The sequence below is a fragment of the Syngnathus scovelli genome, chromosome 6 (genome assembly GCF_024217435.2).
Source record: "Syngnathus scovelli strain Florida chromosome 6, RoL_Ssco_1.2, whole genome shotgun sequence".
In the NCBI taxonomy this organism is placed as follows: domain Eukaryota; kingdom Metazoa; phylum Chordata; class Actinopteri; order Syngnathiformes; family Syngnathidae; genus Syngnathus; species Syngnathus scovelli.
In genome coordinates this window covers 2,346,892-2,472,407 of record NC_090852.1, presented here as the reverse complement: position 1 = coordinate 2,472,407, position 125,516 = coordinate 2,346,892, and the positions used below count along the sequence as shown (strand labels likewise).

Below are 125,516 nucleotides of genomic sequence, written 5' to 3'. Positions count from 1 at the left end.
GAACCTACATCCAGAGGCAGTCTTTATAGTAGCAGGAGACTTCAATGACTCTGTTGGATTTTGCCCACAATTTGGGAAGTGCGCTATTTTATTTCTTCAGATTTAGGAAAAGGCTAAGACACCGAAACAAAATTTAGACTTACACGGGTTGGTTGAGTTCAATCACAATTCTTGTTAAGAAAGCTCTGTTTTCAGAAAAGTACAATACAGCACTGGGCCTGTCGTGCAACCATGCTCAAGAGCAGAAAGTCTCCATTCAGAAAAGGCCACGTTCAAGGTTCTTTGGTCAGCTTATATTCAGTTGCACATGCCGGTGTGGGCCGTGTTTGATGGGTGATGAGTCTTTGGGGTGGGGCAAGTTTGCAGGAGAGTTTGATTCCATGAGAGTGGGTGCTGGTTTTGTGAGAGCTGGTTCCGTGGCGTTGGGTGCTGATTATGGGCGATTCGATGTGTGTGGGGGCTGTTGTTTTCCTTTTTGTCTTTCGGCCTTGGCGATCATCTTTGGCTGGGTTCTTGGCGGTCTCCTTCTGGCACCTGCTGGTTTTATCTCCAAGTGACCTTCCTGTAAACATTCTCCTCCATTCTTGCGCATACACTGTCGCGCCTCGTCCATTCATCATCCTTCCACTTTTGTCATTTTGTACGGACTTATGTGAAGTTTTGTGAGTGACATCATCAATTCGTTAATGTTCCCTAACTATGCAAAGTTCTTACTCACCACTTACCATGCATTTGTTTGTTTGTCACATTCTTAATTTAATTATGCTTCCGACCGTAGTTTTCATTACGAGTCAAAACATTTTCTTTCTGTCCAGAACATTCAATAGTAATCCAAGGCTGGCGTCTAGCATTAGGCAAAATACGGCGTCACATCAAGCATTAATCAAAACATAAGATATAATCAAGTACAAAACATTCTTAGACACCTTGGGCCGTGTCCGTGAATTAGAATAACATCAGGCATGCATTAAACAGTTCCTTAAGGGTCGTTATGCTATTCAGGCAATATATCAACACACATTTGTTATTTCAAAGTGCACAGAAATCCATATCAGATCATGAAGTTATAAAAACCTATGTCATCACCATATATAAAAATATCTAGTTATGTCTTCTTTATTGGTTTGGTGTGCAGGTATAATTATATGCTTAAAATATTTATTTTATTGATTTAATATGTGAATATACTTGTCTGCTTATGTACTTTATTCAATGAGGTTTGAGCATATCTGTTTTTGTAGCTAGGCAGAACTTTTTGTATTTCGACCCCATTCCTTCAACTCCAATCTAAAGACTGTGCTCCCCAAGTTCTATCAACGTCACATGTCCCACTAGGGGAAAGAAGATGTTAGACCATGTTTACTCTAACATTATTTTTACTTTTTGTAATTCCGCTTCGCAAAAGCTGCCTTCTATAGGCATACCGTCCAAGTCCGATATTTTATAGACGGGAGGAATGCGATGGAGACGTTGTGTTATTCTGAAAATTTCATCCGTGTAACTTTGTAAATAACCCTTCTCAAAAACCCCTCTTAGTTTGGAAAGCCGCACAGTTTCACCTGGTTCAAAACGGAACTTGTCCCCACGGTGGAAAGGATTGTTTGCATACAGGTTGGTGAAAACAATATCTTTATTATCCTCGTTTACTGCATTTGGTGTCATTTTTATACTACTATGAAAACTGTCATTATAGCTGACAATAAAATCCTGAATTACATCGACGTAACGTTGTGTGTTCTTAGCTGTGAAAAACCTCCACATGCGTGTCTTTAACGTTTTGTTGAATCGTTCAACGTTTTGTTGAATCGTTCAACGGTTTGCGCTTTTGTATCGGAAGACGTTGCAAAATGTGTAATATTGAGCTGTCTCATTAATTTCTGGAAATGTTTGTTAAAAAATGCCTTCCCTTTGTCTGTTTGGACGCGTAATGGGGAGCCAGTAGTTATTAAGATGTCTGCAAATGCTTTGGTGACCTGTGTACCTGTTTTAGCTTTCAAAACTCATACATATAGACGTTTCGAGAAAATATCGATCACGGTTAGTAAATATTTATATCCATCATTGTAGCGTGCTAATGATTGCATATCACATAAATCTGCTTGAAATTGTCTCATAGGACCTCGACATTTCTAGGAAACGTTATTCTGGCTGGTTTGTGTAGAGTGTAAGCATCTTGATCGGATAAAAAAGCTTTCACTTTTTTAATGTTAAGTGTTTTTACAGCTAACAGCCGCTGTTCTGTGTAGGCGTGCCTCTCCCCCGAAACTAGCTGGATTTTTAGCATTATAATAGAGCTTTTCAAGACACCTCTCCCCACCCATTGTCAGGTACGTTCTGATGGATATCAGAGTGTGACGCTGTTAATAAAACAAACAGGTATGACATCTTGTGATTTTTAATTGAATAAACACAGAGAAACAATCACTTTTCTGGTCACAATAGTTTATTACAGAAAAAAAAGAAAAATCAACTAGTTCTTAAAAACATTACTAATAAGTAGAAACAGGTATAAAACACACAGCAGTAAAAATAAAAACATGGTAAAAAAAGAAATTCAACATGGTAAAAAAAAATGTTTTTCTACAACTCCTAAGGTTTAACATAACACATGAATGAAGATAACACAGATGGTGTTACTTTGGACCCTATTAGAGTTTTAAACTTCTTTAGCTTTCCGGTTATATCATTCGGCAGCTGGTGTTTGATACAATCTAGAAACACTGTTAGAATAGCCACCAATTGGGCCCACATTTTTTTCACAATATTTCCCATTGTGTCTTTCCAAACGTTCTAAATAATAGTTCGACTTCGCTATTACTCAACACAATGTCACGAGCTTCTTGTTTTATCATACGGAGCCGCGCAAACATCTTGCACTCATGAGCGAGGTCGTGGAGAATGGCAGAAACAGTGTTGCAAATGTTTATAAGAGATGCTGAGGTTTTAAAATAGAAAAGCATTGTTGATAACGTATGGAGAAATTCAGCATTGCACAACTCAGCCGTCACTGCTTCATAATTCGCGTAGAAATAAAAGCTTCGATCCTCAATAAACAAACATGTATGATGCATCTGGCTAAGGTCATCAAGGGCACATCCGTCAAATGTCATTTTAGCATGTTTAATTAAGGCATCATACAAAAGATGAGCGACCATCAGTTTCACCCGTACATAATCTTCAATCACCAGCCATTTAAGAGGTTCTACCGTCATAATGTATTCATCTTGCTGTGTTTTGACTCTCATAGGCGTTGATGTCAGCAGTGGTACCATGCCAAACTCAAGTTCCATCAGTGGGATGTCTCCAGCTGTGGGCGAGGGGTAATTGGTAACGATTGTGTCGTCTGCCCCCGCAGCCAGCTCCATGTACCCCTCAAAATCACCGGACACCTCTGTCTCTGCATTGAGCATGAGTGCGATGTCATCGGCAGACAAGCAGGGCAAATCTATGCCATTTTTACGATAGCGAGCGCATGCGTCGTCAAACAGCTCGATGGCTCGCGACGAGGACCACGGTTCACGCTGCTGCTGCTCCATCGTGCTTGCTAGGCCGCTTTGCCCGCTGTATCCCGGGGTGACCTGTAGGGTCTCAGGGCTCTCAAACCCATCAAAGGTTGATAACAAAGCTCCATAGAGACGATCGGGCTACAGATTGTCGAGGCAGATCGGTGACATGCGATCGCTCGGGTCGGGAGTAGGCACTGGAAGAATCTCAAACCTTTCCAGCCCTGTCGCTGGTCCCGGTTGCTCAGCCGGCGTGCTTGCCGCTATGAAGGCCGTGTCAGCATCGTCTGTCTCAGCACCAGAGTTGTCAGGGCTGGACCAGAATGTGATCCCAGGCCCATGTTCCATAGGTACAAAACTTGGTAAAAGTCGTCTGGCGAGGATTTTTTGAGCCATCTTCTTTCTCTGATGTGTAGACCAAACTCTTGGTGGTAGGTGTGAAAGAGGAGTCTGCAAGTCCGCTCCTATACATTTTAGATAGTTATGCTAATGACTACAACCCCACCTTTCTGTGACTGTAGGTGAAAAAGAGGGGTTAGGGGGGCACTGTGAGGGGCCAAGGGTGGGGAGTTTAAAGTTTTTTTTTTTTTTAGTAAGGGTTACCGTATTTGCCGGTGTATTGGTCGACCTTTTTCGATCCAAATTGACCGAAAAAAATCGACCTCGACTTATACACCGAGTCATAAAATTTAACTTCGTATTCATCGCTTCAAATGTGATGGTAACCAAGGCTGTTTCTCATGCATCTCATTGTGCGTGGGTGTGCGTCCGTCAGGCTCATCAAACAGCGAGAAACTGAATCATTATAAAGCGTTCGTCGCATTAACACGCATCCTCAGCAACAATTTCAAATATTCTCACCTCAATAACGAACATCGAAAGCCAGGCAGCGACGATGACTGCTAGGGGGAAGTACTGGGTATTGAGCGAATGTGCGAGTCATCGCGCGTCAAGCAACGACAATAACTACCGGTACGTAAACATTCAATCGCCATGTCTAAATGAATGTCGTTGGCACTTAGAAAATATTCGCCAAACTTGGCCAGACTTCCAGGGGAAGAGGCCGAATTTTCACTTGTTCTGGCCGACCGGAGGAACCAGCCGAGGCGGACACTTTACGGCGGTTGAGTCGTTGGCACTTAGAAAATATTCGCCAAACTTGGCCGGACTTTCAGGGGAAGAGGCCGAATTTCACTTGTGGTGGCCGACATGGGGAACCAGCCGAGGCGAACACTTTAGAACCGGGCGGCGTGCGCGAGTGCGCGGCCCGCTGGAAGTCGAATGAGGCTCCGCGATTTCATCCGCGGTGTTTATAAAGTGCCGATCCGCTCGGCCGGAGCTATTTTCGGCCACCCGGCGCGTGTGCACGGCCTCCCGGCTGTGCCGGGCGGCGTGCGCGAGCTCGCCGGCTGCTGGAAGTCGAATGAGGCTCCGCGATCTCCTCCGCGGTGCTTATAAACAGCCGATCCGCTTCGCGGGAGGTATTCCCGGCAACTTGGCGCGTGCGCATGGCCTCCCGGATGTGCCGGGCGGCGTGCGCGAGCTCGCCGGCTGCTGGAAGTCGAATGAGGCTCCGCGATCTCCTCCGCGGTGCTTATAAAGAGCCGGTCCGCTCGGGGGGAGCTATTTCCGGCCACTTGGCGCGTGTGCACGGCCTCCCGGTGGTGCCGGGCGGCGTGCGCGAGTGCGCTGGCCGCTGGAAGTCGAATGAGGCTCCGCGATCTCCTCCGCGGTGCTTATAAAGTGCCGATCCGCTCGGCTTGGAGCTATTTCCGGCCTCCCGGTGGTGCCGGGCGGCGTGCGCGAGCTCGCCGGCCGCTGGAAGTCGAATGAGGCTCCGCGATCTCCTCCGGGGTGCTTATAAACAGCCGCATGCGCACGGCCTCCCGGAATTTGAACACATTTCGTCAATAAATTTCGCATATTGAATTTTGAAGTTTAATATAATGCAACAATTGAGCTCGACTTATACAAAGGATGTATCATAAAATCGTAAATTTCCGTTGAATTTTAGGGGGTCGACTTATACACCGAGTCGACTTATACACCGGCAAATACGGTAATCTAAAGTCAGTTTACGTTTCACTCCGACGACGTTTGTCCAGACACGGCTCGTCTCACGGAATGCTTGCATTCGTTCATACGCAGGAGTTGATTTAAAACACCCCAGTCATTTGAGTTCAACGAACCATACGCGCCGGTCTGCTCATAGTTGTTGTTTGATCCAGAGTCCTCTTGATTTCTCATAAAGACAACTCACCAATCTCGTAAAAAAAATTAAATCCCCGCAGAGTCTCCGGTGTTAGATGCCAGCTCCGCTCAAGTTTTTCTGTAGGACGCTATTGCATACGCTTTAGATACATTTGTTCCTTCCTAGGTGCGTCTAACAAGCCATCAGGGCCTTTACGGCAAAGATGGATACTGACCGGCGTTTCTGCTATCATGATTTGAGCTTCAGGTTTGCAATTTAACGCCACAGCTTTAGCTTAGCTCTTTTCTGTGAACTAGCAGCACGATACTCTGGCGTAGTATACCAACAACAGATTCAGCCCCTCTCTCAAACCACATTTATGTGTATCACGTGTTTTTAATCAGGATATGTTTTAAACTTAGACAACCTTCATAAAAACAGAGGCTTTCATCTGTCTCCCTCCAAAATTAAACGACCCCTAACTTTGCCCGTATACCGAGTCAGATAACTTTGGCACCTTGCTGACCTCCAGTCTCTTTCAGAGGATTTCTCCTTTAGATGTCTTTTCTCAACAAAACTCCCCTTGATCCCCTGAACTATTGTATGTTAAATTACAATTTGATTTTCAAAGAGATTTTTTTCTCTTTCAGATAACTTTGGCACCAATAATGCTGGCTCTACTGGCTCCCCAAATTAGATGCGACAACACCTTGATTTTTTCTCTTTCAGATAACTTTGGCACCAATAACGTTGACTCTACTATTGTTTGTCAAATTACATGCGACAACACCTTGATTTTTTTTTCTTTCAGATGCGTTTTTCTCAACAAAACACCTCCCTTGACCCCCTCTCCTTCTTTTTCTCAACAAAATGCCCCCCTTCACCCCACACGTACTGGCTGATAGCAAAGCTAGTTCAGATGCTGCACCTGTTTTGATTCACAAAAATACATGCCCATACATATCCACATCTAAAAATGGAGCCATCAAACCAAAATGGCGACAGTCAAAAATGGCGCCAGTCGTGACGCCCCCAACCCCTCCCCAATCCAAAAGGGGGTGATTTATGATACCATAACAAATCATAAAAAGGTAATACAATTTTATGACCCCTACCTCATTTATATATGAATAGACATCAAGGCGAGGTGCATTTTATTCTTACTCACAAAAACAGTTTTAGCTTTCCTGGTCAGTATTGCCTGGACTCATTTTATTTTCTAAGTAGACAGATGGCAGGACCAGTATAACTGTTTAGCTGTTCATTCACCAAAATTATTTTTGGGAAGAAATAATAAAAAAAGAGGTTTAGATGCAGGAAAATACTTTAATAGCAAATAATGATAACAAGAGGAGTGATTGAATGGGAAATAACTATATAAAATTGTAGTATTACAATGCCAGCTGAGATAAATCCTCTCATGAAGATTACAATGGCAGCCAATAGTAAACCAATACGTACTTGAAATACAAAAACCCAACAATACCATGATGGCCACTACAAGATGGCATGCAACTGAAACGGTTCTGCTTACTTACTATAAAGCAGAACATTCTATTCCAAAGTGGCTAGGCACAGGAAAAACAGTTTCCAATTGACCTCCCTTATATGTCCTTTACTCAAAAATTTGGCAACATCCTGTTAGGATTGCAATTTCAGGTTTTCATAAAAAGGAAGCATAAAAATACTGAAGTGTTTTAGGTGGATAGTTGAGTGATCAAGTTGATCTATGTTACAAGAGTGTTCTTTTTTTTGTCTGTCTTTAGTCAAAATTATTTGAGTATGTCCATTAGAATCTTCCAATTGACCTGGCATCTTAGACAAAGGTCGAAGAAGGAAAAAAAAATGTCTTCCGTCAACACATCCTCACTGCGCACTCGATGGAGAAAAGGAGAACGAATAGCACTCTTTGAGCCTGCTTTTATAGCAGAATTCGTGAGTTCCTTGGAAATTAGTGATGACATTTCCAAGAATTGCCCACTCTTTCTTTGGTAGTCACGCGGACAGAGTTATAGTTCCTTACGTGATACTGGTGAAATTCCACTACGAGGCTATGGATAATTCATCACCATGTGTCTGTTGACCTCTGTCCTAGTTACCTTAAAGTGAGTCGCAATCAGAGGCTTTAACTTTTTTTTTTCAAGTTGTTGAGTTGAGTTTATTCACGCAATATCCAAGACATACAACATGATACAACAAACAGTATTACACAGTCGGATGCGTGAAAGGTGACCCTAAGCAAGCTATTTAAAGCTTTTAGTAGGGGGCCTGGTTTCCCATAAGTATCAGATATTGGCCAGATATCCTTATATTATGGACAAACATACAGATATATAATAGACAATAACAATAAACACACAATAAGGTACAACACACAATAAACATATGACAAGTAATAGATAGTCTCAGTATTCTGGTTACACTGGATTTGATGTAAAGTACATTAGCAATTAATAAATTAACAACAGGACACAGGTGTTCATGCGATTAATGATCAGCACATTAAACATACATTGATAGGAGTTGATTTTTTAGATTTGCCTTGAAAATGGATATGGATTGCAACATTTTTAGTGTTTCGTCAAGCTCATTCCAAATCTGTGGCCCTCTGCACACAATGCTAAAGCTTGTAGATTTTAGTTTAAGTTTTTTCCCAATGATTAGATTGCTATTCCTGGTGGTGTGGGTGTGGCTGGGAGTACAGGTTGGGATGAGTTGACAGAGTTTATGGTTTCGTTTATGGATAGTCTGATACATGACGCAAGCATTCCGGAAATAGTTGTGTTCAACAAGCCTCAGAAGATTGTGTCGGTGGAAGATTGTTTTAGTGGGGGCGTTAAACTCTGACCATGTTATGGCACGTATTACCTTTTTCGGAAGTATCTCAAGCTTTTTAAAATGGGTTGGAAATGTGTTACACCATATAATATTGCAATATTTTAAATGAGGTTCAAATAAGGATTTGTACAGAATAAGAAGTGCAGTAAGTGGGAGATAATGCCTCAATTTGAAGAACAAAGCAGCATATTTAGACAGTTTGATTGTGAGATCATCAATATGTCTTTTAAAGTTGAAGAACTTGTTAATATGGATACCCAGGAATTTAGTAGAGCTGACTCTTTCAATGTTTTGTCCGTTGATTTTTATGTAAATTTGGTCAATGTCCTTTTTTATGGGAGCGGAATATGATGTGGCTTGTTTTATTGACATTTAGGGAGAGTTTGTTGCATTTAAACCATGTGTTTATTTTTGCTAACTCACTATTTACAATTTGTTCAAGTGTATTTGGATTTTTGTGGGAAAGAAACACGTTTGTATCATAAGCAAATAACACTTTATGTAGCATGGATGGAGTATTAACAATGTCATTTATGTACAAGATTAAGAGGAGCGGCCCCAAGATGGACCCTTGGGGAACTCCATAATTGATGGGTTTGTGTGAAGATTTATGGTTGTTAATAGAAACATATTGATATCTTCCAAGTAGGTAGCTGCGGAACCAGTCTAATGCCAGGCCTCTAATACCATAGTGGTGTAATTTATTTACAAGAATGTCAATCTTAATGGTATCAAAAGCTTTAGACAAGTCCAGAAAAATCCCAATACCATATTTGCCTTTATCAATTGCCTCGTAGATTTTATCAGTCAAGTCAAGTAGTGCCATATATGTAGTGTTTCCTTTCTGAATCCATACTGGGATGGGGCAATGATGTTTAGTTTGTTTAGAAAGCTGTTAAGTTTGTTGTAAACTACTCTTTCCAAAACCTTGGAAAGAGTAGGCATGATTGATATTGGTCTATAGTTGCTAATATCGTTTTTATCTCCCGATTTATAGACCGGTATGTTACGCGCTATTTTTGCCATTTGTGGCACTACTCCAGAGAGTAGAGACAGATTGATGCAATGTGTAAGAGGTGCAGTTATTACATTGGAGATGCTTTTCAGGATTTTACTTGAGATACCATCTGTTCCAGCTGAGTTTGAATTCTTCATATTCATGATTATTTTATGCACTTCATCGCAGTTTGTTGCATTCAGGAAGAAAGAGCCCAGGTACCTGATAGGTAGTCTTTAAACGAGGCATCCTGAGGCTGACTGATTTTACTGGATATGTTGCTACCAATGGAGACAAAGTAGTTATTGAATTCGTCGGCAAGACTGTTGTTTCTGGTGGTGTTGCCTGTATTATTATCATGGTCAGGGAATACAGGAGTTTTTGGGCTTCTGTTTAAGACCTTGTTCAGTACTCTCCAAAATTTCTTGGAATCACCCTGTGATTCGTTTATCAAATCGGCAAAATGATTACTCTTCCGCTTTCTGATAATATGTGTAAGTTTATTTCTATAATTAATATATGTGTTTTTATTATTATGGTTAGGTCAATTTATGTATCTTTTATATAATTTGTTTTTATGCTTAATAGACTTTAATATGACCTTAGTGATCCATGGATTTTGAGTAGTAGTATTGCATGATTAGTTTCTCAGGAATGGTCCTTTGAATAGAGTCGGATATTTCTTTGGTTAGAGTTTCAAATGCAGCATCAACATCACTACAATTATATATTCCATACCATGTCTTGGTCTGCAGGTCCTCACCTCGACGTCGTATGGTTTCTTCATTGAGTAATTTTAATTTTATTATATGACGAGTAGGTGGGGGCCTAGCAGGGAGGTCAATGAATAATACAATACGGAAATGATCAGAAATCTCAGAGAGTACAGTTCCAGAAGTAAGCGTGATGTTTTGAAGATTTGTGATGAAATGATCAATAATTGACTTAGTTGAGTGACTCTGGTATAAGTATTTATTATGGGAAAGAATGATGAAGAGTGTAATGTGTTTATAAAGTCATTTTTGGCTGTATCATCCTTGAAAAGATCAACATTGAAGTCGCCAAGGAGGACACAGCTTTTGTTATTATCATTTAAAGAAAATAATGCTTCCTCCAATTTAGTCCTAAAGATTTCAAGATCAGCGTCTGGGGGACGATATATTATACCAATAATGAGGTTTTTCCTGCTTTTTCCGTTTATTTCAACAAAAAGGGAGTCACTGTGGTTGTCTGCTATGACAATGTCATCACATATCCTCACGTTGTAAGCGGAGGAAATATATAGGCACACGCCACCGCAAGATCGGCCACATCTGTTCTTAGTCAACAACTTATAGCCATTAAGATTTAAGATGTCAGTGTATGACTTGTCATGCAGCCAAGTTTCACTGCAGCCAATTGCATCAAAGCTGCAGCCTGTGTTTGTAAGTAGAGTAACTAAATCATCATGATGTTTATTCAAGCTCCTGATGTTTAAGTGCAAAAAAGAGCAGTTATTTTTATTTGTTAATTGTTTTAATTGCTCAGGAATATACTGATTGCAACTTATAGTTCTATGATAGTCAATGCAATTTATCACCACGTCTCCTTCACAGTCCATTTCATTAAATGCCATGCACAGGGTAACGAATGAGATTTACTGAGATCTTAGACTGTTTAATACAGAAATCACCCATAATTCAGACTGGTTACCTAGAGTTTATACTGCATAACCATTTTACAATAACCATACACGTCACCGCCTTTTTACGCACCAGTGACGAGTCCTGACACATTATTCATAACGTGAATTTATGGTCATGGGTTTACAAAACCTTTCAAAATCATATGTGAAGCAGTTACTGAGTATATGATCATCAGTAATGCATGATTGCCGATTGTAAGCAAGCAGAATATATTTGGAGATTAAATTTCTGAGACTATCTGTAACTAAATTGTTCATGTTGAACTCAGGTCTGGTGAACTGTAGTGGTTAGATTTGGTATTACAACTTGACAAATTGTCTGGGACTCTACCCGACACTTGTTTTCCTTTGGATTTTGTCACATCACCACGCATGGCGCATCTGTTACACCTTTCGTGCCACATCACCATCACACTCAGGGATGTGTACTCTCCCTACTGCTCTTACACCAACGATTTCTGCTCAGGCGACTCTTCGGTGAAGCTCTTGAAGTATGCGGACGACACCACTCTCATCGGACTGATCCGGGATGGTGTCGAGACAGCGTACAGACAGGAGGTGGCTGGTTCACTGGTGCAGCCAAAACCACCTGGAGCTGAACCCGCTCAAGACCGTGGAGATGACAGTGGACTTCAGGAGGGACCCTTCGCCACTTCTACCCCTCACCATACTCAGATTCCCACCACAGACACCTTCAAGTTCCCGTGATCCACAATCTCCCGGGACCTGAAATAGGCCGCCCACATAGACTCTGTCCGGAAGAAGGCCCAGCAGAGGTTGTACTTTCTGAGACAGCTCAGGAAGTTCAATCTGCCACAGGAGCTGCTGATGACCTTTTACACTGCCATCATCCAGTCTATCCTCTGCACCTCCATCACCTTCAGGTTTGGATCGGCCACCAAACAAGACAAGCACAGACTGCAACGGACAATCAGTTCTACGGAAAAGAATCGGGACCAACCTCCCATCTGTCCAAGACTTGTACCTGACCAGGACCAGGAAATGTGCAAGTAACATCTCTGCAGACCCTTCTCAACCAGGTCAGTCTGTTCAAACTACTCCTCTCCGGACGGCGTTACAGAGTGCTGTACGCCAAAACCAGCAGACAGACACAGCTTCTTCTCCCAGGCTGTTGCTCTAATGAACTCACACCACTCATAGAGTCTCAGAGACATCACTGTGCAATAACATCCTGCCCTTGCCACTTAAATGTTGTTAGTTACCTGAATGTTGTCAGTCACTTAAATGTTGTACAGAGGCTGAGATCAACCAGAGTCAAATTCCGTTTGGCAAGCACAAACTTGGTCAATAAAGCTGATTCTGATTGAAAACAGTAAATATGTAGCAATTAATAGTAATATGATTGAAATATCCAAAACTAATATTGACATAAAATAAAAAAAGTTGACATATTTTTCTTATATGTAGAATAAACGATATGTAGGATATCACCAAATGATCTGTAGGATAAAATATCAAAATGATTCCTTGACCCCCAAATACATATTTTTAACAAAAAAATCATTTAGGTGAGAACAGAAACATAGAAATGGGCTCTTTTTGGTGAATTGACGGCACTTTTTGAAACCTCCTATTTCTAATACAAATTGTGATCTCACGGTATCAGAATATATTTATTTGTTTGACCCTAAGTTACTCTCATACCGAAGAGGATCTTTGCAAATGACTTGAAGTCACCAGCCTATTATGGTGGCTTAACCTTTCTTCTGATTAGAAGGGAGTTGACACATATATACAGTGATCACTCGCTACTTCGCGTTTCGTGTATCGCGGCTTCACTACATCGCAGATTTTTTTTCCAAATTAAAAAAACATTTGAAAGTCAAAACAAAACTTCTAAATTGAGGAAACGTGTCCAACCTTTAGGACAATGTAGTATTGCTCCAAATGTTCGTTTACCTTCCTTTAGAAGTTCGTTTTCGCGTGTTAACACGATTGCAAATTAGTATCTTTCCGCTAACTCGTTAGCCTGACCAGTACTTCTTGTTGGTGACCGTACTTTGCGGATTTCACTTATCGCGGGTGGTTTTTGGAACCAATTATCCGCGATAAACGAGGGATTACTGTAGTAGGGTAATGACTTTTCTATGACACTCCAGTGGATCCAGCTGTGTATATGATATTAGCAAGGAAAATAAACATTGTTGAGAGGGAAAAATGAACACAATCCAAAACTCAAATCTAAGATAAATTTGTTTCCCCAAAAACATTAATGGGATTATTTTGGGTTTCATTTGAAGAGCAGGAGGTCTCTGTTACTGCGTGGCCAAATAGGGAAAGCCTGCTTGCGAAGTAGTTGCCATGCTTGTTGGTAGGCGTCAGATGCCTCCTTGTACTCCAAGTAAGTGTGTAGATCTGTTCTCCTGCAGACATACAATCATATCATTCTCATTCACCTCTCTGTATTTGGATTAGTTTATTTTATGAAAGAAAACAATTGAACTATATTTAATAGGGTACTGACCTCTGTTAAAGCTGTGTAATTTAAAACATCCAGCTATTTGAGTGAGCAATCATTAAATGTCAGGCGAGACTACTGCTATCAGTCCTTAAAGTGGTGATAATCGGCGTTGCATAGAGGAGGGGTTTTCAACAGGTTTTGTCCAAGGGACCACCATTATAACCAAGAAGCAACTCGGGAATCACTGGTTTGGGGGAATATTATTTTATTTTGCACCAAAGGAGAATAGTCAAAGTCAAAGTCAAAGTCAAAGTCAGCTTTATTGTCAATTACTATATTTATTGTCAATAGACCTATACAGACTATATATTTGCATCTGTATGTCTATTTTGGGACTCTCAGCTACATTTGACATAATTTGTTAACGTAGGAGTGCCCATAACCATGGGTTAGTTATGGTTTATTATTTTATTTTGCACCAAAGGAGGATAGACCTATACAGACTATATATTTGCATCTGTATGTCTATTTTGGGACTCTCAGCTACATTTGACATAATTTGTTAACGTAGGAGTGCCCATAACCATGGGTTAGTTATGGTTTATTATTTTATTTTATTTCGCACCAAAGGAGGATAGACCTATACAGACTATATATTTGCATCTGTATGTCTATTTTGGGACTCTCAGCTACATTTGACATAATTTGGCTAGATAAATGATTTAAAAAAATGGCTGGAAAATAAATCAATTTATCAACATGATAAATACATTTTAATTTCAAATCTGTCATAACTATTTTCCATTTTGCGGACAACCTGTAATACCACCAGGGACCACTAGAGAGCCGCGGATCACCGGTTGACCCTGACAGAGGATTGTCCTTTGTTTGCCATAGAACGTACGAGTGACTTAGTGGATCTTAGAACTTTTCAGATATTTTTGCAGTTTCTTTACCCTATCCTGCGCACAGCTTGGAAACCACGTTGATGCCTGGATATGAAGTAAATACCGATACAAAGACAACATTATTTGACCTATAATCCAACTGTCATTTGTCAAGTGACATGGTGGCGAGATGGTACAAATGGTGCATTTGTGTGTATTGGATTTCTCCCAGGCAAATTGGCTTTGTTAAAATTCCAAATTTAGCCAAAAGATGGCGCCAAAGCTTGACATGAGACCTGATAGGACTTATTAGAGATTTAAAGTAATAAGAGTGTTTAGAGCAGGGGTGTCGAACTCATTTCTTTCGCGGGCCGCATTGTAGTCATAGCTTCTTTCGGAGGGCCATTATGACTGTCAACCCAAATAAATGTATGAGCACCTCACATTATATACAGTAAAAGCTACAAAACAAACTGACAAATAACTCGTTTTCAAATCAGACGAGTAAAAACTGGTCAAATATAAAAAAAAAAAAGATATTATTAAAAGTGAAGACAATTTGCAATTCTAGTAATGACACACGAATTTGATGCACAATTTGTCTTCGCGGGCCACATAGAATGATGTGGCGGGCCGTATCTGGCCCCCGGGCCTTGACTTTGACACCTGTGGTTTAGAGTAACACGAGGCCTGTCCTGAATTACGAATAGTAACACACAACTTTAGATCCTTTGTTATATTACTTTGCTTTGCTACAATATACTCGGTAACAGCTTAAGATGGCGGCGCGTGCACACGCAGCAGCCACTCTCTGTCCCGTTCGTTTTTTTGTGAGTGTTTACTGAGTGTTTGTCCGGCAGTTTTGTGTGTATTCGTCTCGTGTGATACGTCGTGCTACTAGTGCGGCGGGCATGTTCTGCTCAACATCGGCGGAAGTGGCCCAGTAGTAGAGTGTCCGCCCTGAGACTGGAAGGTTGTGGGTTCAAACCCCGGCCGGGTCATACCAAAGACTATAAAAATGGGACCCATTGCCTCCCTGCTTGGCACTCAGCATTAAGGGTTGGAATTGGGGGGTTAGATCACCAAATGATTCCCGAGCGCGGCACCGCTGCTGCTCACTGCTCCCCTCTCCCCCAGGGGATGGATCAAAATCACATGGGGATGGGTTAAATGCAGAGGACAAATTTCACCACACCCAGATGTGTGTGTGACGATGATCATTGGGACTTTAACTTTTGACTTTTTTAACTTTAAGTGGGTTTTATGGCGTTCTGGACTTTGGTGCAGAGAGATTAAGGGCGCTCGGACTGCTTCGTCATGGAGCGACGCCGGACTGGCCTGCTCTTCCTCCCCCGGTTGGACTGCGTCCTGAGCTCGGACTGCTCCGTCCTGGAGCATTGTTGGGATTGCGTCGGCAGCGGGTCTGCGAGGCAGCGGAAGAGGGGCCAGCGCGGAGACGTCGGGCCAGGCTTGCGGCCAACCCAGCTCGCTCAGCCGTGCCTTCCATTCTCCTGGCGTACGTTCGTTCGCGGGACGACAAGATGGGTTGCGTTCGCCTGATAGGATCCACGAACCGGACAGTGCGTGCCTGCTCTGTGCTCGTGTTCACAGTGGCCTGGTTGACTGTCATCTTACCGGACTCTGCTGTGCATCGGGAGCGGCTAGCGTGCTATCACGCTTATTGTTCATTGATGTTGACTTCTTGTGTTATTTTTCCTGTGTTGTTTACTTGTATGTGCGTTGTGAACTCTGTCTTGTCACCCTGGGATAGTGAGAAACGTAATTTCGATCTCTTTGTGTGTCTTGACATGCGGAGGAATTGACAGTAAAGGAGACTTTGACTTTGACTTTAAGCAGTACAATCATATATGTTAACGTAGGAGTGCCCATAACCATAGGTTAGTTATGGTTTATGTGTTATGTTAATTATTGTTAGACATGATTTGTGTTATCAACATCGATGATTTATCATACATTTACATGTACAGTCAAACCTCGGTTTTCAACCACAATCCGTTTCAGAAGGCGGTTCGAGAAGTGAATCGATCGAATTCCGAATCTATTTTTCCCATTACAATTAATAGAAAAAAATTTAATCCGTTCTAAGACTAAAAAAAAACGCCTTTTTTAAGCATTTTTTCATTTGCGCATTTTTGTCTGATCGCGCAACTGCAGCGCACTGCCGAACGCGCAACCGTAGCGCGCTGCTGACCGCGGAACTGCACCGCGCTGGTCGCATTATTGTGACAGAGCCGTCGCTGAAATTTAGAAAATATTTTTAATGTCCTGATGTACTTTCCAAAATTTAAGTGGACCTCAGTGCGCAGGGAGCTTAATTTGGTTTGATCGCGCAACCGCAGCGCGCAGGGGGCTCACTGTCGCATTGCTTTAAGAGCGTCTTTGTGTTTTAGGATGGCTTTACTGCTCCCACTTGCTTTCTTTGGAGGCATGATTAGGGGTTAATACAATCCTCAAAGTAACGAAAATACAATAATGAACGGAGTCAGTCGGCATCCGGGCCGCACGGTCGGGTTTTCTTGGGTCCTTTCGGCTCATCTCGCGAGGTTCGACCTACAAATTTTGTTCGACAACCGAAGCAAAAAAATATCGAATTTCTTGTTTGAATTCCGATTTGTTCGAGAACCGGGACGTTCGAAAACCGAGGTTTGACTGTAATTTATTTAATCAATTGTTGACATTAGGCCATTGATGATTAATTATAATTTACATGTATTCATTATTGATGTTTTATCCATATTTTGTGTGTAATAAACCTGGAAAAGCATTTTATTAATGTGATGTGTTTGAGTGGGAAACACAAGGGGTTAATTGCAATACTGTTGGTGGGTGCTGTGGGAATGAACACGGCTGCTGCAGCCAGGGGAAGTTTACAGTCTTTGTTTGCAGTCTTGTGCAATTACTATTTTTATGTTTTACGATCGTAAGGACTTCATGATTGGATAAGTTTTACTTGTATGAGAATCAGTGAGTGGAATTATTTCGATTGTGTGGGTAATTACGATCTGTATTTCTATTTCATACTTATTCAATAAATTCTATCTCACATTATCAATTAATTAGTTTTTTATTTATTTTATATTTAATCATGTAATGCGTGGTTTTGTACACTGCTCAAAAAAATTAAAGGAACAGTTTTTTTTATCAGGGTATGGCATGAATTCAATTGGATTTTTCTGAAAAGGTTTTGGTCAGGTACGTGGCAGAGGGCGTTGTTAAGTAGTTTCAGCTGCATTGGTGTTGATGAAATTAACAACCGGTTGCACTAGAGGGGCAACAATGAGAGGGTCCCTAAACAGGACTGATTTTGCAGGTGGAGGCCATTTCAAGTTCCTCCCTCTTGATCTTTTTTGACTGTTTTTCCACAAGTGTTGGCTTTAGCTAGAGTCATTATCACGACTGGGAGCATGAGGCGATTTCTTAACCCTCCTGAAGTTGCGCAGATTGTTCAACTCCTCCAGGATGGCACATCCATGCGTGCTGTTGCAAGAAGATTTGATGCGTCTCCCAGTACAATCTCCAGAGCATGGAGGAGATTCCAGGAGACAGGCAGTTACTCTAGGAGAGCTGGACAGGGCCGTAGACGCTCCTCATTCCATCAGCAGGACCGATATCTGCTGCTTTGTGCAAGGAGGAACAGGTTGAGCACTGCCTGAGCCCTACAGAATGACCTCCAGCAGGCTACTGGTGTAAATGTCTCTGCCCAAACAGTCAGAAACAGACTTCACGAGGGTGGCCTCAGGGCACGACGTCCTGTAGTGTTTCCTGTGCTCATTGCTCAGCACCGTGGAGCTCGATTGGCATTTGCCATAGAACACCAAAATTGGCATCCTGTGGTTTTCACAGATGAGAGCAGGTTTACCCTGAGCACATGTGATAGACGTGAAAGGGTCTGGAGAAGCCAAGGAGAGCGCTATGTTGCCTGCAACATCATTCAGCATGACCGGTTTGGTGGTGAGTGACGGTCTGGGGAGACATTTCCATGTAGGGACGAACAGACCTCTACAGGCTAGAGAACAGCAGTCTGATTGCTATTAGGTATCGGGATGAAATGCTTTCACCTATGGTCAGACCCTACGCTGTTGCAGTAGGTCCTGGGTTCCTCCTGATCCACAACAATGCCCGGCCTGTTGTGGCAAGAGTATGCAGACTATCTGGAGGATAAAGGAATTGACACAATTGAATGGCCCTCACGATCACCTGATCTAAACCCGATAGAACGCCTCTGGGACATAATGTTTCGGTCCATCATGCGCCGCCAGGTTGCTCCTCAGACTTTACAGGAGCTCACTGATGCCCTTAGACAGATCTGGGAAGACATCTCACAAGACACCATGCGTCGTCTCATTAGGAGCATGCCGCATACAAGCTCGTGGGGGCCACACAAGATATTGAAAATAATTTTGAGTTGCAGAAATTGAATTTAGGCAAAAAGGACGAGCCTGCCATATAATTTTTTTCACTTTGATTTTTGGGGTGTCTGTATACTGAGCCCTCTGTAGGCTGAAAACTTTTATTTCCATCAAAAGTTGTGGCATCCTTTTGTTCCTGAGACATTAAACTGTCCATATCAGTATAGATATCCCCCCCAAAAATTTCACCATTGAAATCTGATGTGTTTTCAAAGTGTTCCTTTAATTTTTTTGAGCAGTGTATTTAATAGCTAAAGCCCTTTCCCTTCCTTTCATTGTCATACTATCAACCACAGGTGTCAAACTCAAGGCCCGGGGGCCAGATACGGCCCGCCACATCATTTTATGTGGCCCGCGAAGACACATTGTGCATCAAGTTTGTGTGTCATTACTAGAATTGCAAATTGTCTTCACTTTTAATAATATCTTTTTTTTATATTTGACCAGTTTTAACTCGTCTGATTTGAAAACGAGTTATTTTAAAAAAATGAGTTCGACACCCCCGCTTTAAACCATTCAAATCTTTAAAAGGGAAGGGACAGTTTGACCCGTAACATCGGCACTGTCGTAGACGCTCCTAAATAGTTCACTTTGGTTCAGCTAGTGCACGCTAGTTATGTAACGAGTCCTTGCGGTCCTGACAAGGACAGTTTAACGGTTAACCCATCTGAGCGTTACCAAGTTGCACCTAATCCTTTAGGGAGAGAGCTGCTGTAAAAAGGGCGCGGTCATCCCGATACCGTGTCTCGACCGGAGTTACTCGGCACAGGTGTTGGATGACACGTCTCCCCATTCGCTGCGTTAGAGTTGCCGGGGACTAAGGAGAGTCTTAACCCTTTGAATGGAGAGTCGGGTCGCTTATAAGTGCGGGTTTGACACATTCCAGAACCGTAGCTGTCTCCTATCAGCTGAAATGACTGTTAAAACAGACTTATAAATGCAAGAGGAACACCACTCTGTCTGTATGTAAATACGTATAAGATGAGCACCACCTTGTCTGCACAGAATTTCCCAATGCCTGTGAGTCTGCTGTTCAAATGGATGTATGGCGGTATCGCAGTAACTACAGAAGCATGAAGTTGATTAGCCACAGCATAAAGTTATGGGAAGGAATAGTAGAAGCTAGGCTCAGAAAACAGATGAAGATCTGTGAGCAGCAATATGGTTTTGTGCTGAGAAAGAGCACTACTGATGAATTGTTTGCTCTGAGAATACTGATGGAAACTTATAGAGAATGCCAGAAGGAGTTACATTGTGTGTGTGTGCATTTAGAGAAAGTTTATGACAGGGTAACAAAAGAAGACTTGTTGTATTGTATGAGGAAGTCTGGACTTGTAGAGAAGTATGTAAGGATAGTCCAGGACATGTACAGGGATAGTGTGACAGTGTTGAGATATACAATAGAACTGATCCATTCCAACTGGAGGTGGGATTACACCAAGGATCAGATCTGAGTCCTTTGTTCACAGTGGTGATGGACAGGTTGACAGATGAGATCAGATCAATGTTATGGACGATGATGATGTTTGCAGATGACATTGTGATTTGAAGTCAGAGTAAAGAGCAGGTTGACTCTGGCCTGGAGAGGTGGAGATATGCTCTGGAGAGCAGGGGAATGAAAGTCAGAAGGAGCAAAACTGAATGCACGTGCGAATGAGAGGGAGTCTGGTGGAATAGTGCGGTTACCAGGAGTAGAGGTCGTGAAAGTAGGTGAGTTTAAATACTTGGGGTCAACTGTCCAAATTAATGGTGATTGTAGCAGAGAGGTGAAGAAAAGAGTGCATGCATGATGGAGCGGGTGGAGAAAGGTGGCAGGAGTGATTTGTGACCGAAGAACATCTACAATAGTTAAAAGAAAGGTCTACAGGCCAGCGATGTTGTACAGGTGAGAGGCGATGGCACTAACAAAAAGACTGGAGGCACTGCTTGAGGTGGCAGAGATGAAAATGTTGCAATTCTCTTTGGGAGTGACGAAGATGGACAGGTTTAAGAATGAACATATCAGAGGGACAGCTAAGGTGGAGCAGTTCAGAGACAAAGTCAGAGAGGCAAGATTGAGACGTCTTGAACATGTGCTGAAGGGGGACCGGGGTATAGGGAAAAGGATGGTGTGGATTGAGCCAGCAGGCAGGGGAAGAAAAGGGAGGCCAAAGAGGAAGTTTATGGATGTGGTGCGGGATGACATGCAGGTGGTTGGTGTGACAGAGGAAGATGGAAACGACTGCTCTGCTGTGGCGACGGAAGTTACCGAAAGAAGTGTTTTACTCCAGGGACTTTGTATGTAGCAATGGTTGTTCTAAAGTGCAGTATAAAGTTGATTGATTGACTAGGGCTAGAACATCAATTTTTTATTAATTAATTGTACCGTATTTTTCAGACTATTAGTCGCTCAGAAATATACGTCGCATCAGCCATAAAATGCACAATAAAGTGAAAACAAACAAACATATACCGTTTTGGCCCGAATATAAGATGATGTTTTTTGCATTGAAATAAGACTGAAAAAGTGGGGGTCGTCTTATACTCGGGGTCTAGACATTATACCCATTTTCACTTGTGCGCAGCGGTAAGTTAAAGGTTGCCGGTATCGACTGAGTATGTTGCTGCGATCCTGTGCGTCTTTGACACAAGTGAGTATATACATTTCATTGTTACTACTATCCACTGTTGTGCCGTTTGTCCGATCGCGGTTTGCTTCGTGTGCACGATGACACGACTACAAAGTCGATCATTGAACTGCGGCCCAGGGTGTCCTGGTGCCAAGTGCACACATGGACACCCTTATGCTTGAACATGGTGTTCATTATAGAAAATCCGTGTCGAGCACAGAAGTCCAATAATAGAACACCGCTCGGGTTCAGATTGGGGGGGGGCGTTCCTCCCAATCACGCCCTTCCAGGTCTCACTGTCAATGCCCACGTGAGCATTGAAGTCACCCAGTAGAACAATGGTGTCCCCAGCAGGAGCGCTCTCCAGCACTTCCGCCAGGGTACTCTGAGCTGCTATTTGGTGCAACAGTCAGGACCCGTTCCCCCACCCGAAGGCGAAGAGAGGCTACCCTCTCATTTCACTGAGGTGAACCCCAATGTGCAGGCGCCCAGCTGGGGGGCAATAAGTATACCCACACCTGCTTGACGCCTCTCACCGTGGGCAACTCCAGAGTGGAAGAGAGTCCAGCCCCTCTCAAGAGGGCTAGTACCGGAACCCAAACTGTGTGTGGAGGCAAGTCTGACTATGTCTAGTCGGAACTTTGCTGCCTCGCACACCAGTTCGGGCTCCTTTCCAGCCAGATAGGTGATATTCCATGTCCCAAGAGCCAGCTTCTGCAGCCGGAGATCGGACCGCCAAGGTCCCTGCCTTTGGCCGCCGCCCAGCTCACAATGCACCCGACCCCTTTGGCTCCTCCCACAGGTGGTGAGCCCATGGAAAGGGGGACCCACGTTTCCTTTTCGGGCTGTGCCCGGCCGGGCAAATGGGCAAAGGCCCGGCCGCCAGACGCTCGCCTTTGAGCCCCACCTCCAGGCCTGGCTCCAGAGGGGGGCCCCGGTGACCCACGTCCATATATGTTTTTCTTCATAAGGGGCTTTTTGTGCCGTGCTTTGTCTGGCCCCTCACCTCGGACCCTTTTGGCATGGGTGACCTACCAGGGCCATGATGCCCCAGACAACATGGCTCCTAGGATCATTGGGACACGCAAACCCCTCCACCACGGTAAGGTGACGACTCACGGAGGGGGTATGACATATGACATTTTTGTTTTTTTAATTACATTACAGAAAATAAAGAACTTTATCACAATATTCTAATTTTCTGAGATAGTCCTGTATATATATGTGTAAATACACACACACACACACACGCACACACACATGCACACACACACACATGCAGGCATGCACACACACACACACACACACACACACACACACACACACACACACACACACACACACACACACACACACACACACACACACACACACACACACACACACACACACACACACACACACACACACATATATATCATAGAAAGAGTATATAGTACCTGAGAGAGTCAGGAAGTGCCGAAGCGTCAGTGGACCTCACCAGCGACAGGAATGAATGGAAAAGTTCAAGTTTACACAGGGCAGACCTAGTGTGCGAGTGAACGAGAGAGAGAGAGAGAGAGAGAGAGAGAGAGAGAGAGAGAGAGAGAGAGAATGAGAGACAAATGGGGACAAAAATTAAAATTATTTTATTTTTCTTGTATGAGAGTACTGTATGACTACCTAGCTTTAGCTGTACCCAGTGCCTTCTTGACGACTCCTTGTTTGAAGCCGTTAGCAGTGACATCAAGTGGCTGCACAGGCACTTTACACCAACTGACAGCTGACATGAATAAACAATGAATCATATTTACACATGTTTGCTTATAATTATGAATGTGCTTGGATTATCAAAGGCAATCAAAACATGCGTTTCTGTTTCATTTAAGTGATCTCATTTGCAGCACTCTTGGACAAGTAGTGTCATCACAATATCAAAATTCTGACTTTTGATAATATACAATAATGTTCATCATAGCATGACTACATAGTTTTTGAACTGCCAGTTTTAGAGCAACTGTACTGACAAATAACTAATACTAAGGGAGTACTTTAACATTTTGTTAATATTTTTCCATGAAAATTGGTAAACACAAAAACTTGTAAAACATTTTTGACTCAACAGTGCCATTAAGTGTAGACCAACAGATAACACAATGAACTACTACAAATGTAACTTCAGGAGTAATCAATATATCTTCAAGTGTAAATATTGTGTTTTCTTAAAGTAAAAGTAATGGAAGGCATGGAGTGGAGTTTGCCATATGTGCTCAACCAACCAACTTACACACACACAAACACACACACACACACAAACGCACACACACACACACACACACACACACACACACACACACACACACACACACACACACACACACGCACACACACACACACACACACACACACACACACACACACACACACACACACACACACACACACACACAAGCAGACTTTTTGTATGAGATACTGTAATTCATAGGTTAAGAACTCAGATCCCTTATAACGATAGAGAAAATTGGACTCAGTTTTCCCTGGCCCCCTCTGGAGTCAGGCCTGGAGGTGGGGCTCAAAGGCGAGCATCTGCTGGCTGGGCCTTCACCCATGGGGCCCGGCTGGGCATAGCACAAAAAGGCATCGTAGATCACCCTTCCCATGAGTTCACCACCTGTAGGAGGGGCCAAAGAGGGCAGGTGCACAGTAAGCTGGGCGGCGGCCTTAGCTGTCTGATACCCGGCTACAAAAGCTGGCTCTAGGGATGTGGAATGTCACCTCTATGGCCCAAGCTGGTGTGCAAGACAAAAAGGTTCCAACAAGACATAGTCAGACTTGCCTCCACACACAGCTTGGGTTCTGGTGCCAGTCCTCTTGAGAAAGGTTGAACTCTCTTCCCCCTCTGGAGTTGCCCACGGTGAGAGGCGCTGAGCAGGTTTGGCAGGTGTGGGCATACTTATTGCTCCACGGCTAGGCACCTGTATATTGGGGTTCACCCCGGTGAACAAGAGGGTAGCCTCCCTCCGCCTCCAGGTGGGTGGACAGGTCCTGACTGTTATTTATGTTTATGCACCAAACAGCAGTTCAAAGTGCCCACACTTTTTGGAGACCTCAGAAGAAGTGCTGGAGAGTGTTACTTCTCGGGGAGGCGGGGGACATACAGTTTGAGTGGACCATTTTCCGTGCCTTCATTGTTGAGTTGGACGATTGGAGCTGTAGCTGTAAGGTTGTAGGTGCCTGTCATGGTGGCAACCCCCCAACCCGCTGGTGGACACCAGTCGTAAGGGATGCTGTCCAGCTGAAGAAAGCGTCCTAAGGGGCCTTTTTGGCCTGCGGGACTCTGGAGGCAGCCGAGGGGTACTTGATGTCCAAGTTGAATGCAACTTCAGTTGAGGCAAAAACACGGGCATGGGATGAGTTCAGTGAGGCCGGACAGCTTTGAGGAAATTCTGGTCCACTATCCGGCATCTCAGGAGGAGGAAGCAGTGCACCATTAACACTGAATAGTGGAGATGGGGTGCTGCTGACCTGGACTTGGGACTTTGTAAATCGGTGGGAAGAGTACTTTGAAGAGTTGAACAGTTCCAACGACATGCTTTGAGGAAGCAGACCCTGGGGGCTCTGAGGTGGACAAGGGTCCAAGGGTGGAGTTCCTAATGGTTCTGGATGTTGTGGAGCTATCCTTGTTGACACACCTCTACAACATCGCGTGGACATCGGGCACAGTACCTCTGGACTGACAGTCCTTCTTAAAAAGGGGGACCGTAGGGTGTGTTTTAACTACAGAGGAATCACACTCCTCAGCACATTGCTCAGAGGCACGCCCTGCGCTATCAGGACTCATTGCCGCTGTCCGGCACACGTAGGAAAAAAAGCACTATTGTCCCAAATCTTGGACGGCAGTGCTTTTATCCTACATTCTTTTTTCCGAACCTTTCTGCACGGCCGTGCGTTTTTCTTTGCGTGCGGCTGTGTCACATCTCCGCTCTCGCTGTGCTAGCCGGCTGACGGCCTCAGTGCTAGACCTCGGGGACGGACATCTCCAATACGTAACTGCGCGATACCTGTTCGGTGTTACCTGCTGATTAGGGCATAGATGCCGTTCGTCGCGGGTCAGTCAGTTCACGCCATTTTGTCTGCTTTGACACGCGGTTTGCCTGATCCGCTGTGTAACGAGATGCCACCACGACTCACAATGCGAACTTGCTGACTCATCAGTTGCCTTGTGCACCCACTCTACTGGCATTCTAGCCTCCATTTTCCCCTTTTCCTGCCTGGCTGGTTGTCTGTCTGCCTTGACAGACGCATGCCTTCCACCTGATTCCCGTTTTCCTAATCCAATGTGTAACGAGATGCCACCACAATCCACGACGCAGGCTCGCTGACCGGCTCATCAGTCCGCTCTGCTGCCATTCTAGCCTCCCTTTTCCCCTTTTCTTGTTTTCGCATTTCCTAAATAAACAGTCCGTGTTGGACACGGTCCAGCCTTGTTCGTGACAGGCTGGCTGCCACTCTTCCCGCGCTTGTCTGCAGTAACGCACGTTGCTCAGAGGCAGGCAAGCCCGCGCTATCAGCGTGTATTTAAACATCGTTCTACCGTCACTTAAAAGCCCGCGAAGTAGCGCATTCGCGAAAAGTGATGCGCGACGTGGCGAGTGATCACTGTACAACTCTAGGAACCTTTCAAACACACCTCATATGATTCCTTGATTACACTACCTGCCCCACAGGGTGTGATGCATCCTTGTCCAGCCTTGTGTCGGAGCTCAGTCTGGGGACGGCTGAAGGGAAACTCCAAATTTGACTGGAGAAAAACTGGTTGAGACAGTGAGAAACCAGCAGGGAGATCTGATATATGGGAGCATCTGAATAGAACAGGAAAAACGCAGAACAAGAGCTCTAAACACTATCAAGACTGTATACATCGTGAACATTACTGTGAAGAGAAACATCAATAAATAAAAAATATATTCTACATTGAAACCAATATTTGAACAGGTGAAGCGTGCTTAAAAAAATGCACAGAATAGTCCATCATGTCTACTACATATGATAAAAAATAAATCATAGTAACTATTGTGTCTATTGTAAACTGTTGAGAAAATAACTACAATGACAGGTATCATACAGTAAGCCTCACCTTGTGATCAAAGCTCTTTGCATGACCTCGTGGCTAAAGGGGCATTTTCCTACCACTACAGTGCTAAAGTAGAGTGCTTCCTCCAAGTAATGGAAAAGAAGCGCACCCTGGAAGCCGAGTACTCCCCAGCGAGCTAACTTATCACTGCATGAAAGAGACAGGGTTGACACTCCTCGACCAGGCTTAACCCGCAGTAATCCTGTGTTATGGTATCTGATGCCTGGTTGAAGAGGGTCAGCAAGGCCACCTAGTACAGACTTGGCTCCTGTTCTGTGAACATCATAAACCTCTGACTTCAACAGGGCGAAGATCATAGGGCTAACAGTTGAATGAGCACTGGTTTTCATAATCAGCTGTTCTGAAGTTGAAGCATGTAAGATACTACCAAGTTCTGTTTTGGCAGATGTGCTCTGTAAAGGCTCATCATCACTTGTAGATGAGGATGAAGACAAGGAAGAAAGCAGCTTTGATTCTTGAATATCCTCCTGTTTTGTCTCTTCAGGGTCACTTTCCTCTAGAAAGGACCGCTTGGAGTTTTGCCGTGGAATATGTTCCCCTTTTCTTTTCAGGCCTCCTACTGTCTGCGGATCATTCTTCATAGTTCTGTCAGATGTGCAAGCTGGGTGCTGCCTTCCATTCGTAGGGATGATAGAGGCATCACCACCTAGTAAACAAGAGTTCAAATTCTGATGAGATGGTCACTATTTTTAAAGTATATATGGCATATTAAATTTAATTTATACAGTAATCCCTCGTTTATTGCAGATAGTTGGTTCCAAGACCTTCCGCGATAGGTGAAGATCCGCGATGTAGAGAAAATATATTGTTACAATAGCCACAAAAGATTTATGAACCTTTTTAGTGTTTATAAACACTTAATTGTACTTTTAAACTCTTTTATTTTTGAACAATTTATTTAACATTTTAAAGTCAAACTGACTTTCAGAAACATTATTTATTATAATAAATAAAAAAATAAAGAAATAAATAAGAATATATTGTTACACTATTCACACAAGACTTTAATGAACCTCCATTGTAGCTTTAAACATTTTTTTTTAAAAGTTTGTATTTTTAAACATTTTTGTAAAAATTTTAAAATCAAACTGACTTTCAGAAACATTATTTAAATAAATAAGAAAATAAATAAGAGTAAATATATTGTTACAATAGCCACACAAGACTTTTATGAACCTTTTATGAAGCGTAAACGTGTAAGGCTCCTCTCTGCTCCAGCATGCTGGCCCGCTGATAGGTCCCCGCGGCCCAGCGCGAGGATATCCATACAAGACTCTGATATAAATCCATCCATCCATCCATCCATCCATCCATCCATCCATCCATCCATCCATCCATCCATCCATCCATCCATCCATCTTCTTCCGCTTATCCGGGGTCGGGTTGCGGGGGCAGCAGCTTTAGGAGGCACTCCCAGACTTCCATCTCCCCAGCCACTTCATCCAGTTCATCCCGGGGGATCCCAAGGCATTGCCAGGCCAGCTGAGAGACAGTCTCTCCTGCGCATCCTGGGTCGTCCCCGGGGTCTCCTACCGGTGGGACATGCCCGTAACACCTCCCCAGGGAGGCGTCCAGGAGGCATCCTGACGAGATGACTGAGCCACCTTATCTGGCTCCTCTTAACGTGGAGAAGGAGCGACTCTACTCCGAGTCTCTCCCGGATGACCGACCTTCTCACCCTATCTCATCCAAGCTTCTCACTCTATCTCTAAGGGAGAGCCCGGACATCCTGCGGAGGAAACTCATTTTGGCCGCTTGTATCCGGGATCTCGTTCTTTCGGTCACAACCCATAGCTCATGACCATAGGTGAGTATAGGAGCGTAAATCAACCGGTAAATTGAGAGCTTTCCCTTTTGGCTCAGCTCTCTCTTTACCACGACGGACCGGTACAGACTCCGCATTACTGCCAACGCTGCACCGATCCGCCTGTCAATCTCGTGCTCCATCCTCTTCTCACTCGTGAACAAGACCCCAAGATACTTGAACTCCTCCACTTGGGGCAGGATCTCATCCCCGATCCGGAGAGGGCATTCCACCCTTTTCCGACCGAGAACCATGGACTCGGATTTGGAGGTGCTGACCCTCAGTCGGACCTCTTCACACTCGGCTGCGAACCGCTCCAGTAAGAGCTTGAGATCACGACCTGAAGAAGCCAACAGCACCACGTCGTCTGCAAAAAGCAGAGACGCGATGCTGAGGTCCCCAAACCGGACCTCCTCAACGCCTTGGCTGCGCCTAGAAATTCTGTCCATTAAAATTAGGAACAGAATTGGTGACAAAGGGCAGCCTTGGCAGAGTCCAACCATCACTGGGAACGAATTCGACTTACTGCCGGAAATGCGGACCAAACTCTGGCATAGGTGATACAGGGACCGAACTGCCCTTGTCAGTTGGCTCGGCACCCCGTACTCCCGAAGCACCCTCCACAGAACCTCCCGAGGGACACGGTCGAACGCCTTCTCCAAGTCCACAAAACACATGTGGACTGGTTGGGTGAACTCCCATGCACCTTCGAGGATCCAGCCGAGGGTGTAGAGCTGGTCCACTGTTCCACGGCCAGGACAAAAGCCACACTGCTCCTCCTGAATCTGAGGTTTGACCTCCCAATCAGAAATCAGAAATCAGACCAAAAACGGACCCTCCTCTCCAGCACCCCTGAATAGACCTTACCAGGGAGGCTGAGAAGTGTGATTCCCCTGTAATTGGAACACACCCTCCGGTCCCCCTTGTTAAAGAGGGGAACCGCCACCCCAGTCTGCCAATCCAGAGGCACTGTCCGCGATGTCCATGCAATGTTGTAGAGGCGTGTCAGCCATGACAGCCCCACAACATCCAGAGCCTTTAAGAACTCTGGGCGGATCTCATCCACCCCTGGGGCCTTGCTACCGAGGAGTTTTTTAACTACCTCAGTGACTTCGACCACAGAGATTGGAGAGTCCGCCTCAGAGTCTCCAGGCCCTGCTTCCACAATGGAAGGCGTGTAGGTGGAATTGAGGAGGTCTTCGAAGTATTCTCCCCACCGACTCACGACGTCCCGAGTCGAGGTCAGCAGCACGCCATCCCCACTGTAAACAGTGTTGACGTTGCACTGCTTCCCCCAGCGGGTTTGGGGATTGACACTTTTATATAAATACTTTATTGTATTTTAAACACTTTACAACATTTTAAAGTGTAAACGTGTCACGGCTCCGCTCTGCTCTTGTCCTCACAGTTTTGTCTGTTTTGACACGCACGCTTGCCACTTGATTCTCATTTGCCTTGACCCTCTGTGTTATGAGATGGCCGCACTACACGAGCTCGCTGACCGGCTTGTCACTTCATAGTATAAACATGCAACGTCTCTGCTATGCTCTTGCCGTGCTGACCGGCTGACGCGCCCCCGCAGCCCAATGCGAGGGCATCCGCACAAGATTTTGATAATTTTACGTTTAAACACTATTATACTTTTAAACAGTTCATTAAATCTTTAAATACTTTTTAAATAGCTTTAAAAAGCTTGCTGTACCCTTCTGATTCGATGACGCACGACTTGAGCTCGCTGACCGGTTCGTCAGCTTGCCGGCATTCCAGACCTCCTTGTTTCCCTTAACCTTCCCCAAATAAAGAGTCCATGTTGCATTTGGTCGTCCTGCCTCGTTTGTGACAATAAAATGAAGCGCAAATCAGAGATGCTGCTGATTCTGCTGACACAAATGAAGTGGAGGAGTGGATACGTAACAGGAGATTGAGATAAAGCCTGGTTAAACCTGCTATTACAGCTCTAAGCCAATCGTCGGCAAGGATACAGATCAACATGTTCCCATTGGTCTCCTACCCGCCAATAGTGTGCTGTAAAGTCATATGGGCAGACAAAGCTGCATATCTGCAATATAGCTATGATGAAATAATACACGCCAAAAGTATTTTTGAGGTTTGAAATATCGCCATCTATGTTCTCTGACCGGCTCATTAGCTTGCCCCATCGTCCTGCTCTGCCGGCATTCCAGTTCTCCTTGTCTCCTTTACACTTTTTGTGAGCCCGTGCTGCATTTGGTTGTCCTGCCTCATTTGTGACAAGGCCAAGTGCAGATCAGAGTTGCTGCTGATTCCGCTGACGCGAATGAAGTGGAATAGTGGATACGTAGCGCGACTGCGCGAGGCTGAGCTAAAACGTGTTTGGAACTGCTCTTACAGTTCTAAGCCAATCAGCGGCAAGGATATAGATAAACGTGTTCCCATTGGTCATCCCCTCTACCGGCCAATAGTGTGCTATAAAGTCATATGGACAGACAAAGCCCTGCACTCTAAGTGACGCCGCAAAAAAAATACGATGCACTGAATATATCCGCAATATTTGTTTTCATAAATCCGCGATGCACCGAGGCCACGATAGGTGAACCGCGAAATAGCGAGGGATTACTGTACTTCACTGTAAAATCGAGAGATTAACGGGATAAATGATAGATTGGGGGCAGACAGGAGACTCCCAATTTTCAACCCCGTCTCCCTGTTTCTCTAAATCGGGAAAGTTGGCAAGTATGGCTCATGCTTGTTTGTGATGTAAATCATTAAAAAAACGGTCAGCAGATGGCAGCAATCAACCAGATCATGTTTCAGGCAATATATAGTAGTAGCAGAATACAGCATACAACATGGAAAAGCAGTACGAGTGTGGATTGGCCAAGCAGAGAGAAGGTGGAATGAAGACAGAAGCTATGTCAAAACCTCCACCCTTATCCCTTAAATCCTCATTCACTATATAGTCCCACACTATATATGGCACTAGAACAGGTATGGGCAAACCACGGCCCGCGGGCCACTTAAAGTCCCAATGATCATCGTCACACACACATCTGGGTGTGGTGAAATTTGTCCTCTGCATTTAACCCATCCCCATGTGATTTTGATCCATCCCCTGGGGGAGAGGGGAGCAGTGAGCAGCAGCGGTGCCGCGCTCGGGAATCATTTGGTGATCTAACCCCCCAATTCCAACCCTTAATGCTGAGTGCCAAGCAGGGAGGCAATGGGTCCCATTTTTATAGTCTTTGGTATGACCCAGCCGGGGTTTGAACCCACAACCTTCCAGTCTCAGGGCGGACACTCTACTACTACTAGGCCACTGAGCTGGTAAACTTCCGGGGATGCAAGTCCACGCCACCACACGCCTGGAAGTCCACGCCGGTGCTTGGGGCCGTGTGTCTGTGAACTATTTATGTTATAGTTATTTGATATATTTTAGTTCGTGTAGCAAATTCTCTATGTTTTTATTGTTACAGTTCAGTAGTTGTTGGCTCGTTGAACTCTTGTTTTGTTAAATAAAGAGCCGTTTACCAAACCCACATCTTTCCTTGTACTTTGTTAACGCTACAATATAGTTAGTTATACTAGATCTGTGGAATAACGACGAGTCTGACGTCAGGGCGCACGCGCGGCGTTGTTGTCAAAGGACGAGGAATTTGATCGATGGATTTAGTGATTTGGAGTGACACAGATGGTTTGATAATATTATTGCTTATATAATAGTTATTTGATATATAATTTATATATCGTTATATGGGCCTGTGGAATATTTTGAAGTGCAAGCGCCGTCAGCGGCGCGCACCCGGCCGGCATTGTTGACATAAAGGACAATCGATGGATTTAATGATTTGGAGTGACACAGATGGTTTGATAATATTATTGCTTATATAGTAGTTATTTGATATATAATTTATATATCGTTATATGGGCCTGTGGAATATTTTGAAGTGCAAGCGCCGTCAGCGGTGCGCACCCGGCCGGCATTGTTGACATTACATTATTTATGTAATAGTTATTTGAATAACTCTGAATGTTACGTCAGGCCCGTTCTCAGCTCTTCGTTTGTGTTTATATCACGTTAGCATACCTATCGTTTAGCCAGTTGTTGCTCGTTCATGTCTGTTCTTGGTGTTGGATTTTGTCAAATAGATTTCCCTCAAAATGCGACTTATACTCCGGAGCGACTTATACATGTTTTTTTCACGTTATTGTGCAATTTATGGCTAATGCAACCTATATTCCGGAGCGACTTTTAGTCCGAAAAATATGGTACATGTACTTAACGGGTTCGGTCCTGGAGTCCAGAACCACACTAGTACGAGGATTGCTGACCCCAGACGGGGACTGCTGCCACTGAGGTCCCAGCGGGTGAAGCAGCTGGGAAGGGCTCGGTGCACGTACGGAGTCCCCATCACACGCTGCACATGGTAGTGTGTGGTGGTGTGGAGCAGGCATAGAGGCTCACCAAGAGGAGTAACCAGTGGAGACCAGTTGCAGGGAATTTGCACCCGCACTGCAGCTTCGGCTGAAGGACGGGCTGCACGCCATACACACACAATTTCAAACAATCCTTTGTTCTTCACGCTTCTTCCACGTGACAAACTAACCCAAAATTTGACACTGACATTCTGAAATCTGAACAATTCCGGGAGAAACTGGTATGATAGTCTACTCGATTGCCGGTTCTCAATGCCCAACCATAGACATCCATCAGGGATCTACAGCTATCAGCGAGTGGTGGTATGACGTTTCTTGGGTAGAAAAGAAGTCACTGGTTACCCGCTACGCAGTATGTGAAGAGTTTAGTTTTGTGTGGAGAGTAAAGAGACCTACAACTCGCCTTCAGTGCAAGTACAATCTCCGACCTTGCGTACAGATGCTAGCAGACAAAACAGCCACCGCAGAACTTGGGTTTTTCCACAGCATTACATAAGTTGTCAAACTTGACAGACTACTATCTGAAGATTTAAAACACAGAGATACCACACATAAAGCTTACTTGGCTGTGATCACACTAGGATGATATGCTAAGGTAATCTGCATTTGATTTTTTTCTCAGCAGTAGAAAAGACTGCGCGAAGGTGAAGCGGTGACTCCACATTAAACCTGTCTAACGTTAATAGTCTCTATCAAAAATCGCTCAGTTTTCTGTTTTTGCACTGCTTTTGGTTCTTGGTATGTAATAGAGTAAGCAATCTGTTAACAAACAACACATTAGTGAATGGTATTGGATCTTTTACACTTCATTTTGAAAACGTATTAGATTGTAATTGTTTTAAAAAATACATTTGAACATTAGATAGTAAAGAATATCTAGAATGTATAGGATAATGGAATTACAGACAGAATTGAAGATACTAAAATGCTAACTATGAATGTTTCCTCAATTTACCGTAATTTCCGGACTATAAGCCGCACCGGACTATAAGCCGTACCAACTAAAATTCAGGGATATTTTAGTTTTTTTCTTACATAAGCCGCACCGGACTATAAGCCGCACGTGCACATGAGTTTTTTACAAAGAAAGACAGTACACAGAAAGCCGTAAAAATCCATAAATACGCCGCGCCGCCATTTAAGCCTCAGGGTTCAAAGTAACCTTCTGAATAAAATGCATTAAAAGTTCACATTCATTACAACTTGTTTTTGGTGAGCAAAATGTCAGAAGAATTGAATTTAAATGCTGATTGATTGGGTTTTAATACAATGCAGATGGTCCAAACAGCGCCACCGCTTTGTGTAATCTCTGAGTCACATGGCAGAGTATGAAAAAGGGTTTAGAGCCCTTTGACGCAGGTCACCTAGCGTGCATTCCTACTAAAGCTCATATTAGTCACAAGCAACACAGACAGAATAAGCAGCAGCCATAGTAGTGTTTCAAAATAGTATTTTTGTTGTTGTTTTGTTCTTCAAGATACCGCACAACAGTGGTCCACAGCCTTTTTGCGAGTGTATAAAAGTGATCAAATTATCACAAAAATCACGAAAAAATCGTATATAAGCCGCACCTGACTATAAGCCGCAGGGTTCAAAATTTTGGAAAAAAGTCGCGGCTTATAGTCCGGAAATTTCGGTAATAATTGCTGCATGGTGGCAAAACGAGAAAAATCTAATCTCATATAGCAGCAATATCATTTATTTTAAGATATGGTATCACACAAGGGGGCAGTAAAGGAGATAAAGGCGGGTGCTGAGTGGGAGTTATTAGTGTTTAAAACATTTATGTGAACATTTAAATTGTAAATTTAGTCATTTATTATTGATGGCGTCAATGCAAATACCAGCAGATCTGGCAGAGGTGTGACTGACATAATCCGAAAAATATCTTTGGAATTATAGTACTAATTTGCATTTTTGCAGTTGTGCATGGGAAAAGAGGATGGGGAACTCATCTGGATGACACTCTAAATCCGAATTTAAAGGCAGGATTCACTATGACTATGCCGTCAAATGAACTATCAGCCCCAAATCCGTCACTATTTCTTCTTCATTCTCCATGAACCTGGATGTATTCTACCTAATAAGTCATAGTTAGGCAAAACATCCACACCATTTAACATTATGTTTCACAGATCTAATACAATGGTACTTTCAATGACATTAATTTTTTTATGTGAAGCGTGTGAGAAACACAAACATTTGTGAATGTCACTAAGTATGGGTACCAGTGGAGGAAATGACTCCATATATTCAAAAGAAAATGATAAAGAATGTTACAATAATAGAGATGATGATATTAAAGGGAAAACAGCAGTCATACTATCAGCAAAACAAAACAAATAACAAATACCGTATTTTTCGCTCCATAAGGCACAATGGATTATAAGGCGCACCCTCATTGAATTTTTTATTTTAGAAATTATTTCATATATAAGGCGCACCGGAGTAAAAGGCGCATAAAATAGAAGCTATACTGCAACAAACTGAGGTTGACTAAAGTTGTGGTATGCATCCACTAGCCAATAACCAATGAGCCCTCAGTAAACAATCGCGTTTCTCAAAGTATCTCCTATAAAAGTGATCGGATCCGACTAAAGTTTGATCTAACACATTGGTACTGCTTACTTATGTTTCCCTTCCATATCGATCCGTAAATGTACTCGAAACATTAACGGAGCAGTCTAATTTGAAATCAAATAGCCTCATGCATATAGCAGCTATCGTTATAGCATTACCCACCCGCAAACTCCCATGAGCCTCAGCTCGCAGACTCCCATGTGCCTCAGCAAAGTGTCATGGCGGCCCCCTGTAAACAATCACATTTCTCAAACTCTCTCCCATAAAAGTGAACAGAACCAATTAAAGACTGATTTAACACATTGGTGCTGCTTATTTATGATTCCGTTGGATACTGATCCGTAAACGTACTCGAAAACATTAACGGAACAGCCTATTTTGAAATGAAATAGCCTCGCGGGTACAACAGCTATTCAGTGACGCCCCCTGACCACGGTTGCCGTAATGCTGGGAAGCGATGCGACCTTGTAATTTACTAGTCGTACTAAAACGTACTGAAATATTTTGGCAGACCGCTGTGTACAACCAGTATGGATCAACAAATTCATCAATTGATCCATATATAAAGCGCTCTGCATTATAAGGCGCACTGTGGTTTTTTGAGTAAATGTTACGTTTTTAAGTGCGCCTAATAGTGCGAAAAACACGGTAAACCAAAATAATCACAAACAGACAAAAAACACATTCCGACACACAAACTCTATTCTGTTTTAAAAAAATCTGAAGTCATCCATTTCACACAGTCAAGCTGAAACTTACATGGCGTATGACTGGAAAAGAAGAGGAAAGAAATTCCTGGGTGAAGTCTCCATTTCCCTTGATGCAATGTCTGACAAAACACAGAGCTTCCCCTTCCACTCACAGCTCTTTGCAACTCCTGGGTTAGATACCTACAAATATAGATACAAAAACCTTACGCTCAATGAACACAAATCACTGATAGGCTAAGGTCTGGGAAGGTATGGCAGCAAACAGATCTAAAACGGATAACAATTTGGAGGAATACGGAGGACATATCACAAATTATATATGGGACAAAGCCCTTGACAGTAGGGCTGAAAGATTTAGCAGTTTTAGATCAGAACAGTGATCTCAGATAACGTGATTTCATGATCGTCAAAGCTGTGTTTTTTTTTTTGTTGTTGTTTTTTTTAAAGGTGGGGGGTGTCAGTGTTTGGAAGGGGAATGCCCTTCCATAAGAAAAATCCGGTGGGTACATTTGGTCTAGCCGTTTTTATCGCCCCTCTATTCCTCAAAGACAAAGATTTCCCGACATTTTGCATTGAAAACCGAATATAATGAGTTCAGAGGCGGGTTCCGGGTTCTACTGTACATTATTCGAGAGAATTGATGAATTTATTTTTACCGATGACATGCTGAGCTTACAGCTTCTTTAAGACTTATTTGTTCAACCGTAGGCCACACACTGTGGCACTTTTGAAGTCGCAACAGAAAACAAAATGAAAACGCCACAGAGAGATCAATGTATTCTAATTAGGCGAGCTTAGACTTTGGTAATGTAAGATGGCCAACAGTAGCTTCACTTCTCGTAATAGTAATAGCACTCCTGTGTACATAATACACACACAACTGCAAATGAATCAGGTACAGAACCCAACTCAGTGACCTAGTGGTAGAGTGTCCGCCCTGGAAGGTTGTGGGTTCAAACCCCAGCCGCGTCATAACAAAGACTATAAAAATGGGACCCATTGCCTCCCTGCTTGGCACTCAGCATTAAGGGTTGGAATTGGGGGGTTAGATCACCAAATGATTCCCAAGCGCGGGACCACTGCTGCTCACTGCTCCCCTCTCACCCAGGGGATGGATGGATCAAAATCACACGGTTAAATGCAGAGGACAAATTTCACCACACCCAGATGTGTGTGTGACGACGATCATTGGGACTTTAACTTTAACTTTACAGATGACATCAGCCATGACAAGGAGCTCATGAGTACAGTATATTAAATATTTGTAACATCAGCATTCATTTGCACCTCAAAGCACTGTACTAAGTTTTGAGATGTACACAATAACATTTCTCAAACTTTTTAATCAATTTACCTTAGGCCTATATATTTTTATATTTTACAAAAAACAAAAATCAGATATGAAGAATAAATCTGTTTTCTGACCATTTTAAAAATAAATACATAGATTTCACATTTAAACAACTCATTCCGAAAAATGTCCATAATGATTTTTACACTTTTCAACTCACCATTACTGTGAAGGGATTCATTAAATTTGGCCAACCATCTTTAGAGTAAAACTAACGGCTAAAGTATTTTAAGCATTTTGTTAATTTTTTCAGCGCAACCCACCAAGGTTCTTAAAAACACCCGTAGCAACATGCTTAAAAATAAAAATACATGTTTGGCAATCGGGTAATCAAATTGTCATTTAAAAAAAGCAGGGTGGTCAGTTAGCCATTGTACAGTTTTGTTCACTTCTTTTTGCCATTGTTATTGCGATATTTGTTGAAATGCTTCGGCGCTGTCCTGCAATGCAGTGTTCACATTTCGGTCAACAGTTACAACAAGCAGGTAGGATGCCCTGAACAAGAAAACACACAATGCTTAAAAGCTATGATGAGAAAATACACGCCAAAAGTATTTTTGAGGTTTGAAATATCGCCTTCTCTGTTAATTTATGACTGCTTTGTGCACTTTTCCTGTTGAGCTCTGCCAAGTCATTCTTTAAATCATAAGTTTTCAACTGGTTTTGTCGAAGGGATCACCATTATAACCAGGAAGCAACTCAGGGAACACTGCTTTGGCGGAATATTATTTTATTTTGCATATTTTGCATTTACGATAGACCTGATAATTGATTCCAAGACCACCCGCGACAGGTGAAAATCCGCAATTTAGGGAAAGTATATTGTTACAATATTTGACATTTTACTGTATCTTTAAACACTTTTGTAAACATTTTAAAGTCAAACTGACTCTCAGAAACATTCTTATTTCTTTAGATAAATAAAAAAATTAAGAAAATAAATAAGAGTAAATATCGTACTTTTCGCACCAAAAGGCGCACTGGATTATAAGACACACCCTCATTGAATTTTTTATTATAGAAATTATTTCATATATAGGGTGCACCGGATTGAAAGGCGCAGAAAATAGAAGCTATACGGCAACAAACTGAGGTTGACTAGGGTTGCGGTACGCATTCACTAGCCAATAACCAATGAGCCCTCTGTAAACAATCGCGTTTCTCAAACTATTTCTTATAAAATGATCGGAACTGACTAAAGTTCAAACTAACATTGGTACTACTTACCTATGTTTCCCTTCCATATGGATCCGTAAATTTACTTGAAACATTAACAGAGCAGCCTATTTTGAGATGAAATAGCCTCGTGCGTATAGCAGCTATCATTATAGCATTAACCACCCGCAAACTCCCATGCCTCGTTCGTGACAAAGTGAAGTGCAAATCAGAGTTGCTGCTGATTCTGCTGACGCGAACGAAGTGAAATAGTGGATACGTAGCGCGACTGCACGAGGCTGAGCTAAAACGTGGTTGGAACTGCTCTTACAGTTCTAAGCCAATCAGTGGCAAGGATACTGATCAACGTGTTCCCATTGGTCGTCCCCTCTACCAGCCAATAGTGTGCTGTAAAGTCATATGGGTAGACAAAGCCCTGCGCTCCCAATGACGCCGCAAAAAAACACGATGCACCAAATATATCCGCAATATTTGAAAGATTTTGGGCCCTTGGCCAGAAAACGCCTCAGATCCGAATCCTATTGAACACTTGTCGTCAATCCTCAAGAGGCAGGTAAACAACAAAAACCCACAAATTCTGACAAACCTCAAGCCATCAGTCAGGATTTGGTTCGGAAGTTGATTAAAAGAATGCCAGGGAGAAGGGCAGAGGTCTTGAAAAAGACGGGTCAACAGAGATGTAAAAGTAGACATAGACATAGGAGTAGGGGGAAGGAGAAGAGGAAGAGGAGAATAAGGAGAAGGAGCAAGAAAAGGAGAAGGAGGAGAACGAGAAGAAGGAGGAGAAAAAGGAGTCAGAGAATGAGAACAAGGAATAGGAGGAGTAGGAATATGAGTAGGAGTAGGAGAAGAAGACTGAGGAGGAGAAGGAATAGGAGTAGTAGGAGATGGGGTAGACAGAGGAGGAGAATATATATTTGCAGTTGGAAATAAATCTGCGTATTCTTTTTATTTAATTTATTTGACAGGGACAGTGTACATCAATGAATATTTCTGTAGATGGACCAGAATTAGCCAAGGGGCTATTTTTCATCTGGAGTCCCTGAGGCAAGGTGTGGGTGTCTTGCCCAAGAAAACAACACGTGGCTCGGACAGAGTTGGGCTAGAACCGCCGCCACAAATTACTTGTTCTCTGCTCCAATCTCTGCTAAGCCCAACTTTCAAACCATGGATAGTAGATAATGCAATCGTTCTTTGGTCTAACAGGCATGTTGGTAGACTTCAAGACAGAAATAACACGTTTGTAACCAAAGTGGAAATATCGCATAAAAATATTCTTTAGGACTCTGCAGGTCACTCTCTGAGATTTCTGATCATTTCCCTATTGTATTATTCATTGACCACCCTGCTAGGCCCCCACCTACTCGTCATACAATAAAAATACAAATACTCAATGAAGAAACCATATGACATCTAGGTGAGGACCTGCAGACTAAGACATGGTATGGAATATATAATTGTAGTGATGTTGATGTGGCATTTGAAACTCCATCCATCCATCCATCCATCCATCCATCCATCCATCCATCCATCCATCCATCCATCCATCCATCCATCTTCTGAACCGCTTAGTCCCCACAGGGGTCGCGGGCGTGCTGGAGCCTATCCCAGCCGTCAACGGGCAGTAGGCGGGGGACACCCTGAACCGGTTGCCAGCCAATCGCAGGGGACACAGAGACAAACAACCATCCACACTCGCACTCACACCTAGGGACAATTTGGAGTGCTCAATCGGCCTACCAAGCATGTTTTTGGGATGTGGGAGGAAACCGGAGTGCCCGGAGAAAACCCACACACGCCCAGGGAGAACATGCAAACTCCACACAGGGAGGGCCGGAGGTGGAATCGAACCCGCACCCTCCTAACTGTGAGGCGGACGTGCTAACCAGTGCCCCACCGATCCGCCAAACATTTAAATTATATAAAATATATATTTTTTAAATTAATCATTCAAATGAGATTATATGAGGTGTATCTCAACCAGCCCATGTGTTGTCACAGTTTGGGGTCAATAGTTCACATGACCTGGGAGCTATTGATATTTACAGTAAGACCTATTGACTCCACAATGTGCGCCACCGAGCCGCCTCATTTGAAACTCTAACCAAAGAAATATCTGACTCTATTCAAAGGACCATTCCTGAGAAAACTATCATGTGCAGTACAACTAGTCAAAATCCATGGATCACTAAGGGCATATTAAAGTCTATTAAGCATAAAAATAAATTATATAAAAGATACATAAATAAACCTAACCATAATAATAAAAATGTATATATTAATTATAGAAATACGCTTACACATATCAGAAAGCGGAAGGGTAATCATTTTGCCGACTTGATAAACGAATCACAGGATGATTCCAAGAAATCTTGGAGAGTACTGAACAAGGTCTTGAACGGAAGCCAAAAAACTCCTGTGTTCCCTGACCATGATAATAATAATAATAATAATAATAATAATAATAATAATCAAAGTCAAAGTCAAAGTCAAAGTCAGCTTTATTGTCAATAATAATAATAATAATAATAATGATAAATTATATTTATAACGCACTTTACATTCGGAAGAATCTCAAAGTGCTACATGGCAAGTAAAACAAGAAAACAAAGCAAGGACAAGTATAAAACAACTGGACGACAACCAGGATGTGAGAACAGGATTACAGAAATGCTAGAGTAAAGAGGTGAGTTTTTAGTCCGGTTTTGAAAGAGTCAGTGGATTGGAGTGCTCTTAGGTGGTCGGGGAGGGAGTTACACAGTGTGGGGGCTGCATGGCAGAAGGCCCGGTATAATACAAGCAACATCACCAGAAACAACAGTCTTGCCGACAAATTCAATAACTACTTTGTCTCCATTGGTAGCAACATATCCAGTAAAATCAGTTAGCCTCAGGGTGCCTCGTTTAAAGACTACCTATCAGGTAATTAGCTGGGCTCTTTCTTCCTGAATCCAACTAACTGCGATGAAGTCTATAAAATAATCATGAATATGAAGAATTCAAACTCAGCTGGAACAGATGGTATCTCAAGAAAATTCTGAAAAGCATCTCCAATATAATAACTGCACCTCTTACATATTGCATCAATCTGTCTCTACTCTCTGGAGTAGTGCCACAAATGGCAAAACTTGCACGTATCACACCGACCGGTCTTTAAATCTGGAGACAAGAACGATCTTAGCAACTACAGACGAATATCAATCTTGCCTTCTCTTTCCAAGGTCTTGGAAAGAGTAGTTTACAATCAACTTAACAGCTATCTAAACAAACTAAACATCTTTGCCCCATCCCAGTATGGATTCAGAAAGGAAAACACTACATATATGGTGGTACTTGACTTGACTGATGAAATCTACGATGCAATTGATAAAGGCGAATATGGTATTGGCATTTTTCTGGACTTGTCTAAAGCTTTTGATACCATTAAGATTGACATTCTTGTAAATAAATTACAACACTATGGTATATGAGGCCTGGCGTTAGACTGGTTCCGCAGCTACCTGTTTGGAAGACATCAATATGTTTTTATTAACAACCATAAATCTTCATACAAATCCATTAATCATAGAGTTCCCCAAGGGTCCATTATGTGCTGACGATACAAACTTGTTTTTTTCGCACAAAAATCCAAATACACGTGAACAAATTACAAATAGTGAGTTAGCGAAAATAGACACATGGTTTAAATGCAACAAACTCTCCCTAAATGTTAATAAAACAAACCACATCGTATTCCGTACCCATAAAAAAAAAGGACATTGACCAAATTTGCATACAAATCAATGGACAAAACATTGAAAGAGTCAGCTCCACTAAATTCCTGGGAATCCACATTGACGAGTTCTTGAACTTTAAAAGACATATTGATGATCTCACAATCAAACTGTCTAAATATGTTGCTTTGTTCTTCAAATTGAGACATTACCTCACACTCAATGCACATCTTATTCTGTACAAGTCCTTGTTTGAACCTTATTTAAAAAATTGCAATATTATATGGTGTAACACATTTCCAACTCATTTAAAAAAGCTTGAGATACTTCAGAAAAAGGTCATACGTACCATAACATGGTTTGAGTTTAATGCCCCCACTAAAACAATCTTCCACCGACACAATCTTCTGAGGCTTGTTGAACACAACTATTTCCAGAATGCTTGCGTCATGTATCAGACTGTCCATAAACGAAACCATGAACTGTGTCACCTCATCCCAATCTGTACTCTCAGCCACACCTACACCACCAGGAATAGCAATCTAATCATTGGGAAAAAGTGGAAACTAAAATCTACAAGCTTTAGCATTGTGTGCAGAGGGCCACAGATTTGGAATGAGCTTGACGAAACACTAAAAATGTAATCCATATCCATCTTCAACGCAAATCTAAAAAATCAACTCCTATCAATGTATGTGCTGATTATTAATCGCATGAACACCTGTGTCCTGTTGTTAATTCATTAATTGCTAATGTACTTCACATCAAATCCAGTGTAACCAGAATACTGAGACTATCTATTACTTGTTGTATATTTGTGTGTCTACTGCTTGTTGTCCCTTATTGTGTGTTTATTGTTTATTGTCTATTATATATCTGTATGTTGTCCATAATGTAAGGATATCTGGCCAATATCTGATACTTATGGAAAACCGGGCCCCCTATCAATTAAAAGCTTTAAATAGCTTGCTTGGGGTGACTTTTCACGCATCCGACTGTTATAATACTGTTTGTTGTATCATGTTGTATGTCTTGGATATTGCGTGAATAAACTAAACTAAACTTAACTAAACTGTGTCTAAAAATGCGAGCTTCCAGACACAACTGTCCCTAAGTCAGAAATAAAATCAGGCATCAAGAACGTGTTTCTTTTTTTTGACAAAGATTTTAATGTAAAAAATATAAAGCATATCAGCAATGTTATTTACTTATATATTACTATAACTATTGCACTATTTTGCATCACAGAGAACTGGGTTGTGCGATTATACACAATACACAGTAATAGGTCTCAAAATTACTCATCCTTCTGTAGCCGGGGATCAGACCGCCAAGATCCCTGCCTTTGGCCGCTGCTCAGCTCACTCTGCACCCAACCCCATTGGCCCCTCCCACCGGTGGTAAGCCAATGGTTCGCGTGTCTGCCTCACAGTTCAGAAGGTGCGGCTTCTATTTCACCTCTGGCCCTCCCTGTGTGGAATTTGCATGTTCTGCCCATGCCTGTGTGGGTTTTCTCCAGGCACCCCGTTTTTCTCCCACTGTCCAAAAACATGCATGGTAGGCTGATTGACCACTCCAAATTGACCGTAGGTGTGAGGGTAAGTGTGGATGGTTGTTCGTCTCTGTGTGCCCTGCGTTTGTCTAGCAACCAGTTAACGGTGTCCCCCGCCTACTGCCCGATGATTGCTGGGATAGACTCCGACACGCCCGTGTCCCCCGAGCGGACAAACGGTACAGAAAATGGATGGATGGACGTTATTTATTTTTTATTTTAGAAAAACATATTGTAAATCTACAACATATTCAGGTAACTACATAGCATAAAATGAGTCGGACATTTAAAAGACAAAAAAGAAGCATGAAATAAACTTGACAAAATACCACTATTTAAACACAAAATGTACTACTTAGCCATGATAGAAAATGCAAAATCCCAGAAATAATGTCCAAAAACCATATCAATGTAGATGAAAGGCAAATGTGGCTTTAATAAACAAGTAGCTATCTAGATACACGGTTGTTATCGTGCGAACATCCATCCATCCATCTTCTTCCGCTTATCCGGGGTCGGGTCGCGGGGGCAACAGCTTCAGGAGGGACTCCCAGACTTCCCTCTCCCCAGCCACTTCATCCAGCTCATCCCGGGGGATCCCAAGGCGTTCCCAGGCCAGCTGAGAGACATAGTCTCTCCAGCGCGTCCTGGGTCGTCCCCGGGGTCTCCTACCGGTGGGACATGCCCGGAACACCTCCCCAGGGAGGCGTCCAGGAGGCATCCTGATAAGATGCCCGAGCCACCTCATCTGGCTCCTCTCAACGTGGAGGAGTAGCGACTCTACTCCGAGTCTCTCCCGGATGACCGAGCTTCTCACCCTATCTCTAAGGGAGAGCCCGGACATCCTGCGGAGAAAACTCATTTCGGCCGCTTGTATCCGAGATCTCGTTCTTTCGGTCACGACCCATAGCTCGTGACCATAGGTGAGGGTAGGAGCGTAAATCGACCGGTAAATTGAGAGCTTTGCCTTTTGGCTCAGCTCTCTCTTCACCACAACGGACCGGTACAGGGTCCGCATTACTGCCGACGCTGCACCGATCCGCCTGTCGATCTCACGCTCCATCCTCCCCTCACTCGTGAACAAGACTCCAAGATACTTGAACTCTTCCACTTGGGGCAGGATCTCATCCCCGATCCGGAGAGGGCATTCCACCCTTTTCCGATCGAGGACCATGGACTCGGATTTGGAGGTGCTGACCCTCATCCCGACCGCTTCGCACTCGGCTGCGAACCGTTCCAGCGAGAGCTGGAGATCACGGCCTGAAGAAGCCAACAGCACCACGTCATCTGCAAAAAGCAGAGACGCGATGCTGAGGTCCCCAAACCGGACCCCCTCAACGCCTCGGCTGCGCCTAGAAATTCTGTCCATAAAAATTATGAACAGAATCGGTGACAAAGGGCAGCCTTGGCGGAGTCCAACCCTCACTGGGAACGAATCCGACTTACTGCCGGAAATGCGGACCAGACTCTGGCATCGGTGATACAGGGACCGAACCGCCCTTATCAGTTGGCTCGGCACCCCGTACTCCCGAAGCACCCTCCACAGAACCTCCCGAGGGACACGGTCGAACGCCTTCTCCAAGTCCACAAAACACATGTGGACTGGTTGGGCAAACTCCCATGCACCCTCGAGGATCCTGCCGAGGGTGTAGAGCTGGTCCACTGTTCCACGGCCAGGACGAAAGCCACACTGCTCCTCCTGAATCCGAGGTTCGACCTCCCGACGGACCCTCCTCTCCAGCACCCCTGAATAGACCTTACCAGGGAGGCTGAGGAGTGTGATTCCCCTGTAATTGGAACACACCCTCCGGTCCCCCTTCTTAAAGAGGGGAACCACCACCCCAGTCTGCCAATCCAGAGGCACTGTCCCCGATGTCCACGCAACGTTGTAGAGGCGTGTCAGCCATGACAGCCCCACAACATCCAGAGCCTTTAAGAACTCTGGGCGGATCTCATCCACCCCCGGGGCCTTGCCACCGAGGAGTTTTTTAACTACCTCAGTGACTTCGACCCCAGAGATTGGAGAATCCGCCTCAGAGTCTCTAGGCCCTGCTTCCTCAATGGAAGGCGTGTAGGTGGAATTGAGGAGGTCTTCGAAGTATTCTCCCCACCGACTCACGACGTCCCGAGTCGAGGTCAGCAGCACGCCATCCCCACTGTAAACAGTGTTGACGTTGCACTGCTTCCCCCTCCTGAGACGCCGGATGGTGGACCAGAATTTCCTCGAAGCCGTCCGAAAGTCATTCTCCATGGCCTCACCGAACTCCTCCCACGCCCGGGTTTTTGCCTCAGCAACCGCCGAAGCCGCGTTCCGCTTGGCCATCCGGTACCTGTCAGCTGCCTCCGGAGTCCCGCAGGCCAAAACGGCCCGATAGGACTCCTTCTTCAGCTTGACGGCATCCCTTACCGCCGGTGTCCACCAGCGGGTTCGGGGGGTGCCGCCACGACAGGCACCAACGACCTTACGGCCACAGCTCCGGTCGGCCGCCTCAACAATGGAGGCGCGGAACATGGTCCACTCAGACTCAATGTCCCCCGCCTCCCCCGGGACGTGGGAAAAGCTCTGCCGGAGGTGGGAGTTGAAGCTCTTCCTGACAGGAGATTCTGCCAGACGTTCCCAGCAGACCCTCACAGAGCGTTTGGGTCTGCCAGGTCGGACCGGCATCTTCCCCCACCATCGGAGCCAACCCACCACCAGGTGGTGATCAGTTGACAGCTCCGCCCCTCTCTTCACCCGAGTGTCCAAAACATGCGGCCGCAAATCCGATGACACGACTACAAAGTCGATCATCGAACTGCGGCCTAGGGTGTCCTGGTGCCAAGTGCACACATGGACACCCTTATGTTTGAACATGGTGTTCATTATTGAAAATCCGTGTCGAGCACAGAAGTCCAACAATAGAACACCGCTCGGGTTCAGATCAGGGGGGCCGTTCCTCCCAATCACGCCCTTCCAGGTCTCACTGTCATTGCCCACGTGAGCATTGAAGTCACCCAGTAGAACGATAGAGTCCCCAGAAGGAGCGCTCTCCAGCACTTCCTCCAGGGACCCCAAGAAGGGTGGGTACTCTGAGCTGCTGTTTGGTGCATAGACACAAACAACAGTCAGGACCCGTCCCCCCACCCGAAGGCGGAGGGAGGCTACCCTCTCGTTCACCGGGGTGAACCCCAATGTGCAGGCGCCCAGCCGGGGGGCAATAAGTATACCCACACCTGCTCGACGCCTCTCACCGTGGGCAACTCCAGAGTGGAAGAGAGTCCAGCCCCTCTCGAGAGGGCTTGTACCAGAACCCAAACTGTGTGTGGAGGCTAGTCCGACTATATCTAGTCGGAATCTTTCTGCCTCGCACACCAGCTCGGGCTCCTTTCCAGCCAGAGAGGTGACATTCCATGTCCCAAGAGCCAGCTTCTGCAGCCGGGGATCAGACCGCCAAGGTCCCCGCCTTTGGCTGCCGCCCAGCTCACATTGCACCCGACCCCTTCGGCCCCTCCCACAGGTGGTGAGCCCATCGTGCGAACATGTTTGTGATAAAGGGCTATATACCATATTTTCCGCATTATATGGCGCAGACTCAATTCCAGGGGCTTTTCTGTACTTAATCCACACGTAGCATTATAGGACGCGCGCATGCCATGACTTACGGTAAGAAAAAACAAACGTCTCAGGAGCAAGGCCGTCAGTTCCGTTGTACTTTACTCACATTGTTAATCACAACCTCCTGCTGAACGTCAATAAGACCAAGGAAATCATTGTTGACTTCCGGAAGGGTCACACAACACACCTGCCGCTGATCATCGACGGTGCTGTGGTGGAGAGGGTGAGCTGCACCAAGTTCCTGGGGGTGCACATCAGTGAGGACCTCTCCTGGTCCGCAAACACCTCGTCACTGGCAAAGAAAGCTCAGCGCCGCCTGTACTTCCTGCGGAAGCTCAGGCGTGCATGTGCTCCTCAGGCAGTCCTGTCTACATTCTACCGTGGCACCATTGAGAGCGTCCTCACCAGTTGCATCGCAGTCTGGGGTGGTAACTGCACTGAACAGAACTTGAAGGCCCTGCAGCGCATAGTGAATACGGCTGGTAAGATTATTGGTGCTTCGCTCCCCTCCCCAAAGGACATTTACACCTCCCATCTCGCCCGCAAGGCAACCTCGATTGCCAGAGATGTGAGTCACCCGGCTCACTCTTTGTTTGACCTTCTGCCCTCTGGGAAGAGGTACAGGAGCCTGCGCTCCCGCACCACCAGACTCGCCAACAGCTTCTTTCTCCAGGCTGTTAGGGCCCTGAACTCGCTACCCCCTTCTGCGTAGCGTGCGGCACTGTTGCGCTATTTTCGGGAATGTCTGCTGTACTTGCTCCTTTTTTTTCTGCTCCTCTTATTTATGTATTTATTGTTGTGTTATTTATTCATTATTTATTCAGCACGCTTTTGTTATACTTGTTTACTTGTTTGTCTGTTGTGAGCCATGTCTTGTCACCGTGGGATAGGGGGGAACGAAATTTCGGTTTCTTTGTGTGTCTTTGGCATGTGGAGAAATTGACAATAAAGCTGACTTTGACTTTGACTTCTGCATCCAAATTAAACAGTTGGGCAAGTTCACCATTAAACATGACAAGTTTCCTCCTGTCATTGTCTCGTTATTTTTTGGCAATGATCCTGGCTTTCCAGAAAGCTTGAGTTGTGCCTCAAAACCATGTCTCTTTTTCAATGCCATTGTAGAGGTTCATAATGCTGTTTGCTTTGCACAAAGCGGCACAGGTATGTACTCTACGTGTTACGTACAATCCTCTGATTGGTTTCTGCCCCGATCTACGTACAACGTAATCAGAATCTGAATCAATCTTTATTTGCCAAGTTTGAGCATGCCAGACAAGGAATTTGACTCCGGTACATCTCGGCCTCTGTACAACATTTAGGTAGCTAACAACATTCAGGACAACATATGCAAAAATTTACAATTATTCTCAAACATCCACTGATCTTAAACTCCCAGGAGGGCAAGGAAAAACTCAAAACTCCTACTAGGGGAAATGAGAAACCTTGAGAAGAGACCACAGATGGGAGGATCCCTCTTCCAGGATGACCAGGCTGCAATGGATGCAGCGAGGACACATAGTACACATAATATGGACAATTCAAAGGTAAAGCATCAAGAGCAGGATGTACTCTGATTGATTCATCGGGTCTACATTATACGCCAGTATATTACGTCTCAGTGTGGCAGAAGCCACACAAAACAACTTTACAGATTTTGGAATTCGGTCCACACAAAAGGTGCACCGTTGAGAAAATTCAAGTCTTTCAAGTGCATCTTATGGTCCGGAAAATACGGTGAATAAAATTGACTTGACTTGAACTCAACTCTTCAGCTTGAACCTCTGTGATCACGCAGGTGCAGATTTCCGGACACAGACGTGCTGTGCAGTCTGTATGGATTTAGTACGGACACCGCAATGCATCTGTTCCACAGGTGTTACTCTCTGTTTTAAGCCACCGATTGTCAACCGGTGATTAGCGGCCCTCTAGTGGTCTGTGGTGATATTGCAGGTGGGCTGCAAAATTGGATATGGGAAAATAATTGCAACAGTTTTAAAAATAAAATTTACTCATTATTTAGACTTGATTTATTTTCCAGCTAATTTTGTGAATCATTAACCCATCCAAATTATGTCAAATGTAGTAGCTATGCTTCCCAAAATTAACATACAGATGCAAATAAACAGCCTGTACAGGTATATCGTCCTTCGGTGCAAAATAAAATATTACGCCAAAGCAGTGGTTCCCTAGTTGGTTCTTGGTTATAATGGTGGTCCTTTGGACTAAAGCAGTTGAAAACACAGTTAAGTCTTGTTATAGACTTAATTTTTTTAATGGTATGATGTCTATTTTCTGTCGTCGATGTGTTACCGCACATTGTTAATAGTGCACTGAAGCATCATTTCAAGAAAATCATAAATTGGACCAAAATCGTAATATCTGTCGGAAAAATTGAAATTCAGTAGAACCACGGAGCTTGATGCAACTTCGTTTCAGAAGGAGTGTTGATAAGCGAAGCCGTCGCGTTTCGAAGCAACAGTACATAAAACAGCAAAAGCTTGGAGCACAGCTTTAAGTACATATAATGCCGTTTTGTTTCGTTTCATTTCGTTTTCGAATAATGTTATTTTGGTCTTACCGTTGCCACATTTTCTGGAGTTCTGGCGGTGCGAGGTCGGCCAGCTGATTTTCGTTTCAATGCTGATCCACTGGCTCTGAAGTTAGTAACCCATAACAAGATCGTGTTTCGAGCAGGTACGGGATCATGTCTACCAAGTCTGAAGCCCAAACGGAATGCTCGTTGTGTTGCAGTTACAGATTCGTTCTTGATAAACGTTTCCACAATGAAAGCGCGATGCTCACCGGTCCAATTCATGTTAGCAACTGAAACGAAACAAAATAACATTACTCAAAAACGAAACAAAAATTAAACAAAACAAAAAAACAAAAGGGCATTATATGTACTTTGGGAAAATAAAAATAAAAGTTTTTGTTTCTTTAATGTATTTGCATTCTATTAAAACTACAAATGTGTCAGATCATTTTGCCGGACCCTGTAGTTCAGGCCTACTTTTATCTATAAATGGGGTGCAACAGTACACGGCAAAATGTTGAACCGTCCGGTCTGCTCAGCACGGGACACATTACCCTAATTGACCACGGGTTTTCGGTACTTCATTTTACAATGATGCATTCACGGGCTATCGGTTATGTGTATGTGCTGGCGAAAAGCCCTCCCTCCTGTTGTGTTTGGGCCGACAGTCACGCTCTCGCGCTGTTGTAACTGTCAAAGAGCAGCCATGGTTGCCAGGTCGGTTACTTTAGGCTCCTTGTTTAGAAAAATCACTTGTTGGCAGTCATAATTTAAGGGCGTCCACGTGAGCAATCAGTCAAGTTTGTCATCCAGCAACACTCCAAGATAGTTACAGGTCTGCACTATCTCCACACAGTCTCCATTGATGGTCACTGGCTCAGGACGAGGCCTGGGCCTCCTAAAGTCCACCACCATTTCCCTGGACTTGGCGGTGTTTAGGTGTGTCAAGTGGCATGGTGGTAAAAGATGGTGTAAAATTGGGCATCGAATTTGGCCCAGGCACATTGGCTATCCCAAAACAAGTAGTAGTTCCAAAATTTCACCAGGAGATGGTGGTAAAGCTTGACATAGGGGTGACCTGATAGAAACTAACAAATCTAATAAATTCAATTGTTAGCAATTGGGAGGACACGACCTGTTCAAAGTCAAAGTCAAAAAGTCAAAGTCTGCTTTATTGTCAATTTCTTCACATGTCAAGACACACAAAGAGATCGAAATTACGTTTCCCACTATCCCACGGTGACAAGACATAGTACACAATATACATACAAGTAAACAGCACAAAAAGTAAATACAGGAAGGCACAAACAATGAATAAATAAGAGCGTTGAATAAATAATAAATAAACAAGTAACGTAATAAATAAGAGGAGCAAGAATGGAGCAAGTGTGCATACAGCAGACAGTCAGAATATAGCGCAAAAGTACAGGACGTTATGCAGCCGAGGGTGGAGAGGGCAGAGAGTTAGGGATCCTAACAGCCTGGAGTATGAAGCTGTTGGTGAGTCTGGTGGTGTGGGAGTGCAGGCTCTTGTACCTCTTCCCAGAGGGCAGAAGATCAAACAAAGAGTGAGCGGGGTGACTCACATCACACACAATCGTGGTCGCCTTGCGGGCGAGATGGGAGGAGTAAATGTCCTTCAGGGAGGGGAGTGAAGCACCAATAATCTTACCAGCTGTAGGATTACACCACACAGCGATACAACTGGAGAGGACGCTCTCAATGGTGCCACGGTAGAATGTGGTCATAATGGCCGGAGGAGCACTTGCTCGCCTGAGTTTCCACAGGAAGTACAGGCGGCGCTGAGCTTTCTTCGCCAGTGATACAGTTTTGGTGGTCCAGGAGAGGTCCTCACTGATGTGCACCCCCAGGATTCTGGTGCTGCTCAATCTCTCCACCACAGCATCGTCGATGGTCAGTGGCAGGTGTTGAGTGTGACCCTTCCGGAAGTCAACAACAATCTTCTTGGTCTTGTTGACGTTCAGCAGGAGGTGGTTGTCCCTGCACCATGTGGTCAGAAGGTCGACCTCCGACCAGTATTGAGTGTCGTCGCCCTCGGTGATGAGACCCACCAGAGTCGTGTCGTCGGCATATTCCAGCACGTGGTTGCTGCTGTAAGTTGCAGTGCAGTCATGCGTCAGCAGGGTGAAGAGCAGCGGACTGAGCACACAGCCTTGGGGGGCCCCTGTGGTCAGCGTGATGCTGGTGGAGATATTATTGCCAACACGTACTACCTGAGGCCTCTGACAGAGGAAGTCCAGGAGCCAGTTGCAGAGGTAGGTACTGAGGCCCAGCTTGTCGAGTTTGCAGATGAGTCGCTGTGGTACAATGGTGTTGAATGCAGAACTGAAGTCCACAAACAGCAATCTCGCATACGAGTCCCTTCTTTCCAGGTGGGTGAGGGCTGAGTGGAGGGCAGAGCAGATGGCATCCTCAGAGGACCGTTTGGCTCGGTACGCAAACTGGAAGGGGTCTATGGTGGGGGGGGGGAGAATGGATCTGATGTGCTCCATGACAAGCCGCTCAAAGCACTTCATGATGATGGGTGTCAGTGCCACGGGATGGTATTCATTGAAGCAGGATCGAGCAGGTTTCTTCGGCACAGGTACGATGGTGGCAGCCTTGAAACATGATGGGACGATGGCCTGCTGCAGGGAAATGTTAAAGATGTCCGTGAAGACACCCATCAGCTCCTCAGTGCAGTCCTTCAGCGCTCGACCTGGGATGTTGTCTGGGCCCGCCGCCTTACGGGCAGGGCTGTGGACTCGAACTCGGGGACTCGGACTCGGTCATTTTTGCCGGACTCGGACTCAGACTCGGTGCTGATTTTGACCGAGATCATGCTGCTGAGAATGCGCCTAGGAATACTGTCCACAGCCCTGCTTACGATCAATGCGGCCACGTTGAGTTGCACTTAGGCTAATGTTTACATTATGTACCAATGTCAAGGACGATTATGTCTCCCATCTTATATCATTGATGTGTTTCGATAGTTGTGGGGTCGTCACTATTTGTGTTTAGATAAATGTCTGAGCTATAATGGCGTAATTAATGATTAAAAAATATTATCTTACATGTCCTGTGTTTCAGAATGGTTATTTAATTGGGCGAGAGTGTGTGTTTTCAAGCGTTTTGCCTCATGCCAATGGCACTCAGGGCTAAGGGTGGGCTTCAATGACTATTTTTGTAAAGCCACGCATTTAATACCATGTCAAATAATATATTAGAGTGTAGGTTGTGTTCCAATGTATCCACTTCTATCGGTTAAATTGTCAACCGTACATTTATGACTACGCCGTGAGTGATCTACGTTATGAACTAGCACAACTCCGGTAGGGCAGGGAAAATGTTATCGATCCGACGTCCGATTGGAACGTCGCCTCACTTTTACGTCCGCGCTCTCAGCAAGGGATCCTATATAAGCCGAACCAGCCAGTGTGAAAGCAGTTGCATTCGTTCTGGTAGATTTTGATCTAAATTAGCCTTGAATAAAGACTAAGCAGTCACATGAATTAACAGAAAAAATGGACTCGGACTCTGTGATCAAGAGGCCGGACTCGGACTCGGTGCAAAAATCCAACCGAGTCCACAGCCCTGCTTACGGGTGTTGATAGCGGCACACGTCCTCCTCACGCTATCGGCTATACCATCCCGTGGCTGCTCGTGTGTAGGGGTCAACGCACAATTTTGGAATATGAGTTTGCTATGCCATAATTTTAACAGCTTGAGCAATATCAATATATGTTAAAGTTAGAAGAACCCATTATCATGGTTAAGCATGATTATGTGTTAAGATTGATCTTTACTAGACAAGATATGTTATTAATGTATTTAACATTGGTGTTCCATCCATACCTGAATGTATTAAGTTGAGAGGAGACATCAAGGGCTAATAGTGAAAGAACGCACAAAACAGGAAACAGCTGCATCCGGTGGCGGAGTACAGTCATGCGCAGTGGTTGATGCTTTAAGCAAGGTTGCCAAGACAACCAGTGGTTTCCAGTTGACCTAGACAGGGATCAGCTAAGGAACATTCTCGAAACTTCCAGAAACTTCCAGAAAGGCCACCTCACGTGCCGGTGAGGTAATGCCGATGAGGTAATTCCAGGGGCCTATAAAAGCTTGGTTCCAGACAGGAAACTTGCGCTCTCAAGTGGTTATTCGGCACCGGTTTCAGAGTGACTTTAAAGGGATTGGCGTCCTAAAAAGAATCAATTAATAAAATTTATAAATATTTAAACGTCGTGAGGGGATTTATTTTGTTATCTGTTATGTATGGTGGGATGAACAGCTCTTCTGCTGTTGACATCTTTTAATCAATCAAAAAGTGTGCGTTGCAAGTAAACTATCTCTGCTAAGAAACTACAAATACGACCTACCGCAAAGGGAGGCACACATCTTGCGGCCTGGAGGGAGTGGGGTGTGAAGTATCTATTTTGCATTTAAAGAGACCGCAGCAAAACGGCTTGCTCTGAGCCGCTCCTCAGAACAGGGGCAAAAGAGGGGCCTGTGATGCTATAAAGATGAGGGACTCAGACAAAAGCTTTGCTGTTCCACTTTATATAGACCACAATGAGTAAAATGTAAAAAAGGATTTATAAGCATGATAGTCCTACTTCAGTGTCAAATTATTAACTAAATTAATCCCAGATTTAAAAAAATCCTGAAAAGCAGAATAAAGCAATTATTCAATGGAAGTTTTTTGTACCGTATTTTTCGGACTAAAAGTCGCTCCGGAATATACGTCGCAACAGCCATAAAAAGCACAATAAAGTGAAAAAAAAAACATAAGTCGCACCGGAGTATAAGTACATTTTGGGGGAAATTTATTCGACGAAATCCAACACCAAGAACAGACATGAACGAGCAACAACAGGCTAAACGATACGGTATGCTAACGTGACATAAACACAAACGAAAAGCTGAGAAAGGGCCAGACATAACATTAACTGTTATCCAAATAACTATAACATAAATAACACCTTTATCAAACAATCTGTGTCACTCCAAATCATTAAATCCATCGATCGTCCTTTATGTAAACAATGCCGCGTTTGCGCCGCGCCGCCGTCAGTTGCAGTTCAAATTATTCCACAGGCCCATATAACGATATATAAAGTATACCGTAATTGACGGACTATAAGCCGCACCGGATTATAAGCCGCACCAGCTAAAATTCAGGGATATTTCTTTTTTTTTCTTACATAAGCCGCACCGGACTATAAGCCGCACTTGCACATGAGTTTTTTACAAAGAAAGACCGTACATAGAAAGCCTTTTTAACGTTTTAATAACATACTTCAACATGTCTTTCTAAACATTGCCTGTGACGCAGCAGTAGTACCGCAGCAACGTGGAAGTGCGCACGCGAGTTATTAGCAAAGAAAGACTGGACACAGAAAGTTTTTTTTTAAAGCTTTAATAACATATCTTAACATTTCTTTCCAAACACTGCCTGTGACGCGGCAGTAATACCACAACAACACGGAATTAACACAGCAAAGTCACTGAGACGCGGCGGTAATGGCGGCGGTTACACAGCAGCAACACGGTAGCACAGCACGAACAGGGCTGGTTAAAAAAAACATACCAGTAAAAGTACAAAAAGAGCCGTCTTCATCTTCCTCCTGTGCACTGAAACGAAGTCTTCCTCCTTAGTGTCCGATTGGAATAGCGTTAGATATCCTTCACCTCACACTTTCACAGTCTCTCTTTCGTCGACGGTTTTATGCATTTCTTCGAGTGTGAAGAGGTTCTGTTCATGCTAATCTTATTCATGCACGAAGCGCTACATTATATTAAACTAGCGAGCGACACGTATAGCTTAAAAGCGGCATCATATTCATTTATTTTATCCCCCATAATGACGGTTTGTGTATAAAAGCTTCCTGTCTTTGTGTGAATGTGGGTGTGTGCGTGATGCGCGAGACGATCACGTTTTCTTCGGCGCACTCTCTTCTTCGTCTGTCTCGCTCTTGCTTCCTGCTAGAGCGCCCCCTGGAGAGCGGAGGCCGTAAAAATCCATAAGTACGCTCCAGAGTAGACACAAGATAATGTCATCAACATCGACTGCCTTTGGCTTAAAAGCTGCATCATATGCATTTATTTTGTCCCCCATGATGACGGTTTGTGTATAAAGGCTTCCTTTCAGTAATGTCCGTCTTGATCGCGTGATGCGCGAAATGTAAACAAAAACTAGCACGTCTTCTTCGGCGCATTATCTCTTCTTCGCCTGTCTCGCTCTTGCTTCCGGCTAGAGCGCCCCCTGGAGACCGGAGGCCGTAAAAATCCATAAGTACGCTCCAGAGTAGACACAAGATAATGTCATCAACATCGACTGACTGCCTTTGGCTTAAAAGCGGCATCATATGCATTTCTTTTGTCCCCCATGATGACGGTTTGTGTATAAAGGCTTCCTTTCTGTAATGTCCGTCTTGATCGCGTGATGCGCGAAATGTAAACAAAAACTAGCACGTCTTCTTCGGCGCATTGTCTCTTCTTCGCCCGTCTCGCTCTTGCTTCTTGCTACAGCGCCTCCTGGAGGCCGGAGGCCGTAAAAATCCATAAGTACGCCGCGCCGCCGTTTAAGGTTCAAAGTAACCTTCTGAATAAAAAGCATTAAAAGTTCACATTCATTACAACCTGTTTTTGGTGAGCAAAATGTCAGAAGAATTGAATTTAAATGCTGATTGATTGGGTTTTAATACAATGCAGATTACTTCACTGGTTTCTTTTATATCAAACAAGTTGTTATCAAACAACTTGTTTGATTTAAAAGAAACCAGTGAAGTGATTAAAAAAAGGAAAAACAAGACGAACTTAGTACAATTACAATGCAGATTGTCCAAACAGCGCCACTACTTTGTGTAAACTCTGAGTGATATGGCAGAGTAAGAGAAAGGGTTTAGAGCACAGGTGTCAAACTCAAGGCCCGGGGGCCAGATACGGCCCACCACATCATTCTATGTGGCCCGCGAAGACAAATAGTGCATCAAATTCATGTGTCATTACTAGAATTGCAAATTGTCTTCACTTTTAATAATAGCTTTTTTAAAAATATTTGACCAGTTTTTACTCGTCTGATTTGAAAACGAGTTATTTGTCAGTTTGTTTTGTAGCTTTTACTGTATATAATAGTGTTAAGAGTAAAAGTGATCAAGTCATCACAAAAATCACGAAAAAAATCTTATATAAGACGCACCTGACTATAAACCACAGGGTCCAAAATTTTGGAAAAAAGTCGCGGCTTATAGTCCGGCAATTACGGTATATCAAATTCCTATTATATAAACAACAATATTATCAAACCATCAGTGTCACTGCAAATCATTAAATCCATTAATCGTCCTTTATGGAATCAACGCCGCGTGTGCACCACGCCGCTGACATCGGACTCGTCAGTTGCAGTTCAAATTATTCCACAGGCCCATATAACGATATATAAAGTATATATCAAATTCCTATTATATAAATAACAATATTATCAAACCATCTGTGTCACTCCAAATCATTAAATCCATCGATCGTCCTTTATGGAATCAACGCCGCGTGTGCGCAGCGCCGCTGCCGACGTACTCGTCAGTTGCAGTTGTAGTTACTACTAGGCCAGCTCAGTGGCCTAGTAGTAGAGTGTCCGCGCTGAGACTGGAAGATTGTGGGTTCAAACCCCGGCCGGGTCATACCAAAGACTATAAAAATGGGACCCATTGCCTCCCTGCTTGGCACTCAGCATTAAGGGTTGGAATTGGGGCGTTAGATCACCAAATGATTCCCGAGCGCGGCACAGCTGCTGCTCACTGCTCCCCTCTCCCCCAGGGGATGGATTAAAATCACATGGGGATGGGTTAAATGCAGAGGACAAATTTCACCACACCCAGATGTGTGTGTGACGATGATCATTGGGGGACTTTATTCCACAGGCCCATATAATGATATATAAAGTACATATCAAATTCCTATTATATAAACAACATTATCAAACGATCTGTGTCACTCCAAATCATTAAATCCATCGATCAAAATCTTTGTCCTTTATGTAAACAACGCCGCGTGTGCGCTGCGCCGCTGACGTGGGACTCGTCTTCAGTTGCAGTTCAAATTATTCCACAGGGCCATATAATTGTAAACAACAATTTTATCAAACAATCTGTCACTCCAAGTCATTAAATCCCGTGATCCAATCCTTTGTCCTTTGTGTAAACAACGCCGCGCGTGCGCCGCTGACGTCAGTTGCAGTTCAAATTACAGTAATCCCTTGCTACATTGCGGTTTGTTTATCGCGGTTTCACTACATCGCAGATTTTTTAATTTTGAAAATTTGTGAATACTTTTACATGTAAGTCGCTCCTGAGTATAAGTCGCTCACCCACCCAAACTATGAAAAAAAAAACACGACTTATAGTCCGAAAAATACGGTACTCACAAAATGTTTACTGAAACCGAACCTAAAACCATGTCACAAAAACCGAGGTACACACTATACCAGGTCTGTACCGTTGCACCTCTAGTCCATAAACTCCAAAATAATCACTGATCGTTTTGAATTTTTCTTAGCTTTAAATGGGTATTAGTAGAGATGTGCGTAGTGATTTTGGTGATAATAGCTAAGTTTTCTGACAGTTTCATTCGCAGTGTAGCAGTCACAATCCTAACCTCAGGCTCACGTCCTGATAATTCTATCTTTCTCTTTCTAAATGACATTAGTTTGCCAAGGCGCTCTTGCCGCAAAGACAGCATTTATACTTTGCCATGTATGGAAATCAGGAGGAAGTATAGTGCAAACTGCACTCAGCTGTAAAACGTCGTGTGTGTTTGTGGTGGTATATCAGTCGAGCAATATCCTTTTGAATAGGATGTTAACATGGATCAAACTGCAGGTGCAGATGCAGTCCAGTTTAAGGATTAACAGTGGCCACAGTTCATCCATTGTGGTTTCGGCTTTGTGTGTAAAGTACCCACCTGAGACAACCTCTTCTGGCAATGACTTCTGCATGGCTGTCATTGAGCACATCACCTGAGCAGAGTAAAAGAAAATTGAATCTGTATGACAGACCTATACAGTATGTATTTAAATTACACATCAGCTACTCGTAGACCATACACAGCAAAACACCAGAGTGCACTCATTCATAGCCATTGTTTTTTGACCCAATAAAGCAGGGCTGTCGAACTTTTCATTGTGGGCCTCACTAGTCATGGTTGCCCTGAAGATGTCATGTCCAACAGGGAAACTACGTACATACATGAACTGATCATCGCTAGGGGAGTTAGCATATGCCTGGTTTGTTTGGTATAAATACATGAATAAATAACGAAATGCAAAACATTAAAAGCACATATTTTGTGAAAACATAATTGCATTTAAGATAAAACATCAGTAGCTTAAGTCTTTCCTTTTTAGGAAAGAGAAATTTCTGTACAAGTTTTAAAAGTCTGATTATTAAAAACACTTACGACTGATGTAAGATTTGTTCACAATCAAATTAATATCTGAAAAAAAATCAAACAAATGTTGCTTCAATTCATGAACTTTAATACTTTAATGCACAAACTGTCACCACATGGAAAAGTTACTTGTGCTTTTTCCCATACAGCATGAACATTGTTTGCGTCATGCGTAACGTGTGACTTTTTGTTTTGTTTTACCCCTCCGTGAGTCGTCACCTTACTATGGTGGAATGGGTTAGCATGTGATCCAAGGAGTTATGTTGTCTGGAGCTTTATAACATTGGGAGGGTCACCCATGGCACGAGGTCTTAGTAGGTGAGGGACCAGACAAGGCATGACCGAAGAGACCCCTTATGACGAGAACAATTAATGTATCTGGTTTTCCCTTTCCCGGATGCAGGTCACCGGGGCCGCTCTTTGGAGCCAGGCCTGGAGGTGGGGCTCGAAGGCGAGCACCTGGCAGAGCCCGAAAGGAATAAGTGGGTCCCCTCTCCCATGGGATCACCACCTGTAGGAGGGATCAAAGGGGTAGTGGAATGTGAGCCTGGCGGCAATCAAAAGCCTTCGGCGGTCGGATCACCAGCAAAAGAAGGGACATGGACTCTCTGGCAGGAAATGGACTCTCTGGCAGGAAATGAGCTCGAGCTGGTGCACGAGGCAGATTAAGTTCCAACTCGACATAGTCGAACTCGCCTCCACATACAGCTTGGGTTCTGGTACCAGTCGTCTTGAGAGGAGCTGGAATCTCTTCCACTCTGGAGTTGCCCATGGTGAGAGACCCGAGCAGGTACATACTTTTTGCCCCTCGGCTTGGTGCATGTACATTGGGGTTCACCCAGGTAAATAAGAGGGAAGCCTTCGGGTGGGGGGGGGAGGTCTTGACTGTTGTTTGTGCCTATGTTGCAAACAGCCATAACCCTGGCAGACATCACCAATACACTGGCATTTGTCTCTCCTGAGGAACTTTCAAAGTCAAAGTCAAAGTCAGCTTTATTGTCAATTTCTCCACATGCCAAAGACACACAAAGAAACCGAAATTTCGTTCCCCCCTATCCCACGATGACAAGACATGGCTCACAACAGACAAACAAGTAAACAAGTATAACAAAAGCGTGCTGAATAAATAATGAATAAATAACACAACAATAAATAAATAAATAAGAGGAGCAGAAAAAAAAAGGAGCAAGTGCGCGTACAGCAGACATTCCCGAAAATAGCGCAACAGTGCCGCACGCTACGCAGAAGGGGGTAGCAAGTTCAGGGCCCTAACAGCCTGGAGAAAGAAGCTGTTGGCGAGTCTGGTGGTGCGGGAGCGCAGGCTCCTGTACCTCTTCCCAGAGGGCGGAAGGTCAAACAAAGAGTGAGCCGGGTGACTCACATCTCTGGCAATCGAGGTTGCCTTGCGGGCGAGATGGGAGGTGTAAATGTCCTTCAGGGAGGGGAGCGAAGCACCAATAATCTTACCAGCCGTATTCACTATGCGCTGCAGGGCCTTCAAGTTCTGTTCAGTGCAGTTACCACCCCAGACAGCGATGCAACTGGTGAGGACGCTCTCAATGGTGCCATGGTAGAATGTAGACAGGACTGCCTGAGGAGCACATGCACGCCTGAGCTTCCGCAGGAAGTACAGGCGGCGCTGAGCTTTCTTTGCCAGTGACGAGGTGTTTGCGGACCAGGAGAGGTCCTCACTGATGTGCACCCCCAGGAACTTGGTGCAGCTCACCCTTTCCACCACAGCACCGTCGATGATCAGCGGCAGGTGTGTTGTGTGACCCTTCCGGAAGTCAACAATGATTTCCTTGGTCTTATTGACGTTCAGCAGGAGGTTGTTGTCCCTGCACCACGTGGTCAGAAGGTCAACTTCCGACCTGTACCGAGTCTCGTCGCCCTTCGTGATGAGACCCACCAGAGTCGTGTCGTCAGCAAACTTCACTATGCGGTTGTCGCTGTAGGTCGCAGTGCAATCATGCGTCAGCAGGGTGAAGAGCAATGGACTGAGCACGCAGCCCTGGGGGGCCCCCGTGCTCAGCGTGATGCTGGCGGAGATTTTGTCGCCAACACGCACCACCTGAGGCCTCTGACAGAGGAAGTCCAGTAGCCAGTTGCAGAGGGAGGTACTGAGGCCCAGCTCGTCGAGTTTGCAGATGAGTCGCTGCGGCACAATGGTGTTGAAGGCAGAGCTAAAGTCCACAAACAGCAACCTCACATAAGAGTCCTTTCTCTCCAGGTGTGTGAGGGCCGAGTGGAGGGCAGAGCAGATGGCATCCTCAGAGGACCGCTTGGCACGGTACGCGAACTGGAAAGGGTCAATGGCGGGGGGGAGAACGGATTTGTGTGCTCCATGACAAGCCGCTCAAAGCACTTCATGATGATAGGCGTCAGTGCCATGGGGCGGTAGTCATTGAAGCAGGACGGTGCAGGTTTCTTCGGCACAGGAACGATGGTGGCAGCCTTGAAACACGAGGGGACGATGGCCTGCTGCAGGGAAACGTTAAAGATGTCCGTGAAGACACCCGACAGCTCCCCAGCGCAGTCCTTCAGCGCTCGACCCGGGATGTTGTCAGGGCCCGCCGCCTTACGGGTGTCAATAGCGGCAAGCGCCCTCCTCACACCGTCGGCAGAGAGGTGCAGGGGCTGCTCGTGTGGGGGGGGAGTGGTCTTCAGCGGGCAAGTGCTGTTCTGGGCGTCGAAGCGAGCAAAGAAGCGGTTCAGATCGTTCAGCAGACGGACGTCGCCCTCACAGCTCCTCGGCGCGGGCTTGTAGTCCGTGAAGGTCTGAATGCCCCGCCAAAGGCTACGTGCGTCCTTGCTGTCCTTGAAGTGGGTGGAGACCTTGCACGAGAACGCCTTCTTCGCTTCTTTGATGCCTCGGGACAGATCGGCCCTCGCTGTCCGCAAGCCAGCCTCATCCCCCGCTCTGAAAGCCTTGTCCCTGGCCCTCAACAGTCTGAGGACAGCCCCCGTCAGCCACGGCTTCCAGTTCGCGCGAGTGACGACGGATTTCGAGCAAGTCACATCATCGATGCACTTCGTGATGTAAGAGGTAACAGAGTCAGTATACTCCTCTATGTCCATCCAATCGTTGTAGGTGGCTGCCTGCTTAAACAAGTCCCAGTCAGTGGTGTCGAAGCAGTCACGAAGTGCATCGGAGGCACCCTCAGGCCACACTCGAACCTGCCTCCGAACCGGCCTGGATGCCTTTACCAATTGTCTGTATGCGGGCATTTATTTATCTATTTGGTTGTTTCACGCCAAGAAGGGGAGTGATGACCTGTGGAGAGGTTTGTTCGAAAAAGTGGCTCTTCTGGTGAGTTCTCTCAGTAAATCACTGATACAGGAAGTACATCACCCTGCATACTATTTGGCCACAAGAGCCATGTTAACCAAGTCTGTCAGGCCTTGACAATTAAACCTATCCTTGCGATACAACCAGGCACATTCAAGCCCACATCATTTTCAGGGGAGGAAATCATCATTGAATGCACAGACACAATCAACCGTGCATATAAGAAGTACTTATTGTTGATGGAGGATTCCTTTTCGAGATGCCTGAAGGCATGCACTGCAGCCCGTGAGGACTCCATAACTGTCATCAAACCGCTGGTGAATCATTTCATCCCATCACACTTCCCTCAATTGATCAAATCAGACAATTGGATGCATTTTTCAAACACCTGCAACAAAGTCAAAGTCCCAAAGTCAAAGTCCCAATGATCATCGTCACACACACATCTGGGTGTGGTGAAATTTGTCCTCTGCATTTAACCCATCCCCATGTGATTTTGATCCATCCCCTGGGGGAGAGGGGAGCAGTGAGCAGCAGCGGTGCCGCGCTCGGGAATCATTTGGTGATCTAACCCCCCAATTCCAACCCTTAATGCTGAGTGCCAAGCAGGGAGGCAATGGGTCCCATTTTTATAGTCTTTGGTATGACCCGGCCGGGGTTTGAACCCACAACCTTCCAGTCTCAGGGCGGACACTCTACTACTAGGCCACTGAGCTGGGTAAAATGTATAAAACACAAATTTGCAACAGTATATCGCCCTCAGTCACAAGGAAGCGGGTGGGAAATAAAGAATGAATTAATGAATCGAACAAAAACAAAGTGGCAAAGATTGTGGCTAGAACTGGGCTTAATTGGCAGGATGCCCTCCCAATTGCATTGCTGCACATCAGAAAAAACATCAATCGCAGCACAGGTTACACACTCCATTTGAATTATAGACAGGCAGCCAAATGTTAATGCCACCACAATTAACACCACAGGTTTTGGCTCCAGTGGACCACCCAAAGACCTATAAACCATACTAGGACCAGCTGCATGATGTGACGAACAGTTTGTTTCTCCAGGTGGCGGACAGTGTTTCTCCAGCTGCCACAGAACCGGAAGCGACACTGACTTCCATCTACTTGAGACTATTTGAGATGATTGGGCCGTGTAGAAGGTGGTCACCAGAACCAACAAAAAAACTCAACGGATGTGGATTTGCATCTTGGCATACTGGTGAGTGTGTTGGACCTTTAGGGGCTGAAGATGGACTTAAAATGAACTCCCAGACCTTCTGCCTGGTTTTAGAAGACAACTTATTCAAGCAGTGGTGCAGGAAAGTCTGCATCTTTCAAGAATACCACGATTTTTATGCAGGACAATGCTCCCTCACATGTCGTGAAGTACTCCGCTGTGTGGCTCACCAGTAAAGACCTTAAATATGATAGAATAATGACGTGGCCTCCTTCTTCACCTGACTTAAATTCTAGTGAAAACTCGTGGGCCCTTGCTAAATGGGAGATTTATACTGAAGGAGAACAGTACACCTCTGTGAACAATGTCTGTGAGGGGGTGCTTGTTGCTGCACAAAAAGTTAATCGTCAACAGATCAAGAAACTGATCAACTCCATGGATGGAAGTCATACAACTGCTGTTAAAAAGAAGCGTGGCTATATTAGTCACTGAATATTTTTTAAATGTTAATTTGTAAATGCTGTTTATTATTCTCACTCTAACAAATGAAAATAAACAAGTGAGATGGGAAATTCTCCAGTTTTACTTTAGTTGCATAATAATTTTGTACACTAATAGTTGCCTAATAATTGTGCATTGTGCACACAGAAACTTTCCCAAGAAAGCCAGAATCTCACTTTTACTCTATTGAATATTCAACTTTGAGGTTTATTAACATTATGTTTGACCAAGACCATTGTAGTTTTTTTTAAATAAGATTACTCCTCAAAAATACAACCTGCCTAATAATTGTGCACAGTGTAGGCCTAATATTTGCTGCTGATTTTGAATGATGTGCAGGACCTCAGTAATATTAAAATTTTGAGTGAGTATATATTTGTGAATAAAATGCACCCAATGAGTTTTTGCACTTGATGTGCATTTTTCAAGTACTTACACTTTAAAGTTTTACTTTGGAGAATATTTTTTTGTAAGCAGCAATTTGTCGATCTTTGCCAGTTTCAGCCACATCATAGCTGGGACACCGGCAGGGCATCTTGGCTGCTCAACTGTCTTTGTTCACCGAGCAAATAGAAACATACAGTAAGTATGGCTTTGAAAAACATGTACCGTATTTTTCAGACTAAAAGTCGCTCCGGAATATATGTCGCATTAGCCATAAAATGCACAATATAGTGAAAAAAAACATATATAAATCGCTCCAGAGTATAGGTCGCATTTTGGGGGAAATGTATTTGACAAAATCCAACACCAAGAACAGACATGAACGAGCAACAACAGGCTAAACGATACGGTATGCTAACATGACATAAACACAAACAAAGAGCTGAGAACGGGCCTGACGTAACATTGACAGTCATCCAAATAAGTATAACATAAATAAGACCTGTATCAAACCATCTTCTGTATACAAATTAAACAGTTGGACAAGTTCGCCATTAAACATGCCAAGTTCCCTCTCGTCATTGTCACGTCATCGTCACGTTGCTCTTCTGCAATGATCCTGGCTTTCCACAAAGCTCTAATTGTGCCTCGTAAGCATGTCTCTTTGTCTATGCCATTTTAGAGGGTCCTAATGCTATTACAAACGATAGTATTTATTTGTCCGTGGTGGCGGAGGTACATACTCTACGTGTCCTCTGATTGGTTTACCGCCTCAATCTATGCAAAACGTAATGTCCTCTGATTGGTTCATCGAGTCTACATACGTATTACACCTGTTTGTTACATCTCTGTGGGGTGGAAGCCACACAAAACAACTATCAATGGCGGCGGAGGTACGTACTTTGCACAACTGATAGGATTTATTTACCAGTGACGCGGAGGTACATAGTCCTCTACGTGTTACGTCCAGTCCTCTGATTGGTTTACTGCCCCAGTCTACGTAAAACACAATGTCCTCTGATCGGTTCATCGGGTGCCTGTATATTACGTTGCTGTGTGAAGGAAGCCACACAAAACAACTTTACAGGTTTGCACAAACGATAGTATTTATTTATCAATGGCGGCGGGGGTACATACTCCTCTACGTGTTACGTCTGGTCCTCTGATTATTTTTTTTTCCCAGATCTACGTAAAACGTAATGTTCTCTGATTGGTTCATCGGGGCTTCATTTTATGCATGTATATTACAGATTAGCTTGCTGACTGCGCTTCCTAACCCCTCTTTGCTCCAAGGATGGGCTTACATTGCTGAAAGAAAAGGGAGCAATAACAAACAGGTGGAAAGAGCCTTATGAGGATATTCCGAACAGGGACACCATTCCTGAGATGGAGGCCCTTGAAAATCTCCCTTAACAACCCAAAATTGAGAACATGGGAGATCCACCCAGCCTGAAAGAGGTGCAGGATGGAATTAGGAAGATGAAGAACAACAAAGCTGCTGGTCCTGATTGCATTCCAGCAGAAGTGCTGAAGGAAGGTGGATCCGATCTCTATGCCCAGTTTCTCAAAATATGGGAACAAGAGAAAATCTCTCCACAACTTAGGGATACCCTGGTTGTCTCCATCTTTAAGAAGGGAAACAAGGCAGACTGCGGGAAGTACCGTGGCATTTCTCTCCTCTCCACCACAGGGAAAGCCCTAGCTCGGATTTTGGAAAACGCACTCACCTCCATGGCAGAAACCACTCTTCCTGAGTCTCAAAGTGGTATCCGCCCAAACAGAGGCACCACAGACATGACTTTCATTGCTCGTCAACTCCAAGAATAATGCCAGGAACAAAATTTACCATTATACATGGCCTTCATAGACCTCACCAAAGCCTTTGATTCAGTGAACCATCAGGCACTCTGGCTGGTTCTGGCAAAGATTGGCTGCCCAGAGTAATACATCCACGTGCTGAGACTGCTGCATGACAATACGTCAGCTACAGCCCTCAGTGGCAGTGGAGATGAAACCGAACCTTTCGGGGTTGACACAGGAGTCATGCAGGGATGTGTCATCGCTCCAATGCAGTTTTTCATCTTCATTGCTGCTATCCTCCATCTCACGAGCAGACATCTTCCCCAGAGAGTCCAACTTATGTACAGAACTGATGGGCAACTTCTTACAGCTTCTTCCTCCAGGCTGTCGCTCTAATGAACTCACACCACTCTTAGAGTCTCAGAGACATTGCTGTGCAATAACATCCTGCTCACGACGCTTTATCTTTGAATTGTCTATATTATGTGTACTATATGTCCACTCTGCATCCATCGTAGCCTGGTCATCCTGGAAGAGGGATCCTCCCATCTGTGGTCTCTTCTCAAGGTTTCTCATTTCCCCTAGGAGTTTTGAGTTTTTCCTTGCCCTCCTGGGAATTTAAGATCAGGGGATGTTTGAGAATATTTTTCAATTTCGCACATGTCCTGAGTGTTGTTAGTGGCCTAAATGTTGAATGTTAGGGTTTTCAGGTTAGTTTGATCCTATGATTATGTTGGAATGTAGACTGTAATGATTAAATCAATCATGTCTTGCCCTCACAATGTAATGATTAAATCAATCACGTCTGGCCCTCACAATGCAGAGTAAGATGAAGTGGTTGCTTCCTCTGCTTGATTGACCAGCTGCAGGGGAAGCAATCAAAGTTGTTCTGTTTCCCACAATAGTGTAAAACACCCCCTGCTCTGATCTTATCAGAGGCCGGGGGTTCACCAAACCTGTCAACTCCCACCCCCACTCTGTTCCTCCTAATAAATATGCCCTTGCAGGGAGGAGACTTTTAGACTTCATTCGATAATCGCTGTTCAGACAGCGACGAATGGACTCTCCACCTGCAGGTGTCTAAAAGAACTTGCTTGTCTCCTGTTTGGTTCTTGCAAAATAAGTTGGAGTGAGCAAATCTCTAACATTTTGGTGCCGAAACCCGGGATCCTCATACCCACCATCTGACCGGCGAAGGAGGACGTGCTGCATTGTCGACAAGCCAGCGTCCATTAGGAGGACCTGGAAAAGAAAGTCCTGGGAAGAGAATTCTTCGCTGGGCCAGCATCTTAGGTCTGCCTTCGTCTGACAGAGGTGGATTGACGGGATCCGGCGGTGCAACGAACCAGGGGACAAGTAAGTTAAAGCGCTAAAGATACGGCTTTGGTTTGTCCGAGCTATGAGATTCGGCTTTGGTTTGTCCGAGCTATGAGATACGGCTTTGGTTTGTCCGAGCTATGAGATACGGCTTTGGTTTGTCCGAGCTATGAGATTCGGCTTTGGTTTATCCGAGCTATGAGATACGGCTTTGGTTTGTCCGAGCCATGAGGCCTAAAAAAGCGCTGGAGTTAGTGTGATTGAGTGTGTGACTGGTAGGATAAATTGACTAAGAAGCAGTTCTAGCGTTGATCCATGGCAAAAAAACAGGCTAGTAATTTGTTGAAAGGTCAATTTAAACCTGCATTGAGGATCCTCAAAGAAATAAATAAGTAATAATAGTAATAATAATAATAATAATAATATTTTTGACAAAGAGATTGTATAACCTAAAACTACTAGAATTAATATGGGAAATAAAAACGGTAAATCTCTTGCTCTGCTCTTCTTTAAAACGAGAAGTTCATGGCAAGTAGATTTCTTAATTGTATGCAATATATGCCGAAGTGGAAGAAAAAGTATGGAGTAGAAAGGAAGTTGAGAGTTCAAGTGGTAAAGAAATGCAACTTGCTTCTAGAAGATAAATAAATAAAATTAGAATGTGCTGTCCTCGTGTGCATGGGAGGGACCAGCTCATGATCGACCACAGGAAATGGCCAGCCTGTGACGAATCATTGGTGCTGGGAACTACCTTTTGCGTGCGAGAGCTGTGCATGTGTGTGCGTATATGTTAAAATGATGAACATTGGCTAAAGTTTTAGTATAAAAAAAAAAAATTGCTAGACTGTGGTCTATCCAATTTGCACCGCAGAACAGAAATGATTTTGAAAGATAAAAATGAGAGGAAAAAGAGAGAAATCTGTTTGCAAGCAGAAACTAATCCACACTAGTGCATGTTAAGTGTCGAGCCCACATGAGAAATTCGAAGAAAAAAAAAAAAATGACAGAACATGCTTTCAGGAATTGGAAGAAGCTAAATTGTGAATTTAAGATTTTGCAATGCTACATTTAATAGGAATAATTGATTGGTTGTGTTATAAGATTATACAAAATTCTAAATGCAAGCTAAATCTGAGAGATTGAGTTCTTCAAATTTAAAAACAAAGAAAAAATTCAGATTAATTTGCCAATTGTTTGTTTTAGTTAAGTTTTTTTGAATTGGTGGATTGTTCTACCAGGAAACCTGAGTTGAAAGTGATATATGAGTGTTGTGTGGTGAGCTTGGATCAATTGGGACCGATGTGATAGGAAGACTCCTTTTTGGAGACTGTGTGAGATACATATGATGAGCATTGATGAATGATTGCCTGAATGAAAGGTTGAATGGTTGAATTCGTTGGCGACTACTATGGAAAATTAGTAGAGCGACTTTGATGAAAGAGTGATTTTGAGCAGGTTGAATGTTAGAAAGAAACACGTAGCTTTTGGATTGATAATTAACTAGAAAAAAAATGGAGAACCAGTAACACATGTAGAAGATGTGTGAACTGAGAAATTAAGAAGCGTTTTGGAAAGAAAGTCAAACTAAATGATGATGAAATCATATGTAGTACTACAAAACTTTACTACATATGGATTCTCTAAATCATACAATTGAGTAAAATAAAACATACGTTTTGATTTGTATTCAAATTTCTAAGATTCTTGTGATAAACAATGAGAAAACGATTGAAAAGTAACTAAAGAAACTACAACAAAGTGAAAATGTCTAATCATTTGCTAGCTGAGTCGCTCCCCATTCGGGGAGGCCATCCATTTACTTGCTAAGCTAGTTGTCAAAACAGGGGCAAGATTAGAGAATGGCATCTATAAATGACCTACCCTACCAAAGAACCGATGCAAATGGGCTGCAATATTGAGCCATGGTGCGCGTCACATGGCTCAAGAGGAGGGATAGTGGGGCAGGTCAGTCAGCTTTATACAACATATGGATTTGATTCATATTCAAAACATTTTCAAAACAAAACAAACATTTTTTTTGTAGAGCTTGTTTCAAAAAAACAAAAACAAAAAACAAAAAAAAAAAAAACAAAAAAAAAAAAACCTCCTATTTGCCAGTTAAATGGGCACTACAATTGACTACGAGAGTTGCAAGCAACAGATGAAGAGCAGTCCTGGGCAGATTATCTAATCAGGACGCTCAAACTGAAAGATGTGTCCAATGCAAATTTACTGCCGCCTGATCTCTCCCCCTCACAGGTGGACAACCCTCAGGTTCACTGTGAGAGCTCACACACAGGAGGCGTGCTATGTGTGTTCGAAACTCCCCCCTTCCTCCACGCAAGTTCGCTTGGAGGCCAGAGCAATGAATGTCACTGAAGCGAAACACGGTGCCTATGATGAACACTTCTGGGCAAATCTCAATGTGACTGTTAAAGGACGAACAATACCACAAGTGGCCTACACAGAGAGACCAGCTGGAGTGAATTACACATGTTACATCCAAGGTAACAAGACCCACGTCTGCATTAACGACGACTGCTCTCCAGGAGGAAACTGGATGGGAGCTCTGGACATCACCGATGAGTGTCAAGATAAGAGAGCCATTTCAGGTTTATCCGATGCTGCCCGCCAACTGGACAGGAGTGTGTGCACCAGTGTGAGTGACAGACCACACCTACAGGATATGACATCATCAGCTGACAGGAGCACACAACTCTTCTGGACTCGACGCAGAGCAGTTGCAACCTTTGACCCTCATGACCCTGTCTGGGGTGCGAACGTTCCAGATGACCATAAAGTATGGTCCGTCGGAGACAAAGTTGTCCTTGCGCTCTTCCCTCAGATGTATTGTTTCTGTGTTTTTCTTTTTCTTTTTTATTGATAGCATTCTGGTCGCCTGTGGCAACGGGGCCGTGTAAGAATTTTCCTGCTAATGACATCTGGCCAGCAGGTTTTTCGCTTACACAATAAGTTTGATCTGGGGTATTGAGGTAATGCCTCATCTTCACTGGAAAGTGTTGCTATCATTGTTTGTTGTTTTTATTTTTACCATTCTACTTTCTTCATTATACGTATATATGTTTTTTTTCTTGCTTATCGTTGTTGTTTGGGGTGGCATAATCATATGATAAATCAGGAGGGAGATGTTAGGGTTTTCAGGTTAGTTTGATCCTATGATTATGTTGGAATGTAGACTGTAATGATTAAATCAATCATGTCTTGCCCTCACAATGTAATGATTAAATCAATCACGTCTGGCCCTCACAATGCAGAGTAAGATGAAGTGGTTGCTTCCTCTGCTTGATTGACCAGCTGCAGGGGAAGCAATCAAAGTTGTTCTGTTTCCCACAATAGTGTAAAACACCCCCTGCTCTGATCTTATCAGAGGCCGGGGGTTCACCAAACCTGTCCACTCCCACCCCCACTCTGTTCCTCCTAATAAATATGCCCTTGCAGGGAGGAGACTTTTAGACTTCATTCGATAATCGCTGTTCAGACAGCGACGAATGGACTCTCCACCTGCAGGTGTCTAAAAGAACTTGCTTGTCTCCTGTTTGGTTCTTGCAAAATAAGTTGGAGTGAGCAAATCTCTAACATTGAACAGAGGCTGAGATGTACCGAAGTCAAATTCCTTGTTTGGCATGCTCAAACATGGCCAATAAAAAATTTTTGAATCTTAACATCAACCGATTCAGGGCCAAAGGTCAAACCACCACTGTTAGAAAAATTGTATATATATGTTATCATGCGTTCTCTAATGAGTACTTATTCATAATGTTACTGTTCAGTATGCTTGCTGCTTTGCCTTGCTTATTCTTATCTTGTACAACAGAACAGAAGGATTACGGCTGGGTCAGGGGCGAGATGACGGTTGTGTCAAACAAGATGCTGCTGACACTAGCACTAGGCTAGACTTTCAGCATACACATAGCTCCTCGTGTAGACTAGAGCGCAACAGTTTAAATAGTGCTGCAGTACACATAAACACACTTTCTACTGGGGTAGTAGACAAATCCAATCACTCCGTCCCGACCGGTCTTGCTGATGAAACGGTGCCTGTTTTAGATAACTTCACGTGTAACAAATACTCATCATCAAATTCCCACGGTCGTTTCATCCCACCGCCCTAATAAACTTTTGAGAGGTGATATTAGGCCTAGAGAACACAATTTTACTCGCATCCCGTTTAAAAATCCTTCGATAGATACGCACCCTGATCGACCAATTACACTTAAATTCGGTTTTATGAATATTAGATCACTTCATACGAAAGCAGTTCTCGTTAATGACCTTATCACGGAACATAATCTAAACGTTTTTGGTCTTTGCGAGACCTGGTTAAAACCTAATGAACTGCTGCCACTTAACGAGGCCTCGCCTCCAAATTTTGTGAGCTCGCATGTGGCTCGTCCTCGAAAAAAGGGTGGGGGTGTCGCCCTCATCTCAAATTCTGAGCTTAGATTTAGGCCTCGCTCAATTCACGTATTTAAAACATTTGAAGTTCTCATTGTGCGATCCACTGCGTTACCGTCATTCTATCTTGTTGTTATTTACCGCCCACCTGGGGCTTACTCTGGCTTCCTGGATGAATTTTCAGAAGTTGTGGCTGATCTAGTGACAAATGCAGATAATATAGTTATCATGGGTGATTTCAACATCCACATGAATTCACCGTCGGAACCACTGACTTCGGCATTTCAAACTTTAATCGATACGTTTGGTTTTACGCAAGCTGTACAGGCAGCAACGCATAAGAATGGAAATACCTTAGATCTGGTATTATCCCGAGGACTAGCAACCTCAAATATAACAGTACTGCCATACACTACTGTTCTGTCTGATCATTTTTTAATAAAATTTGAAATTTTAGTTCCTTGTCAAAGACAAGAGAGCAATCAGAATTATAGCAGCCGTAATTTTAACTCCATGACTGCAACTGCGCTATCTGAGTTACTGTCGCCGGCAACCGCCATGTTTCCCGCGTACAGTGGCTCTATCGATAATCTTACAAATAAATTCAATGCGACATTATTAAAAGCCATCGACTCTGTGGCACCGCTACGTCTGAAAACTCGCCGTAGATGGCCAACTCCGTGGTTCACAGATGAAACACGTACGTTTAAACAATTATGTAGAAAGCATGAGCGCAGATGGCGTTTAACCAAACTTGAGGTTTTCCATCAGGCATAGAAGGACAGCCTCCTGAAATATAAAGATGCGCTTATTTTAGCAAAAACTCGTTATTTTTCGCAAGTCATTAATCTTAATAAAAATAATCCTAAATACTTATTTGATACAGTGGCAAAGCTAACTCTGCGCCAGCCGACCCCCGATAGCTCCTTCCACTCAGCTGACGAGTTTATGAAATTTTTTGCTCAAAAGATTGAGTCCATTAGGGACGAGATCAAGAATACCATGCCAATCGCTCCGCCGGTTATTAGCGCTGGGGATCATGCAATAACCCTCTCAAATTTTAAAAGCGTCTCCCTTGAAATGCTTACAAAATTGGTTAGTACGGCTAAACAAACAACATGTTTACTCGACCCGCTTCCAGCCAAACTACTTAAAGAATTATTTCCAATTTTAGGACCGTCCATCTTAAATATAATCAATCTGTCTGTTTCCTCTGGGATAGTGCCAATGGCCTTTAAAACCGCTATTATTAAACCACTACTTAAGCGAGCAAATCTTGACCCGGACTGTCTCAGTAATTATAGGCCAGTTTCAAACCTCCCATTCATAGCAAAACTTCTCGAAAAAGTAGTAGCACAGCAGCTTATTGATTACATGGTCGATAATAATCGATATGACTCTTTTCAGTCTGGTTTTAGAGCCAATCATTCTACAGAGACAGCACTTGCTAAAGTGACTAATGATCTCCTCATAGCTATGGATTCAAATACGTCGTCTGTATTGTTACTACTTGATCTTAGTGCTGCCTTTGACACTGTAGACTTCAATATTTTATTAGGGCGTCTTAAAAGTTGTGTTGGTATCTCAGGGTCAGCACTAAGCTGGTTCAATTCCTATCTATCAGGCAGGACGCACCGAGTGGTCCATGGTAATACGTCCTCTGAGCTTTATAATGTTACTTGTGGTGTCCCACAGGGATCGGTACTCGGACCGATTTTATTTAATATTTATATGATTCCGCTTGGGGGCATAATACGTAAATATAATATTAGTTTTCAATGCTACGCGGATGACACCCAATTATATATGCCATTATCGATGACAGATCCACAGGACTGCTGTAATCTCGAGGCGTGCCTTGCGGAGATTAAGCAATGGATGTCTCTCAATTTCCTTCGTCTTAACCCGGATAAAACTGAGATGTTGATAATTGGTCCTACTCGTTATCAACATTTATTTAAGCAAACCACTATAACTATAGATAACCGTACTATCACTCAGAGTGATACGGTAACTAATCTCGGGGTAATATTTGACCAAACGCTCTCCTTTCAAAAACACATTAAGAATATAACCAGGATTGCGTTTTTTCACCTTCGTAATATTGCTAAGATTCGTCCTATCCTCTCGACTGGGGATGCGGAAACTATTATACATGCGTTCGTCACGTCGCGCCTGGACTACTGTAATGTATTGTTCTCTGGTCTTCCTAAATCCAGTATTAAAAGTCTACAGTTAGTCCAAAATGCCGCTGCGAGGCTGCTCTCACGGTCAAGAAAATTTGATCACATTACCCCAATATTAGCCGAATTACATTGGCTCCCGGTCCATTTAAGATGTGACTTCAAGGTTCTTCTACTAACCTATAAAGCACTGCATGGCTTAGCGCCTTCATATCTCGTCGACCTAGTCGTTCCTTATGTTCCGTCTCGTAACCTTTGTTCGCAAAACGCTAGTCTTTTAGTTATACCGAGGGCCAAGAAAATGTCTGCAGGGTCTAGAGCATTCTCTATTCGGGCTCCAGAGCTTTGGAATGCCCTACCAATGGATATTAGAACTACTACCTCAGTAGAAACATTTAAGACACGTTTAAAGACACATTTCTATGAGATGGCCTTTAACTAACTTGTGATGGCCGATTTGGCCGGAGTTTGTTCTGTTCTCTCTGCCCACCTCCTCCCCGGCTGGGGAGGGGGTTAGGTGGCTCGAAAGCGGATAGCGGCTGGCTGGATTCTCGGGGACCAGTTCGGGATGGGGGAGCTGTGGCTCGGCCCCCTTGAGGACACTGCCAGGACAATCGAGGACACCTCCGACATCCATTTTTTTCATTGATTTTCATATTATGTATTACTTGTGTACTCTCTGCATCCATTATAACCTGGTGATCCTGAAAGGGGGATCCTTCCATCTGTGGTCCCTTCTCAAGGTTTCTCATTTTCCCCTGGTAGGGGTTTTTTGAGTTTTTCCTTGCCCTTTTGGGAGCTTATGATCAGGGGATGCTTTGAGAATAATTGTCAATTTTGGCTATGTGAAGCCCTTTGAGACTGTTTGTGATTTAGGGCTATACAAATAAACTTGACTTGACTTGACTTGACTTGACTTGACAGCTCAGCGTCCACCAGAACAGATCGTGAAAACAACACGTCAAACGATGCGTCATGAACCTTCTGATCTTCCTTAAAGAACGTCACTTTCTCTTTTTATCTCTCGGAATATTGCTTAAACTGTTTTGGTGATATAGCCATATCTGCACGCAACACTTTGTGCGTTACCTTTTGTTTCTTTTCTTACGAGACGAAGCCAAAATCTCTCCCCCCCCCCCCCCCCCTTAAGGGCTTATCGTCTCACACTGTGGGTAGGGCATTCCAAATAAAAAGAGCGAGGAGTGTAAAACAGATTTTTAGTGTAGTCGGATTGCTGTAAGTCTGAATGCACTCCTCGCGAGAAAAGATATTCTGCCTCACTGGTTTTGTCTGCTGATCCTTTTGCTGATTTTGAACCTAACAACCACCATATCCATCATGGAGTTGCAGTATCCGGATGAAAACGCCCTTGTTGCCTTCTCTGAAGAGGACCAAGCATACAAACAGCTTGGTCAACATAAATCCTCCATCAGTTACCACCAAAGAGTACTCCTGTCCTGCCCCCAAACATCTTCATTGACAACAACAGACTGAATGTGAGTATCTGGGCAGCCTTCCATCATCAAAAGCGGACATTGGCAGAAGGTCAAACAAAGAGTGAGCCGGGTGACTCACAACTCTGGGAATCGAGGTTGCCTTGCGGGCGAGATGGGAGGTGCAAATGTCCTTCAGGGAGGGGAGCGAAGCACCAATAATCTTACCAGCCGTATTCACTATGCGCTGCAGGGCCTTCAAGTTCTGTTCAGTGCAGTTACCACCCCAGACAGCGATGCAACTGGTGAGGACGCTCTCAATGGTGCCACGGTAGAATGTAGACAGGACTGCCTGAGGAGCACATGCATGCCTGAGCTTCCGCAGGAAGTACAGGCGGCGCTGAGCTTTCTTTGCCAGTGACGATGTGTTTGCGGACCAGGAGAGGTCCTCACTGATGTGCACCCCAGGAACTTGGTGCAGCTCACCCTCTCCACCACAGCACCGTCGATGATCAGCGGCAGGTGTGTTGTGTGACCCTTCCGGAAGTCAACAATGATTTCCTTGGTCTTATTGACGTTCAATATCACCAGAGATGCCTTCAAAAAATCCTCAGGATCAGTTGGGAAGATCGACGCACCAACACCAGCGTCCTGGAGGAGGCTGACATCCCTACCATCACTGCCACCATCAGATGGACTGGTCATGTTGTCCACATGCCTGATCTTCGACTTTCAAAACAAGTTCTCTACTCCCAGCTTGTTGAAGGAAAACGTGCCCCAGGAGGCCAGAAGATGAGGTATAAGGACAACATTAAAACAAACCTCAAAAGGTTCCACATAGACCAGGGGTCTCAAACTCCAGTCCTCGGGGGCCGCATTCCTACATGTTTTCCAAGTTTCCCTCATTAAACACACCTGATTCAAATGATCAGTTCATCCTCACGTTCTGCAGGAGCCTGATACTTGAATCAGGTGTGTTTAACGAGGGAAACTTGGAAAACATGTAGGAATGCGACCCCCGAGGACTGGAGTTTGAGACCCCTGACATAGACCTTAAGACCTGGGAAGACATGGCAAAAGATAGGTTGACATGGAGAAACCTTGTCCGTGAGGGTGCTGCACTCTATAATGCTGACCTCCACCATACTGCAGAAGACGAGCACAGACTCAGAAAGAGAGCATCCACCAAAAAGGCCCAACCCAAGCCCACCACCACATTCAACTGTCCACACTGCACAAGAACAATCGGGTCCAGGATCGGCCTTCATGCCCATCTGAAGACCCACAAGGACCAAGACGGGGGACAGTCATATTCGACCACGAGTGACGGCCGATGATGATGATGACTCCATGGTATACGGCTAAAACTTGCACACTTGAACAATTAGGCAGAAAACCTGAGCGCAAACGATGTGCAACTAAAATTGGGGTCTTCCGTCAGGCATGGTGAAATACAGGTACGAAGACGTAGTCGTTATAGCTAAAACTAAGAACCTATTTTAGGACACAACTCTGAGTCTTGAAAAATGTACTATTATTCAAAGTGATTCTGCGATAAATCTTGGTCATAAACTTGACCCGACTCTCTCTTATCAAATACAACTTTGGTCCTTGGTATCTGTTTAAGCCAAGTCTTCCACTTATGCACATGGCACCCCCTGCCATAAGGCTGGAGAACCTTTTTTTGTAGCCTCCGTAAGATCTCTTTTCAAAGCCGTTTTGTTCATCTAAAGAAACACAACGTTACAGACAGATGACAAAAAACACAAGATATATTATATACACCAGCTTAACTACGGAAATTAATTAATATAGCCACAGTGTTTGAACACTTAAACAGCAACATAAAGACAGAGACCAGTTCAGTCTAACTGCAGAGCCTGTCAACATAGGGAGCCGTGTGATTACGCAATCCTCAGAGGAGGCTAGAGTTGGCTCCTCCAAGCGAATCGTCTTTGGTTTTAAAATAACTATAAAAATTCTGCGATTTTGGTTCAAAATGATACAAAATTATTGAAATTAAAAGGAAAATGACTTTATAATAAAACAACTGAATTTGTTTTTCCCCTTTTCATTATGGCAGTGGAGGCGTAGCAGGCGAGGCAGGCATAAGCCTGTCAGAAGGCAATCACAGCGAACCGCACATGTGCAATAGACCTCCTCAGTGCAGCAAGTTTGGCTGCGCATACACATACCCGGCACCAAAGCTAACAAGCTATTCAACGCATTACGCATCAACGCACGCACTCGCTTTTTTCTTTTTAACTAAAGAAAGTTTATGACCATCAAAAATAAGTGGTGTTGCTGGCCCAAGTATGAAGCCAAATCGTATCACTTTCATCCCATTGCTTGATTGACATACAGGTAAGGCAAGGCAAGGCAGATTTATTTATATAGCGCATTTCACACACAAGGCAACTCAATGTGCTTTACATAAGAGTGATTAAAAAACAAAGAACATAGAGCATAAAAAAGGGGAAAAAAATACAGAATATAATGCTTACAAAATCAAGAAGGCAAAAAATATATATATATATTTACGTACATATACATATACCGTATTTGCCGGTGTATTGGTCGACCTTTTTCGATCCAAAATCGACCGAAAAAAATCGACCTCGACTTATACACCGAGTCATAAAATTTAACTTCGTATTCATCGCTTCAAATGTGATGGTAACCAAGGCTGTTTCTCATGCATCTCATTGTGCGTGGGTGTGCGTCCGTCAGGCTCATCAAACAGCGAGAAACCGAATCATTATAAAGCGTTCGTCGCATTAACACGCATCCTCAGCAACAATTTCAAATATTCTCACCTCAATAATGGACATCGAAAGTGTCATGTAACATGGGGGTAGAGATGGTCCAAATGGTAGAATATGGATTGTTCACAGGGATAAATTGACAGAGCTGAAATTCCAAATTTGTCCAAAAGATGGCGCCAGACCAAAACATGAGACCAAAAGAGGGGCCAGAATAAGCTAGACCAGTTAAAATAGAAAAGAGGAACACGGTGTCAGAGTGTAAGTCACGCATGGAGGCACAAATGAAATTTTTATTATGTGATTTTTAATTTTTGATTTCTTTGCTTGGCTAAAAATGTATTCTGTAACCGCTTTAGGCAATATTATTTGTCAATTCGATCAAGGGACCCGTCACTGAGAATAGTGGCGTGACATAAATTGTTTGGAGAAGCACAAATGTGATTTTTATTTTTTGATTTCTTTGCTTGGCTAAAAATGTATTCTGTAACCGCTTTAAGCAATATTATTTGTCAATTCGATCAAGGGACCCGTCACTGAGAATAGTGGCGTGACATAAATTGTTTGGAGAAGCACAAATGAAATGTTTATTATGTGATTTTTATTTTTTGATTTTTTTGCTTGGCTAAAAATGTATTCTGTAACCGCTTTAAAGCAATATTATTTGTCAATTCGATCAATTCATGTAACAGAAAGTAGGTCAAAGGTGAAAAGGGGAAGTGAAAGGTTTTACCACTAGCTGTGCATTTGGTGGAAAGTACTGCGTGGTCAGGGCGGAAACAGCTGCTAAAGGCCACAGATAACGAAGCGTGGGAGAGGCTGGCCAGTTCCCTCTATGGGCGGGGGAAGACTGGCCAGTTCCCTCTATAGGCGTGGGAATGCTGGCCAGTCCCTTCTATAGGCGTGGGAAAACTGGGCAGTCTTACCCTATAGGGAAAGTACAGGAGAAAAGAAAGGGGAGGGGGGGGGGACGGAGAGGTCTATAAAAGGTCCTGCTGGAGTAGCTTCAGGGCTTTTTTCCCCCAAAAGAGCGCTTATACATGAAGAGGCCCGGAGGAGTTTCAAGATTTTTTCCAAAGTCCCGAAGATCTTTGTGTGAGACGCAGGATCGCTGGACTGAAATTAACTTGGATTTACTCCCAAAAATTGGACTGGACAACTTTATAGGAGGAATAGGTGAGAGGGATTTATATTTTTTATGTATTTTAGCGAGAGGGGGGAATAGTCATCGGGCCGCCGGATTCCTCGTGGCCAGCCTGTTTCTTTAATTTGGATTTTAGAAGCAAGATCGAACTGATCACTCGACTTTGCTTTCACCAAAAATAGCACGCAGCTGGTAATTACCGCTTCCCTTTTTTATGAACTGTGTTTTGCAATCGAATTGTTCTGGGATTGAATGATTTTATTAACACGGGTATCAGTGAGTGAAATTGTTCAGTTTCTGGGGTAATTGAGATTTGTAATTCTATTCCATGTTTCTTCAATAAATGTGTTTTGTATATTACTTACTTCGTTGTACGCGGATTTGTACTGAATAGGCAACCGAAGGCGCGGCCCAGTTCCCCTTTTTGACGGGCCGCGTAAAAAGTAACTCTGAGCAAGTTAGAGAATTAAATATTTTTCGTAAATATTTAACGGAAGAGTTGAGTTCGTTGAAAGTGAATTCGGTTGAGAATTTACTTCCTTTAAATAACATAACGACGATGATTAAAATAAATCAGTGAAGTTGGTGGAGGATAAAAATATTTCGATTGTCCGTCGGGCGCGGCCCAGTTCCCCTTTTTGACGGGCCGCGTAAAAAGTAACTCTGAGCAAGTTAGAGAATTAAATAACTTTCGTAAATATTTAACGGAAGAGTTGAGTTCGTTGAAAGTGAATTCGGTTGAGAATTTACTTCCTTTAAATAACATAACGACGATGATTAAAATAAATCAGTGAAGTTGGTGGAGGATAAAAATATTTCGATTGTCCGTCGGGCGCGGCCCAGTTCCCCTTTTCGACGGGCCGCGTAAAAAGTAACTCTGAGCAAGTTAGAGAATTAAATAACTTTCGTAAATATTTAACGGAAGAGTTGAGTTCGTTGAAAGTGAATTCGGTTGAGAATTTACTTCCTTTAAATAACATAACAACGATGATTAAAATAAATCAGTGAAGTTGGTGGAGGATAAAAATATTTCGATTGTCCGACGGGCGCGGCCCAGTTCCCCTTTTTGACGGGCCGCGTCAAAAGTTAAATAGGACACGATCAAAAAATAGACTTGCCTTCCAAATTAATTATTGGGCAAATCTAAAGACAGCACGACATTTTTATTCGGTTTAAGAAAGTCGCTATTCTCTTCGAAGCAATTAAGTGGGGTGAAGAACTCCGACGGTCAAGTGCTAGATCTACGTATACGAAGTTAGAATTAATAATATAAAGGGCATTAATTTTCTTCTTAAATGCTATTATTGTCACACTTTTATTAATTCGAGTCTCTTTCGAATAAAAAAGTTGGTCGGCTCGCTGCATGAGCGACCAAGTGGAACGGACCCATATCAACATTTACTTCGGCAAAACTAGTGCTTGGGTGCGCTATACAAACGAATCCCTGAGGTCTTAACAAAGACATCTAAAAAATATCCGTAACGAATAAGAACTTCAAACATTAGCGGGGAGCCATCAATACGATGCGGTCACTTCGAAGTCCTGCCTCGAATTGAGTTACTCGGCACGCGCTTCGGGTGACTTGAGAGGGATTGGCGTCGTACAGAAATTAGATTGATTCCGGAGGAGTTAATTTAACTCGGGTGGTTAGATTACGGACGAATCTCCGAACCCGGCTAAAACAAACCCGTTACTGGGAAGCCGGGGGCACCTGATTGCAAGAGGTGCATTTGACATTTTGGCGCCCAACGAGTAGGAGGGGGGTTGTGAGTAAAAGTTTAGAAAAAAAAAAAAAATACAAATGAGACAATAGAAGAACATTTGTTTTTTTGTTTTGCTCACAGCTCCAAAACGAACCTGTGTGGAGTTTTTCAGTTTTTTCTTCCCAGAAACTGTCCTAATTCCGCTCACTGATACAAACAAATGTCAGAACGGCCTTGAGTGACATAAGTACAGTCTCTTTAAGGAATAGAGTTTCCTAGAAAAGAACCTTATTAGCACGGGAGGATTAGAACTGTATTGTGTCATAGTAAACGGTGACCGTTGCCCCTCAGCACATTACTTTAAGCATGAGTAAGGAGGAGTTCCTTCACAGCTTGTACTTGTATGGGGTGCTGAAAGTAATGTTTGTAGTATACGCAGAGTATGCAGCAGAACTTGCAAAAGCCAGAGGGGCCGGTACATGGGCACGGATATTGGGTATAAATACAGAAAATGAACCAGTCGACGAGGAGCCTGCAAATGTTTTAGATTTCATGCCAAAACCAAAGCCGAGGAGGAGGCAGATAGTTAGGAGACCGACAGAAGAGAGGGCTTTTTATTTTGAAAGATAAAAAAGAAAGAAAAGTAGGCTTTTCTCCTCTCTTCTTTTTCCCTTTTTCCTTCTTAATTTCATTTTATAATATATACTAATTTCCCCCTTACAAGATTTTTGTTGCTGAATTCCTGTGTGGATTACAAATTTTTTTGTTCCCGGACACCTGTGTGGATTACAAGATTTTCTTGTTTCCGGACACTTGTGTGGATTACAAAGATTTTTGTTCCCGGACACCTGTGTGGATTACAAATTTTTTTGTTCCCGGACACCTGTGTGGATTACAAATTTTCTTGTTTCCGGACACCTGTGTGGATTACAAGATTTTTGTTCCCAGACACCTGTGTGGATTACAAATTTTTTTGTTCCCGGACACCTGTGTGGATTACAAATTTTTTTTTGTTCCCGGACACCTGTGTGGATTACAAGATTTTCTTGTTTCCGGACACTTGTGTGGATTACAAAGATTTTTGTTCCCGGACACCTGTGTGGATTACAAATTTTCTTGTTTCCGGACACTTGTGTGGATTACAAATTTTTTTGTTCCCGGACACCTGTGTGGATTACAAATTTTCTTGTTTCCGGACACCTGTGTGGATTACAAGATTTTTGTTCCCAGACACCTGTGTGGATTACAATTTTTTTTTGTTCCCGGACACCTGTGTGGATTACAAGATTTTTGTTCCCGGACGCATCAGAGGATTACAGATTTTTGTCCGCTGAACTCACAAAAGGATTTTTTTTTTTTTTTTTTTTTTTTTTTTCTCTTCTTTCCGCCCTTTCCCTTTTTCCGCTTGTTGAGGACGACAATTGAAGCTCACCAGGAGTAGTAAACGTACATACTCTCCAGACAGTCAAAAATCGGCCACAACGATTCTTCTGAGGCTTGTATGGTTCATGACCCTTAACTGTTGGCGACCCGCTGTGACTTACAGGTTCCCAAGAATTGAAAGGCTGAGGGGCTTCGGGCTGATGATTAGTCGTCATTTCCTGTTCGCTACAATAACGTTTGAATTAGAATTTGCTGTTGAATGTACCCTTGTTAGGATTTCCTGTCAGTAGAAAAACCTGGTGGGAAAAAAGAAAGAAAAAAAAACGTGCATCCCGCCGTTGAGAGCATCAATAAGTGAGGCAAGAGTTCTCATATTGGTGTTCTGAGTAGAGGCGACGCGAAGGGCGCCGCTGAGTAACTAAGAGCTGTATCGTCCCTGTCCCGAGTGCACACGGAAAGGCTTCGAAAAAAGACAGCTCGTCCCTACAACTGAAAAAACTGCTATTCATTAAAGAGATGGCTAGCGGTGGAAGAGGACTGGACCTCGAACCTGGTAATCCTATGGAAGGAACCAGAAAGGAGGGGTCTAATCCAGACCCTCTGAGACGACATGAGGAACCAGCATGTGTAATATTGTATGGAGGAGGCTTGGAGAAGTGGCCTCAGAAATGGACTGAGTACATAGTGGGATCTAACCCGTCGATAGAGGCGGAATGCCTCTCAACGCGAATGGAAGAAGCCATCGAGAAAGATGGAAGATTTTTTGCCGAGCAGCCAGGAGAAGATGGACTAACAATAATAGTGTCAGCCCACCCTGAAAGGGGCTACACTCGAAGAGAAGCACCTGACTGGTGTGAATGGGGGGCAAAAATGGTGGAGGAATGTAATATGAGAAAAATAATAAGTACAAGTACAGATTTGGACTCAATAGTGAAAATGCTGACCAACGAATCTGGCATCCAGAGCGAGCTTGCAACTCCATTACCTGGAGAAGTGCAGGCAGTGCCTCGCTATTACGAGTGCATGCAGCACCTGGCGAGGATGAGAAGTATTTTGGAGAAAAGAACTGATCAGCCGGTATTCTCCAGTGAAGACGAAGAGGAAGTGCCTAAAGAGGAAGAAGGGTTGGGCACGAGCAAGGACACAGAGGAGGTATGGGAGACCAAGGACACCAGGCGCGAAGGCGCCTTTGCACCAAAGCTCAATCCCCTTATTAGAAAAGACCCCCTACCGTCTTTACCGGAAGAATCAACCAAGAAAGTGATTGTGGGCAACGGAGTGCTGATGTGCCAGTTTGTCGGAGATATTTGGTCACTGACAGGAGACGCCCTCATTGTCTTCACCAACGACAAATTCCGTGCCTGGAACCAGACCTTTGATTCACGGTTGAGGTTGATGGCCGGTGAAAAATATATTGAGGACCTACAAGATGCAAGACGGCAGATGGAGCATGTCCCGGAGGATCTTACCTTCATCTTCACAAGTGGGGGAAGATCAAAATATCACATGATAATACATGCCGTCGTGCAGAAGTGGAGTGCGGACCTGGACCAGCAGGATTACCTGAAGATGATGACAAAAATTCTGGAGAGAGCGGTGGATGCTGCCATCGAGAGGGGGGCCAGAAGAATAGTTACGGAAGTAAATGGCGTTAGATCTGGACGGATGTCATGGAAAATTGCGGAAACAGCAATTGCAGGAGCTTATAAGCTGCAGATATCCACCCCGATCACAGCAGTGGAAGGGCTGGAGTTGGTGTTGGCAATATCAGCCTCTCAAAGAAGAGAAAGGGAATTGGTAGCCCTGGAAGCCACATATGACCAAGCGCTACAGGTGGCTCGTAAAGAGCAGAAGATGGAACAGCAAACAAAACGTAAGGTGACAGTCTTGCCTCATCCATCAGCCAAAACAATTCGAACAGAAGAAGAAAAAGGGGCAGCCTCAAGTGCTACCCCAGAATTGCAAAAGAGGACCGTACGGTCCAGGACACCATCCCCAACTACAGGGGATGAGGACGAAACCGTGACCCACAAAATCAACCCAGAGATAACTAAACCGGGGGGGCCGGATCCGGCACCAACTGAGGTCCCGGCTCCCGAGAAACCACCTCAGGAAAGAGGGAGAAGAATTGAAAGAGAGAGGAGAGTGGTTTTAAGATCAAACCGAGAAGTGGCTGGTACCTCTTACCGAGCACGCCTGACGTCTACTCCCAAAAATAGACCCTCCACGGTTCAGGGCCCACGTCAACAAATAGAATCAAGGAACACCGGAGTTGGGGCCACTGAACATGCTCATACATCCCACGAGGAAGAGGGTAATAATGATGGAGAGGGAGAAGACAGGGAGGCGGCCACCTCGAGTGATGACGTGGTCTCCGAAGAGGAAAATCAGGCTTCGGTGATGTCGGCAGTAGGCCCTCCTGATCCTAATGACCCCCCACCGAGAGTTGTGCTAGGAGCAACCCGGAAAGGATTCAAGAAGCAACAGCCGGTGTTAAGCATCTTCCAGGCTTCGGAAAGGCTGGCAAGGGAGGTTCAATTAGGATGGGTGGAAACCAAGGATGGAAGGAAAACCTATATCCCAGAAGTTAGGCAGAAAGAATACCCCTTCCCACCAGCCTGGTGGGAAAAAATAGAAGGAAATATAGACGTCCCGGTGAAGCTAACTTACAGGGAGGCGATGAATGTGTTAAACACACCAGCCTACCACACCCTAGTAAGTTACACAGATTTGACAAAAAATTTTAGGGAAGGCTTTGTGACCGTAATGTATGACGTATTGTTGCGGAGGATGAAGCAGGGTGTGTATGATGCCGCTCAAGCAGAACTAAGAGCGTGTGAAGATTTGGACACACACGCTGTTAATCCCGCAATGTCCACACAAACCAACATAATTGGAAACTTCACCCAACAAGCTCAGCCGAGCACCACACAACTGGGAGCGACTTATCTGGAAAATACAGGGATGCCCGGAAATGACCTGGAAAGAGAGACACGAGCCTTTAAAACTTTAAAAGGAATGGTACGCGTAAAGTACCAAAAAGAAAGCGTCAAAGAATATTTATTGGCAACTTGGCCAGTAATCAAAGACGGTCCGGGCGGAGAGTTGTCAAAGAAGTTGTGGCTGCAATATATTACAGCCGAGCCCATTGGAAGGGATGAGACAGCCCAGGAAGCCTACCAGAGGTGGGTGGATGATGAAGAAGATGACGAAGATGCACATATAACCAGAGCTAAAGAAGCATTAAAACAGGGTCTCACCTTGCTGAATGTGTGGCATAAGTTGAAACAAGTGATAAGCCCAAACAGATACGTGCGAGTATTGAGAGCAGTTACCGAGGACAAGGACACCACTTTTGTGAAGCTGGGTGCGGAGGCAACTCTGGCACGAATCGAAGAATCCATAAAGAAATGGGACAGAGTAACAAAACACTACATGGAGAGACAAAAGCCGAATCCATCGGGCAGCACTCGCACTCGCACAGAAGATACACAAGCAAGTCGGAAACCACCACCACAGCCAACTTATGGGAAGGGGCAAAAATTTAATGATAATCAGAGACAAAACACCCGAGAGAATCCCAAACCCCCTTATGGTAAAGTGAATTCAACTGGTTATGTGGCAAAAGATGTGTATGACAAAATGTCACCAGAAGAAAGAAAGGCCCTGGCAGAGGCTCGCAAGGCTGCGGCCCCTGCTGGGCCCAGAAAATAAGTGAAAAAGAGGCGCGGGTCACCCTGTCAGGCGTGTACAGAGAGGGAGACAATCTCTACACTGATATTGATGGAGCTCCATATATAGTAGATACCGGAGCTGAGGTGTCGATGACCCGCAAAGCCTTGAAAGTGATAGGACACCTAACTGTTATGATGGCAGATGGATCAGTGACCAGCATGCCAATTGGAGTCTGGAAAAGAATCGTTTGGGTGAAAGGGCCCCACAATTTACTGACATTAAGAGACGCCGAAGATCTGAAAAAACCAGCACATCAGCGTCAGCCAGTAAAAGCAAGGTTGGAAAATATTAAAGCAAAAACAGTCCGAGTGGGTCCAACTAAAACCATGCCACTGAATGAGTGGTACAAACCTGTGGATGTGGACTCCGTCCGGATCCAATTGGTCCAAAACAGCGACCTGTCTCCAGATGGGAAGCAGAAACTGACCGCTATATTGGAAAGGGCAGCTGTGGCGTATTTCAAGAACGACTGTGGTGACCTTGGATCAAAATACATCCACACAATTGAAGGAGGAGTGCATCCACCGGTGAGACAATATCCCTTGAATCCCGAAGCAGTGGCTGAAATGGAAACAATCGTGAAGGAACTTCTACAGCTTGGCATCATTCGGGAAGAATCAAATCCAGTGACCAACAGCCCGATTCAGGCAGTGAAAAAAACCCGAGGCGTCCGGGGGAGGATGGAGGCCAGTTATCAACTTTAAAGCTCTTAACCGCCGGACGGTGGCTAATCGAGCTAGCCTCATAAATCCCCAGGCATCCCTAAAGACGCTAAGAGTGAAGAAATACAAATCATGCATTGATTTAGCAAACGGGTTCTTTTCACTACGACTGGCCAAAACATCACAAGGAAAAACAGCATTCACGCATAAAGGGAAATCATACGTGTGGCAAAGATTGCCACAAGGATACAAAAACTCCCCAAATGTGTTTCAATCAGCGGTTTTACAAGTTTTGAGTGGTTTGGATGTTACGGTGTACATCGATGATGTGTTTGTTTCAAATGACGAAGAGGAAGAACATTTGGACTTGCTGCAGAAAGTGGTGGAACGAGTCTCCGCTGCCGGCCTCAAGCTGAATCTCAAGAAATGCCAACTAGCTCGATTCCAAGTGGATTACTTGGGATTCCAAGTGACTGAGAACCTAGGAATCTCAGAAGGATTTCGACAGAAAATTGAACAGATTTCGCCCCCGAGATCAGAAACAGAGTTGCAGCGAATACTTGGACTGTGCAATTATGTGCGGGATCATATTCCTCACTATCAGAAACATGCAAGGCCACTGTACGGCCGCTTGAAGAAAACACCGGAGGGCCAAAAACCAACAAAGTGGCAGTGGTCAGACAAAGACAATGAGAACTTGAATAATTTGAAACAGGCCGTCCGAGAAGCCGTGCGGCTTGAGCCACGAAGTTTGACAGTAAGACTGGTCGCAAAGGTGCAGTGCGAAGAAAATGATGCAATGGTGTCGGTCAGCAACGAAGGTGCCGGTTTGGTGGCCTTGTGGACCTACACCCTGTCCAGCGTCGAGAAAAAATTCCCCCAGGAGGAGAAAGAACTTGCAGTGTTGGCAAGGTACTGGAGTAATTTAAAAGACCTGGCCCAGGGACAAGGTATCAAAGTCCAGACCGGAAGTAACGTGCATCGTTTTCTAAGAAAGACTACAATCGAGAGCACTAAAGCGACCAACATCCGATGGGGCAGATGGGAAGACATCCTACTAGACCCCGACTTAGAAATTGGACCAAATACAACCTCCACAAAGAAGCCGATACCCAAAAAGAGTATGAATGAAGAGAAGCCCTATGAATGGACTCTTTACACCGATGGGTCAAAAAAGGAAGGAGAGCAGAATGCCCACTGGGGGTTTATTCTGAAGCAGAATGGAGTGGAGCGTTGCCGCCGCAAAGGAAAGACACCCGGCAGCGCGCAAGCAGGAGAGGCCACGGCAGTGCTGGAAGGACTGTTAGAAGCAGAAAAAAATCACGCTGGACGCGTAAGACTTATAACTGACAGTCATTATTGCGCGCAAGCTCTCAAATTCGATCTAGCCATTTGGGAAGAGAATGGCTTTGAGGGCGCGAAAGGAAAACTAGTGGCCCACTATGAAGTGTGGAAAAAAATAGCCGAGTTACGGCTAAATTTGAGTCTGGATGTGGTTCACCAGAAATCTCATGTAAAAGAAGGAGCTCATTGGAGAGGGAATAACGAAGTTGATCGATACGTCCAGGAAAGAAGAATAATAGTTGTAGGAGCAGAAAAATGGGACAAGACCCCTCGCGGAAAAGTGGTCCCAGACAAGAGCGTGAGGCAAGTCGTGTCGGCAGTGCATGAAGCACTAGGCCACGCGGGTCCACTGCCTACGCGGAAAGAGTTAGAGAAGCTGGAACTCTGGGTCCCTGACCGAATGATTCGTGCGGTTCTGCGGGATTGTAATCCGTGCAACAAATACAACGCAGGGCGAAGAGGACGACGCACGGACGGATTGACGATCAGGAGTACTGTGCCGTGGGGCTCGGTTTGTATGGACGTAGCTGGCCCCATGGGAATAAGTGGCGCAAAGGGTGAAAAATACCTGGTTGTGCTGGTAGACTCGATGTCAGGACACGTCGGGCTGAAAGCAGTGAGAAAAGCCAATGCAAACAGTGTGATCAAGACACTAGAAGATGGGTGCATGTGGCTAGGAATCCCAAAAGAGTTGAGAACAGACAATGGAACTCATTTCAAAAACGCCCAGGTAGACGAATGGTGTCGCAGGTGGGGAATAGTCAGGGTCTATTCGCCTCCCTATACACCACAAGCAAACGGGGTGGCTGAAAGAAGTATTGGCCTAGTCAAAACCTGGTTGGGAAAAAATGCAAACGGGAAAGAGTGGAGTACTAAACTACTTGATTTGGTTGCAGACCTGAACGGGAGGAGTAGGAGCAGCCGGCCCTCCCCGTCCGAAGAACTCAATCAACGACTCTTTGTGTCCCAGGAAGTGGGCAGAACCCAAGACAGCCCGTCCCAGGATAAAGAGAAGTGTCGGTTCAGCGTTGGACAGAAGGTGTGGATCAAGTCAAGGGACCTGAACAGCAACACGGCAGTGAAGGCCAAGTACGACTGCTCGGACATCGTTAGTGAAGTCTTGGACAGGAACACAGTACGACTAAAGAAGAAAGGTATCCAGGGAGTTGAACAGCTGAAGCCGTTATCGGCTGACCCGATTGAAGCCAAGAAGTAATTTAAATAACATATGGCAACGGACTACAGAATAATCCCGGCCTTCGTGCGCATGGCCGCACACAAAGGTGCGGTCATCGTAAGAAGAACGCCAAATGGGATCCAAACCGGAAGGGCCCTAAATCTGGTGAGATTGGCCAAGCGGGGTAGCACACCCGGTGGACCAGAACATTTTCACTGGACATGGGTCGACGAAGCTTGTGTCATTTGTTTGACACCCAACCTGTTGCCTACTATGTGGTCGGGAGTAGGCTTCATGATGCCACCGGTACTGACCACCGATGTAAGAGAACTGGAATTTGCCCAGAGGAATGAGGACAAGCTTCCAGTCAAAGTGTTAGATGCCATGGTATGCCACCAGTGTCGAATTACCATTTTGACACGAATGGTGTTCTTTTCACAGTGGGAGATCGGACCAACTACGGATGTACGGGCTCGACAAATTAGCTCGTGCACGTGTGTTTGGGACGGCGATGAGCTGGAATATTGCCCCATGTGTTTAGAACACATGGCAAGAGGAAAATTATTGAAAGTCGGAGAAGCAGAGGGATGGCAAATCACCAGGGCAATGACCCCCCTGGCGACCCTCTATCCAGTGTTGGGAGGAGCATCTTGGCCGGCATATGATAATAATCAGGCCATGAAGAACCTTTATCTGGCCTTGGGCCATTGTTGGCCTTGGCCAAGGCCAGTCGGCCGGCCTGCCCCCGACAGTTATACAGAAGAGGCCGACGAAATGGCCTTGTTTGCTCGTGAGTCGGTTCTTTCCGCAGGAGGAACCGCAGTCCTTGGGGACCTGCTTGAGGGACCTTGGAGGCCCATGACTTGGGCTCGGGCTGTAGCCCAGTTGTTGGCGTGCAAGGACGCACCATTGGTCAAAGTGGAGGCAGCCCCTGCGGAAACAAGCCCGACTGTGAGCAACATGTACTGCTATCGAAGTATTTTGGACATGTGTAACAAGGACTTCCAGTATGTGACAAAAAAAGGAATATACTGTTTTGCCCCTGGGAATAAAGTTGGATCAGTCCTTATAGTGAATGAGGGTGAAGCAGCACTGGTAAGGATTACAGTGAAAATGGCCATCATTCCTTACGAAGGAATATATTCACTGGGAATCAAATTGGAGGCCAAAAGGCTTAGCCAAGTTGTAGCCATAAGAAACGCCGGGTCCCAGATGCGGAATGTTCTTAGTGAACAAATACAAACAAGAAAGGAGCACGGCACAGTAGCGGCGATAGAACCTCAAGGAAAGGCCAAGGAGACAGATGACCTTGACCGGTCGGAAGCAAGAGAATGGGATAAAGGTCCCAGCCAGGAGTGGACACAGGGATGTCCAGCTGGAGGAAGCATGTTCCAATCGTTGGTGACGGAGGAAAATCCAACCACTTCTCTCCCGCCAGAAGTAGGAGTCCAAGTGGAAAATCCAACCACTTCTCTCCCGCTAGAAGTAGGAGTCCAAGTGGAAAATCCAACAACTTCTCTCCCGCCAGAGACAGGAGTCCAGAAGGAAAACCTGTTTCCAAAGGCGGAAGGTGGTGGCGTAAGTGACCGACCCGGGAAGATTCTACCGGACTGGACCCCTTTTGATTGGACGAAGTTGTATCCGGCAAATTGCTCTACTCCTGGCTGCGACGGAAGCGGTAGCACACGACCAGGGGCAACTTACCACCGCTCATTTAGAGCTTGTCCGATATATGTGGGGAGCCTCGAGGTGTGTCCCACGCCGGGATGTGATGGAAAAGGAAACACCAGATGGGGTCCGGAGCGTCACCGCACCCTTAAGACATGTCCAGTGCTGGCAGAAATGAAGCGCAAAGCCTCCGAAACCAGAAAACAAGCCGGTGGCCAAGAGAGCAACATGGCAGAAGATGCGGTAGACACCAGGCCGGGGGAACCAGGGCCGTCCACCTCTGATAGGCCGCTAGGAACGTTGGCTCAAGCGGCCTCCTACTATACACTGCGGTCTAAAGAGACAGACCCTCAAAAGAAAAAAAGGGGTCGAGCCGCAGTGGAGGGGTTGGTTAAGCTGTGGAGGCGGCCAGATTCCCAGGGGGGAGACAACTGAAAAAAAAAAAGAGAGAAGAATGTGTACATACGGGTATATGTAAATGAATAGGCATGTAATTGTGTATGTATACATGTGTATATAAAAGTATGATAACAATGTATCATTAATGGACTGTACATAACCAATAACAGAAAGGAAACCAGACGGGGACAGCAGAAGGAGTGACCACCTTGGCCAAGGAGGTGGACGTTTTCCTTGGCACAAGGGAGGAGCCAGGGAAGGAGGAGGGGCTGGAAGATCCCCTATAAAGCCAGGAGAGAAGAACCAGATCTTCATTCAGCCCTGAGAAGTGACCAACCATGAACTTCCCGCGCGGAGTCAAGAGAAAGAGAACAATGAGCCTGGAGAGTGGGGAGTCACCAATGGCCCCCCCAGGCTACACGGATGATCCCGCTGGTTGCAACCCGGTGGAACCAGCGGGTAGGCTGAGCCCCGGGACCGGGGCTTCCACAGAGAACGATGGGAAAAACGGGAGGAATCCGTTTTTTGCGCAAGAGGAGCAAGAGATTTATGCAAACCGGGAATGGATAGCTCTGGAGCCAATCTACGCGAATGCAGTTCCCGTGAGCAGGAATCCAGAGCCAAATTTTGAAAGGCGAAGAACAACTTTATGTGCGGACGGCGGGTATGAGATTCCCAGCACTTCGCCTTTTTGCGACGAACCACCGAATTTACCCGACAACCCTCCAATGGATTGGAACACAATTGAATGGAGACCATCTATTTTTCCTCAGCCAGCGATATCATGGAAGAAGACCCTGATGACGGATTGGCTGACAGCTATAATACTGTCAGTCATTTTGACAGGCATCCTACTCAGCTTCACACTTTGGAAGAGCGCGGCCCGCTATGATCCGATGGAGATGATCAATATCGAGTACGATGGAACGAAGCTCTTCAATCAAACCTGTTGGGCAGTGGACTTTGGAAGCGTCACCGTGAAATGGAATACATCCATAGCACCAGACATCGCTACCAGACAATATTGGACATCGGTGCTGCGACGACGAGAGAAGATGATCGCCTTGCCACTGGAACCAGGAGCAATTCCGCGCGCAGGAGACGAGGAGGAAAGACGATATAAGACAAAAAGGGAAATAGTGAGTGAAGTAACTCACTTTCCCGATCATTTGGGTCTCCTGAATTGGACAGGGCAAATAATAAGTAACATCAGTGCTTGTGATATGAGGTACTTCAAAGCGCCAGAAAACTTTGCTAATCTAACGATAAGCTTGATTTGCAAGAACAAACGTGAAGAGAAAATTGTTAAAAGAAATTGGATTTTAAAAGTGGGCGAGGAGCATGCGGAATGGTATAGCAATGCCTCGTGTGTCCCGTTGCCCGAATCAAAAGGAGGGTATTGGGAAAAGAGTGGGAAAAGGCCGGATGAATTTTCATTCCCGGCCCCAATGAAAAACTCCACGTGCCGTGGCACTTATCCCGGATGGGAGCCGTGCTGGAGTTGTTTAGATTTGGTTTGTGAAAAAACTCAGGATTATTCAAGTAAGCGTCGCCTTAACCGGGTGCCGAGAAGCCTGTCCGACAGCCAGAAGCCAGTATTTTGGGACTGTCAGAGAGTTTTTAGTAGGTTAAATGCGTGTTACTTTAACGTGGGACAATTTTGTGAGAATAATTATCATGTGATAATGTGGGCCTATAAATTCCAAAAGATGAAGTCCCCTGTCGCAGTGTCACCAAGGGGAGGGAGGAAGTTCAGCCCAAATAAGGAACCAGTGGATTTTGAATTTTGGCTAAATAGTTCATTTCCATGGTTATGGCAGGTACAGAGACAGATTGCTGTGCCCAGCAGTGACCAGGGCAGACACCGGTTGTACCCATCGGCAAGGCACTTATGGGTTCAACGGTTACCCACTCCTGCCGATTTGTTGACGGTAACTCCGGGAGAATTTGATAAAATTGACCAATGTGTAGTGGGCAAAATTTATGCTGGATTGCATGGGAAGGATTGGACAGTTGGGAAGTCACCAAGATGTGACCTGGATGAGATCAAGCGATCCGTCTTGGGCACCAGGTGGGTTCACAACTGCGCCAGTCTCTTAGTAAACAAAACAGTGAAAGGAATTTTACAGGCATGGTCTGAGATAAACGTTCGGGACCCCGCCAAGACATGGTGGGGATTTAACGGGTATGAGATGAAGCAATGGGTTATACCCTGTTTAAACGTAACAACAAATTACTGGGTTCAATACCAATTTATGTCAACAGTATATTCAAAAGAGACTGATATCAAGCCCACAGGAATATATTCCCCATATATCTATGTGAATCCTCGGCCCTGGGCGATGACTTGTAACACTGAGAAAACAAAATGTTTGATTGCCTTAGCTCGTGAACAATGTGTTACACTGCCTAATTGGAAAGAATATTGTTTAGATAAATATCAAGATGAGAGATACAGGAGTGTGGAAGGGGCTTTGTGGGAGTACGTCTCGCCACAAAACAGGTGGAGGCGTCAGCCCGCTAGAGACCGGGTGCCTTGTAGTACCTGGGTACAAAATGAAGGATTGCTAAATTTAGGCAAGCCAGTGTCTATCCCCTATCGGCTGCCTGCGCTGATGCAGATTGCTGAGGGGCGTGCGTTCCGAAAGAGTCTGTGTGAGGGGCGGCAGTTTATAGGTTTTGATTGGGTTGGCCCCAATAGAATTTTCAATAATGGAACATGTTTCTCCCCGTCAGAGCATTGGATAAAATGTGGTCATGGAGAACACATTCATGATTGCACTTGGTATGAGAAGATAGGGGCGGCGCTGCAGTCAGCAACAAGTGCCGCGGTTGAGGCCTTTGGGGACGTGATCACTGGTGCGTTGGAAATGGTACTGGGGCCAATCTGGGCGTGGGTGCTAGTAGGGTTTGCATTGATAGGGATAGCAACGACTCTGTGCATTGCCATAAAAGGAAGCATTAAGAAGATTTTATTCGACCCCCGCGAAAGAGGGGTGTCTCTAGTTAGGCAAATGACGGCCCGCAAGAGGGGTGGTCGGAACGTCTTATTAAAAGGAGAAGTCGGGCAGCCGTCGGGCATTCGAGCCTGACAGCTCAGAGACAGGGACTACAAGAGAGAGAAAAAAAAAAAGGGAACTAAAACTAATAATGGCAACAAACAGCTCAAGCGGGTTTTTAGATCCAAGGGGGAGGCCAGGAGCGATGAGAGTGAGTAACGAAGTTCAATATTGGGTTTTATTCAGTATCTGGACAGCCTACTGCTGTTCTGGGTCTTGGGATTTGCAACAACTCACTCGCCCCGTGATTTTGGTCATATCAATATTCAAGGTTTTGATTTTGAGATTTTTATACACAAGACACACGATGGGTTTGGGTCTTTTTGTAGTCTACATGCATGGCCGAATGTATGTTGACCCTAATACACCCAGAGGTATCGCCGAAATTGTATTGCTTATTTTGTGGAGTGTTTTGGAAATGGTGTCAATTTTTGTTTATTATGTTGTTTTCGGGGTTGTCATATTGGAAGCAATATTAGTGATAGGAATGGCCATGTATGTTATAAAGATGGTAGCCGGACTTGACCAGCATGCACGCACCTCTGTCGCGTGGAGATGGCGTACGGCCAAACTCGTACTCTGGTGCGTGATATGGGGGTCATTGTCTGTGTTACTTTGGGTCGAAGTGGTGGACCAATTGGCAATGATAACCTGGTTTTTTACATACTCTGTTTTTTTTCCCCTCCCGCCCCGAGAGGCGGGAGGACGGCCGCAGAGAAGCCCCCCTATTGTATACCAAGGGGCTGGCAGAGGGGTGATTGTTTGATGAAAAATGTTAAAATTTGTGCTTCCATGTTTTACAGACTGTACACTGGTTTGGGGATGCACCTAAATGCATCCTGTGCGGAATGAGCCATATGAAATTGGCCTGGGTGATCGGGAGATCTTATGTGGGAAGCTGTTGTTATCAGGCCGGCTTTAGTTTGACTTGGCTGGTCCCTGACGGTCTGTATGTAAAAGAGGGAGAGCAGTCCAGCTTGGACCATCTCGGATGGGAAGGATGTGCGGAGTTGATGATCACCGCGACTCTGCTCGAGACAACTCGAGGGCCCCTAACAGCATGTACGGTTCTCACGCAAGGAGCAGGAAGAACCCACGGCACCATCTGGCCTTTGATTCACCTGACCTGGCGTCAACGGAACGGCACTCGATGCGTCACTTCGCATTGCAATGTGGGCGCTGTCTGGCGGTGAGCGCTCCTCATCGCTTTCTCCCGGCTGACTTTTACACCCACCCGAACGCGGAATATGGAGCACACCGACCTATGGTGATACCCAGCGAGGCCCCTGTGGGGCTTGTCCGGCCTGCGCGTCGGGGAGGAGGACGGTGCAGAGAGCCAGGCGAGGGTTCCATGAGGCGTCGGGATTCAGACGACAGCCGTATGTATGGAGGGCCTGGCTACGGTGATGATCCTCCCCTCGACTCGCCCACCAGCCCCGTACGGCTGATAAGCCCGCTGGATGTGGATGCAGCTCCTTCTGGGTCTGAGGACGACGATGAGGCTCAAGACAGAGAACGCGAGAGCGACCTCGGGGCTGAGGATGAGGAAGCAGATGTCGAGAGTGTGGCCACAGGGGATTCAACGCCACCGGTGCTGAGAGCCCTCGCGGTGGAGGACCACGCTGACGACGACAACGCTGCTGGTCGGTTGTCGCGCCTGATCAACGCCCTCGCAGAGATCGCCAGACAAGGTGATATGGCGGCGGCCTGCCCTACTTCAACAACCGCTGAGGTTGTGAGTATCTCAGACGGAGACGACGACATGACTGCTTAGCTCGTAACGGGGGAGGGAGTGAGCAGTGAAAATTTATACCTGTTTTTCAATCCAAGGAGGTGGTGTCATGTAACATGGGGGTAGAGATGGTCCAAATGGTAGAATATGGATTGTTCACAGGGATAAATTGACAGAGCTGAAATTCCAAATTTGTCCAAAAGATGGCGCCAGACCAAAACATGAGACCAAAAGAGGGGCCAGAATAAGCTAGACCAGTTAAAATAGAAAAGAGGAACACGGTGTCAGAGTGTAAGTCACGCATGGAGGCACAAATGAAATTTTTATTATGTGATTTTTAATTTTTGATTTCTTTGCTTGGCTAAAAATGTATTCTGTAACCGCTTTAAGCAATATTATTTGTCAATTCGATCAAGGGACCCGTCACTGAGAATAGTGGCGTGACATAAATTGTTTGGAGAAGCACAAATGTGATTTTTATTTTTTGATTTCTTTGCTTGGCTAAAAATGTATTCTGTAACCGCTTTAAGCAATATTATTTGTCAATTCGATCAAGGGACCCGTCACTGAGAATAGTGGCGTGACATAAATTGTTTGGAGAAGCACAAATGAAATGTTTATTATGTGATTTTTATTTTTTGATTTTTTTGCTTGGCTAAAAATGTATTCTGTAACCGCTTTAAAGCAATATTATTTGTCAATTCGATCAATTCATGTAACAGAAAGTAGGTCAAAGGTGAAAAGGGGAAGTGAAAGGTTTTACCACTAGCTGTGCATTTGGTGGAAAGTACTGCGTGGTCAGGGCGGAAACAGCTGCTAAAGGCCACAGATAACGAAGCGTGGGAGAGGCTGGCCAGTTCCCTCTATGGGCGGGGGAAGACTGGCCAGTTCCCTCTATAGGCGTGGGAATGCTGGCCAGTCCCTTCTATAGGCGTGGGAAAACTGGGCAGTCTTACCCTATAGGGAAAGTACAGGAGAAAAGAAAGGGGAGGGGGGGGACGGAGAGGTCTATAAAAGGTCCTGCTGGAGTAGCTTCAGGGCTTTTTTCCCCCAAAAGAGCGCTTATACGTGAAGAGGCCCGGAGGAGTTTCAAGATTTTTTCCAAAGTCCCGAAGATCTTTGTGTGAGACGCAGGATCGCTGGACTGAAATTAACTTGGATTTACTCCCAAAAATTGGACTGGACAACTTTATAGGAGGAATAGGTGAGAGGGATTTATATTTTTTATGTATTTTAGCGAGAGGGGGGAATAGTCATCGGGCCGCCGGATTCCTCGTGGCCAGCCTGTTTCTTTAATTTGGATTTTAGAAGCAAGATCGAACTGATCACTCGACTTTGCTTTCACCAAAAATAGCACGCAGCTGGTAATTACCGCTTCCCTTTTTTATGAACTGTGTTTTGCAATCGAATTGTTCTGGGATTGAATGATTTTATTAACACGGGTATCAGTGAGTGAAATTGTTCAGTTTCTGGGGTAATTGAGATTTGTAATTCTATTCCATGTTTCTTCAATAAATGTGTTTTGTATATTACTTACTTCGTTGTACGCGGATTTGTACTGAATAGGCAACCGAAGGCGCGGCCCAGTTCCCCTTTTTGACGGGCCGCGTAAAAAGTAACTCTGAGCAAGTTAGAGAATTAAATATTTTTCGTAAATATTTAACGGAAGAGTTGAGTTCGTTGAAAGTGAATTCGGTTGAGAATTTACTTCCTTTAAATAACATAACGACGATGATTAAAATAAATCAGTGAAGTTGGTGGAGGATAAAAATATTTCGATTGTCCGTCGGGCGCGGCCCAGTTCCCCTTTTTGACGGGCCGCGTAAAAAGTAACTCTGAGCAAGTTAGAGAATTAAATAACTTTCGGAAATATTTAACGGAAGAGTTGAGTTCGTTGAAAGTGAATTCGGTTGAGAATTTACTTCCTTTAAATAACATAACGACGATGATTAAAATAAATCAGTGAAGTTGGTGGAGGATAAAAATATTTCGATTGTCCGTCGGGCGCGGCCCAGTTCCCCTTTTCGACGGGCCGCGTAAAAAGTAACTCTGAGCAAGTTAGAGAATTAAATAACTTTCGTAAATATTTAACGGAAGAGTTGAGTTCGTTGAAAGTGAATTCGGTTGAGAATTTACTTCCTTTAAATAACATAACAACGATGATTAAAATAAATCAGTGAAGTTGGTGGAGGATAAAAATATTTCGATTGTCCGACGGGCGCGGCCCAGTTCCCCTTTTTGACGGGCCGCGTCAAAAGTTAAATAGGACACGATCAAAAAATAGACTTGCCTTCCAAATTAATTATTGGGCAAATCTAAAGACAGCACGACATTTTTATTCGGTTTAAGAAAGTCGCTATTCTCTTCGAAGCAATTAAGTGGGGTGAAGAACTCCGACGGTCAAGTGCTAGATCTACGTATACGAAGTTAGAATTAATAATATAAAGGGCATTAATTTTCTTCTTAAATGCTATTATTGTCACACTTTTATTAATTCGAGTCTCTTTCGAATAAAAAAGTTGGTCGGCTCGCTGCATGAGCGACCAAGTGGAACGGACCCATATCAACATTTACTTCGGCAAAACTAGTGCTTGGGTGCGCTATACAAACGAATCCCTGAGGTCTTAACAAAGACATCTAAAAAATATCCGTAACGAATAAGAACTTCAAACATTAGCGGGGAGCCATCAATACGATGCGGTCACTTCGAAGTCCTGCCTCGAATTGAGTTACTCGGCACGCGCTTCGGGTGACTTGAGAGGGATTGGCGTCGTACAGAAATTAGATTGATTCCGGAGGAGTTAATTTAACTCGGGTGGTTAGATTACGGACGAATCTCCAAACCCGGCTAAAACAAACCCGTTACTGGGAAGCCGGGGGCACCTGATTGCAAGAGGTGCATTTGACAAAAGCCAGGCAGCGACGATGACTGCTAGGGGGAAGTACTGGGTATTGAGCGAATGTGCGAGTCATCGCGCGTCAAGCAACGACAATAACTACCGGTACGTAAACATTCAATCGCCATGTCTAAATGAATGTCGTTGGCACTTAGAAAATATTCGCCAAACTTGGCCAGACTTCCAGGGGAAGAGGCCGAATTTTCACTTGTTCTGGCCGACCAGAGGAACCAGCCGAGGCGGACACTTTACGGCGGTTGAGTCGTTGGCACTTAGAAAATATTCGCCAAACTTGGCCGGACTTCCAGGGGAAGAGGCCGAATTTTCACTTGTGGTGGCCGACACGGGGAACCAGCCGAGGCGGACACTTTACGGCGGTTGAGTCGTTCGCACTTTGAAAATATTTGCCAAACTTGGCCAGACTTCCAGGGGAAGAGGCCGAATTTTCACTTGTGGTGGCCGACATGGGGAACCAGCCGAGGCGGACACTTTACGGCGGTTGAGTCGTTGGCACTTAGAAAATATTCGCCAAACTTGGCCGGACTTCCAGGGGAAGAGGCCGAATTTTTCACTTGTTCTGGCCGACATGGGGAACCAGCCGAGGCGGACTCTTTATGGCGCGAGTGCGCGGCCCGCTGGAAGTCAAATGAGGCTCCGCGATTTCATCCGCGGTGCTTATAAAGCGCCGATCCGCTCGGCCGGAGCTATTTTCGGCCACCCGGCGCGTGTGCACGGCCTCCCGGCTGTGCCGGGCGGCGTGCGCGAGCTCGCCGGCTGCTGGAAGTCGAATGAGGCTCCGCGATCTCCTCCGCGGTGCTTATAAACAGCCGATCCGCTCGGCGGGAGGTATTCCCGGCCACTTGGCGCGTGCGCATGGCCTCCCGGATGTGCCGGGCGGCGTGCGCGAGCTCGCCGGCTGCTGGAAGTCGAATGAGGCTCTGCGATCTCCTCCGCGGTGCTTATAAAGAGCCGGTCCGCTCGGCGGGAGCTATTTCCGGCCACTTGGCGCGTGTGCACGGCCTCCCGGTGGTGCCGGGCGGCGTGCGCGAGTGCGCTGGCCGCTGGAAGTCGAATGAGGCTCCGCGATCTCCTCCGCGGTGCTTATAAAGTGCCGATCCGCTCGGCTTGGAGCTATTTCCAGCCTCCCGGTGGTGCCGGGCGGCGTGCGCGAGCTCGCCGGCGCTGGAAGTCGAATGAGGCTCCGCGATCTCCTCCGCGGTGCTTATAAACAGCCGCATGCGCACGGCCTCCCGGAATTTGAACACATTTCATCAATAAATTTCGCATATTGAATTTTGAAGTTTAATATAATGCAACAATTGAGCTCGACTTATACAAAGGATATATCATAAAATCGTAAATTTCCGTCGAATTTTAGGGGGTCGACTTATACACCGAGTCGACTTATACACCGGCAAATACGGTATATACATATACATAAACACACATATATATATATATATATATATATATATATATATATATATATATATATATACATATATAAATAAAATTAAAAGGAGAGGATTTTAATTTAAGAATACACTGCAGTAAACAGTAACGTTTTTAGCCCTGATTTAAAGGAGCTAACAGTTTGAGCAGACCTCAGATCTATGGGAAGTTTGTTCCACAGGTGAGTAGCATAATAACTGAATGCTGCTTCTCCTTGCTTGGTTCCTGTTCTTGGGACATGCAACAAGCCAGTTCCAGATGACCTGAGAGGTCTGGATGATTCATAAGGAGCAAGTAGATCAAGCATGTATTTTGGTCTGAGACCATTCAGCGTTTTGTAGACCAGCAGTAGGATTTTAAAATCTATCCTTTGACTCACAGGAAGCCAGTCTAATGACCGGTGTAATATGATCCAGTTTCCTGGTATTTGTGAGGACTCTTGCAGCAGCATTCTGGATCAGCTGAAGCTGCCTGATGGATTTTTTGTTAAGGCCTGTAAAGATGCCATTACAATAATCTAACCTACTAAAAATTAATGTATGAATAAGTTTTTCCATATCTTATTGAGACAGAAACCCCTTAATTCTACTTATGTTTTTCAGGTGGTAATAGGCAGATTTAGTGATAAACTTAAGATGGCTGTTGAAGTTCAGGTCTGAGTCAATAATTACACTGAGATTTATGGCTTGATTTGTAGCTGTCAATGACATAGAGCGAAGATGAGCGCTGATCTTTTCCTTTTCATTTTTAGGTCCAAAAATTATCACCTCTGTCTTTTCTGCATTTAGCTGGAGGAAATTCTGGCACATCCACTTATTGATTTGATGAATACAATTTCCCAGTGCGAGCAGGGGACTGTGGTCATGTGATGACATTGAGATATAAAGTTGTGTGTCATCGGCATAAGTGTGATATGAGATATTGAGATGTTCCATAATCTGAGCTAGGGGTATAGATGTTAAAAAGTAGCGGTCCCAGAATGGACCCTTGGGGAACCCCACATGTGATCTTAGTTCTCTCAGACTCATGGTTTCCCATTGACACAAAAAAGTCTCTATCTTGTAGGTGAGATTTGAACCATTGTAGCACAGTACCGGTAAGTCCCACCCACTTTTCCAATCTGCTGAGTAGTATGTTATGATCAACTGTAGCAAAACCGGCACTGAGATCCAGTAATACCAGGACAGAGAATTTGCCTGCATCATTATTTAAATGAATGTCATTTAAGACTTTTAAAAGTACAGTCTCGGTGCTGTGGTGTGGCTGAAATCCAGACTGAAATGTATCGAAAAGATTGTTTTGCAACATAAAAGCATGGATTTGCTGGAAAACAACCTTTTCAATGATTTTCCCCAGGAATGGTAGATTTGATATTGGCCTATAGTTACTAATTGTTGTGGCATCCAGATTTGGTTTTTTTAAAAGAGGTTTTATTACTGCAGTTTTCAAAGCCTGGGGAAACTGGCCTGCTTGAAGAGAACTATTTATTATCTGCAGTACATCTGGAGCTATGCAGATAAAAACAGTTTTAAAAAAGTTGGAAGACAGAGTATCAAGGCTGCATGTTGTAGGCTTTAATTTTTAAACCGTTTCTGTTAGAGTTGTATAATCTATGAGGCTAAAATGTCCTAGATTGACTATAGGACAGGAAGGCGCAAGTGTTATCATTCCTGAGCTGGAGCTGGAGCTGCACACTGCTTGTCTTATCTGTAATATTTTGTCTGTGAAAAAGGCTGCAAAGTCATTGCATGCCTTGTTAGACAGCAGTTCAGGAGGGACAGACGCTGTACCGTTAGTTAGCCTGTCCACAACAGAAAAAAGTGTGCGGGCATTATTGCTGTTTCTATTGATAATCTCAGAAAAATATGATTGCCTGGCATTCTTCAGTTCCTGGTTATACCTGTGAAGACTCTCTTTGTAGATATTGCAATAAACCTGGAGTTTGTTTTTTCGCCACCAGTGTTCTGCTTGTCTACATACGCTTTTCTGAGCTTTAACCAGTGTGGCGTTTCTCCAGGGTGACTTTTTCCTACTTAACAGAACTTTGGTCTTAATTGGGGCGATAGAATCAATAACAGTCTTAACATTGGAACTAAAACTGTTGACAAGGTCATCAACTAGAGCCCAGGGAAGGGTCGGTGATGGTGTAAAACCCTGGGTGAATAATGCACAGGTGTCATCATTTATATCAGTGGTTCTCAAACTTTTTCAGGCTAGCGCCCCCTTGGCTCCCCAGTGAATTCCTAGCGCCCGCCCCACAGATTTGGTATGCTGCAATTTGAAAAGAGAAAGTGAACCAATTTATTTTTTAGCAGTTTTAACTGTTTCAGCAACATAGAATGGTAAATAAACATTTTCTTCCATTTACTCACAGAAAATGGTGGCGGACGTGATCTAGTTTAGTTTAGTTTAGTTTAGTTTAGTTTAGTTTAGTTTATTGTTTAGCACAAATAACAGTGCAAGGAGGGAGATGAAGCCTAGGGCTTGTAAGAAGCTCCACTCCTGTTATATATACAAACAAAGTGCAGAAACAAACAAAGTGCTGTGCAGTCAATTGTCATTCAAGTGTTTAAGAAAAGAAAATATATATATATAAGTAAATAAACAAAAGCATAACAAGCTAAATATAATTTTTTTCATATTTATATATGCATATATACGAGTGTGTATGTATACATACATAAACAGATACACGATACAAAAATAAGAAACAAGCGAAACAAAATAGACACTTATCGATGTTGAAGCAATCAAAGAGACAACAGATAGGAATAGCTAAAAGGGAACATGTTAGAGTTGTGCACACTCCAACTTATTTTGCAAGAACCAAACAGGAGACAAGTAAGTCCTCTTAAGCACCTGCAGGTGGAGAGTCCATTCATCGCTGTCTGAACAGCGATGATCGAATGAAGTCTGACTCAGGCCTCTTGCAGGAGCATTTTTATTGAGAGAAACAGAGTGGGGGTGAGAGTGGACAGGTTTGGTGAACCCCCGGCCTCTGATAAGATCAGAGCAGGGGGTGTTTTACACTGTTGTGGGAAACAGAACAACTTTGATTGCTTCCCCTGCAGCTGGTCAATCAAGCAGAGGAAGCAACCACTTCATCTTACTCTGCATTGTGAGGGCAAGACAAGATTGATTTAATCATTATAGTTTACATTCCAACATAATCCTACGATAAAGATAACCTGGAAAACCCTAACAGAACAGAAGAACTGTAAACAGAAAATAACAAAACAAAACAAGGAAGAATCTGAGTCAAAATTGTGGATTAAGTTGATGATCATAGTATGGATCAGCTGAGTGCGGTGGAGTAATTATGGACTAGTAGGACCATGAGTGGAGAAGGTGGTGCACGCCACCCTCGCCACCCACACAATGACACACGCGCGAACACGCATATATGCACACACTCATGCACACACAGGTACAAAGTCATATATGTACATTCGTAACAATATATATCAGTGAATGCACCACCCTAACCAGCTCAACACAACACAACATGGCGCGTTCTGGCGAGTCCCCAATTTCATGTTGACTTGAACTCAAGATGATGTTGACCGCCAGAATGCGGTTTTTATTATAAGATAAAATTCTGAACATTACAAGCTTGAAATTACAAACTTTTTGCTTTTTGCTTTTTGCTTTTGTTGTCTATGCTGTCTATGTAGTGACTACATAGACTTCGGACTGCCGCCCCCCTACCGCCCCCTTCAACTTCTGACTTCGACTTCGGACTGCCGCCCCCCTACCGCCCCCTCTACCGCCCCCTTCGTCCTCACCGCCCCCCCAGATCTTTCCACCGCCCCCAGGGGGGCGGTACCGCCCACTTAGGTATGACGCTTTCTGATTACCTCTGCTTGCCCTTTCATAGGGTTAGCAAGGGTGGTCATTTTAAACAAGACACAGTAGTGAACAGACAGAGCAACATCATTTACCACAACCACGGAGATGTGACCTCTGTTATGTGTTGGATCTGTAACATGCTGGGAAAGCCCAAAATTATCCAGAATATTTAAAAGTTCTTTAGCAAACCCATCTTTAAAATTATCAACATGAATGTTAAAATCACCCACTAAAACAACACAGTCAAAATCCATGCACACAATAGACAGCATTTTGGTAAACTCATCAAAAAACCTTGATTCATATTTGGGCGGTCTGTAGATGGTCACTAAGACTGCTCGACAGGGGGCTTTCAACTGAATGGCAACATATTCAAAGGAATCAAAGTGACCGTAAGAAATTTTCTTACATTGGAAGGAGGTAATCCTGTCGGGAGGCAATCACAGTGAACCGCACACCCTCTTCGCAGCAAGTATGGCTGCGCATACACAAACTAACAAAGTCAAAGCTAACAAGTTAATAAATGCAATACGCATCAACGTACGCACTCACTTTTTTCTTTTAAACTAAAGAAAGTTTATGATCATCAAAAATGAGTGGGGTTGCTGGACCAAGTAAGAAGCCAAAACGTATCACGTTCATACGGAATGGGAGTTGGGCTTTTTTTTACCTCATTGACTGGGTTGACATTCCCTTTAGCACAGCTCCGTCTAGTGGATGCATAACGGAACCCTAGTCAACCCCAGTTTGATGCAGTAGCTTGTATTTTATGCACCTTTTAATCCGGTGCACACTATATATGAAAAAAAAAAACTAAGATCCAGTGCGCCTTATAGTGCAGAAAATACTGTAGTTGTTCTTGAAAAGTAAATTTTTAATTGTCAGAAAATGGACCAGCCATTGGGGAAAATTAAAATTGCTGATGGTCAACACGCCCATGTTTATGCCAGATCCCCATGCTGACCCAACCATCACCATTTAAAACTTGAAATCGTCATTAGATACTAGATTGAGATTTAAGCAAAACCAATCACTCAAAATAAAAATACGCCACATACCTTTGGGACTCATGGCAGTCTGTCCAATACACTTTGTCCCAGTTCCAAGGGAAACAACTTCTTTTTCAACTGAGGGATAAAGGGGATATGAAAGGATTAAATTAACGGTGGGTCTAAAATACCTGTAACACAAATGAGAAGACAAATAAATCAATATAATGATTTTTCTTCTTAAGTAAATTAAATCTATGGTGCCCCAAGGGGATATGGCAGGTTTAGCAAATCATTTGCATGGCTGTTTTGGAATCTATGGAATTGTAGGAGGGAGGCATCCATCCATCCATCCATCCATCCATCCATCCATCCATCCATCCATCCATCCATCTTCAGCTTATCCCCACGGGGGTCGCAGGTGTGCTGGAGCCTATCCCAGCAGTCATCGGGCAGTAGGCGGGGACACCCTGAACTGGTTGCCAGCTAGTCGCAGGGTACACAGAGACAAACAACCATCCGCACTCACACTCACACCTTGGGGCAATTTGGAGTGCTCAATCGGCCTACCAAGCATGTTTTTGGGATGTGGGAGGAAACCGGAGTGCCCGGAGAAAACCCACGCGGACACGGGGAGAACATGCAAACTCCACACAGGGAGGGCCGGAGGTGGAATCGAACCAGCACCCTCCTAACTGTGAGGCGGACGTGCTAACCAGTGCCCCACCGATCCGCCAAACATTTAAATTATATAAAATATATATTTTTTAAATTAATCATTCAAATGAGATTATATGAGGTGTGTCTCAACCAGCCCATTTGTTGTCACATTTTGGGGTCAATAGTTCACATGACCTGGGAGCTATTGATATTTACAGTAAGACCTATTGACTCCACAATGTGCACAATGATAGTCATACATGGGCTCATTGAGATACACTTCTTACAATTTCATTCCAATGTTTCAGATATTTTAATGTATTTATCACTGTATATATTAGCATTTTTGCTCAATAACTCCAAAGTCATGTTACCTAATTGACTCATAACAAACATTGCAGGATGGTCGTCCCATGTGGGGTAGTTGAGATACACCTCTTATTTTTTCATTTGAATGTTTTTTTAATTGAATTTATTACTGTAAATATAAGTAATTTAGCTTGTCGAGTTACATGGTGGATAGGAGGGTAAAAGCTCAGTGGCCGAGTGGTGGAGTGTCCGCCCTGAGACTGGAAGGTTGTGGGTTCAAACCCTGGCTGAGTCATACCAAAGACTATAAAAATGGGACCCATTGCCTCCCTGGGTTGGAATTGGGGGGGTTAGATCACCAAATGATTCCCGAGCGCAGCACCGCTGCTGCTCACTGCTCCCCTCTCCCCCAGGGGATGGATCAAAATCACACGGGGATGGGTTAAATGCAGAGGACAAATTTCACCACACCAGTGTGTGTGACGATCATTGGGACTTTAACTTTAACTTAACTTTAAAGATGGTGCGTGAGTGTGTATTCGATTTGGCCCAGACGAATTGGCTAAGATGGAATTCCAAATTTCAAAGCTTGACATGGAAGACCTGAAGAAGGGGGCCTGAGTAGGGGTTAGGGTTAGGGTTAGGGTTACTTAAAAGTTAGTTCTTCAAAATTAACTATTGTTAAATTGGTAAAGGGGATTTTGTTGGTTGAACCAGTAAACCTCCATTCGCATTCCAAATTTCACCGGAAGATGGTACCAAACTCAGATTGACCTAACATAGTAAATTAATAGTTAAAAATGTCATCGATTAGATGAAGACTTGTTCTGGAGCACAGCAATTTTAGAGTATGTTATATTATTTTGTTTTGCTATAATATACTTTGAAACTGCTTGAATATTTTAGTTTAGTTTAATTTAGTTTATTGTTTAGCACAAATAACAGCGCAAGGAGGGAGACGAAGCCTAGGGCTTGTAAGAAGCTCCACTCCTGTTATATATACAAACAAAGTGCAGAAACAAAGTGCTGTGCAGTCAATTGTCATTTAAGTGTTTAAGAAAAAAAAAAATAAATAAAAAAATAAAAAAAAAATATTATATATATATATATATATATATATAAATAAACAGAAGCATAACAAGCTAAATATTAATTTTTTCATATTTATATATGCATGTATACGAGTGTGTATGTATACATACATAAACAGATACACGATACAAATATAAGAAGCGAAACAAAATAGACACTTATCGATGTTGAAGCGATTAAAGAGACAACAGAACTGGAATAGCTAAAAGGGAACAGAAGAACTGTAAACAGAAAATAACAAAACAAAACAAGGAAGAATCTGAGTCAAAATTGTGGATTAAGTTGATGATCATAGTATGGATCAGCTGAGTGCGGTGGAGTAATTATGGACTAGTAGGATCATGAGTGGAGAAGGTGGTGTTTCAGGTGCTTTGTAAAAGCAGCCTGTGCAGATATGGATCGGATATAGAGGTAGCTTATTCCAGAGTGAGGGCCCTCTAAAGTGGATATTATATTGATGGTGTGACGTTGGACAGAAAGGTGGGTGAAGATTGTCCCTCTGACTTGTTGGATAAGAATGAAAGTCTGATGCAAATGTGAAGAAATTATGAAAAGTGGCAGGAAGACAGTGTTTCCTATATATGTATTTATGGATGAGTAGACAGGTTTGATGAATGTTTAGTCAAAGTCAAAGTCAGCTTTATTGTCAATTTCTCCACATGCCAAAGACACACAAAGAAACCGAAATTCCGTTCCCCCCTATCCCACGGTGACAAGACATGGCTCACAACAGACAAACAAGTAAACAAGTATAACAAAAGCGTACAAAATAATGAATAAATAACACAACAATAAATAAATAAATAAATAAATAAGAGGAGCGGAAAAAAAAGGAGCAAGTGCGCGTACAGCAGACATTCCCGAAAATAGCGCAACAGTGCCGCACGTAACGCAGAAGGGGGTAGCGAGTTCAGGGCCCTAACAGCCTGGAGAAAGAAGCTGTTGGCGAGTCTGGTGGTGCGGGAGCGCAGGCTCCTGTACCTCTTCCCAGAGGGCAGAAGGTCAAACAAAGAGTGAGCCGGGTGACTCACATCTCTGGCAATCGAGGTTGCCTTGCGGGCGAGATGGGAGGTGTAAATGTCCTTCAGGGAGGGGAGCGAAGCACCAATAATTTTACCAGCCGTATTCACTATGCGCTGCAGGGCCTTCAAGTTCTGTTCAGTGCAGTTACCACCCCAGACAGCGATGCAACTGGTGAGGACGCTCTCAATGGTGCCACGGTAGAATGTAGACAGGACTGCCTGAGGAGCACATGCACGCCTGAGCTTCCGCAGGAAGTACAGGCGGCGCTGAGCTTTCTTTCTTTCTTTACTTTATCAATTGGCAGTAATGAATAATTTCTAAACAGTGGTGCCGATGGTTCATATCTATTTGAAGAAGAGATTATTCTTAGGAACTTCTTTTGTAAGATGAGTAATTTGTTGAGGTATGTTGGATATGTGGCTGCCCAGATTATGTTGCAGTAATTGAGTAAAGGACACAGGAAACTATAATACAGAGTGAGATGAGCAAAAGGATGGACCAAGGGACAAACTTTTCGTAAAATACCTAGCATTTTCATAGATCTTTTGCAAACCAGATCAGTGTGTTCGGACCAATTTAAGTGTTCGTCTACTATAACTCCTAGGAATTTGGTGCTAGTAACTTGATGGATTTCGTTATTGTTTATGTAAATTTTGGTCTGTTCTTTGGGGTAAGATTTGTTTATATTGCAGAAGATCATGAAGTTACATTTTTTTATATTTAGTGTCAACTTATTTATTTTGAACCATTTTGTAATAGCGTACAACTCAGCATTCACACTTGCAATGAGGGAATTAAAATCATCGTGGGTGGCAATGAGGTTGGTATCGTCCGCAAATAACAAAGGGAGAAAATTTGAACAAGACATGGAAAAATCATTTATGTACACCAAAAATAATAGAGGCACCAATATTGAGCCCTGCGGGACCCCAAATAGTATTTTAGATCTGTTGGAAGAACAACCATTTAAATATACATATTGTTCTCTGTTGGCAAGATAGTTTGTGAACCATTTCAGGGCAGAATCCTTCACTCCATATCTCTCTAGCTTAGCGATAAGGATCTTATGGTCGACAGTATCAAATGCTTTAGTTAGATCTAGAAAGACACCAAGAGCGAATTTCTTATTGTCAAGAGCTGTTGAGATATGGTTGACAAGCTGAAGCAGTGCATGCTCAGTGGAAAACTTTTTGCGGAAACCATATTGATGCTTGTAAAGAATATTATTTGTTTCTAGGTGCTTTGCCAATCTTGAATAAAGCAATTTTTCTAGAATCTTGGAGAAGCATGGAAGAATGGATATAGGCCGAAAATTACGATATTCATTTGTCTCACCAGCTTTGAAAATAGGAATGACTTTAGCAATTTTTAGTTCTTGGGGTACAATGCCAAATTTTAAAGATAAGGAGAAAATGTGTGTTATTGGGATTATTATTGAAATGGATGATTCTCTTAACAAGTAAGCTTCTGATCTCGTCATGGCCAGGGGCCGAGTTTTTCAAGCTCATGACAATGCTGTAAACTTCCTCAACACTAGGAGGGTCAAGAATGGAGAGTGAAGGAAACTGACCTTTAATTAGGCAACAGGGGCTTGTATCAGAGGTTGAGAAGCTAATGCCAAGGTAGCGAGAACATTTACAAAGAAATCATTGAAACCATTAGAAATATCTACTGGGTTTGAATGGGCTCCATTTTTCCCCAGCATCTCATTTGGGGTAGATGTTTTAGATTTTTTGCGATGTAATAAATGGTTGATAAGATTCCATGTTGTTTTGATGTCACCAGAGGCTTGAGTAAATTTATCAGCATAGTAAGTTTGTTTGGTTTTCCTTAGTAATACTGTAAATTTATTTTTATATTTCTTGTATGTTTCTATATTTATAGGAGTGGGATTTGCAATAGATTTTCTATAAAGTTTATTTTTTTTACGTGAAGATTTTTTTAGTTCATCCGTTATCCATGGTTTCCCTTTGGAGTTATTTTTACGATTAGAAATGAAAGGAAATGAGGACTCTAATGCATTTGTGAGTATTGTTAGAAAGGAGTGATAGGCTTTGTTGACATCTTGCAACAGGATAACCTCATCCCATGACACAGAGCTGATGATAGATATAAAAGATACCATGTTTTTCTCGGTAAATTTGCGGAATTTCATTTGATCACCAGTATAACCTTTGATTTTTGGACCACTATCATTGTGGATGAAATTGAAGACAGGAAGATGATCAGATACATCACAGATCAACAGGCCAGATGTTATTTTGTAGTCTAGAGAATTAAATAAAATGTTATCAATGAGAGTGGCCGTTGAGCTTGTGATCCTGGAGGGTTTGTTAATAAGAGGGAAAAAGTTACTGGAGTATAATGTATTAAGGAAGTCTGCTGTATGTGACTGCTTAGTTTCAAGGAAATTAATATTATAGTCACCAAGTAGGACACACAATTTATTTTCTTTGTTTATGATTTCTAGAGTGGAGTCGAGGGCTTCATTGAAAGTGATTTGATCAGAGTCTGGTGGTCTATATATACATCCAATTATCACATTTTTGTTGTTTATAAGTGAGCAAGATGAAAGTTCTATAAACACAGATTCTGCTACAGTCATATCAAAGTTACCACTTAGATCCTTTCTGGGAGAGAAATTGAAATTATCAATCACATACAGTGAGACTCCTCCACCTTGCTTGTTTGGTCTACATGAGTGTATAGGAGTGCAGTGAGAGAGAGGGTAGCTAGATGTATTATCAACCATCCAGGTTTCAGTAAGAGCTATTACTGAAAAGGAATGTGTTAAGGTTGATAAATAGGTTTGCAGACCATCATGAATTTTAGAGATACTCCGTACATTAAAGTGGACAGTGGAGAATACATTTGTTAGGCAGTGGCCAGGAATAGTATTGCACAGTTTGTTAAACATATCTTCAGAAAAATATCCGCATGACAATTCAACAGATTTTAGGGAAGTGTAATTAGTATCTGGATTCAAGAAGGACTCAAATACCAGCAGTAACATTCTCTAGGTCAAATGAATTAAATAATAAAGAGTCTAGATTCGGTGGGACAGAAATTCCTGCATTATTGAGAGTGTCACTGGATGGCATGAAGGGTGTTAGGGGACGGTCTACCTGAGTTGGATGTCCTCCCCGCCAGTTTCTGTTTGCCATGTTGTGCTCCGCTGTAATCCACCATTCTCGTCAGGAGGGTCCAATAGGTACCAGTTTATGGTCATCAGTTCAGCCATTGTAGATGTTAGGTTGCACCAGTCCATAGATCTTCAGTTCTTCCAGTTCACTCACAACGAGGGTTTTGACATCTTCTGGTGTTGCTCCGTTTGTTTTAATCCATACTTTGCAGTTTCTGACCCACGTTGCGAGAATCTTGTTTTCCTTCTTCAGTTTGCGTGCGTTCCAGGCTATCTCAGCATTCTTCGTAGTGAGGTGTTCATTTAGGTAAACACCCGTTCCTTTTAGTTTCCTCCCTTGCTTCAAAAGATCCACTTTATGTTTCCTATTGACGAACCGAATGATAATTTTCGGAGCATCTTTTGGTCGTTTTCGGTTTCTTGGGAGTGTGTGACAAGCGGCAATGTTTCCTTTCTGGAGTTCCATATGCTTACTCTCGAAAAACTGTACTACCTGATTTTCAAGCGTTGACAGTTCGTCCGATGGAGAGTCATCTGTCGAGGGATCCGGAGGACCCGCCGCCCTGGCATAGGAGCGGTGTGTTGTTTTAAGACCAGTGATTATAAGGTCTTCTTGTCGGGAGTACTGCTCCAGTGCATCTACTCTCCGTACAAGCGACAGGATTTTCTCATCTTTCTCCTTGGATAATTTCTTAAGCTCCGTTAGTTCAGACGTTAGCTGGAGCAGGGTGGCTTGCTGCTCTAAGAGTGTGGTAAGGTCTTGCCGTATCAAGTCAATGGATGATTTGAGTTCATCGTAGCCCTCATTTCTTTTGGGCGGCATGCCGTAAAGTTTGGAAATGAAAACCAGCTAGCCGCGACAACTCGCCTACCTCAACCTTGTCTGGAAGGGAGCTGTTGTCCAGGTAGGTGTCTTCGTGGTTAAGGCACCAAAAAGTTAAAATAATCGCTCTTTGTTTCTTACGTAGAGCTTTCAATGCTTGGCGCACCTCAGCAATTTGCTTCTTCCAAAAGCTGTTAGCTTAGAACACGTTTTAGATTGCTAACTAGGGAAGCCCATGCTCATCGTTAGCTAATGAGAATGAGACATGTTAATCACAGTTAGAGTAAGCTGCAATATACTTCATTTTACTCTGCTTTGCAATATTGTATAGTTAGTAGCAACTTGAGCAGCATCATAGCACTGATGTTTCATTTACACATGAATGTATTAAGAGTTGAGTAAGGACAAGGGGTTGACAGTGATACCGTTGGTGGAAGACTGCAATCCCACGCTTGAGCTTGACCTAGAGGTCACCAGCTTGTCAAAATACGTTTTGAAGATTCTTGAGTGTTTTAACCTGCTAACTAAGAGAATCCATGATCATACTTATGACTATGTGTTAAATTGACTATTGTGAAAGTATGTGTTATTATTGTTACGATGTTTGAGCAGTATCAAACATGTATGTAATATTGATGTTCCATTTACACATGAATGTATAAATGTGAGCGAAGACAAGGAGGCGGAAAGGGTTAATGGTGATACTAAGTGGTGGAAGACTGAGATCCCACATGTGAGCGTGACCTCGGTCACGTTCATCCAGTTGAAGCCTAAACAAAATGCTGTTTGACGGAACACAAGTCAGAGAAAAAACATTTGCAAATGTCACATTGATGGACAGTTGACAAGATTTGGGAGTGGGAAACAGGATGAAGCATCCCTGAGAAAATTGTTACTTCCGTGAGAACATGGTCACCTCATCTGGTTGAATCCGGTTGAGACTGGCCGAGATGCAGGTGCAGTCTATTCTGGAAGCATTTGGGTCATCTGAGGCCAATGTATGACGTAATGGAAAAAAAACTGGTAGGTGACCAAGCAGGCATAGTACCCACGAACTGGACTGATATAAAAGGTTCGTTCGGACAAAGAGCATCGCTCTCTCTCGCCCGGTGGCCTTTCCCCGTTAGGGGTATGGCCCTGCGGCTACTGCCGCGGGTCGAGAAGGCCGATTAGACAAAGATAGATTTCATTCTTTCTGAGATTAACCTTAGGTCCGCTTGTTCTTTTAAACAGAATTCGGATTTTGGAACAAGGAGAACTGATCACTCGACTTTTCCACCAAACAGCATTTTAGACCTCTAGCCTCTTACCCTTACTATATTTTTGAGTTTTCAATCGAGAGAACTTCAAGACTGAATAATTTTTGCTCTATTGAGAATGGTGAGTGGAAATTATTGTTAGTTGTTCGAACAATTGAAACTTGTAATTCTCTTTCTTGCTTATTCATTACATTTCTACTTTATAATCATTTAATTTCGATTAATTATTATTTTGATCTTTTATGCTTTAAATCTCTTTTGTTTCTCTATCATAGTCATACTTTAAACCATTCAGTTCTTTTTTTAAATGAAGACAGCTTTAACCCTTGACATCAGGGAGTGTCAGAATCTGGTTCGAAACCGTTAACTTAAGCTCAGCTAGTGTGAGTGTACGCTAGTGAAAATAAACAAGTTCCCGCGGTCTTGACAAAGACAGCTAAACTATTCCGAGTGGATAACAAAAGCAACAATCTTAATAGGAAAGGAGAGCCGCTGAAACGGCCACGATCGAGGAGATCCTGGGTCTCGACAAAGTAGTTACTCAACCCTCTGGTTTCTTTGATTTCAACGGGACTGGTGTCCGGAAATGACGGAATTAATCTAATTTACTAGAACAGCGGTTAGACTCTGAACAAATCTTTTTTCCGTACCAGCTTAAATCAATTCTCGTCTCCCCTACAGACTGCGTTACTGCAGAGGGGCTAAAGTACAGAATTTTAGCCTTTAAACCAGGGGTCTCAAACTCATGGCCCGCGTGCCAATTGCGGCCCTCGGGACAATATTTTGCGGCCCCCTGCGTGACATCTAAGCTGTGTGTTAGTGCGGCCCGCGAATTTCTTTTCGCACATGCATCTGGCCGTTTTACTTTTTTTTTACATGTATGGGCTCCCGTAGCTCAGCCTCGTGACAACTGGGCGAATTAGCAATTGGCTAATTGGCGAATTAGCACTTTGACATGTTTGAATGAGCGAGTGGAGGGAAATATCCTGTCACTGTCACCTAGTGCTGTACATTGTTTGTCAGCCCCCGTCATGTCTGTTTCAAAACCTGCCGTGAAGAGAAAAGTTGCGGATGAGCACAGGCAATTTCAGGAGAAGTGGGAGGCGGGATATTTTTTTGTTGAGCACAGGAACGTCGCAACCTGTCTAATATGCATGGATGGGTAAAGTTGCTGTTAACAAAGACGTCAGACGTCATTACTCAACTAAACATGCTGAGGAGTATGCAAAATACCTGGGAGATGAGCGAGAGGATCGGGTCGCCAAACTTAAATAATCTCTACTGAGGCAACAAGTTTTTTTCAAAAAAAAAACAAGCAAAGAGAACGAAGCGGCTGTGAAAGCTAGCTATGTTGTGAGTGAAATGATAGCAAAAGCTGGAAATGGATTCAGGCACAGCATTCAGTGGTGAGAAGTATGCTGATACCATTGGGAAGCTACAAGAAGAATTTGATCACAGGTTTGCAGACTTCAAGACACACAGAGCCACTTTTAACATTTTTGCTGACCCCTTCTCCTTTGATGTTGAGGATGCCCCCCCTGTTCTGCAGATGGAGCTAATTGACCTGCAGTGCAATACTGAACTCAAAGCCAAGTTCAGGGAAGTGAGTGGAAGAACAGTGGAGCTTGGACAATTTTTGAGAGAACTGCCCCCCAGCTTCCCTGAGCTTTCCAGGATGTTCAAGCGGACCATGTGCCTTTTTGGCAGCACCTATTTGTGTGAAAAGCTCTTCTCCACAATGAACTTCAATAAGTCAAAGTACAGGTCCAGAATTAAAGATGAGCATCTTAAAGCCATACTGAGGGTCTCAGTTGCCTCCTCCCTCAAGAAGCGTTGCCAAGTCTCTGGCAGCAAGGAGTAGGAGGAAGTAGAAATGAAGCCTATGTTCTGAAGAACTGTTCCTGTTCTTCATGTTCTGCATGTTCTGACTGTTAATTTGTTCAAATTGAGAAGATTGGATCAGGACCTTTTTTATGGATTACTTTTGTGGATTACGATTTGATGCGGCCCAGCCTCACCCAGACTCTACCTCCAGCGGCCCCCAGGTAAATTGAGTTTGAGACCCCTGCTTTAAACGGAGAGCCGGTCACTTACATCAGATAAGTGCACAATTAACAAGCTCTATAGCTCACAGGTCATGACGTATTGACCCAAACATTGCAGGATGATAGTCCTATATGGGCTGGTGTAGATACACTTCTTACAATCCCATTTGAATGTTCCTCAGATGTTTTTATGAATTTGTTATGGTAAATATAAGCGTTTTAGTTCAATCGCTTCCATGTCATGTTTTTTATTATATCAAATTACCATAAACTGCACTGCTGAGGCCATTTTAAATGTGCATGTCCGTAACACTTCTTTCATTTTGAAAACTGACAAAATTGCAACATGGTGAGGCATATTCAAAATTGCTATCTTTTATTTTTAAAAGCGGATGTGTTTACATGCTATCGCACTGTAATGCTTTCCCGTCACACTCTTTCACGGCGTTTACATGCTATTGCACTGCAATGCTTTCCCTTCGCTGTTTTACGGCGTTTCCGTTCTACAGTAATCCCTCGTTTATCGCGGATAATTGGTTCCAAAAACCACCCGCGACAAGTGAAATCCGCGAAAAACGGTCACCCTCTCATCTGTACATTTTTTGTGTGTCAATAAATGTATATGAAACTATTTAGGTGCATATTTTATTATTAGAACATTAAATAATTGTTTCAAACATGTAAATAATACATTAATAGTATAAATAACATACAGAAAATTTTGTATAAATTTTGAAAATATAAATATTATACGTGTGTGCGTGTAACATGTTAACAAGAAATACTGGGCAGGCTAACGAGTTAGCAGAAAGATGTTAATTCGCGATCGTGCTAACACACGAAAACGGACCTTTAAAGGAATGTAAACGAACATTTGGAGCAATACTACATTGTCCTAAAGGTTAGACACATGTGATCGTTCATTTCTCTTGTTAGGAGACCCACTTACATCGTCAATGACTCCTGTACCCTTGTAACATATGTACGCGAACGTAAAACAGGAAGTCCTATCGCCTGAAAACGGCCTTCAAAATAAATCACCCTACCTCAAATCAAAGCACGGCTGAATAACATAAATAACATGGAGAATTATGTTTACATACTGTAAATATGTTTTTAGAACAACTTTTATTATTATTTTTTTACAACAAGGTACAAGTGTACATACTGTAAATATGTTTTTAGAAATATTTTATTATTAACAATTTTTCTATAACAAGGTACAACACTAAATATGTTTTTAGAACTCTTACTATTATAAAAAAAATATATATATAAAAAGGTACAAGTGTATGCACTGCAATTGAGTCGGCACTCCTTGCCTTCTGCTGGCGTGTGGGCAGGTTTCGTGCCATAATTCCTCAATTTGGAAGTTTTATTATCACTTTTAAAAATATATATATATATTTTTGGGGGGGGGGGGGAATCCGCGATGTAGTGAAACCGCGATAAACGAACCGCGATGTAGCGAGGGATTACCGTATTGCACAACTCTCCCTTCGCTCTCTTTTACCGTAAAACCTATAACATGGGCACACTTTGTTTTCCCAAGAGCGGCTGGTTTAACCACGAGAAAATGAAAGACGGCTGGTTTGACCACAGTATGATTTTGTTGGATGTATTACTATTTTTAGCAAAGGTCGTGGGACTATATGCACAAATCACACGTAAGCACATGCACAAACAAACCTCTATCCGAGTTTGCACATCGGCTGATTTTCACCACAGCGGCGAGCGAGGTCCATTCTCTTCCCGGTTCGGGCTTTCCTCTCCGCGGTAGATCGTTGAAACGCTCATAACACAATTTAGCAATTTCATCAGCAGTCACCATGGCCTGTGAGTGACTTTCAGTATCTTTAGATCGATGGGGAAATGCGTTTAAAAACTTACTGGTAGTCAGTTTCGCAGTTTCTTTCTTTTTGACAAGGTATTTGCACAGCCACAGAAAACAGGATAGGACTTTACTATTTCCGGGTCAGGTGAAGTCAGGATTTTCATGATAAAAGAAATCAAAGAGTTGGAGGAAAACAAACACAGATAACAGATAAGAAGTTAACATAATTTCCACATTTAAATCAAAGACATCATGCTAACCTACAATAGATGAAGGCATAAAACAAAGGCTGTTTTTTTTTCATTAGTTTTTTCAGTTGCTCGTCATTAATTAATGTACACTGGTTAATTTAACACACCAGAGGGAATAGTCCAAAAACACTTTAGCATAATCGCTAGGAGTCATTGGGATATGATATTTCCTAAGAAACTGCTCATAGGTGAACAATAATCCTTCATTAGTAAATAATGAATAATAAACACTCTTGCCCCGCTTCCCTGTATTTGGGTCCTCAACCCTGCCACGAAACCTGATAGCCAGAGAGACTGTGCTGTTACCGGGCACGTGAGAAGTATGTTGTTTCTGGTCGGTGGTTTGTAATAAGATACATTTGGTCAGACCAGCTGCCAAAAGGGAGCTTTCAAAGCCACCCCCCTCCCCCATCTTGGGCTTTCTGACCATCTCACCGTTTTGCTTTTGCCCGCATACAGACAATTGGTGAAGGCATCCAGGCCGGTTCGGAGGCGGGTTCGGGTGTGGCCTGAGGGTGCCTCCGATGCACTTCGTGACTGCTTTGACACCACTGACTGGGACTTGTTTAAGCAGGCAGCCACCTACAACGATCGGACGGGCATAGAGGAGTACCGTATTTGCCGGTGTATTGGTCGACCTTTTTCGATCCAAAATCGACCGAAAAAAATCGACCTCGACTTATACACCGAGTCATAAAATTTAACTTCGTATTCATCGCTTCAAATGTGATGGTAACCAAGGCTGTTTCTCATGCATCTCATTGTGCGTGGGTGTGCGTCCGTCAGGCTCATCAAACAGCGAGAAACTGAATCATTATAAAGCGTTCGTCGCATTAACACGCATCCTCAGCAACAATTTCAAATATTCTCACCTCAATAACGGACATCGAAAGCCAGGCAGCGACGATGACTGCTAGGGGGAAGTACTGGGTATTGAGCGAATGTGCGAGTCATCGCGCGTCAAGCAACGACAATAACTACCGGTACGTAAGCATTCAATCGCCATGTCTAAATGAATGTCGTTGGCACTTAGAAAATATTCGCCAAACTTGGCCAGACTTCCAGGGGAAGAGGCCGAATTTTCACTTGTTCTGGCCGACCGGAGGAACCAGCCGAGGCGGACACTTTACGGCGGTTGAGTCGTTGGCACTTAGAATATATTCGCCAAACTTGGCCGGACTTCCAGGGGAAGAGGCCGAATTTTCACTTGTGGTGGCCAACACCGGGAACCAGCCGAGGCGGACACTTTACGGCGGTTGAGTCGTTCGCACTTTGAAAATATTTGCCAAACTTGGCCAGACTTCCAGGGGAAGAGGCCGAATTTTCACTTGTGGTGGCCGACATAGGGAAGCAGCCGAGGCGGACGCTTTACGGCGGTTGAGTCGTTGGCACTTAGAAAATATTCGCCAAACTTGGCCGGACTTCCAGGGGAAGAGGCCGAATTTTCACTTGTTCTGGCCGACATGGGGAACCAGCCGAGGCGGACTCTTTATGGCGCAAGAGCCGTTGGCACTTAGAAAATTTGAACCGGGCGGCGTGCGCGAGTGCGCGGCCCGCTGGAAGTCGAATGAGGCTCCGCGATTTCATCCGCGATGCTTATAAAGTGCCGATCCGATCGGCCGGAGCTATTTTCGGCCACCCGGCGCGTGTGCACGGCCTCCCGGCTGTGCCGGGCGGCGTGCGCGAGCTCGCCGGCTGCTGGAAGTCGAATGAGGCTCCGCGATCTCCTCCGCGGTGCTTATAAACAGCCGATCCGCTCGGCGGGAGGTATTCCCGGCCACTTGGCGCGTGCGCATGGCCTCCCGGATGTGCCGGGCGGCGTGCGCGAGCTCGCCGGCTGCTGGAAGTCGAATGAGGCTCTGCGATCTCCTCCGCGGTGCTTATAAGGAGCCGGTCCGCTCGGCGGGAGCTATTTCCGGCCACTTGGCGCGTGTGCACGGCCTCCTGGTGGTGCCGGGCGGCGTGCGCGAGTGCGCTGGCCGCTGGAAGTCGAATGAGGCTCCGCGATCTCCTCCGCGGTGCTTATAAAGTGCCGATCCGCTCGGCTTGGAGCTATTTCCGGCCTCCCGGTGGTGCCGGGCGGCGTGCGCGAGCTCGCCGGCGCTGGAAGTCGAATGAGGCTCCGCGATCTCCTCCGCGGTGCTTATAAACAGCCGCATGCGCACGGCCTCCCGGAATTTGAACACATTTCATCAATAAATTTCGCATATTGAATTTTGAAGTTTAATATAATGCAACAATTGAGCTCGACTTATACAAAGGATATATCATAAAATCGTAAATTTCCGTCGAATTTTAGGGGGTCGACTTATACACCGAGTCAACTTATACACCGGCAAATACGGTATACTGACTCTGTTACCTCTTACATCACGAAGTGCATCGATGATGTGACTTGCTCGAAATCCGTCGTCACTCGAGCGAACTGGAAGCCGTGGCTGACAGGGGCTGTCCTCAGACTGCTGAGGGCCAGGGACAAGGCTTTCAGAGCGGGGGATGAGGCTGGCTTGAGGACAGCGAGGGCCGACCTGTCCCGAGGCATCAAAGAAGCGAAGAAGGCGTTCTCGTGCAAGGTCTCCACCCACTTCAAGGACAGCAAGGACGGACGTAGCCTTTGGCGGGGCATTCAGACCATCACGGACTACAAGCCCGCGCCGAGGAGCTGTGAGGGCGACGTCCGTCTGCTGAACGATCTGAACCGCTTCTTTGCTCGCTTCGACGCCCAGAACAGCACTTGCCCGCTGAAGAACACTCCTCCCCCACACGAGCAGCCCCTGCGCCTCTCTGCCGACGGTGTGAGGAGGGCGCTTGCCGCTATTGACACCCGTAAGGCGGCGGGCCCTGACAACATCCCGGGTCGAGCGCTGAAGGACTGCGCTGGGGAGCTGTCGGGTGTCTTCACGGACATCTTTAACGTTTCCCTGCAGCAGGCCATCGTCCCCTCGTGTTTCAAGGCTGCCACCATCGTTCCTGTGCCGAAGAAACCTGCACCGTCCTGCTTCAATGACTACCGCCCTGTGGCACTGACGCCTATCATCATGAAGTGCTTTGAGCGGCTTGTCATGGAGCACACAAATCCGTTCTCCCCCCCGCCATTGACCCTTTCCAGTTTGCGTACCGTGCCAAGCGGTCCTCTGAGGATGCCATCTGCTCTGCCCTCCACTCGGCCCTCACACACCTGGAGAGAAAGGACTCTTATGTGAGGTTGCTGTTTGTGGACTTTAGCTCTGCCTTCAACACCATTGTGCCGCAGCGACTCATCTGCAAACTCGACGAGCTGGGCCTCAGTACCTCCCTCTGCAACTGGCTACTGGACTTCCTCTGTCAGAGGCCTCAGGTGGTGCGTGTTGGTGACAAAATCTCCGCCAGCATCACGCTGAGCACGGGGGCCCCCCAGGGCTGCGTGCTCAGTCCATTGCTCTTCACCCTGCTGACGCATGATTGCACTGCGACCTACAGCGACAACCGCATAGTGAAGTTTGCTGACGACACGACTCTGGTGGGTCTCATCACGAAGGGCGACGAGACTCGGTACAGGTCGAAAGTTGACCTTCTGACCGTGTGGTGCAGGGACAACAACCTCCTGCTGAACGTCGACAAGACCAAGGAAATTGTTGTTGACTTCCGGAAGGGTCACACAAAACACCTGCCGCTGATCATCGATGGTGCTGTGGTGGAGAGGGTGAGCTGGACCAAGTTCCTGGGGGTGCACATCAGTGAGGACCTCTCCTGGTCCGCAAACACCTCGTCACTGGCAAAGAAAGCTCAGCGACGCCTGTACTTCCTGCGGAAGCTCAGGCGTGCATGTGCTGCTCAGGCAGTCCTGTCTACATTCTACCGTGGCACCGTTGAGAGCGTCCTCACCAGTTGCATCGCTGTCTGGGGCGGTAACTGCCCTGAACAGCACTTGAAGGCCCTGCAAGGCATAGTGAATACGGCTGGTAAGATTATTGGTGCTTCGCTTCCCTCCCTGAAGGACATTTACACTTCCCATCTCGCCCGCAAGGCAACCTCGATTGCGAGAGTTGTGAGTCACCCGGCTCACTCCTTGTTTGACCTTCTGCCCTCTGGGAAGAGGTACAGGAGCCTGCGCTCCCGCACCACCAGACTCGCCAACAGCTTCTTTCACAAGTCTGTTAGGACCCTGAACTCGCTACCCCCTTCTGCGTAGCGTGCGGCACTGTTGCGCTATTTTCTGGAATGTCTGCTGTACGCGCACTTGCTCCTTTTTTGCTCCTCTTATTTATTTATTTATTTATTTATTTATTTATTTATTTATTTATTTATTGTGTTATTTATTCATTATTTATTCAGCACGCTGTTGTTATACTTGTTTACTTGTTTGTCTGTTGTGAGCCATGTCTTGTCACCGTGGGATAGGGGGGAACGAAATTTCGGTTTCTTTGTGTGTCTTTGGCATGTGGAGAAATTGACAATAAAGCTGACTTTGACTTTGACTTTGACTTGATAACACTTAACACAGAAAAACAGTTCTGATCAACAACAATCTATGAACCAAACCTACAGTTAACTAAAAGGAATGAAGTTCCTTTGAACCAAACAAAGAACATTTCACCAATGCAAATAAGCTCTGCTCATTGTTAGTGAAGGCCTCTTGCAGGACCAAAATCATACATTAACATAAGGACAGGAAGGATACATATGGCTGACAGGGATCAAAAGACATCCCTGTCACTAAAGAGGAAGAACATAGATCAAAGGAAAGTCATAAACTCGTAAAGACGAGGCCTCCAGGTCTGGCAGGCCAAGGCTTCACTTAAATTATTCCAACAAAAAGACTGTTCTGAACTATGAACGTGGGAACCAATACCTCCACCTGGTGAAAACCATCACAACACAGGGTGCGAACCCAGAGGTATACTCACAGAGGGCAGAACTGCTGGGGGAAATATTCAAACCTGTCCTCCTGACCTCTGGTGCTCTCCAAATTGATGCACAATGCCACATCTCCACTGTAATTGAGAGCGCAATGAGTAATATCCCAAGTGTTTATTTGATAAAACAATACTCCTCACAGTACTGCCAACAAGTAACAAGGCAAGTTTCGCTTGTTTGTGCAAACATTGCTGTCCTGCAGACCTGTGGCATGGCTTATCTTCAGACTGCTGCTGAAGAGGGACTCAGCCTTCCTGACTCTCTCTGCCTCAGGCCAATTGAAAATCCTTCCTGTCGGGGTTTTCCAGGTAATCTTTATCGTATGATTATGTTGGAATGCAACCTGTAATAAATAACCTAGCTAGATTAGTTTTATGCTTATGTTGGAATGCAACCTGTGATAAATAACCTAGTTTGTCCCATCCTACACAAAGTCGTAAAACACCCCTTGCTATGTTTTGACTAGAGGTCAAGGGCTTTCTCTATTCAGTCCACTCTTACCCCCACCCTGTTTCTCTTAATAAAAATGCTCTTGCAGGAGCCGAGAGTCAGACCTCCATTCGATCATCGCTGTACGCACAGCGACGAATGGACTCTCCACCTGCAGGTGTCTAAAAGGACTTACTTGTCTCCCGTGTGGTTCTTGCATAAGTTGGAGTGAGCACAACTCTAACATTTTGGTGCCGAAACCCGGGATCCCTCATACCCGCTATCTGGCTGACGAAGAAGGACGTGCTGCATTGTCAACAAGCCAGCGTCCATTAGGAGGACCTGGAGAAGAAAGTCCTGGGAAGAGAATTTTTCGCCGGGCCAGCATCTTAGGTCTGCCTTCGTCTGACAGAGGTGGATTGACGGGATCCAGCAGTGCAACGAACCGGGGGACAAGTAAGTTAAAGGCCTGAAGTTGTGTGATTGTGTTGTTGTGAAACGCGTAAAACGTTGAGGTGCACGAGATACAGCTTAGGTTCAAGTCCCAGTGGAAGAAACAGGCTAAGAAAAGCAGAGCTTCTTTTTCGTTCATCGAAGAAGTGCGTGGACTCTTCTTTGTCTGTTTTTCCGAGCTGAGGGATCTGGCTTGGGTTAGAGTCCTAGTGGAAGGAACATTTTTTTTTTCAAAGTCAAAGTCAAAGTCAGCTTTATTGTCAATTTCTCCACATGCCAAAGACACACAAAGAAACCGAAATTTCGTTCCCCCCTATTACACGGTGACAAGACATGGCTCACAACAGACAAACAAGTAAACAAGTATAACAAAAGTGTGCTGAATAAATAATGAATAAATAACACAACAATAAATAAATAAATAAGAGGAGCAGAAAAAAAAAAAGGAGCAAGTGCGCGTACAGCAGACATTCCCGAAAATAGCGCAACAGTGCCGCACGCTACGCAGAAGGGGGTAGCGAGTTCAGGGCCCTAACAGCCTGGAGAAAGAAGCTGTTGGCGAGTCTGGTGGTGCTGGAGCGCAGGCTCCTGTACCTCTTCCCAGAGGGCAGAAGGTCAAACAAAGAGTGAGCCGGGTGACTCACATCTCTGGCAATCGAGGTTGCCTTGCGGGTGAGATGGGAGGTGTAAATGTCCTTCAGGGAGGGGAGCGAAGCACCAATAATCTTACCAGCCGTATTCACTATGCGCTGCAGGGCCTTCAAGTTCTGTTCAGTGCAGTTACCACCCCAGACAGCGATGCAACTGGTGAGGACGCTCTCAACGGTGCCACGGTAGAATGTAGACAGGACTGCCTGAGGAGCACATGCACGCCTGAGCTTCCGCAGGAAGTACAGGCGGCGCTGAGCTTTCTTTGCCAGTGACGAGGTGTTTGCGGACCAGGAGAGGTCCTCACTGATGTGCACCCCCAGGAACTTGGTGCAGCTCACCCTCTCCACCACAGCACCGTCAATGATCAGCGGCAGGTGTGTTGTGTGACCCTTCCGGAAGTCAACAATGATTTCCTTGGTCTTCTTGACGTTCAGCAGGAGGTTGTTGTCCCTGCACCACGTGGTCAGAAGGTCAACTTCCGACCTGTACCGAGTCTCGTCGCCATTCGTGATGAGACCCACCAGAGTCGTGTCGTCAGCAAACTTCACTATGCGGTTGTCGCTGTAGGTCGCAGTGCAGTCATGCGTCAGCAGGGTGAAGAGCAATGGACTGAGCACGCAGCCCTGGGG

At 44.4% G+C, this 125,516-nt stretch overlaps 1 protein-coding gene and 1 pseudogene across 10 annotated transcripts; both read right to left on the bottom strand.

Moving 5' to 3' along the window:
• Positions 1–7,000: 7,000 nt before the first annotated feature.
• On the bottom strand, positions 7,001–118,699 carry adat1 (adenosine deaminase tRNA specific 1). Of its 10 annotated transcripts, XM_068650936.1 has the most exons (9): positions 118,063–118,358; positions 106,090–106,158; positions 59,081–59,135; positions 36,252–36,382; positions 26,678–27,341; positions 26,257–26,402; positions 23,224–23,323; positions 23,001–23,087; positions 7,001–13,597 (listed from the first exon to the last, which is right to left on the bottom strand). In XM_068650936.1, exons 1-9 carry the CDS (start codon positions 118,202–118,204, stop codon positions 13,465–13,467), a joined length of 1,527 nt encoding a protein of 508 aa, XP_068507037.1. In that variant the 5' UTR covers positions 118,205–118,358; the 3' UTR covers positions 7,001–13,464. The 10 variants fall into 10 exon arrangements, with proteins under 10 accessions (XP_068507037.1, XP_068507040.1, XP_049578915.1 ...); XM_049722958.2 differs by lacking the exons at positions 7,001–13,597; positions 23,001–23,087; positions 23,224–23,323; ... (1 more) ...; positions 26,678–27,341; positions 36,252–36,382 and adding exons at positions 41,213–49,544; positions 50,168–50,306; positions 50,392–50,412 and having other exon boundaries at positions 118,063–118,165; positions 118,264–118,699; XM_049722960.2 differs by lacking the exons at positions 7,001–13,597; positions 23,001–23,087; positions 23,224–23,323; ... (1 more) ...; positions 26,678–27,341; positions 36,252–36,382 and adding exons at positions 41,213–49,544; positions 50,168–50,243; positions 50,392–50,412 and having other exon boundaries at positions 118,063–118,165; positions 118,264–118,699.
• LOC137840347 (uncharacterized) lies at positions 75,087–104,915 on the bottom strand (annotated as a pseudogene).
• Positions 118,700–125,516: the final 6,817 nt, after the last annotated feature.

Bases quoted from the DNA above. Each gene is read 5' to 3' on its own strand.
- adat1 (XM_049722951.2), bottom strand. From the start codon at position 47,541: ATGGTATATAGCCCTTTATCACAAACATGTTCGCACGATGGGCTCACC.